The sequence below is a fragment of the Diospyros lotus genome, chromosome 11 (genome assembly GCF_014633365.1).
Source record: "Diospyros lotus cultivar Yz01 chromosome 11, ASM1463336v1, whole genome shotgun sequence".
NCBI classification, from domain to species: Eukaryota; Viridiplantae; Streptophyta; class Magnoliopsida; order Ericales; family Ebenaceae; genus Diospyros; species Diospyros lotus.
Window position 1 is genome coordinate 5,392,439 of NC_068348.1, and position 113,113 is coordinate 5,505,551.

The 113,113-nt window shown below is 36.7% G+C and overlaps 6 protein-coding genes and 1 long non-coding RNA gene across 9 annotated transcripts; 5 read left to right on the plus strand and 2 right to left on the minus strand.

Annotated features, from left to right (window-relative positions):
- The first annotated feature begins 10,530 nt into the window (after positions 1-10,530).
- Positions 10,531-20,248, plus strand: LOC127813097 (uncharacterized). Its single transcript, XR_008026065.1, has 4 exons — positions 10,531-10,736; positions 10,856-10,887; positions 17,774-17,884; positions 19,771-20,248. It is a non-coding gene; the product is annotated as an uncharacterized LOC127813097 (long non-coding RNA).
- Positions 20,249-20,491: 243 nt separating this feature from the next.
- Positions 20,492-28,290, plus strand: LOC127813095 (uncharacterized). Its single transcript, XM_052353853.1, has 5 exons — positions 20,492-20,541; positions 21,647-21,849; positions 22,001-22,107; positions 27,723-27,757; positions 28,030-28,290. The coding sequence occupies exons 2-5, from the start codon at positions 21,847-21,849 to the stop codon at positions 28,095-28,097; spliced, it is 213 nt and encodes a 70-aa protein (XP_052209813.1). The 5' UTR covers positions 20,492-20,541; positions 21,647-21,846; the 3' UTR covers positions 28,098-28,290.
- A 10,779-nt stretch (positions 28,291-39,069) lies between these two features.
- LOC127813090 (protein NLP6-like) lies at positions 39,070-63,228 on the plus strand. Of its 3 annotated transcripts, XM_052353842.1 has the most exons (6): positions 39,204-39,622; positions 40,200-40,768; positions 60,624-60,671; positions 60,760-61,696; positions 61,870-62,408; positions 62,503-62,696. In XM_052353842.1, exons 1-6 carry the CDS (start codon positions 39,331-39,333, stop codon positions 62,548-62,550), a joined length of 2,433 nt encoding a protein of 810 aa, XP_052209802.1. In that variant the 5' UTR covers positions 39,204-39,330; the 3' UTR covers positions 62,551-62,696. The 3 variants fall into 3 exon arrangements, with proteins under 3 accessions (XP_052209801.1, XP_052209802.1, XP_052209800.1); XM_052353841.1 differs by lacking the exon at positions 39,204-39,622 and adding an exon at positions 39,070-39,159 and having other exon boundaries at positions 61,870-63,228; XM_052353840.1 differs by having other exon boundaries at positions 39,205-39,622; positions 61,870-63,228.
- A 582-nt stretch (positions 63,229-63,810) lies between these two features.
- LOC127813491 (bidirectional sugar transporter SWEET4-like) lies at positions 63,811-65,787 on the minus strand. Its single transcript, XM_052354492.1, has 3 exons — positions 65,416-65,787; positions 64,632-64,754; positions 63,811-63,948 (listed from the first exon to the last, which is right to left on the minus strand). Exons 1-3 carry the CDS (start codon positions 65,785-65,787, stop codon positions 63,811-63,813), a joined length of 633 nt encoding a protein of 210 aa, XP_052210452.1.
- Positions 65,788-79,488: 13,701 nt separating this feature from the next.
- On the minus strand, positions 79,489-82,414 carry LOC127813312 (bidirectional sugar transporter SWEET4-like). The gene is made up of 5 exons (XM_052354233.1): positions 82,246-82,414; positions 81,833-81,869; positions 81,368-81,746; positions 80,526-80,648; positions 79,489-79,878 (listed from the first exon to the last, which is right to left on the minus strand). The coding sequence occupies exons 1-5, from the start codon at positions 82,286-82,288 to the stop codon at positions 79,690-79,692; spliced, it is 771 nt and encodes a 256-aa protein (XP_052210193.1). The 5' UTR covers positions 82,289-82,414; the 3' UTR covers positions 79,489-79,689.
- Positions 82,415-90,833: 8,419 nt separating this feature from the next.
- Positions 90,834-91,772, plus strand: LOC127813493 (uncharacterized). Its single transcript, XM_052354494.1, has 2 exons — positions 90,834-91,187; positions 91,290-91,772. The coding sequence occupies exons 1-2, from the start codon at positions 90,834-90,836 to the stop codon at positions 91,770-91,772; spliced, it is 837 nt and encodes a 278-aa protein (XP_052210454.1).
- Positions 91,773-91,802: 30 nt separating this feature from the next.
- LOC127813495 (uncharacterized) lies at positions 91,803-92,360 on the plus strand. The gene has a single exon (XM_052354495.1). The coding sequence runs from the start codon at positions 91,803-91,805 to the stop codon at positions 92,358-92,360; it is 558 nt and encodes a 185-aa protein (XP_052210455.1).
- The last annotated feature ends 20,753 nt before the right edge of the window (positions 92,361-113,113 follow it).

Sequence of the window (113,113 nt, forward strand, 5' to 3'; positions counted from 1 at the left end):
CTGAGTGGTGGATTCCACACTTTGGAGAAAAACATGCAAACTCAAGAATATTTTAAAAATAAAAATATAATAAGGTATAAATCCCTACTTCCATAGATAACAATTGAAAATGAGTATATACAAATTAGAGATTGACCTATTCCATGTTACAGTCTTCCTTGGGACATCGATGTGGCATAGAGGTTGGCATAAATGGTTGACCATAAGCTTAATAGTTAGTGCTCTACAAAGAGAATAACAAATTTCAGTTTAACTACAAAAAATGACGAAGTATAATATATAAGTATACGATCTAACAATCACGCACTATCAACTGTTGTGAGAATCCGAGTGGGGTTAGCCATGGGATTTACTGCATCTTTTGCTGCTTGTATTAGAGCTTGACTAGGTTGTGCATTATTTTCCATTGGGCGTTTTTCCTTTGCTTGACTTTGAAGTTACATGTGCAAAAAAACAGTTTAGGCCATTATATGCAAACACTTGATACTACCAGCCTGATATATGCAAACACTTGCTACATTGTGCAAAAAAAAATAGAGTTGTAAATATACCTTGCGTTTATTAGTACTAGTTTCCAGGGGTCTCTTTTGACGAAGTTTTCTAGGAGCTCCCTTTGTTTTTGTGCATTGCGGATCCAAAATGGGACCGGATGATATCCTTGTAGCTTTGCCACAATTAGAGGAGATTTGAACACTACCTTGACAAATGAGATTACTACCACAAATAATTCTTGGTATCGATATGGTCAAATTGTTCAGTTGATTTTCAAGCAACTCTGTGAACTCGTGGGTGCGTTCTTCATCATCAACTACCAAATTTGCAACCTTGGCAGATAAACTTTGTAATTGATCATATCTTACCTGCTTAGGAGTGCTAACCCAACCATTGTAATTGATCTTAACCCTTGTGTATGCTCTACGTACATCTCTCATCCATCTCTTCAAGATATAACTGTTGAGAATAAATTCCACATCATTTCGAATCAATACTGAAAGAGCATGTCTACAAAGTATCCCTCGAAACTCGAACAAGTGACAGCTACAAACAATGTGACACTTCTCTCCCTCAAACATAACTAAAAAACTCTTTCTCTTCTTTGTTTTGTTGAAGATGATATCTTGAACGACTTCATACCTAGATCCAAGATAGCCAACCTCGGTAGAGATAATATCGCAATATACTTTTCCAGTTAGCTCTGCTTGAAATTCTTTGAATTTTGAAATTGTGTAAACCTCTTGAAACTGTTTCTCCATACAATACCTAGTTGCACATGGTATATCTATGAATATGACTTAAAATCTACTTGGAACTCCTTCTCGACTTTACACCTCAAGGCCCGCTCATACTGTTCAACAAATAGCTTCAAAGAGGTTTTCGAGTCTATGTACCCGTCGAAAAATGAATTCATACTTTCACTCCGTTGCGTTGTTGACATCCCAGCCCAAAAACTTGTTCTCAAATAACAAGGTACCCAACGACTTCGATCTGTGAAAAGCCCGAACAACCAAGCATTGTCACATAATGTGTACATATCAATCAATAAACCCCAACCCCATTTAAATTCTTCTGGATGTTGTGATTCGTAAACCACTTCGTGCACAACCGAGAGTATTGAACCCTTATGAGGGTGGCCCCTAAATTTTTCAAGCAACTTTCTAAGTATGTGCCACAAACACCATCTATGCTTCGTGTTCGAAAAAATAATTTGAATGGCATTTTGCATTGCCCTATCCTGATCAGTTATTATACCAATGGGCGCTTGACCTTCCATGCACTCCAGCCAAGTCCTAAACAACCAAACGAAAGTCTTAGTATCCTCACTAGATACTAAACCACAACCAAACAACGTCGACTGTCCTTAATGATTCACACCAACAAAAGGTTGTCCGTGATGATTCATACCAACAAAAGAGGCAAACGGCATGTGATACTTATTCGTTAAATACATTGTATCAAATGTCACAATATCGCCAAATTCCTTGTATGCTTGTTTACACCTATTATCAGCCCAGAATACGTTCTTCAGTCGACACTCATCGTCCAAATCCACACTAAAGAAAAAACCAAGACATTGTGCTTACATTTTTGAAAAATAAACTTGTATTGTAGTTGCATCTCCCTCCCCAAGTCTTAATCGTCTAATCTTATCAATATAATTTCTACAGTCAATTTCAAGAAATGATACATTCTCATATCCACCTGCTTCAACGACAATTGAATTGTAACTTTTGTGCATTGAAATACCAGCTATGTCATTTACTTCAATCTTTCATTTCACTTGTTCACTCAATTGTCGATTACATCGATACAACCTAGATTTTGAAGGGCTTGTTTTGTGATTATGCTCCAAAATGACTTTGGTAACACGCCATGTTCCTGTCACATCTATCGCAGCTGTCAGTCTAGCTAAACACCCTATTTTATTGATTGGTTGAGGCTTGAACGAGCTACTTGTATCATTGCTTATCAAGCCTTCTTAACTACAAGCAAATGTCACATATTTCAACGACCCATCACTATCATTTTTTTGAAGAACTTTTTCTAACAGGGAAACCCACACTATAAGCATATGCTTTGTAAAATTAAAAAATCTCATTATGGTCCCTAAACTTCATCCCAACAGTAGGCACAATCTCCCTGGCCTCTGATGTGCATTCATTGTCTACCCCTACTTAAATCTCATTGTCGGAAACTATTACATTTTCTTTGTCACCATACGACAATTGATCTAATTCAAAAACTCATATCATCATTAACTAAAATGAAAATCTGATCAAGGTAACGAATGTGAGTTGAATTACAAACGAAGCTGCAATAATTGAATGCAATAATTTTGGTTGATGTTAATATACATCTTAGAAAACACCAGCTTAGCCAATAGGCACTGTTGTAGGTTAGATAGTTGTTTGAATCTTTTTTATTGTTTTTATTTATTTGTTTACCAAATCACTATCCCAATATTTAAAAATGTTAAATAACTGACTTATCTATTAGTTTTGTTTTCTAGGATACGTGGTTTTGATCAATAATGTTGAATTCTAATTAGGTTGTATCACTAGATAATGATAGTTATAAAATAAAGTGATTAATCATGGGGGCTCTGTGTTCTCACTATAGTTAAAACAATTTGGAAGGAGTAATTAATTTAACTTGATTTCTCCCCCATCCACCCAATTCACATGGCCTCCATTTGTTTTCATGAATTTGCCTCTATTCACCTAAACCCTAATTGTCTTCCTTCCCCTAGATCTTTGTCTTTAACATTTAGAGCAATTCTACACTGCTTGAACACAAAAGATCATCTAATATCCTAATTAATAAGATAACAACCAACAAAACAAAATAAAATCCATTTAACCAAGCATCCTGCCTAGAGAAAATGTAAGATAACAATCAACAAAACAAAATAAAATCCATTAACAAAACAATCTTACCTAAGTCCATAATGTAAGATAAAACAATCTATTAAGATAACAACCATTAACGTAAGGTAAAAATGTGCATTCATTAAGATAACAACAACTGAAATCAATAGAAAATGTAAAAGACTAGGGGCCAATCTTACCTAGGTCCGACATTGTCGTCGGTGGCAGGCAAGGGCGAAGGCGGTACGACTCGAGACGGTAACGGGTGGGGGTAAAGGCTGTCCGACTATAGGTGGGTAGAGATTTCAAACTGTTGGTGGCGAGAGGCTGTCGACTAGGAAGGAGGAAGAAAGAGGCTGTGCGAAGGAGGAGGAGGAGAAAGAAGAAGGGCCGTCTTTGGCGAGAGGTTGTCGGCGAGGAGGAACAAGTGAACAAGAGGCAGTCGATGAAGAATGAGGAAGATAAAGAGACTGTGCTTGAAGGAGAAAGAAGGAGGCGCATCGTCAAGAAGGAAGGAGAAACAAAGAGGCGTCGGTGAGGGAGGAGGAAGAGAAAAGGCTCTACAAAAAGAGGCGCGACTTTTGATAAACCCTCCGAATTGCTCTCAAGATGGCGATATTTTGACAGCCAAAATATCATGTAATTATGGCTTCGGTAATCTCTCGGTATGATATATTTGGGCGGTGTAGAACGACTCTAAAAGGAAAACCAAAATGGCCAGCAAATGGCTTTTTTCTTCCTTGGGTAGCGGCTGGAGCTCTCTATCATAGTCTCTCCGAGAGAGATTTTTCTCTCTCAAAGATGATGCTTCTTCTCTCTCTCTCTCTCTCTCTCGGCAAGAATAAAGCTATCTCGGATAGCCTTCCCTCTCGGTGGTCTCATCTCGGCAAGGAGATTGTCCCTCCCGATAGCTTCGAGAAAAAGAAGGCAAGCTCTCGGCAATGGCGGCAGCGCTCTCAACAGGCGGTCACGTTTTCTCCTCTCCGCAAGCCTCATCCTCTCTCGGTTATCTCTCGGAAAAGGGTAGTAGCTCTCTACAGTGGACATACCCCGTTACATCTTCTCTTAGAGAGCCAAGCCCTCTCGGAAGCTCCATTGCCGCTTCAATCTCTCGGCATCCTTCTCTTCGGTAAGCAACCTCTCGGGAATGCTTCTTCCCGAGAGCTTTTCGAGCGATCTCTCTCTCGGCAAGGTGGTCTGCGGCGAAAGCTTGTCTCGGCCAGGCAAGGCTACCCTCTAGCGACGATGGCTTCTCTCAGGAAGAAGTCTTCCCAAGAGGTCTCTCTCTCTTTCCCTCTCTCTCTGTTTATCTCTCTGTGTGTAAAAGTATATATATATATGTATGTATATAGGCAATATGTATGAGTGTGGTGGTTGTGCAAGGCATATACATATATATATATATAAATCTATCTATATGTATAGTATGAAGGCTTATGTATGGGCGTAGCTTCCAACCAAGTAGTGGATCCATGGGCTGTGATAGGACGTAAGGCATTTGAATACTATTATGAGGTGCCCTCACATCCTACATCCTAATATGTAACACAACATAATATATGTAACATAGTGTTTATGTTATGCCACAAGTGATATGTGTATAGAATGTAATGTAATATGCCGGCATATGCGCATTGCAATATATCCCTTAAGGGAACAATGGTCAAGTAAGAGCCACCTCGAGACATCTATCACCAAACCTGGAGCTACGCTCGGGCAGGTCCCTTAGGGGCAGAGACCCTACTTCGGCAGCCCGCAGTGAGGCTCACATTCTCTTGGAAGGCCCCCCTAGGCAGTCCGGCCCCCCATGAGGGATTCTTCTTAAGCCCTCTCGAGTGTTTCTAACGTGCAGGCACATCCCCTATTCCTTGTAATAGTACCGTGGTTAACCCTTTCTAACCGGGTAAGGTACGACTATCTTATGTTCAATAATAGTGTTATCTATACTTTTCTTTTCTATTGGTACTGATTTAAGTATCGGAGGGTATACGTGGGCGAGGAATTCCCACGTGCCTTCTAACTGGTTCTTGTGAGCACAGATATGCCTCAAGCACTTAGGAGGTCAATCCTGAGCGGTATCGACCCCGGTCAGTACATCGAGGACCGAAGCTACCCAATACCTATCTCCACCAGCAGGCTCTTGCCAGCTGTAAACCTCGCTTTGTCTCGGCTCTAGCTTTCCCTCACTACAAATTCTATTGTCATAGTTTTCTGGCTACAGCACCTTCCTTTATTCTTTTGGAATGGTGGATGGCTCCATGTGGAGGTGACCTTGCAAGTTGGTAAATATGTTTTATAATTTTTTTATGTAGCACTTGCATGTAGTGGTTAACATTTGCATGATATGAATTCTAGTGTACCTATGGTCATATGGAATACTAGTCTTATGGGAAAGGGTAGGTTGATGCCTCAAATCTTGGTGGGTTGTGAGGAAGGAAGGACCTAGCCTCATTTGCATGCACTTGATATACATAATCATATTTATATTCATATTTACCTGCATTGCACGCTTACTGAGTTTTATGACTCATGAGGTTTTCACCCTCACCTTGTAGGTCTTTATGTGTCAAGAGAGAAAATGGAGTTGCAAGCTTGAAGTTTGGAAGCTTTTGTTGGATTTTTGTTAGTTTATGGCTTGTGGAAGCCTAAAGCATGTATTGTAATTTATTTTTGTTAGTAATGGTTTGTTGAAGTTTAAGGGCATAGAGTGTATTTTATTTGATGATTGTTGTGTAAGCATCAAGAGGGTTGTGTAAGCCTTATTTGTGGAATGAAAAGGAAATTTTGATGTATGTTTGATGTTTATTTTTTGTGGTGGAAATAGAGGAAAAGTTGAAGATTTTTATGTTCAATGTGGCATTTTAAATTTGAAAAAATTTGGATTAAAAAGCACAAAAAAAGAAAAAGAAAAGGAAAATGTGGGTGAAAGTTGGTGGCAGCAGTCGGGGCCACAGTGGGCAGCAGACGCGAGGGTGTGTGGGTCGCAACATGTGCTTCCAGCACGCGAGAGCGCGGCCCCCGGCCAGCCTACACGCACCAAGGGCCCTGAGCATGCGAGCAAGCCCCATCAGTCAAACTTTTAAAAAATTTGAAAATTTTGGAATTTTGGGGGCATTTATGGATTAATTGTCGGCCCCGGAGGAATTTTCAAAATAAAAGATATTTTGGGTTCCCACCTAGGGCGTTTTGTGTTGAAACATAATCCACCTTTCAAGAATGACGGGGCATGTGAGCAATTCGGTTGATTGTTCATGAGTGACACCCGTAAGTGGGAGCAAGGCGTCACATACTTGAGACTTATCTTTGAGATTTTTGGGCTCAGTTATCTAAAGCTGGAGAAAAATTTGACGAATTGAATTAAGATAACAACAAATGTTAGTCCTTCTCCAAATCCATAATTGACTTTTGTTGACTTATCTCTTGAATAAGGAGACCTATGGTAATGTTTATGATATAATAACGTGACATGTGATTTGTTTCTTTTGATGGGTACTTTGGTAGTTCCATTATTTTATGTGCTCAATCATCATTTACCCCCTGCTCCTCGAGCTGATTAAGGGTGAGCATTCGGTTATAACTGAACAGAACTCCTTAAAAATTTTTAACCGAATCGAACCATTTGAAAGAGAGTAATCGAACCGAACTGACCGAAAAAACCCACCTAACCGAACTAATCAAAACCGATTTAACCGACCACTATTACCGTCGTCCGGCGATTCCGATGATCGGGAACCGATCATTAGATTCCCACAATAGCAATGTCTTGTATATTAAAAAATAAGGTTGATCTAAAGGCTAATTTTTTTTATAGATCTACAAATTAATTTTATAGTGAAAAATATACAAAAAAAAAAAAAAGTTTCTGGAGAATTTACCTGGCGAAGGGCTGAGGTGGATTGACTGGAGTCCACGGCGTCAATGTCTTTATCGAATAGAGTAATGGCAGCCGCCTCCGCCGTCGCGCCAGAGAGTTTATGATGAAGAACAGAAGGGGAAAGGGACGACTGAATAGAAAGAGAGGGCAGGGAAAGAGAGAGGTGGTGGAAGGTGTGGCGGTGGGCCAGTTGCCATCGCGGAGGGGGGAGAACCAGAGAAGGAGAAGGGGAAGGGAAGGCCGAAGGGGGAAGAAAGGAAGGAGAGAGAGATAGAGAGAATATGGTGGGTTTCTAGGGGTTTGTGGTGGGTTTCTTGGGGGGGTGGGTTTCTGGTAGTGGCAAGGAGGGGTTGGCAGAGAGTGAGAGAGAGGGTTGTTTGGGAGTTTGTGTTTGGGGGGAGAGAAGGAGGGTAGTGTTGCGTGCGGTTCAGTTGGGGAGGGGGGGTTAGTGCCGCGTGCGGTTAACTTGGTTAACCGATTTTTTTACAAATTAATAACCAAATTGATTCGGTTATTAAAAGTAATTGAACCGAACTAATCAAATTGGTCGGTTCGGTTCGATTAATTCGGTTAATCTGAACATTTGCTCACCCCTAGAGCTGATCTATTTATTTGGTTTGAGGACTAGTATAATTTGTCAATCTTTTGCTTTTTATTTAATGTGACAATTTATCTTTTTTCTATGAGTGTGTAGTTTGTACTTGGAGAGTTGCATTTAGATGACTTTATAATAAAAACACCATTTTTGCTAAGTATAACTTTATTTGATTTAAAAACTAATTTAAAGCCATCTTGAACTAACATAGATATACCAATAAGATTATTCGTACTGATTGCTACATGTAATGCCCAATCTAAATAGAAAGATTTTCTAGAGTTAAGTTTTAAGATTATTTTTCCTTTTCTTATAGATGTGTCCAACTTGATAGTTTTGAAAAAGTTTATGGACTGATTTAACAAAAAAAAATTATAGGCGTTGTTGTCAAAATATAATAATTTATTTTTAATCATCGAAGAATACAATGTGTGTGGTTGATTAAGAGAATTTTGAGAGTGTAGAGTCTTATGATTCTCGGGGGGTCCTGAGAGTCTCGCCAAGTGTCTTGGGAGTCTCGTCACCAAGTATCTTGAGAGTCTCACCAAGTGTTTTGAGAGTCTTATCACCAAGTATTTTGAGAGTCCTAAGAGTCTTGTGTATGCTGAGTGACGAGATACTCTCGAGATCTTTTGAATATGAGACTTGATGAACGAGATACTCATTTGGATTTGACGGGAGGTTTTCTAATAATCGAGTGACCTTTGATGGCCAAGAGAGTCTTGATGATCAAGAGACCTGTAAGACGAACGCACAGTTAGGGGCACGAGTGGGTGTCCCCGCGTAAACTATCTGATGCTTAAGTCAATTTTTGAGAGTGAAAGTGCAAGAGTATATTTAAAGTGCCAAAGAGCACGTACCTGAGGTTGGATGAGTGGCCTTCTATTTATAGAGGAAGGAGATGAGGACACATGGTGGCTATCTCGAGAGTCTCGGGATGGCGTATCCAAGGGATATTCTTGGTGGTGATAGAGTAACTAGCTTTAGGCATTAAGGTGATCGGGTGAGTGACAAGAGATAGCTAAATGAGTGAAGGGAAAACACTTTCTCGGTCATGTGGCCGAGATAGTCTCCTTTTCTCAGTTATGTAACCGAGAGTGTATGGGCTGTTTGGGTTACTTATTTTCTATTTTGCTTCCGTCGGGGGTGTTGCCCTTGAACCCCCATTTTAGGCAATTTATCATTTGTTCTTGGGCATAATATTGCAATATAATGTGTTTGATCATTTGTAGCTCTACTACTTAGATACTTATTTATGATCCTATCACTCAATTTTTTATGAACCTTTCCTCGTTTGTAGCACATATCAACATGGTATTTAGACCAAATGTTTAATATTCAATAAGTGTATGATTGATTTATTTAATACTATTAATATAATGGGGTGTTATGGTTAGTTTGAAAAAATTTAAAGATCAATTTGACAAAATGTAAAGTTCGTGAGGTATTTAAACTACATATCAAAATTCAATGGTGTATGGTTAATTTGCTCTTAAATCAACTACACATAATTATTTTGGCATGAATTACCATGTTGAACAGTATAAGTCAGGATCAAAGATCCTAGCATAACCACACTCGTACCAATGGGATTCCTATCTTAGCCCACATCTTGCTACCCAAAGGCTCACTTAGAGTAAATAGGCTCTCTTTTATTTTTTAAGAAGAGGTTGTGGTGAACAAAATTTTAATTTAATTAAAATAATTGAATTGAATTAATTGAAATTGTTAATTTAACTTAGTTCAAGTTAAGAGTTAGTTAGATTTAAATTTTAAGTTTATAGATTTCAGTTATTTTGATTCAATTCAGTTTAGTTAAATTTAATTTTGAAGTTTAACAATTTTAATTAATTTAATTTAATTTAATTTAATTTAATTATTTTAATTCAGTTCAATTTTAGTATTAAAATAACTAAATCGATCGAAACTTTTAAACGTAATGTTCAATTATTCTTATTAGGTTTTGTTGGTTTTTTCTTTTTAATTTTTTTTATTCGTTCAATTTTTATTGTATTTATTTGATTTTTAAAATTTTTAATTTATTCAATTTTATATTTGTTTAGTTAATTCAATTTAAAATTTGACACATTTAATTATTTTAATTAGTTGGATTACGTTAGTAGTGTTGCATGGAGCATTCCACACATATAGAAGGTCTTTTTCCCATCGCATCTTTCTCTTTTACCTTTGCGGTGTCCATTCAATTATAATGTAAACTAGTCTCAAGGCGTAGATCAATTGGCAAAGAAAGAATTTGCTGAGGTGTTATTATTTGGGTTCTTAAGTTCCGTGTTCGAACCCTACTCAGGAGATAGTTTAGTAGATAAGGAGTGACTTTGAAAATAAAAAATACTTGTCGTCCTCACATTTGCGGTTGTGGTAGGAGTCGAAATCTACTTGCTGGATCTCTTGATTTACCTTTTTTACTAGAATCGTGAGATTGAGTAGCGGGGGCACGAATGATAACGCGTAAACTAAAAATAAAAATAAAAATAATGTAAACTATTTTGGCAAGTTTAATTAATGTCACATATGTGCGCTCTTGTTTACTTCATTTGTGAGAAATTTAGTTGGATTTTTTTATTTAACAAAAAATAGTTGTATTTAGTAAAATAGCTATAATTATAAATTATTACAGAAACCGACAGTTAAAAAATTTAAAGCCAAACTAAATTAATGCAATTTGTAGTTCAATTTAAAATTCGATTTTTAATATGTGATCTCAGGGGTTCCATTTTCCCAATCCCGTTCTCTAACAGCTTCGATTGCCTAATCGCTCGACCTCCACTTTGCTTCTCCAGATCTGTTGAAGGCTTGAAACCGACGGATCGGCACCTGCTCTCCTCACAACCTTCCTCAGTCTCCGTTCGTGTCGCCTGATTTGCAGTACTTCCCTCTGAAGGTGAGTATTTACGCTGCTATTTTGCTGCAAATCTGTCCAATCAGTATTAGACCTGCAAATCTATCCAAAATTTATACATTTTCTCTCTCTCTCTCTCTCTCTCTCTCTCTGTGCCGAAGGTTGCAGCAGAGGCGCAGGCGTTCTTCACGAGGTAACAGAACTTTGATCTTGCATATGATGCTGTCACTTGTCCCCCCAGTTTGAACTAGGTTTTTTGTGCTATATTTGGTGGGTTTGATCGGTTGGCGCTGTTGAGTGAATGCCGGCTTTGTTTTATTTTCTCTCTCTTGATTTCTGTTACTGTTAGTAATGAGTTGGGTTGGATTGAACCCAACTCATTTTGGTTGTTTTATTTGTTGCAATTCTAGTAGAAGGGGATGAAGTAGTGGCCGTTGTTTAGGGTGCTTTATTTAATTGCATTTCTGGTTTTAAGAAGCAACAATTGCTCTGATTTCTTTTTCCCGAACCAAGGAAAAGTGATTTTTCTCATGTTTGTGCTCCACTGCTGTCACTGTTGGAATGTTTGTTCACTTTCTTGTAACAGAAACGAAAAAAACCAATTGTGTTACGGATTTATTCAGGAATGCTTTGATATGGTCATGTACTGATAATTGTTTGCTTTTTTGTTTTTTTGCGTTCGGTTTGAATTTTGAAAAGATGCATATATATGGTTGAAATGATGTCAAGTTTAAAAAAAGAGGAAAATTTTAAAAACGAATCTAGACTAGGTAACCCACGAGATCCAGTCCAAATACAAATGGATCTAGACTGGACCATTATTTTTTGGAGCTTGTCTATTTCTAGGGGATTGACAGGCCTACAGACATGAATACGCTATTTATAACATTTGGTGACATTCTTCTTTGTTTTCTTTGTACCTGATTTCTCATGAAGTTGAAAAGATTATGCTTATGATATATGTACTTGATCTCTCTGTAATATTGTGCTATGTTTTATCTAGCACAAAACGGTTACCTTATCCCGTGCCATTTTTTTTTAAATTCTATCCTTTCTTCTAATGTCACTTGTCCCTCACAAAATTATCATTTCAGTCATGCTTATTGTACGGACATATTACTTATAGATGCTTGATGCTTTATAATTTGTGACTGCTTATCAATCTTAGAAAATTTCTCTATTATTTTGGTAATCTTAGCCAAATAAATAACCTATTGATGTCAACCTTATAGTCTTCCAATCAACATTTGTGAATTGCATTGTGAGTGCCCTACCTGTGAGGGGCACCCCCTGGAGCCAACTCATGTGATGTGAGTGGCCTAACCCTCAACTGCTCCTGGAAAGGACACCCAATTGATTTGAACCCAAGATAACTGGCTTTCTTTTTCACAAGCATTGTCCTTTTCGCCCGTCAGTCATCTAGCTTTCTTAATTTCCACGTTGAAGCATTAGCTAGGGATCGAATGAGTCTGACTTGTATAATCCAGCAGATATATCATAACTTCACTGTGCAACAAAATCAAAACCTGTCATGCATACACCATCATTTAATAACAGATTACACTTGACATTATACATGATTGACATTTTAACCCTAGCTATGCACATTACAATCTCAAATTACATTGCATCATTGATTCCATTGCAATTACATCCAATGTTAACTTGAGAGACACTTGAAATACAAAAGATATCTTGGTACCACAGTGTCGTTCTGTAGTACTGGTTGGCGCCTCCATGAGCTAACCCTGCAAAGACTAGGGCAGAAAATAATCATGAGCCAATGTGTAGTAAGCATACTTATAGATGCTCACAAACACTACAAATATGCACTATGCAGATATCCAGGCTTATCGAACGTGCTTGACCCATCCTGGCTTAAGCAATCATCGTCTGAAATGCTCTTGACACTTTCAAATACCCGCTTATTGAACCTGCTTGGCCTCAACTTGGTTCAAGTGTCAACGTCCAGAGTACTCTTGGTTTCCAGTCTGGGGAATATCTCACAGTGCCCCATTGTACTTAACTTCACATACCTAGTATGTGTACCACTACCAAGCTTAACCATCCATTGAAGACATTACACTACCTTGGCTACCTCTCGTTTTGAAGGGGTCTTAACTATTATTGAGTTGTCAAAGGCGCAAAGTTAACTATTATTTCTTTTGCAATTTAGAATAAACTAATTGTTTGCTGTAATTTTTTTTCACTGTGTGTTCGACTCTATTTTTTTTTCTTTCTTCTAATTTCTGTTCCAATTTAGACAAAACTAATTGCTAAGAAATAAATGTTTTCATTGTGTTCTATTGATTTTTTTCTCTCTATTGATTTCTTTGCAATTTAAAAGAAAATAATTGTTTTTCTGTAACTGTTTTTGCTTTGTGTCCAGCTGTAATTTTTTTCTTTCTTCTAATTGGAGAAGTAATTAGAAGAAAATAATTGTTTTCCTGTAATTGTCTTTGTAGTGTGTTTTGCTATAATTTGTTCTTTCCTTTAATCTCTTTTACAGTTAGAAGAAACTAATGCAAAAGAAACTAATTGTTTTTTTGCAATAATATTAGTTGTTATTATAGGGTTGGCTATTTTTCATTTATGATTTTATGAGTTTGCTTCTACCTCTTTATAGGTACACATTGAAAAGAAGTATAAATATTTTATAAGTATTTTGAATAAATGTGCACCTTATGTGCCTAAGAGACAAAATTACCACTTGTTTGAACATTTAAACTCCAATTGTTCCATCAAGGAAGGTATTTTCTTTAAACTTAATTTTTGGCTCATATTCTGCAACATTTGACAAATGGAAAGCTATAATCGGGATTTAGGAACTACAAGGAGTCAAATTATGCGGTTGGACCCTCATAATAAGCAAAGAATCAATGCAAGGATAGATTTTAATCTGTTCAATGTGGTTGGAGCCAGATGCATTGACATAGAACTCAAGAATAGGAGCCATTTCCATGATGATTGAGAGTAATCGAATGGGAATGTGAAACTCTATGAGAGGTGAAGATAGAAGAAAACACGACATATGGAGTTGATATGTGTAAGTGCTAGCTGTGATATACAAGTTTAGCCTATTCCATATGAGGTAATAGGTGGTGGGGATTTGGCAAGCTTACTTGTGCCGCAATGATCCTTGTGTGCCAAGTCTAGGAAGTTGTGGACATAGTTGAGGAATAATAAGGATTTGATGGTCACATCAAAAGTAAGCTAAGAGATGATAGAAGCACCCACAATTGATGGATGGGGGATGGTAGGCTAATAGTGAGCATGATGTTGGTGATGAAATTTTTTAAAGGAGGGGAGGATGTCACTCCTTGTACTTGAGCAAACATCTTGGAGGAGAGAGAGAGAGAGAGAGAGAGAGACAACCTGGACTAAATGAGACTTCGGTTGGGTCTTAACGGCTAAATGGTATACTTGGGGTGAATTAGTGGTTGATGAGCTAGATTTTTGAGAGGGATCTCAAGAAAATCAATTGAGTCATGAGGAAGGTCCTACTTGGAGTAAGAGACAATTGTGGGGTGGTTGTTGAGATTAAATTAGAGGCCTCAATGGGTCAATAAGACGTGACTTGAAGAACTTGATATCATGTACCTGGACTGAGGCTATTACATCGAGGGTAGTTATAGTTGTAAGGAGTTGTATTTCATGTATGCTTTACAAGTTGTACTCGGGAATTGGTAATCGTTTTTGGCGCCAATTTTCAACTGAGGATCACCTTATGAGATTTGACCCAGCCTATTTGAAATCATCAAATACAATTTGAGTGATCTCATTTTCCCTCCTTCGATTCTCTCTCTCTCTCTCCCCCTCGATTCTTCCTTCTCCAATTCTCTTCCCTTTCCCTCTCATTTTTCTGCCTAATTCTCTTCTAAATAGTTGAGAATTCCCTTGTTAGATCTCGGATATGACATTTTAGTATCAGAGCAAGTTCTTGGCCAAAAAATCCTCAAGTGATCCAATTCCAATGGTGGACGGTACTCGCATGAAGCAAATGAAATTGTAACTACAACAAATGATAGCGACGGTGATGGAGATGCATGCCCGAGTGGGATCTACGGGGGAGATGATCATAATAGTGGTGGATAAGAAGATGGAGGATGTCTCGGACCGATTGTGAGGAGACATGTGTAATCATATTCGAGAGGAAGTGTAGGAGTAGAGCAATATGCTATGAGATCAGATGCAACGGTTTATGCCCATGTTCTCCAGCCAGAATAAGGTAAGGATCTCTCCTGATTTTCCTCCTAAAGATAGGCTGGAACCAATCCTCTCAAGAATTGGAACCAATCACAGAATGGCCAGATCCTCAGTATTGGAGAGTGAACCGGCCACTGTGGGAGACAATGTAGTGGAAAGGGGGCAGGAGACATAGGTGACTTCCAATCGCGCCAATTTTCCTGTGCTGACGTTGGAATGACCTTTGTTCGACAAGCAAAAGCCCCAATGGTGGATAAGGAGATGTGAGGAGCTGTTTAGTATTCATCAGGTTGTTGATAGCTAGAGAGTTACTCTAGCAGCCCCCTATCTAAATGATGTGGGGGATGTGTGGTTCTAGGTATGGTCTAGGGTGAGGGATGATCACAGTTGGGAGGAATTTGTTAAGGGATTGTGCGAAAGGTTTGGAGAACGAAGAACGGTGGATATAGTAGAAGAGTTCAACAAGTCCGAGGCTATTACATTGAGGGTAGTTATAGCTGTAAGGAGTAAGATCCTCCAAACCTTGTATGGATCCCCCCTCAGAGGACATTTGAGCATTCAAAACACTTTTAGGAAAGTGAAGCAGATATTCTACTGGCCACACCCAAAGAGATCAGTGATGGAGTTTGTCCTGACTTGTGACACATGTAAGTGATGGAGTTTCTTCCTTCTCCAATTTTCAAATTCTCTTCCCTTTCCCTCTCATTTTCCCACCTAATTCTCTTCTAAATAGTTGAGAGTTCCCTTGTTAGATCTCGAATCTGACACCTGACTCATTATTAACTAAAGGGGTTAATAATTCCTTAAAAGGATTTGGGGTGAATCTTGGGGTTAGAATTAGTGGCTTGAGACACATGTAAGTGAAGTGGGACCTAAAAGGAAGGTTTATAAAACCTTAAGGGTCGAAATGGACTTATTAAAGATAGATATCATTATTTGGGAAAATTAAATATGCAAGGGTAATTAAGAGAAGTTGGCGGACCATTGTGTAATTAAATATATATATATATATAGGGGGTGGGTGACCCACAAGTTTATATAATATATAGTATATATGTGTAGAGTTAGTGGAGAAGGTGGAATTCTCCACCACATACTCAGTATCATGTCGAGGAAATAAGAAATTTGAGAGAGAGAAATTAAGATAAGAAGGAAATTGAGTGAAGGAGAAAAGGATGTGAAGAGTGTTGGTTGTTGGTAATAGCATGCATTGGAGGAGAAGAGGGAAGAGAAAAGAAGAAAGAGAAAGAAAAAAAGAAAGGAATAGTGGCAGTGGTTGCGTGTTAGGCTGGCCAAAGATATGGTGAGCTTCCTTCTTCAATTTCTTTGACTCTCTCTTGATCTCAAATTATATAATGGTTTCTTCAAGCATGTGGTGGAGAAATTCCACCTTCTTTACTACTCTGCATGTATATATAATATTATCATATTATGTAATGGTTTGTGCCAAACAACCCACTTTTCTATGAATAGTGCTACTTGTACTCCTTGGACTGCACCTTGGGCTACAAAAAAGCACAACTCAAATGATAAAAATATCCTCGCTCAATTTGCAAAAGCCCCTTCGCTATTCTTCCTCTCTCTCCTCTCACTCAGCGACGCCGTGGCCGCCTCCTCTCTGCTCTCTCACCCTTTCCCATGACTGCCTCTAGCAACTGCCCATTGCTGCCATCTTGTCGTTGCCTTTGCCTTGCGCGCACGACCACCATTGGCCATGGGTCGTTGGGTGAGGGAAAATAAATTTGCAAAGAGGAGAGGGGTATTTCCGTCATTTTGGCATGTGTGTGTAGCTCTTTTTGTAGCCCAAGGAGTACAAGTAGCATGGTTCCTTTTCTATATATACATGTAATAGTTTATATAATAAACGTGTGGGTCCTCCACCCTGCTTTTTGTGTGTGTGTGTATATATATTATCACAATTACACAAGGGCTGGCCCACCAACTTCTCTTAATTACCTTGGATATATAATATTTCAAATTAACAAAATCTATCTTTTATAATTTTGGTTTGTCCCTTTGGATTTTATAAACCTTCCTTCACAGGTCCGACTTCGCTTGCTTAAGGCTCAAGTTATTAATTTTGACCTCAAGATTCACCCCTATCGGTGTGCTCAAATTCTCTTAAGGAATTATTAACCCCTTCGGTTAATAATGAGCCAAGTTCTTTAGGTTAGTGACCCATTGAGACCACTAATCTGATCTCAACCACCCAAGGGTTATCTCTTACTCCAAGTGGGACCTTCCTTGAGACCTTTTTTATTTTCTAAGATCCTTTTCAAAAAAGTAGTTCATCAACCACTAATTCACCCCAATTGGACCATTTTGCCCCTGAGACCCCACTGAAGTCTCATTTAGTATAGGTTATCTTAGTCTCATCTCGAAGATATGGGACTCTCTCTCTCTCTCGCCCTCCCTCCCCATGCTCCCTTGAGATGTATGCTCTCAAGTACTGGGTATGACATGCATAAACTTCAATCTTCCCTCCCTGAAAATTTTCAATTTGCATGTATTGGTTATAAATATTCAACCTTTTTTTTGCTCTCTCCTCCCCCCCCCCCCCCCCCCCCCCCCCCCAAAAAAAAAAAGAAAGAATGCTTGGAGAGTGAACCTAAGTGACAATGGTAGGGTTGCTCCTTTGTAATTGGAAGGCCATGGGTTCTACTAATTGTGGAAATCCCCTCTTTGCCAAAAAGGAAACACTGGGGGTATCCCTTTCTACATTTACATATGAAATGGTAAATATTTGTGGAGAGGGCAATTATGAAAAAGTAAAAATTAATATAATCTTTTTGTTCAAAAAATATTAAGTATTTCTTTACATGCTTTTTATTCTTTTCATATCGATGATGAACTAAGTTGTGGGGATCTTACAGGTTGGACTGACCTGTCAATTGATCTGAAGAAGCACCAAGTGCCAGTGACATTGGAAAAAGTTGTTTATTTGACTTTAAGACTCTCAGGAACCCTGCTGATCTATTTTTTAGGTACATGTGTAATTAATTTCTGTTGTTTCATAGGTTCCTACTGACTTTACATTATAGATTATTTCTTCTTCTTTTAATTTAAGTATCTGACCTGAGTGGGTTCCTCCATTTGAAGGAACTTGAAAATAAGGGAGCTTTTTGTTTCTTCCTTAAAAATCACTTGCCTTATCTCAATGGCATTTGGTTGCTGATATATATTGGTGCAGTGAATCTTTACGCATTTCACTGGAGCGGAACTGACTCATTTATCTAGTATTAGAAGGATTACCTCAGATAATATATTTACAAAGGAAAGCTGAACCAGCTTTCTAGTATTACAAAAGAAAATCAAACAAGTTTGTTTACAGAGTCAGTGTACACATTATTCAGCATACAAATGGGAATATTACAGAGTCAGTTATTGTACAAGTTTCTTTACTGAGTTGGTCCCCATTGCGGCCAGCATAAAGATGGCACAGACCTCCTCATTTTTGGTTCTTCTCTGCCAAGTTCTGCAGCTAGCTAGAGGAGCGCATACTTAGCAATAATTGCCAATAAAGAGATAAAAGCCTGTCCTCTATTCCTTGCCAAAGCCCATGTCAAACCTTTGGCCATTTTATTGCTGAACCAATCAACGAATAAAGTTAACATGGTTGCTGTGTTCTTCATTTTTTATCAACTAAAATGTACTTCAAGATGAATAACAATTGACGCCACAAATGGTACACAAACTATTTAATAAGCAATAAGCCTACTCTGTAAATAACAATTGGAATGAGATAATTTAAAGCAAACTTACTATGAATCAACTGAATGTATTGAATACCTTATGGTAATAGTTCCTTTTGGCAACTGATAGGGTAGACAATTCTATATGACTTTGCTTCCTAATTGTAAGGTCAATAACCATGTTAAAGCCCCAAAAACAAAAATGGGACAAACCACAAGTAGAACCTACTCAACAAAGGCCCACATTTTCAATAAAAAAATCAATGCCACATTGATTTGCTCCCAGCAATCTGTTGAAACCTTGGCTATCAAATTATCCTCTGTGTCGAATCTCTTGCCAGTAAGTCCCTTTTTCCTGTAGTATCTTCCTTTATTCTTTTCTCTCTCTCTTTAAGTCCTGCTGATCAAACCTTTGAATTGTTGGTTGGCAATTTTTGGATCAAAGTAGTTGTCTTCCATTATCTGGTTTGTCAAACCCCAGTCAGCTGATCTCAATATTCTTCTATGTTCTTTTCAACTAGTTAGTTTGTTGGACAGGAATCCAAGGCCTAAATCTGTGATATGTGTTTGAATAGTTGATCATTAGCAATACCGATTTTGTACAATAAAGATGAGGTCTGTGCCATCTTTTGTACAATTGATCTAATAAATTTTTATGTTTTCAATCCAAATTCTGGCAGTTTTTAATACTGATTTTGTGCAATAAACTGCAGTGAGATCTCATATGGTCCTTGGCATTGTTTACCAACCATCATATTCGATGCCATTTAGCGTTAGAGATTCTATGATGCTAGTCATGTTGGGCACTGTGTTTCTTATTCAAAGTCTGGACTTTTGTTGAGTGGATTCTACTTTTGGTTTGTTCCCTTTTTTTTCTTGGGGCTTTAACCTTGTTATTGACCTTACAATTAGGAAGAAAAGCTAGAGTTATTCATTCTCTGCTATTTGGCAATAGGAACTTATACTATAAGTTACTCAATTTAGTGTGTGATTAAAGAATAAAATCTGCCTTCAATTTTCTCATTTAAACTGTTGTTTATGGAGTAAGGCTGATTGCTTATTAAATGACTTGTTACTGTTTTGTAACATCAACTCTTATTTATCCCGGAAGTCATTTTGGTTGACTGAAAATGAAATACAAAATAATCACCTTAACTTCTTATGGTTGATTGGTTCAGCACTAAAATGGGCAAAGGTTTGATATGGGCAACAGCAGAGGATTTGGCAAGGAATAGAGGACAAGTCCTATCTCTTTATCGCCAACTATTGCAGAGTATGAACACCCCTGATTTGCCACTGAACTTGGCAGCAAGACTGGCCAAAAAGGCCCAGATTCGTGCCATCTTTATGTTGGCTGCAGAAGAGAGATCCCTCCACAACATCGAAGATCTTATTGATTCTGCTGAGTACTCTCTTTCTCTCTTAAGAAAAGGCGAAATCCCCAAATACATTCAATGATAAATTATTGATAATCCTGATGTCAATCTTTCTCTCCCTCTTGATGTGACTGTGTATGGCGGCGACAATTTTTTTAAGCTTTTTAGCAGTTGCATATTGGATGAAGTTAGATAGATGAACAATGTCCCTGTAACCTTTTTGGTAATCTGAATTGACTTTTGTAAGCTTATTATTATTCAAAAGTAAGATTACCCTAAACTAGAAAAATGAGTCTGTCGAGCTCCTGTGATGTCAATATTTACTATTAGTTACTTATGACTTGCCATATTGGATTTTTTTAGTTGTTTTTACATTTTAATATGTATTTATCTTCCCACATCTTCCTACCTCTCTGCTAGAATAACTTGATATCTATTAGACGGGATGTAGCTTCTAGAGAGTTTTGGTGGCTTGAAAGAATGTCCAGGGGAGGTAGAAATGCTTAAAGAATACTTATTGCAGATCAATTTCCAACCACTTTGAGGAAGGAGAGGAAAAAACATCGTATTTTGGTAAGAACTAGACATTTCATATTTGCTATTATAACAAATTCAAGGGACATTGGCAACATTTATAGTTCCATTCTTGATAAGAATATGGAGATTTGGCTGTTTGTTGCTTCATCTGTGCAGTGAGTTGTGTAAATTTGAGTCAATGACATTATGTGACTGAGCTTAGTTTATGACCAAGTTGAACTTTGTTAGCATTGTACAATCCTCTCAAAATTGCACAAGTCAAAATTGTTCAGTTATTAATTCATATTTTTGGCAAGAAAACACTCATTATAGTAGTTTATAAATATAAAAATGCTATTTGCAGTAATGTTTTGATTATATTTTTTGTATAAATGACTTGTAAATGATTATCTATCATCATTATCACACTCCTTAATCCCTGTGTGGGATCAGCTGCATAAATTCTTGCTCTCCAATCTTTTTCTAGAATTTGTTGAAAGATCTAACAATTTTGTATTGGTTGTCTACATAACACAACCACCTCCTTTTGTCCGGGGCTTAGGACAGTTCAAAGCCTCTCTCCTGAACAAAACACTACACTTGCTCTTCATCATTTCTCTGTTGGTTGCATTTTATGCTTAATTGTTCATTCAAGCAGGCCATTAGCCTATGTTACACATCTTCTTCCTCTTTTGCATCTTTGACAATCGTGTGTGCCTGTCTTGTTGATCCCAAGAATTCTCTGTTCTCTGCTGCCTAGAATCCTGCAAATCCACGCAAGATCTTAAATAACTAAATTCCTACTGTCCTAAATCATCAAAAGACGCAAAACTTTCCAAACCCAACAAGTAGATTGGATGGATGACCTATTTATATACATATTTGAAATTATGTAGTTATTTTTTGAATTTTGGGTAATTATTACTTTCTGAAAAAGTTGGATGGCATAATGGGAAATTTGATTGTTTTAGTAGGCAAAAAATTTGAACAAGATGGGTAATGACCAGGTGACAGGATTGGGTAGAGTTGGGGCACTTTGGAGGTTAATCAAAGGATTTAAGGGGTTAGGTTGTGTTGTGGTGATTGAAGACCGGGAACCTGGGGGGTGGGGGGCGCTTGTTCATTTTTTCCAAACTGCAACTGAATGTGTTTCTGTTTGCAGCATCTCTACTTGTAGCAGCGCTGTATCAGGGAGACTATAAGTAAAAAAAGAAAGAAAAGCGGAGACACGTTTCAGATTTCGTCTTCAAGATTTAACACTCTTGGGATAGATCTTGTTTGTTTCAATAATCCTCTCTGCCAATCTGAACCAAGCTTGGTGAGACAGGCAGAAGAACACTCGGTTGTAGGAGAATCAGAAACATGGTAACTATAGAGTACTGGATGATGATGAATGCTTATTGCTCTTCTTTTTATTTATCTTACCTGATGTTTCCCAAAAAGGAATGATGTTAAATTCTAAGGTTTTGAGGGTGGGTTTATTGATGAGTTTTGGTTGTTATTGTGGAAATTGCAGTCAGCACTTTTCAACTTCCATTCCTTTCTGACAGTGGTGCTTTTGGTGATTTGCACTTGCACATACGTGAAGATGCAATTCCCCACTCTCCTCGAACAGAAAACAGGGTATTGTTCTTTTCCCTCCTCTTTTATATGTAGAGGTAATCTATTTGGGAAAATATTTTTAGTTGTGCTCAGTATACAAGTGCATGAAGATGGTATATATTTATAAATGCATATCTATTTATGGTTCAAGACCCAGAAACCATAAAATAGTCACTTATCCTTGGCACGGATAAACTGGCAACGTAAATTTCTTAAGGCATGGCGTGAAGTGCCATATGAAGGTTATCATCAAAACAGATCCAGGAATCCATGCAGTATTACATCAAGAGCCCCTGGGTCAACAGTTCTACATTTAAATACTAGTGAACTATTTGTGGTTGATTTGTTCATAATGTTATTTCATGGGCTATTGAAGATCAAAAGGTGCATGTGCATCGAAACAGTATAGATGTCTTGATGAAGTTGATAGGGTAAAAGATTAGCTGGGGTTATGGATGATACTGGAATTGTTGTAGACATATAGTTAGGGTTTGAAACTGGGCTTTGATACTGAAAAATAAAAGAATGTTGGAAGCTTAATGAAATGAATGTACTTCCGTACTTTCATTGATCTGAGAGATGCACTATATATGCATGCAACCCCTTGAAAATTCTCCTAAAATAAAGGAATAAATTACAACAATTTAGATAACAACATATTCTAGATTAGAATTCATTTGAAGTAGGACTTCCTTATCTGGGTTTGGAACAACTTTATCCTTCCTTTTCTTTATCTTCTTAGTTCAAACTTTTCCAATCTTTTCTCTTATTAATCTCATCTCCTTATCTATCCGTTTGTAGCTTGAAATTATTTCTCATTTTTCCTTTATCTTCTCCAACACCCCCCCTTAAAGTGGTGAATAGATATCCATAATTCACAGCTTATCTTGAATGGATTCAAATCCTTGCTTCTACATTGCCTTTGTAAGAATATCTGCCTCTTAAAATTCAGTAGGAATGTAAGTAAGACTTATATCTCCTCTATCAATCTCTTGCTAGACAAAATGTTGGCAATTCTTATGTGTTTCATCCGGTCATGTTATACTGAATTATTCACAATACTTATTGTCAACTTACTGTCACTATTGAGCTTCTTTGGAGAGGATATAGGTATCTTTAGGTCCTTAAATCAAAATTTGCACCCAAATCACCTCACATATGCCTTGAGCAATAGCTCTATATTCTGTTTTTGCATTGCTACAAGCCACTACTGGTTGCTTCTTGTTTCTCCATGTAACCAAATTACCCCATAGTTTAGTGCAATATCTTGATGTAGATCTGCTACTCTCAATGGAACCAGCTCAATCTGCATTTACATATCCACTAATTCCCTTATCTTGGCTCTTCTTAAATAAAAGTGCTTTCCTAGGTGTTTCTTTGAGATACTTAAGGATGTGATGTGTTGCTTGAGGATGTCTTCTTGTAGGTGAATGCATGAACTGATGAATTATGCTTACAACATATGCAATGTCAGGATGTGTGAGTGATAAATAGATTAGCTTACCTACTAGGCGTTGATATCTTCCCTTATCCACTTGGTATTCTCCCCTGCTGTTTTCTTTATTCTTCCAATTGGATTTTAGTGGAGTACTAGTAGGTTTACACCCAAGTTTGCCAATTTCCTTCAACAAATTTATCGTGTACTTCCTTTGGGATGTGGAAATTCTGTCTTTGCTTTTAGCCACTTTCATTCCAAGGAAATATCACAATTCTCCTAGGTCTTTTACTTCAAATGCAGTCCTTAGTTGCTTCTTGAGATTTTCAATTTTCAGGATATTATCCTCTGTGATGATAATGTCATCCACATACACAATAAGGATTGTTCTCCTCCCATCTACTTCAAGTTTTATGAATAGGGTATGGTTTGTCTGCCCTTGTTTGTATCTTAGTTTGGTTAGAGTGTCACTAAATCATTTGAACCATGTCCTAAGGGACTGTTTAAGACCATATAGTGAATTCTTTAATTTACATACCTTCCCTTTTGTGTTCTATGTCTCAAAACTCGGGGGTATCCTTCATATAAATCTCTTCTTCTAGTTCCCCATTCAAGAAAACATTCTTGATATCTAGCGGGTGCAATTTGCAATCTAGATTGACAACTAATGAGAGAGTAACACCCGGATAGAATTAAGCTTAGCTACTAGAGCAAAAGTCTTCTCATAATCAAGTCCTTGGGTTTTTGCAAACGCTTGGGCTACTAATCTAGCCTTGTACCTGTCAATGCTTCCATTTGACTTGTATTTCACTGTAAAAACCCTTTTGCTGCCAACAATTTTTTTCCCATCAAGTAGCCTCACAATTTCCCAAGTTCCATTGGGTTCTAAAGCCTACATCTCATCCATAAGTGTTACCTTCCATTTCTCATTCTGTAATGCATAATATATATCTCTAGGGATCACAATATCATCAATGCTAACAGTAAAAGCCTTAAACTGAGAAGATAGATTTGAATACCCCAAATAATTTGAAATTGGGTGTTTGGTACATGATCTCACTCATTCCTTAGTGTTATTGGGATATCTAGATCATCAAATCTGTTAGATGTCATCCTTTCCACATCATCATCATCTTCCATAGTTCCAGCATCTAGACGTATCTCTAGATTAGATAATAGGTCTGGTTGAGGATTATGAGGCCTTCTAGAATACACCAAGGATGGTTTGTCAAAAGCTAGATCATCTTGGATCTCGTTTTCTTGATCTCCCCCTGGATTAGGCACTAAGTTTTGGGTAGGAGGAACTGGTTTAGTAGGAGGAATTGATTTGACAATGAGAGGTGGTTCAGGAGCAAAAATCATAGAAGGTAAGGAAGTAGAAGGAGAGATAGAAGGTGAACTCATAGATAGAGATTTGGTGGAGTCCCAATATTCCTCTACACTAGGTGTGCCCTCTTGTAGAGGAATAGGGGAGAAAAATGGTTAATGCTCAAGGAAGGATACATCACAAGACACAATAAAGCATCGTGTAGAAGGACTGTAGCATTTATGCCCTTGTTGAGTAGGAGAATAGCTAACAAATATGCATTTGAGAGCTTTAGGTTCAAGTTTGGATTGAGAAGGTTGGTACTTGTGTACAAAAATAGTACATCCAAAAACCTTCGAGAAAAGAGAATTTAGGACTCGGGTATGATGAGGATAGAAGTCAATAAAGACACTTTGGGGAGTTCTAAATGTAAGGACTTGGAGGGAAGCTGATTAATAAGATACGAGGTTGTAAGAATTGCTTCTCCCCAATAAGCATTAGGCACTGAATTAGTGAACATGATAACCCTTGCAGTCACAAGAAGATGGCGGTTTTTCCTTTCTATCACCCCATTTTGTTGAGGATTGTAAGGGCATGAATTTTGGTGAATAATGCCATGCTTAGTTAGATAATGATTAAAGTCATTGGAAAAATATTCCAGGCTATTATCTGAATGTAAAACATGAATGAAGGATTGGAAGACATTTTTTATCATTTGATGAAACCTTTTGAAAACAAGATAGAGTTTAGATTTGTCTTGCATTAAGAACACCGAGCCAACTCTTGTATTGTCATCTATAAATGTGATGAACCAACGAGTATTAATTAAGTTAGTTGTCCTTGTTGGCCCCCAAATATCACTATAAACCAAATAAAATGGCTTTGAAGGCTTATATATTTGAGTTGGATGTGAACTTTTGGTTTGTTTAGTGAGGATATATTGTTCGCAATGAAAAGAATGGCTTCTTTTATTAATGCAAAAAGAAGGATACAGAACTTTTGAGATAATTGAAACTAGAATGCCCTAAATGTTGGTGCCATAACATAATCTCAAAATTTGAAATAGTAGACAAGGAGGATTGAATATGTGACCTAGATCCAAGAGAATGACCAGGCCCTGAGGTATAATGGAGACTTTCTTTCTTCTCAGCATAACTAATCATCTTCCCCGCTTCCCCGAATATAGGTCCTAAAATTCACAATAAGAGGGGGAAAATATCACTAAACAACTCGTCTTTAGTTAGTTTGCTTACTGACAGTAAGTTACATTTCAAATTAGGTACATATAATACTTAATCCTGAATTAGGCCTGCCACATTGGTTGTCCCTTTCCCTTGAGCCATAGATGTAGTACCATCAACCATTGAGATAGTTATACCCTGATCACAAGGTTATCTCCTAGCACAATTTTGTTAAGAGTGCTGTAATATTCAATAGCAGAATTAGTACCTTGCCTCCTTGTCCGAATGGTAGATCGAATATGAAAACATTGGGCAGTGTTTTCCATGTCTGGATATATTTCTTCCACAGCTTCCCAAATTTCCTGGGTTGTCTTGTAGACTAGGTAAGTTCTTCTAATCTTTGGCTCCATGGAATTAACCAACCAGTCCATGATAATAGAGTTTTCTGCCTCCCAAATGCTATAGGTTGCTGGGTCCGTGTTACGCTTAGGAACTATAACTGTCAAATAACCAGCCTTTTCTTTTCCCCAAACTATCAGCAAAACTGATTGGAACCGTTCTCTAAAATTAGTTCCATTCAGTTTATGCTGAGTAATCTGGAGGGAATGGCCGTCAAGAGCCATTGAGTGGCTGAAACTTGTGCATTCCTAGTTGGAGGAGGTATGGTGGTGGATTCTTCACTAGCTGATTGAGTTTCAGCCATGACGTGCACCTAAAGGAGTCTATCGGTCATAGGGAAGAAAGGAATGTCTGCCACAAGAACCTACTCTGATACCATGAAAAATAAAAGGAATGTTGGAAGCTTAATGAAACAAATGTACCTCCATACTTTCATTGACCCGAGGGATGCATTATATATGCACACAACCCCCTGAAAATTCTCTTAAAATACAGGAATAGATTACAACAATTTAGATAACATCATATCCCATATTAGAATTCATTTGAAGTAAGACTTTCTTATCTGGTTTTGGAACAGCTTTATCCTTCCTTTCCTTTATCTTCTCTGACAGGTACCATGTAAAATAATGAAATATTATGTATTTCGATAACACATAATACAAGAGAATATATATCTATATATATATATATATAAAGGTGGTATATTATACACTAATTACACTGATACCCTCACTTAACAGGATGAAGAAAAGACAATCACAGACATACCACCAACCAACCTCAATAGTGATCCTGGTAATAACCGTGGACAGGTTGTCAGAGAGCAAAAAGTGTAACTAATCAGTCTGCTTCTCTAGTAAAGCATGCAATTGCAGCCACCATGTCTTTCTTCTTATTGCCTTCCCAGTACTGTACTAGTGATTTCATATCCTTGCAATTCCAGTACTGTACTAGTGATTGTTTAAGCCATGTGATGTTGGCATGGAGCTCAAGAAATGGCCCTACATTGTGCTCTAGTTTTAACACCATTATTTTTACAGCAGGCCTCTTCCCAAGCATGCTCTAGTATATTACGTGTAGCTATTCCAAATGTTTGCTTAATAGAGCTAAGGCAATGACATCGTTTTTTCAACTAGGATAATAATATTTTTGGCAAAAGGGGCTGCCGCAGTGATTGTGAGAACTAGATCAGGGCCATTGTTGTCATATTCCAGGGTATCCATGGATTAAATTTTCCAGTTTTTATATTTAGTAGAAAATTATCTACAATATTTGCATCAAGTTGATACTGATTAATGTCTCTCATGTACAGGTTTCGCGGTTTCTTTTGGAAGGCAGCTAGAATAGGTGGGCTTTCAAATTCTACTTGTTCCCCCGCTCATGTTTAACATGCTGCAGCTCACTTTCGTTTTTCATATTCATTGGGATAGCATTAGAACAAAGTTAACCAAGCTCTAGTTCCATAACTGAGGCTTCTCAAGGCATCATTGGTTATTAAAGATATTTTTTTAGGATTGAAAATTGCTCAAGGGCCTCCAATAAATCCTGGCATTTTTTACTGTCCGACACCCATGTCTGTCTGATTGTTGCTGGTATCTAACCATCGATGCTTGGAACAGGTGAACGATTGAGCCCTTGGGTTGCTGCTGGATGCTTTACAATGGGAGTCTCAATAATATTCTTCTAAGGACTGGAGAAACTTGTGTGTATTTGGTAGAAGCTGCATCTTTTGTTCTTGCAGATAGTTCGCTACTGAACCACAACGTTATTTGTTTGCAAACATTGTGGGGATTTGAGGCATGATCTCCACAATTATCTTTCTTCTGGTTGTTTGTTAACTAACTAATGGGGCTTCTATATAAGTACTATTCCTTCTCACATATGATAAGGTCTTAAGAATTTCAGTCATGAATTACTGCCATGGATCTCTTCCGTGATGTTTGATTAGATAAATCCCAATTTACTTCCATTGAATTTGTTGCTGAATTATACGTACATGGTCTTGCAGTGGTGAATCTATCTTACATTTCTAGCAAGGGGCGATATTGCTATGTAGGAGAGATTACAGCATCTTGAGAGCTAAATTCCTCTCGTTCTTCTGAAGGGTTTACCAAGTTCTAAGAGATGACACTACTAATTTTGTGCTGAAGTAAGATTTTTTTGGGTTCTTGTTTTAAGTTGAATCGAGTTAAATGAGTCGAGTCAATGAATCAAGCTCAAGCTTGTAGAGTCAAGCTGAACATTTCTTCAGCTTTATTCGAGTTGAGTTTAAGCCAAGAAATTTAGTTCATGATGACCTCGGATGGATCCAAGTTAGAGGATCAACATGGTTTAACTCAACTCATTTTCAACCTGGTTTAACTCAACTCATTTTCAACCTTATTTGAAGGGAAATATGCTTCTCTCAAGGCTTATATGAGAGGCATTTTTAGGGTACGCAACAAAGGATTCAAAGACCTCTTAAGATTTTCATCTTATTTTCTAGTGAAAATATTCTTTTTTTTTAAAGTACACCATATACAAAACAAACAACAAAGACAAGACTTGATAATGTTGTTTCTTTTTTTTTTTTTATAGTAAAAATAGAAAAATTTCAAAATTATGATTAACTTAATAAGACTTTTCGATTGTTATTTAATAGGTTGTCTACAGGACCTTGATAAGCTCATAGGTGAAATTGATCTTGGTGATAATATGTATGTTAATTGTTCGTGGGATAAGTTTACATGTTTGTTTATATGGAATTTTAGTTTGATTACTTGATCATTCATGAGTTTTTTTTTTTTTATTAAAATCTCTTGTTAGGTTTTCTTGGTAGCATTATAATTCTGATTTCATTAAACTTGAGAATCGTGTAAGTCAAGAACTCTACGAAACACCAAGTCAAAGAGATAGCGAAAGTCTATGTTGCACGGAATTTTTTAATTTTTGAAATATTTCTTACTCTCGTTTTCAATCTTATTTATACTTATTTTTTTAAGAAGAATATTCATTTCCATTCCGTATCAAAAATATTTTTCATTTTTTTAGTTTTTGAAATATTTCTTACTCTTGTTTCGAACCTTATTTATGTTTATTTTTTTAGAAGAATATTCATTTTCATTTCGTTTTAAAAATATTTTTCATTTACATTTCCGTGTAATCTAGGTGAAAGTATCATTTTAAAATTTAAGGTTTAGGGTGCTCAACTTGAACAACTTAGGAAATCGTTTGATAAATATATTTTTTTTCATTTCTGGTGACATTACCATGATACTAATTTGTTACGAAATTAGATAAAAAATAAATTACAATCAAACCATCAATTGCACACGAACATGAAAAATTCAAGTTGAAAAAAATTATAGGTAAAAATAATAAAATGTCACTATAATGAAATTAATATAATAATAATAGTGATATAATTTCAATTAATTTTAAAACATTGGATACTTATTTATAAATCTAAAATCATCTATAGATGTATACAAGAAATAAATTATAAATTTCACTTAAAATCAAATTTAACAGTATCTTAATAACAGTCAAATTCAAAATTATAATCATGATCAAATTAAAAAACTCAATCACAATCAAATTTAAATTTTAGATCATAATTATAAGATTAACAATTTATATATACAAGTGCACAAAATCAGGCCAGCTAAATGCCTAATTCTATATTTATTTATCCAGGCTCATGCTACTTGGCAATACGTTATCTGGATATTTAAATTTAACGCTTATAATAATACATGTACATTGCTACGATGCATATTTTAAAGATATTAATATAAAGTGTCCAAAAAATATTTTCTTATCTTTTATTACACAAATAAACTAAGTTGTGTTGGGTGACATGCAAACATAAAATATACTACAAATGCAATCCACATCATGGACTTATATAATAGTAGTAAAATCATTGGGCTTGCTTTAAACATAGGATTAATTAATAATAATTTTGATTATTTTGTTAATCTTGGTTGACTTCACGGCCTTTGCCAAAGGTTTTGTCATATATGTGGCTTGTTTTGTTGTTGTCAAGCACCCACCAAAGTTCATGCTCCTTTAATGCCGACTTCTCTTTTGTTTATAATTATCATTTAATTAGTTAGATGAAATGGATTACACTAACTTCTAATTTTTTTAAAATTTCACCCATTGATGGCACCAAGTAATTAGGGGTTGAATGGTCAATTCCTTTTTTGTTCGACGGATAATTTTGTCGAACAAAAATAAAAATGTCGTATTATTAAATATAAACGATTATTTAGTTTTTGTAAAAACCCCTTTTGATATAATCAGGGGAGTGGGGAACTGATCCCAGATGTGCTGTCCCAAAAACATGTTCCCTTCTCTGTCCACCCAATCAAATGCTGCTACATCACCCATTTTCAAATAGTAATTTTTTTAAAAAAAATTATAAAATCAAACTAAAAATTTATAAAATTAAATAATAACATATATATAATTAATATATATGTCATTTATAATTTTTTGATTTGATTTTATAATTTTTTTAAAAAAATTATTATTTAAAAATGGATGATATGGCAACATTTGATTGGATAGACAAAAAAGGGAACATGTTTTTAGGACAGCAAATCTGAGCTCGTAGAGAACTAAATTTTGTTACATGACTTATTCCCTGGTAAGATGTAGTCACTACATAAACTACCTTACATATTAAAACGCCAAATAAGTCTTTACATACAAAATAGATAAATTTTCTCACATCAAATTAGCTCTAGAGAGTTCACTACTTGTAAAATTATATAGATCTTGATTATAAAAGTCACGCTACATATGAAGTAATTATTTAATGTTATGATACTTGAAAAGTAACCAACTAACCATCCTATATACTATCATCTCAAGCCAAGTGAGTTCACAACTAAAATCATGCCAATAAGGTAATCATCTTGCCACACTTTGTCTCAGTTTATCAAGGTAATTTTTATTAAATAAGATATAAATTAAAAAAATTAAAATATAAAAAGCATTCCACACTTTTGTCATTTTCAATATATTTGTTAAAAAATTTATTTGGCAACTCTTAAAAAAAAAGTTACGTGGTTTCTTATATGACATTTTTCAAATATGGTTATCTCTTTCTCATTTTAAATAAGTATATCTTGGATCTAGGGGTGTGCAAAAAAAAGTCAAATTGCGAAAATTGCTCGCACCAAACCGCGCAGTTTTTTGGGAGTGTGGTCTGGCACGATTTGAGAAATTCTCAAACCATACGGTTTGTGATTTGCGATTTTTTTGGTTTGGTTAAAACCGAATCGGCCAAGTAGTGTATTAATAAAAAAATTAAAAATATCTAGTAATTTAAAAATTAAAAATATATGCTTGCTTGACCATGAATTATATTATGGATTTTTGTATTATTTTTATATTATGGACATGTGGTTATGTTGTAGATTTTAAACTTTTAAGTTTGTATTTTTTATTAGATTGTAACTTATTTTACTTTTAAACTCCAAGATACTATAAAACTTTACAAACTATGATTTTATGCATTGATTTTTATGTTTTAATTAAAAATTTATAAGCTAGTAAAGGAAGTACCAAATGAAACAATAAAGAAGCACCAAATCGCAAAAATTGCACTGCAAAATGCGGTGCCGTCTGGTGCAATTTGTGCACACCAAACTAGACCATACGGTCTAGTTTAATGCCAAACTACACACGCAGTTTGACATATTAAATTCCTCCTAAACCACCCGAACCGCATCGTGCACACCCCTACTTAGATCTTACAAATAATAAAAAATAATGCATGTGTCTTTTAGTGCATTTTAAAAAATTTAACAAATAATTTGATAAAAATTTTAAAATACTTTTCAGACTTATATTGATCATTTTATATCTTAATTTAAAAATATTTAAATTTTATATTAATATAATTTTATTTTACCTATTTTAACGACGCTACCCAAAAATATAACATATGGCCCACAAAAACAATTATTCTCACAGTCCTAGAGGTTGGGACATGATACCGTTGACATATAAAAACACCTACAAAGTAATAAAAAAAAAAAAAAAAAGGCAATTTTATTCCAACAGTAAACCAGCCAATACCCTTAACTTAGATATTGGGAACCTTTTCTAAAGGCATTAATGTTAGGTTAGAATGTTATAACTTTAGAATGTTAGGTTATTTAGAATGTTGGGTAGAAATTTATATTCCCGTATTTGATATAATTTTCTTAAATAATATTCTCAAAATTTAGTTTTAATCAACTTTCTTACAAAAAAATTTTCATCGGGGTCGGGAATCTTGAATTTCCATAAACTTGGGAAATTTTTAATAAAAAAAAATTAAAATATCTCTTACCCTCTTATAACTATTTTACAATTATATTTATAATTAACTTATTTCTTACAAATGTATATTATGTATATATATATACACACATATATATATAATATGTAAAAAAATAACATTTTTTAACTTCTTAAAAGGTTGTGAATCCCAATATTTTATATGCTAGAAAGAATTTATTATTTTTAAATAAAAAATCAAATAAGGGTAATTTTTTTTAAAAAAATATGAATTCTCATGAATGTTACATTTAAACTAAATATAAAAATGTAAAGTTGTGTTCTCTTTGTTATTTTTAAGTCATTTTTAGTTTTCGATTTTCTAAAATAATGAAAATGCGTTCTCTTTACTGTTTTTAAAAATGTATTTTTGAAAATAAAAAAAAAATTGTAAAGAAAACTCAAAACAACAAAAATTTATTTTGAGTGTTTTCATTCAAAACAAACTCTAAACTCAAAATATATTTATTTATTCATATTTTATTATTATAATGGAAAAAATATTACAAAATTCATTAACTTTAAAATGTATATATATTTTTAATAATATATTAACATTAAATATTTCTAATTTATTGAATAATAATATTTATTGAATAAAATATTATTAAAAAATTATTTTCAAAATTTCAAAGAGAATGCGTTTTCTAATTTTCTGTTTTGAGAAATAATTTTTCAAAATGGCAAAGAGAACGCGTTTTTAATTTTCTAAAAATAGACTATCAAAACAGAAAACTAAAAATGAATTTAAAACTCAAAACTGAAAATTGAAAAGTAAAGAGAACACAACCTAAGATTTTTAAAAAAGAATACTCAATATTTCTGAAAATGTTTAAATCTAATTAAACATAAAATTACATAAAAATTGAAAATCAAAGATTTTCAATAATATTCTCAAAAATTATAAATTTCAAGAATCTAAAAATTTTTCTTCAACCAAACCCCCCATTAATCTTCCACTTTTTGTCATCCCTTGTGTCTAATCACACTCACTCTTACATCTTTATTCTTAAATAATTAACACCATTAATAAACCGGGATGCGACAAAATCTAGCTCGTTTGTATTTATTTTTTGATTATACTTCTAGCCCCACCCTTTGTCTCTTTTGTGGCTTTTTTTTCTCTTTATAATTGAGGTGTCTGGATTTCGATTGCCTAGTCCTGAAGGAGATCGGGCTTTCCCTCGATTCAATCTTCGAATAAGTTAAATGCGATTGCAAGTTTATACACTTTCAAGTGAACACACGATCAGTCCTTGCTAAAAGGGGCATTTCTGTTTTCATAAAAAATTGATCTCCCACCACTTCAATTTTTTTTTTAAATTTTATCACTTGCGCCATGCCTAGAGGCCTTTTTGTAACCTTTGTTTGGCACTAGGGTAGCTTATAGCTGGGTGGTCCGTCTCTATTATATTTTTATCTAATATATATAATACATAAATAAAGAAACTTCACCTAAATAATACATTGTATCTTGTTTGTTAATTAAAATATAGATCGAAAAAGATAAAATATAAAAATTATTTTAAATTTTTATCATTTTCAACGTGTTTGTTAAAATTATACGACGACCTTTAAAAAAAAGTCATGTGACTTTTCACCTAATATTTTTTAGATTATTTATCTCTTACTCTCTTAAGATAACTATTTCTTATACTTTACAGATAAGAAAAAATAACACGTGTCCTTTTGTGCATTTTAAAAAATTTAATAAATAATTTGATAAAAATTTTAAAATTCTTTATAGATTTATTCTAATCATTTCATATCTTGATTCGAAAAGTATTTTAATCTTATTTTAATATAATATTATTTTGCTAATTTTAACAAAATGCTACCCTATTAGATAGATAATGTCTATTTTAATATGAAAAATGAATATTTGAGTATTATTATATGATTTGATCTTATATATAAGAAGGTTATTATTGTGAGAGAAGAAATAATTTTCTATTTTTAAGACATAAGTCTCTTATTTGATTTGAGATTCTTTTTGTTTAATAATTATTATAACCTGTTTTTTAAGAGAGTTCTCTCGAAGAAGGCATTTCTGTATCCCGAGCAACAATATAGTAATTTATTAACAAGACAATGATATTTAATATAAAATAATAGTCTTAGACAACAAAATGGCTAATATATTTTTATATCAATTTTAACAATAATTGTAATTATTAAAGTTGGTATAATAATTATATATATGTATTTGGTGTGTAGAGCTACTAATTTGAATTAAATATTATTATTTTTTTATAATTTAAAATATACTAATATATATATTTTTTTAATCCATGAACATACAAGAAAATTTTATTTTCTTTTAAATTTGTAAATGAAAAGCAGTGGTCCAATGAAAGTGAGGGAGCACCGAAAATCCAGAGGCCGAAAAGCAGTGGACCACCACTCTCTCGTCGCCATTCGCAATATGATGTCGATTTCGACATGCTGGCCGGATTCAATTGGCTCGAATGTAGCCACGTGGCAGACACAGTACGCCTCAGCAGTACCATATCCTCTTGCAGGAGCAGCAGCAGCGTTAGCATTGGGCATAAACATCAAGTGGATTGCTACCGACTCTGGCTGGATGCGAAGCCGTAAATATACTTTTTAATATAAAAAATTACAAAAAAATAGTTATTTAATTAAAAAATAAACATAATTTTTAAAATATATTTAAATAAATATAAATACAAATTCTATTATCTACGACAACGACTAACTAATTAAAAATTAATAATAAATTTTAAAAAATAATCAAATTTAATATAATTTATTAAAATTCCTCCACTTAAGGGTGTGCAAACGATTGGTTTGGTCATCGAATTGATCGAAATCAACTAACTAATTAAATTAAATTGAGGAGTAAAATTGAACTAAATAGATCGATTTATTCGAAAAATTGAACTAATTGATAATAAAAAATATCGAATCCAATCTATATAAACTAAATTGAATTAATTAAATCGAAGAAACGCAAACAAATTGAAGTAATCGATAGAAAACACATAAAATAAAAAAAATAAAGTTATTTTATAAATATCAAAATAACATCATTTTAAAATTTGGTGGGTTGATTAGTTTGATTTTTCCAATCAAAAAATCGAATCGAAAATTGAAAATTGAACTTTTAAGAAAAGTTAATCGAATCAAATTGACAAGTTAGGTCAATTCGATTCAGTTAATTCGAGTAAACTGAATGTTTACTCTCCCTTACCTCGTTTACTCTCTTTTATCTCCACTTCATCATGCTATTTCTTTATAGTCTCATTTGCATTTTTATCAATCTCAAGTTGGTGCTATTTTTCTTATTTAAAGCGTGACTTTATCTTGAATTCATATAATTTATTTATTTTTAATTTTAAAATTAATATTATAAATTAATTAAAAATTAATATTAAAAGAGAAGAAGTCGAAAGATAAAAATAAGAAGAGATAAAAGTAAAAGAAGAATTATAAAAAGAAGAGAGGTGGTGTGGCACGGCTATGCTGTACGAAAATACTTCATAGAGTCGTTTTTCCGTTTTTAAAATGTTTTTTATTTCTGTTTCGGATCTTATTTATGTCTATTTTTTTAAAAAAATATTTATTTTTATATTTTCATTTCTTATTAAAAACGTTTTATATTTTCGTTGTCAAGACAGTGGCATGGAAGGAGCACCGCAGACGGCTAGTTGAGAGGCAGTACGGAAGACTACAGGGACATGTGGGCCAGCCAGTTGAAACAAGGCAGTGCGAAAGCCGTTGCAAGCGAGCGCAGCGGTGGCTAAGGCGTCTAGTGGGGTGAAGAATAGGAAGAGGGATTGTGTCAAGGAGAGGAGAGAGATGGACCCAACCCCTTGATAATAATAATATATTAAATTAAATCACATTGATTGAAGAAGAAGGAGAAGGGAGAGTATTATTATGAGAATAAACAACTCTTAAGCCAAGCCAAGCAAAGCAAAGCAAAGCAGCAGTCCACCCTAATCTCCTTCTCTATCCACATCTTTTCATTCAATAATAATCCCATAAACAATGATTAGTGCCCCCTCATACTCATCCCCCTTGTCACTCATAGAAATAGATTCACAGAAATAAATTCATTGAACGAAGAGTTTTATGAAAATAAATCATAGGTGTATGATGTCGTCAGAGGATTGAAATACCCGAAAAACATTAGTCGAGTGATTAAGATTGAATGACTAAGAATAAGAGACAACCAAGTGACTTCACCCAAGAGTCTCTATTGAGAGTTTCGAGAAACTATCTTAAAAATTTATGCATCATTTCGCCACTATTATTTGGGAGACTTTCGAGAATCTCTAATATTCTCGTTTATAAATCTAGAAAAAAGCTCGAAATATCTGTCGAGAATTCTGGCTCTTTCTCCACTTGTTAGTTTTTCCCCTTCTATAAATGTGAGACTTCTTCTCTAACTAATATATACTTACAACACTGTTCAGACCATAACTTTAATTATTTTTTTGTAATTTATATATTCATTCGGAGGTTGAATTGAGTATTGAAGAGCCCGCATCGGAGGTCACCTATGCCTTTAACTGATTTCTTCCACACAAATCACTTGCTCCTTACAAATCACTCATAGATTTTGATCAAGACACTATCTCAAAACAAAAAAAAAAATATTATTGTATTTAGAGAACAATAACAATAATTTCAAGTTTTGATTAATACCAAATATTATATATATATATATATAGAGAGAGAGAGAGAGGGGTGTGTGTGATAATTTTTATTGAAGCATCACATTATACGATAATTGAGAGAATGAAGGGAAAATCTTATTTATTTTAATAATTAATTAATTTTTGACGAATTTCATAGAGAATTCTGTCATCGTTACCAATAACACCGATTATTTACTTTATTTTGTTGTTATAACATTCATGTACTTAGTATTTACTCAAATTTTGTCCTAATCACAAAAATATCTATCTTATTTCAATTTTTTATTAATTTTTTTTATAATAAAAATGTCACTTTAGATGTTGCATCGTGACAATGAAAGCAAGCTTGGGAGGTGTCTGGAAATCCCAAGAGTTGGTCATTGCAATTAACAAAATTTATCCTTTTGAGAGCTAGATACTCGGACATAGTAAAATGATAAAATATTTAAAATTTTATATGAAATATCGAGATTCGAATTAATAGAATAATTTAGAAGATAAATTTATTGTTGAAAGATAATAATTAGATAAAAGGAAACAATAATATTGGAAGATAAATTCTGTATAAATTACACTGAATGCCCAACTTTGAGTGTTTATAGACTATATTTGCTCTGAATTTACTCGAGAAATACATCAAGGGAGAAGGTCACGTGTCCCTAAAGATTAAATGAGCAAAACTCAAACACTTTAGGTGAATTAAAGAAAGAAAAATTTAGCCTTTTGGGAAGGTTAATTGTATTTTATTTTATTTAATAGAAACAAGTTGCTTAATAAAAAAAAGGATCCCGTTGGCCACAGGAATCAACAAAATAATAATTAAATTAATAATTTGAATTTGTCCCACATAAACATGCTGACGTTTGGCGTTGTGCATTGCACGCGCTTGATTGCATTTGCAACCTTCAATTTCCATTACCCAAACTAATTTGGTTTATAGTCTCCAACTTAATTTTTTTTTAAATTTATTTAAATATATTATAAAATTTAAATTTATTTTTAAATTAAATAATTGTTTTTTATATTAAAAATTATATTTATAAAAAATCCCTTATATTTTTTTTTGTATTTTTCATTTTATTGAAAAATATTATTTTTTAATTTTCATTTTATATTTGTATCTCTTCTGTATTTCGATATTTTCAAAAGAGTCATGTTATTCATTTCCAACAAGGATAAACAGTGGTGATAGTCCATGTGGAGGAAAATATTTATTTAAAGAATATGACAAAATATTCTTTTATATTTTCTAAATAAATACTTATTTTCTTATTAATTGTCACATTACTGTTATTTTTTTGTTTGATTCACTTGGAGTGTTCGAATTTCACCTGACTAATATTTAGAGAAGAGTAATCTTCCCCTTAATATATTTTTTGGATAAATTTAGATACGAACACAGTTTATACATATTCAGAATTGAACATAATAATTTATACAGAATTTAAACAAATCTCTACATTGTAGGAATGCTATATTGCCCGCACCCCCTTCACTGATGGACAAATATTATTGGTCTCATGTGCATAGGGCCCACGCCTCCTTCATTGGCAGGCAAATGTTACGTTGTTCACAAGTGAATAACATAACATCATTACTCTACACGGATTCAAATTTTAATATTATATATAAAATTTTAAATATTTTACTACTGTATCTTACCCGTGGAGACATCACGTCACCATTGTTCATGAGATGAATAGAAGGCGTTGGGGAGAAGGATGGAGGAGAGAGCAGAGAATGAAACGAGAGAAGAGAAAAGGAGTGGTATTTCTTTATTCTTTCTTATATGCAGCAACTAACTACTAGTTGTGTATTTGGATTCCATTTCTATTTCATTGATCGGAATCACTTCACTGCCTCTCTCTCTCTCTCTCTCTCTCTCTCCCCTATCCCAAACTGCAATTGAATTTCCGGCTAAATCTTCCCAGCTAGAAAATGTCCGAACCCGAGGAGGAAACCCGCTGCTCTTTCCCTCCTAAGGCAAGGGAGCTGCTCGCTCCCGCCACCTCCGCCGCTCCTCCTGCCGCTGCGGAGGAGCGGGACTGCCTCATGGATCTCGACCTCGACCTCGACGGTCCCTGGTCCTTCGACCAGATCTTCTCCGCCAACCCTACCTCGCCGTTCTTCCTCTCCTCCTCCTCCGACCAGCCTTGCTCTCCTCTCTGGGCCTTTTCTGACGACCACTACGACAAACCCGCCGCAAATGCCCCGTCAACGCCCTCCGGAGGTCCAATCTCAACTACTCCTGCCTCAGTCTTTTTGCCTTGCTTTGTATTTCACCCGTCGATACTATTTTTCAATCTAATCTGGTTAATTTTTTGGTTTCTGTGGCGATTTCTTCGGACGAGATGTTCAAATTTTTTTTTTCTTTTATTCGGCTGTATTGGCAAACGCTAAGAATGGGTTGTGAATATCTGTTTTAGCTTAGGAAGCATCGATTTTCTCTGTCTCTCTTTCTTAAGCTGTGTTTGGATGCTTAGGAACCAACGGTGGAAGGATAAAATTTGCTTACTGGATCCTATTTCTGTCCATACCTTGCTCTCTGACCTCCTTATGTAACTTCAATTTAAGTTGTGAACTATTCTTTCTACCCGAGTGTTGATAGTGATGTGTACTTCGTGTTATCTTTCCCCTTCTTAATTCACGTGTCTTATTGAAGTACCTAATAACAACTTTCTTTGCGACTGAGAATTGTATTCTTTGATCTTTGTTTACCCCCCTTTCCTCAGTCGGTTGTATTGTTTTCCTCAATCTGTCACTGATTCATTATATGCTTCTAATTGATGATTTTTTGGGCAATACAGGATATCCTGATCCAATTGAAAGTCGAGCTGGAACCGGCGACAAAAGAAAGTTACAGCCACCAATTTTGGGATTCACTCAACTAGATTACGCAGATGTGTCTTTTTTGGTTAAGGAGCGGATGACACAGGCACTTCGGTATTTCAAAGAATCGACCGAACAGCATGTTCTGGCTCAGGTCTGGGCACCTGTGAAGGATAGGGGTCGGTATGTTCTCACAACTTCTGGGCAACCCTTTGTTCTTGACCCACATAGTAATGGACTTCATCATTATAGAATGGTCTCTCTGAAATATATGTTTTCTGTGGATGGGGGGAGTGATGAAGTCCTCGGGCTTCCAGGCCGTGTATTCCGGCAAAAATTGCCAGAATGGACTCCAAACGTGCAGTACTACTCTAGTAAAGAGTACCCACGGCTCAATCATGCTCTGCACTACAATGTTCAAGGAACCTTGGCATTGCCAGTGTTTGAACCTTCTGGGCAGTCCTGCATTGGCGTACTTGAGCTCATAATGACCTCACAGAAGATTCACTATGCTCCTGAAGTTGATAAAGTCTGCAAAGCCCTTGAGGTTGGTTCCATAATCCTTTCCAAAGTGCATACTCTGCTTCCTTTTATATTCTGCCATTATTGCGTGGGTTATGAATTAACAGGTCCACCCCAACCGCCCCCCCCCCCCCCCAACCACAAAAAAAAATAAAAATAAAAATTGTATCATCATTTTAATTTATATCTATAATTTAACGCTGTCCTAATGAGTATTCATTAGAACTGGAATGAGCAAACATCTTTATATTTTCTCTGGTGAGAAAGGAGATGCATAGAGAAGAAATAGAAAGTAGCTACACAGTATGAGAGAGGGAAAAAACTGTAACTCTATTAGCACGAACTGCCCCTACAAGATTCCAAATTTCTTTTGTAACTCATTTGACAACCTAAATGTTGGACAAAAACAGTAAACAAGCCACACCCACTCACAACCTTGATACCACCGAAACACTTTTGACCCAACCACAAAGACTCAATTGGAGGCAGAAATCATAGCAAAGGAAATTAACATGCACACAACAGAACGACAAGAGAAAAAGAAAAATAATACAACGAGATTTTACCGTGGTTCACCTCAAATTGGGGCTACATCCACGTTGAGCTCCGGTGAGAAGAACTCACTGCATTATATGAGAAAGGAGATTACACCCTTGAAAACATAGCTCACACGAACTCTCTGTACATCACTAATTTGCTAATAAAAAATGCCCGATAATCACTAATACAAATTAGGGGCTCAACCTACCAAACTAGAAAACAAAGAAGAAATCATATACAGAGCTTACAGAGCAAAGACGAAGGAACCCACAGGGCACCCCCATGACTGATCAAGAAACCCTTCCCTTTCTCCCTCCTTTCTCTAGCTTTTTCTCTCTCTTTTTTCAACGCTCCAAATCTCGATGAGAGAGAAATAACAATCTTGGATGGCTGGGATGGAGCTTCATAAAGGTAAGCTGGATGGCCAGGATTAGATCGTGTTTAGTTCTTTCATGATAAACGAGATTTTTACATAAATGAATAGCACTCTAGCTATCAGAGAATACCTTGACTTTACCTTGTAGGAGATGGATTTCCATTAAAAGACCTTGACGTCAGATGACTTCTTTGAAAGCATCAGTGACAGCCACATACATTGCCTCAGTGGAAGATAGAGCACCTAAAGGCTGCAACTGAGACTTCCAACTGATGCAGTTGCCTCCTAAGGTGAAGAAGAAGGCTATAGTGAACTTTCGGGAATCCTTGTCCCCTGCAAAATTTGAGTCTACATATCCTACTAAGTCAAGAGTATCACTTCTTTTCTCAAAATTTAAACTAACACTCAAGGAACCGTTAATATATTTCAACACATATTTTAAAGCTTTCCAATGAATTTTTCTAGGGTTAGACGTAAACCTATCGAGTAGAGATATAGAATATGTAAGGTCTGGCCTTGTACTTATCATTGATTACATTATGGTTCCAATCACATTAGCATATGACATGTTTTCCATTTTAAGAATTTCAGATTCAGATGATGGACACTGAGTTTTAGACAAAATAAAATGTCAAGCTAAGGAAACATTAACAGGTTTACACTTTGCCATGCCAAATTTTTGTACAATTTTAAAGAGCTAGTCATGCTGGTGTATTTTAAAACTGTGTTTACTCTTATTTCTCTCAACTATCATTCCCAAAATTTTCTTAGTAGATCCTAAGTCTTTCATGTCAAAATTAGTATTTAACAAAGATTTTAATTCACATATCTTAGACTTAAACTTGTTAATTAACAAGATATCATCTATATACAAAATGAGATAAACAGGGATATCAGAGAGCATATAGTAAGAACAACTATCATATTTACTTCGAGTAAAATCAATCTCAACAGCAAAATTATCAAATTTTTTGTACTATTGCCTATGAGATTATTTTAATCCATACAATGATTTTTAAGTAGACATACATGTTCAGGATGATGAATGTCAATACATCCAGCAGGTTGTTCTATATAAATGAGTTCATCAAGATCACTATGTAGAAATGCAGTTTTGACATATAATTGTTCAAGTTCTAAGTCAAAATGCAGAACAACAGCTAGCATTATGCGAATAGTTTTGAATTTAACCACAAGTGAAAAATTTCAGTTTGTACTTGTTGGTTTCACCATGTCAACTAAGTGATGGAACACAACTATATCAATTATCTTCATTCACCACCATCTCATGAAACTTCTCCATATGAAGATGGTGTTGAAACTTCATTTCATCATTACTCCGCAAGGGGATATTATCCACTGCCGGTCCCAAGCCCGGATAAAGGAGGAGGGTTGCGTTAGGTAGCCGACAGCCAGCGTAAAACCTAGTCGGATCCAAATATGAATTCTAGATAAACTATCTGTTGGGATGTAACCCACATAGAAGTCTAGAATTCATGTAGCCAACCCCACATAGTGGGATAACGGCTGGATATGTTGTTGTTGAAAAATTTCAGTATAGTCTATATTCGTTCCCTTTGTGAAAAACCTTTAGTTACCAATCTTGCTTTGTATCTTAAAGGGTTAGAAAAAGATATACCTTCTTTGAGCTTGTACAACCACTTACACTTAATCAGCTTCTGCTTGTCAGGCCTTGGAACCAGTTTTCAAGTTTCTGTTGTTTTACAGAAATCAGAAATGATAAAAGAAGGAATATGAGCAACTCGGAAAAGTAAATTTCATTGAAGATAACCCAGGTTTAAATACACTGTGAAAGATGCTAGAATAGAGGATCATGGCCCAGAATTCTAGTCAGCACAACTAACAACATAGTCCACTACTTAATAACAACAAAGCAAAATAATAGGAACTGACAACCCACTAACAGCAAAAACAGCTAGTTGAAACAAACTTTGACAGATTCCTTAGGCACATTTTCAACACTCCTCCTTGCCTTGGAAGCTGCAAACTCCAAGTTTATTCCTCAGAAACTCAAACCTGCTAAGTGAAAAAGATTTAGTAAACATATCAGCAGCTTGGTCCTCTGTTTTGCAATAAACCAGACTTATATCTCCATTTTCCTGCACTTCTCTCAAATAAAACAATTTAACATTGAAATGCTTTGTCTTTCCATGGAACACAAGATTATGTGAGATTGAAATTGCTGCTTGATTGTCCACCAAGATTTTTGTGGCTTGGTCTTGTTCCAAATGTAGATCTGCTAGGATATTCCTCAACCAAACAGCTTGATTGACAGCTGCTATTGCTGCAATGAACTCAGCTTCAGCTGTTGATTGAGCTACTATTTCCTGCTTCTTGGAACACCAAGAGAAAACACCTGAACCCATACTGAAACAGTACCCTGAAGTACTCTTCATATCATCCAAAGAACCTGCCCAATCACTGTCAGAATAACCAAATAATCTGAAATTTTGTTCCTTGTAATACTTCACTCCATAATTGACAGTTCCTTTGATGTATCTTACAACTCTTTTTGCTGCCTTCAAGTGCAGTTCACTTGCACAATGCATGAATCTTGACAGAATACTTACTGCAAATAGGATGTCAGGCCTTGTTGCTGAAAGGTACATTAAACACCCTATTAATCCTCTGAAATAAGCTTCATCAACTTTATCAGCTCCTCGCTGAACTTCTCTTTTTGATTCATAGGAGTGTTCATTGCTTTGCAGTCATCAAGGTGGAATTTCTCGAGGATCTCCTTTGCGTACTTCTTTTGACAAATAAAAATTTCATGCTTCCTTCGAGTGATCTCCATTCCCAAGAAATAGGTCATGAGAACAAGATCTGTCATTTCAAAAACATTCATTATTTCTTGCTTAAATTCATCAATAAGTGCTGCATTACTTCCTGTCACCAGAAGATCATCAACATACAGAGAAATAATTAGGATTTCTGCACCAGAATGCTTAACATAGAGTGTAGCTTCTGATAGGCTTTTCTGAAAACCCAAACTCAATAGATGATCATTAATTCTGCTGTACCAGACTCTTGGAGCTTGCTTTAAGCTGTAGAGAGCCTTTTTTAGCAAGTAAACTTTGTCTTCCTGGCCTTTGATTACAAAGCCTTCTGGCTGATCAACATAAATCTCCTCCTGCAAAAAGCCATTGAGAAAAGCTGCTTGACATCCATGTGAAACACCTGCCATCCCTTTTGTGCTGCAATGGCAAGTAGCAATCTTATTGTATCAAATCTGGCAACAGGAGCAAAAGTATCAGAATAATCAATCCCAAATATTTGTGCATAACCTTTCACAACAAGCCTTGCTTTGTGCTTGTTTACAGAACCATCAGGATTAAATTTTGTTCTAAACACCCATTTGACACCTATGACATTTCTATCATGAGGTTTTCGAACCAGTTCCCAGGTCTGATTTTTTTCAATCATGAACAGCTAATCTTCAAAGAAAAATTAAGGGGTAGAAGGGAATGGAATGGAGAAAGATAGACAAACCAAATGTGGAAAGAAATGGCTAATGCTCTGAGAAGCACGACAAAGGTAGTCCTTGGAGAGACAAATGGTAGAGCCCCTAACCTTAAGGAGTCTTGGTGGTGGAATGAAGAGGTACAATTGAAAATTAAAAATAAGAAAACTTGCTATAAGGCGGTATATCAATGCAACAATGAAGAAAATCAAAAAAATTATAAAGAAGCAAAAAAGGCAGCAAAAAGAGCTGTTAGTGAAGCAAAGTCAAAAGCATATGAGAATCTATATAAACGACTTGATACAAAAGATGGAGAAAGGGATATATATAAATTAGCTAAAGCAAGAGAAAGAAAAACACGGGATTTAAATCAAGTGAAATGCATAAAAGATGACAATCAAAATGTTTTAGTAAATGAGGGAGTGATTAAGGAGAGATGGAAGGAGTATTTCACAAAATTATTCAATGATGGTGGTGACACAAGAGTTAGGTTGGGACATCTTAGTAACTCCGAAGGGAATGTGAGCTACACATTCTATCGACGCATAAGTTCAAATGAAATAAGGCAAGCATTAAAAAAGATGAAAAATCATAAGGCAGTGGGACCAGATAATATACCAATAGAAGCATGGAAATGCATGGGAGAAGAGGGCATCTCCTGGCTAACACAATTATTTAACGCCATCGTTAAATCAAAAAAGATGCCAAATGAGTGGAGGAAGAGTACTTTGGTTCCTATATATAAGAACAAATGAGATGTTCAAAACTGTGAAAATTATAGAGGAATTAAGTTAATGAGTCATACCATGAAACTCTGGGAGAGAGTAATAGAGCAGAGGCTCAGAAAGGAAACAAAGGTGTCAGAAAATCAGTTTGGTTTCATGCCTGGTAGGTCAACAATGGAAGCTATATATTTACTGAGGCGTCTAATGGAAAGGTATCGAGATCATCAGAAGGACCTACATATGGTGTTTATAGATCTAGAAAAGGCCTATGATAGGGTCCCTAGAGAAGTATTATGGAGGGTTTTAGAGAAGAAAGGAGTCAAAATAGCCTATATACAAGCTCTTAAGGACATGTATCATGGTGTAGAGACAAGGGTCAAAACATGCGGAGGGGATACTGAACCATTTACAACTACAATAGGACTGCATCAAGGTTCTGCATTAAGCCCATACTTATTTGCCCTAGTAATGGATGAACTCACTAAAGATATTCAGACAGATGTGCCATGATGTATGCTATTTGCAGACGACATAGTGTTGGTGGATGAAACAAAAGAAGGAGTGAACACTAAGCTTGAGTTGTGGAGAAACAATTTAGAATCTAAGGGATTTAAATTAAGTAGAAAGAAAACAGAATATATGGAATGCAAATTTAGTAAAAATGCAAGAGTGGATGATGTTATAATAAAATTAGAAGACCAAATCTTACAAAGAAAAGATCATTTTCGATATTTGGGATCAGTGATTCAAAAAGATGGAGAAATCCACGAAGATGTCGCACATAGAATTAAGGCAGGTTGGCTAAAATGGAGAAATGCATCGGGGGTGTTATGTGATGGTAAAATCCCATTAAAATTGAAAGTAAAATTTTATAGGATAGCTATAAGACCAGTCTTGCTGTATGGCTCAGAATGTTGGGCAGTCAAATACCAGCATGAGCAAAAGACGAGTGTAGCGGAGATGAGGATGTTAAGATGGATGTGCGGACATACAAGAAAAGATAAAATTAGAAATGAAGTTATTCGTAATAAGGTCGGAGTAGTGCCAATCGAGGAGAAGATGAGAGAGACTAGACTAAGATGGTTTGGTCATGTGAGAAGGAGACTAAGAGACGCTCCTGTGAGGAGAGTTGATGAAATGGAACAATTAGTCACAAAAAGAGGTAGAGGTAGACTCAAGAAGACTTTGGGAGAGACATTAAAATTTGATATGAAATATATGGATCTAAATGAGGATATGACAAAAAACAGAAATACATGGAAGTCTAGATTCACGTAGCCGACCCCACATAGTGGGATAAAGGCTGGATATGTTGTTGTTGTTGTTGATGAACAACTCTTCTTGCATTGCAGCCATCCATTTTTGGTCCATCATAGCTTCCTTAAAGCTTGCAGGTTCACACACTGCTACATTGCTTCTTTGATAGATGTCAGAGAGCAATCTGGTGCCTCTAACAGGTGGATCATCTATTGTGTCGTCAAGTACCAACAGAAGATTTTGATTTTTCTTTGAGTCATTCCAACTCCATTTTTCGTCCTCCATGAAGTACACATTTCTACTTATTAGGATTTTCTCTGTCTGAGGCTGAAAAATCCTATAAGCTTTAGAGATGGTGTTGTAGCCAATAAATATTCCAAGTTCTGCTCTCTTGTCAAGTTTATCATGCTTAACCTGAGGTACATGTGAGTAGCATAAACAACCAAATATCTTAAAAAAATCCAAAGGAGGTTTGAAACCAAACCAAGCTTCAAACGGTGTTTGATTTTGCACAGCTCTTGTAGGCAGCCTATTTTGAATGAACACAGCTGTATTTGCAGCTTCAGCCCAAAATTTCTTTGGTAAGCCTTTTTGATGCAGCATACATCGAGTCATCTCCATGCTTGATCTATTTTTCCTTTCACTCACTCCATTTTGCTGAGGAGTGTAAGGAGCAGTGAGCTGATGTTCTATTCCGGCCTCTGCACAAAATTGTTGAAACTGATCTGAGACATATTCCTTCCCATTATCAGACCTTAGACCTTGAATATTGCAGCTGCTTTGGTTTTCAACATGAGCTTTGAATTTCCAGAACACCTTTGCGACCTCTGATTTGTATCTAAGAAAATAAATCCAGCACATTCTGGTTAAATCATCTATAAAAATGATATAATAGAGACTTCCTTTTAGTGATGGAGTCCTTTGTGGTCCAGCAAGATCAGTGTGAACTAGCTGGAGCTTTTGTGTGGCTCTCCAGATACCTTCAGGGAATGGTTGCCTTGTTTGCTTCCCAAACTGACATGCTTCACAGTCAGTTAATTTTGTTGTTAAGGTAGGTACACCACGAACAAGTTGATTTCTTAGCATGTAGTTCATTCCCAAATGATGGAAATGACCTAACCTCCTGTGCCAAAGATCAGTTGAACTTGCTGTAATTGGGAAGGCAGCTTGCTCCTCCTTCATTGGATCAAATGAAAAACTCTTGCTCCTCATTTTGACCTTGAACATTTCTTGGCATGTTGGATCCTTGATTTTGCAGCATTTGTCTTCAAAAATAACCTTGAATCCTTTCTCAAGTAACTGTCCAACACTGAGTAAGTTTTGATTAATATCAGGTACATATTAGAACATCAATAAGAGTTTTTGTACCTGAGTAGCTTGTTATAGCTACAGTGCCTTTTCCTTTTACTGGAATGTGTTCACCATTTCCAATTCTGACCCATTTAACTTCAGTGTTCTCCAATTCCTTGAACAACTCTCTGTCATAGGTCATATGGTTGGTGCAGCCACTATCAATTAACCAGGATTCACATGAATTGTTGCTAGAGAAACAGGTTGCAACAAAGAGCTGATCTTCCTCCTCTTGATTAGCATTTTTTGCTTCAACAGCTTCTTGTTGAATTTTTGCTTTGCATATTACTGCCTCATGCCCCATTTGGTTGCACCTATTGCATTTAGCATTAGGCCTCCTCCAGCATTTGAAATAAGGATGAGATTTGCCACCACAATGTTTACAAGGTGGATATCTTTCCTTTTTGCTACTACTGTTATTGTTATTAGAAGTAGCATCTCCACTTGCAACTATGTCCTTCTTGCTTTTCTTTTTCTTTCCCTTGCCACCAGATTGGTGCTCTGACTGCAAAGCTCCTTCAACTGTACCTTCTTGTCTTATGAGCCTTCTCTCTTCAGTGGCTTGCAAAGCATGAATTACTTCTGCCAAAGTAATACTCGACAAATCCTTAGTATTTTCTAAAGCAGAAATTGAGGCTTCAAATCTCTCAGGTACAGTTACAAGAAGCTTTTGAACAATTCTAGAATCAGAAAGTTCGGTGCCAAGTAATCTTACTTGATTTGCAATTTTAAGAAGCTGATCAGAATATTCTTTGATAGTTTCTGACTCCTTCATCTTAAGTACTTCAAATTCTCTGATAAGATTCAGCACTTTCATAGCTTTAATCCTCTGATTACCTTCATATTCATCTCGAAGGAAATTCCAAATGGCATTTGCTGATTCCAGAGTCATAATTCTGGTGAAAATTGAGGGTGAGACTGCAGCAAAAAGAATGGCCTTTGCCTTTGTCTTCTTTGCTTTTTTATCTTTGTGGTTTCTGAGTTGAGCCATTGTGGGGTCATCTGGTAGAGCTGGAACATGAAAATCTGCATCTTCCACAGCATCCCAAACATCCAAGGCTTCAAGATAGGCTTCCATATGCACTGCCCATGTAAGCACCCCTGCCCGGATATCTCAACCACCCGGATTACCCGAACGGGAGTGTCTACGGAAGGGAGAAAGGAATGAAACACAAGACAAAAATACCCTGGCATGCATACATAAGAAATACAACAGCGGAAGTAAAACGATATGCATGTACGCACATAGGTATCTCACTAGAACAGCGATCACGGAGTATATAAAAATATATACAGACACTTGTGCCAACAAATAAAAGATACAAGGAACAACCTGGCACAGTAAAAAATGAGAGACAAAAATCCTGACAAAATATCAGAGACAACGGGGGCAAGCTAACTGTACATCCTACCGACACGGCTGGCTGCTAGGTGGTGCGATCCTCACCCTCAACTTTTGCTTTACCCTTATCTGGAATGATGGAAAGCAAGGTGAGTCGCAAGACTTAGCAAGTTTATAAGAAAATAAATGTTATACAGTAAATAGAGGAGAAGGTCACCCCAAACACCGTCCCACCCATACACACAAGCCATGTGACACTAACAACACAACGACATAGCATAAGTAAAACACATTCCGGTCCTTGGGGCTCACACAAGACACACGGCACCCAAGTCCCATACCAACCTGCCGCTGCCCTGAGAGGCAACATAAATCTCTAACAAAGCTGCGCGCGCTGTCCCGGGTCGGTGCTCCCGTCACCCGTGTATCCGTGTCGGTACTCCTGACACCCGAGCCATAGGCTCCCTCGGAACGGTCCTCCCGTCCGAGAACTGATAACTACCAGTAACCATGCAATGCACATAAAAATGCAATGGCGTAGTGAGCATCAACATGATACACTGGCGCCCATACATCCAGGCATCAGGCCATGCTCCGCCCACATAGTAAACCACACGCGGTGCATATGCCCGTGCTGGATGCAACATAACCAAGCTAGAATGTTCGTGTCCAAGCATAACCAGATTATGAAAACCCCAATATGCAGCCCATACCCATGTGCACACCAAACCATGCAACAAGAATAAAATGTAACCAGTCATGCTATAATCACGTAACGGCAGAGCTAGTCAGCAGTGCTTGGCACCGGTCAACGGTCAGTGAATAGGAGTGACCAGCCGACGGCCTAAGATAGATCGTACAACAATCACTCTGTCACCGAACAGCCGATCCTTGCCCCCTACTGCCCAACCGCTTTAGCCTATGAACAACTAAAATTCATAATAATACCCGAACAACTAAGAACCTATCCCCAAGTGAGTACGACATCATTCCCACAGGCATAGGGGGGTGGCACAAACCCCTGTAGGCAACCAACAAATAAAATCCACGAGGCCAGTTTAATAAGTTAAATTTAAAGCGAACCATTCAAAATTCCATAATTGATTAATGATCGAAATAAACGAAGGGAGGTTAAATAAATTGACAACGAAAGAAACGTTGTGGAGGGTATAAAGAACTTGCCTTTACGAAGATATTCTTAGGCTTGTTTTGACCCAACGCGGTAAAAATTATACAAACTGCAACACTCCAATAATTTGCCAAAATTAATAAAATTGGCCTCTAAACGAAATTCCAACCTTATAGAATGTAGTACTCGGCTCTCTGAATTACCTGGTATCCTCGGACTGCGATTAAAAGTGATATTTTCTAAAAAAAATCCCAATTTTTCCAGAATTCCCGCTGCTCGCGCGCACGGCGCTACTTCTGTTCCCTTCTAATTTCTGCTGCCGATTAACACTTCAATTGGCTAAAATTGAGGCTTTAATTTAAGAGGAGGAAGACTTGGTGGAGAGGAAGCCACATGGGCTGGGCATTAGAGGCGGCTCCTTCATGCGGCGCCGTTTTGGCGCTTCAATAATGCTAGAATTAATTTCCAGCAAACAACAAGCTTCAGCGCACATACCATCTCAGCTAAACATTCATTTAATTTAATATACACCACTCTTGCATCATAAATGTTAACTTGTGATTACTATTCAATGCAGCACTCCATGTTACTTCACTACTCCAATTCTTTAGACTTATTATATTATATTCACGCAACTTATAACTATATTAAATATATAGGATTCACAGCAACCCATATTCTTTTGATAGTTTATTACTCTTATGATTGTTAATAATTATTATTATGATTATGAATTAACAACACCTATTAATATCCCTTTTAAATTAAATTAATACAATAAACTAATAATTAAATTAAATTTTGCTTTACGGGACGTACGTTACGGGCATTATGAGTTTGTGGTCATGCCATTTGGGCTGACCAATGCCCCTGCAGTGTTTATGGATTTGATGAATAAGGTGTTCAAGGAATGTCTGGATTCCTTTGTCATAGTTTTTATTGACTACATCTTAGTCTACTCACCGAGCCTTAAGATACACGAGGTGCATTTGAGTATGGTCCTGCAGAAGCTCAGGGAGGAGTAGTTGTATGCGAAATTCTCTAAATATGAGTTTTGGCAGACTCGAGTTGTATTCTTGGGACACGTGGTCTCAGGTGAGGGTATCTCAGTGGATCCAGAGAAGACCAGAGCCGTGGTGGATTGGCCGAGACCGATGACAGTGACTGAGATTCGGAGTTTTCTTGGTCTTGTCGGGTATTACTGACGGTTCATAGAAGGCTTTGCACGGCTAGCATCACCTATGACAAAGTTGACAAGGAAAGGAGACAGATTTATTTGGGATGAATCTCGTGAGAGATCCTTGCAGGAGTTGAAGTGGCGTTTGACTTCGGCGCTAGTATTGACGATACCTAGGAGTGGTGAGTTATTTACTATATACAGTAATGCCTCATATGCAGGGCTAGGGTGCGTTTTGATGTAGGACGGTCGAGTGAATGCTTATGCATCTATATCGAATCGAATCCCCGGCTGGATTGCGGCAATCCCGAGACAAAATCCATAGCTATGCGTTTCCATTTCCACATGGGTCTCTGATGCTCAGCTTTGACTTGCTGGCACACCAAACATCGTGATACAAACTCTACTACGATCCTCTTCATGCCACTCCAACTGTCTAGATGCATAAGCATTCACTCGACCGTCCTACATCAAAACGCACCCTAGCCCTACGTATGAGGCATCACTGTATATAGTAAATAACTCACTACTCCTGGGTATCATCAGTACTGACGCCGAAGTCAAACGCCGCTTCAACTCCTGGAAGGATCTCTCATAAGATTCATCCCAAATAAATCTGGCTCATTTCCTTGTCAACTTCGTCATAGGTGATGCTAGCCGTGCAAAGCCTTCTATGAACCGTCGGTAATACCTGGCAAGACCAAGAAAACTCCGAATCTCAGTCACTGTCATCAGTTTCGGCCAATCCATCACGGCTCTGGTCTTCTTTGGATCTACTGAGATACCCTCACCTGAGACTACGTGTCCCAAGAATACAACTCGGGTCTGCCAAAACTCACATTTAGAGAATTTCGCATACAACTGCTCCTCCCTGAGCTTTTGCAGGACCATATTCAGATGTACCTCGTGTATCTTAGGGCTCGGTGAGTAGATTAAGATGTAGTCAATAAAAATTATGACAAAGGAATCCAGATATTCCTTGAACACCCTGTTCATCAAATCCATAAACACTGCAGGGACATTGGTCAGCCCAAATGGCATGACCACAAACTCATAATGCCCGTAACGTACATCCCGTAAAACGAAATTTAATTTAATTATTAATTTATTGTATTAATTTAATTTAAAAAAATGATATTAATAGGTGTTGTTAATTCATAGTCATAATAATAATTATTAACAATCATAAGAGTAATAAACTATCAAAAGAATATGGGTTGCTGTGAATCCTATATATTTAATATAGTTATAAGTTGCGTGAATATAATATAATAAGCCTAAAGAATTGGAGTAGTGAAGTAACATGGAGTGCTGCATTGAATAGTAATCACAAGTTAACCTTTATGATGCAAGAGTGATGTATATTAAATTAAAGGAATGTTTAGCTGAGATGGTGTGTGCGCTGAAGCTTGTTGTTTGCTAGAAATTAATTCCAGTATTATTGAAGCGCCAAAATGGCGTCACATGAAGGAGCCGCCTCTGATGCCCAACCCACGTGGCTTCCTCTCCACCAAGTCTTCCTCCTCTTAAATTAAAGCCTCAATTTCAGCCAATTGAAGTGTTAATCGGCAACAGAAATTAGAAGGGAACAGAAGCAGCGGCGCGCGCGTGAGCAGCGGGCACTTTTAATCGCAGTCCGAGGATACCAAGTAATTCAGAGAGCCGAGTACTACATTCTATACGGTTGGAATTTCGTTTAAAGGCCAATTTTATTAATTTTGGCAAATTATTGGGGTGTTGCAGTTTGTATAATTTTTATCGCGTTGGGTCAAAACAAGCCTAAGGATATCTTCGTAAAGGCAAGTTCTTTATACCCTCCACAACGTTTCTTTCGTTGTCAATTTATTTAACCTCCCTTCGTTTATTTCGGCCGTTAATCAATTATGGAATTTTGAATGGTTCGCTTTAAATTTAACTTATTAAACTGGCCTCGTGAATTTTATTTGTTGGTTGCCTACGGGGGTTTGTGCCACCCCCTATGCCTGTGGGAATGATGCCGTACTCACTTGGGGATAGGTTCTTAGTTGTTCGGGTATTATTATGAATTTTAGTTGTTCATAGGCTAGAGCGGTTGGGCAGTAGGGGGCAAGGATCGGCTGTTCGGTGACGGAGTGACTGTTGTACGGTCTATCTTAGGCCGTCGGCTGGTCACTTCTATTCACTGACTGTTGACCGGTGCCAAGCACTGTTGACTAGCTCTGCCGTTGCGTGATTATAGCATGACTGGTTACATTTTATTCTTGTTGCATGGTTTGGTGTGCACATGGGTACGGGCTGCATGTTGGGGTTTTCATGATCTGGTTATGCTTGGACACGGACATTCTAGCTTGGTTATGTTGTATCTAGCACGGGCATATGCATCGCATGTGGTTTACTATGTGGGCGGAGCATGGCCTGATGCCGGATGTATAGGCGCCAGTGTATCGTGTTGATGCTCACTACGCCATTGCATTTTTATGTGCATTGCATGGTTACTTGTAGTTATCAGTTCTCGGACGGGAGGATCGTTCCGAGGGAGCCTATGGCTCTGGTATCGGGAGTACTGACACAGACACACGGATGACGGGAGCACCGACCCGGGACAGCGCGTGCAGGTTTGTTGGAGATTTATGTTGCTTCTCAGGGCAGCGGCAGGTTGGTATGGGACTTGGGTGCCGTGTGTCTTGTGTGGGCCCCAAAGACCAGTATGTGTTTTCCTTATGTTATGTCGTTGTGTTGTTAGTGTCACATGGCTTGTGTGTATGTGTGGGACGGTGTTTGGGGTGACCTTCTCCTTTATTTATTGTATAGCCTTCCTTTTCTTATAAACTTGCTGAGTCTTGCGACTCACCTTGCTTTCCATCATTCCAGATAAGGGTAAAGCGAAAGTTGATGGCGAGGATCGCGCCACCTAGCAGCCAGCCGTGTCGGTAGGGTGTACAGTTAGCTTGCCCCCGTTGTCTCTGATATTTTGTCAGGATTTCTGTCTCTCATTTTTTACTGTGTCGGGTTGTTCCTTGTATCTTTTATTTGTTGGCACAGGTGTCTGTATATATTTTTATATACTTCGTGACCGCTGTTCTAGCGGGATACCTATGTGTGTGCATGCATATCGTTTTGCTTCCGCTGTTGTATTTCTTATGTATGCATGCTAGGGTATTTTTGTCTTGTGTTTCATTCCTTTCTCCCTTCCGTAGGCGCTCCCGTTCGGGTAGTCCGGGTGATTAGGATATCCAGGCGAGGGTGCTTACAACCCAGATCTGATAATTCTCCCCATCGAAGGTTGGTGGAGCAATTTGAGCGAAACCTGCCTCAGCATTCATAGCTTGAAAGGTTTGATTTCTATAAAGATAGGGTCAGTGTTTAGGTGCTCTCAAAAAACTCACCAAGACACTCACGGCTCCCTCAAGAAGAAATCTCTGATACCAATTGTTGTTTTACAGAAATCAGAAATGATAAAAGAAGGAATATGAGCAACTCGGAAAAGTAAATTTCATTGAAGATAACCCAGGTTTAAATACACTGTGAAAGATGCTAGAATAGAGGATCATGGCCCAGAATTCTAGTCAACACAACTAACAACATAGTCCACTACGTAATAACAACAAAGTAAAATAATAGGAACTGACAACCCCCTAATAGCAAAAACAGCTAGTTGAAACAAACTTTGACAGATTCCTTAGGCACGTTTTCAACAGTTTCATTCGCCTTTAAAGATGCCATCTCATCATCCATGGCTTGTTGCCACTTAGAGTAGTCATGAGAGCTGACTGCCTCCTCATAGCAGGATGTCTCACTGCTCCTCATCTCCATACCTGCTACTAAAGCACAAAAACTAAGTCTGAATATGCATATCTAGTAGGCGGTCTAATAGTCCTCTTGGTTCGGTCTCGAGCTAATTGATAATTGTTGAGGTCTTGTTGAGGAGTGTCATGCCCCTCAGCCTCAGGGTCGTCTTCTTGGACCTCATGATCACTTCCCTGATTTGAGGTTTGCTCTTAGGTTGGAGAATCAATTTGGGTGTTAGGGACTTGAGAGGTGGGAGCAGTAGGAAGATCCTGTTGCTCCACCTCAATTTGGGTACTACTCCTTATTATAGAATCATCAAGGGTGCTAGGTTTGGGGTCATCTTCAGTGTTACTAAGTTTGCATGGGAAGACCGATTCATTGAATATTACATCTCGGCTTATAATTATTTTAACTCCACCTGAATGTCTGTCCCATAACCAATAACCCTTGGTCCCATCTTGATACCCAACAAAGACACAATGGCTCTAGGATCTAATTTTCCTTCTGATTGGTGAGCATAGGCTTCACACCCAAAGACTCTCAGATAAGTTAAGTTCAGTTTCCTCTTAGTCCATTTTTCTGCAGGACACCTAAGGTTGGTCATTATCGAAGGGCTCCTATTCACTAAGTGAGCTGCAGTAGATAGAGCTTCTCTCCAAAAAATTTTAGGCATTCCAGTAGTAAATAAAAGGCGCTTGACCTTTTCTAATAGGGTTCTATTCATCCTCTTAGCAACTCTATTTTGCTGAGGGGTGTTCCTTACTGTCATATGCCTAAGTATGCCATGAGTGTTGCAAAATTTGTCAAACTCCCTATTGCAAATCTCCAATCCATTGTCGGTTCTTAGGATTTTGATCTTCCTATCAGTTTTGGTTTTCAACTAGGGTTTTCCATGTTTTAAATTTTTCTAAGGTCTGATCCTTAGTTTTCTGCAAAAATACCCAAACCTTTCTAGTAAAGTCATCAACAATGGACAAGAAATACCTGTTACCACCGTGAGAGGGGATTTGGGATGGACCCCAATGGTCTGCATGTAAGTATTCCAGGTATGCCTTCTCCAGGTGAGTTCCCTTTTGGAAGCTCAGTCTGTGTTGCTTGCCTAGAGTACAAGGTTCACATAAGCCTAAGGAGTCTGCAGACACTGGACCAAGATAACCTTGGTCTGATAGTGCCTGCAGCCTTTTATGGCTCATGTAACCAAGTCTCAAGTGTCAGAGATCTGTTCTATCAGATTTAGTTATACATGCAGATGATATATGACAATAAACATTCAAGACATGTAATCCATGCTTGTTAGTACCAGTAAGAATCAAGTCATCATTTTTTAACACATGTAGGAATCCATTTTCAACTTTATAAGAAAACCCTAATTCATCTAAGGTACCATGAGAGATCATTTTTTTTTTTAAACCAGGCACATATCTCACATAAGTTAATAGTATGATTTTGTTGTTATGTAATTTTAGAGAGATATCACTTATGCCTTGAATACTACATGAATGATTATTTCCTATATAAACAGTTCTTGTTTTTCTAGTGCTAAAGTTTTGAAACCATTCAATGTTTGAACACATATGAAAAGAGCACCCTGAATCCATTATCCATTCATTAGCTGTAGAAGAACATGATACATTTAAAACTTCAGCTAAAGCATTAGAGCTACTAGCAGCTACAGTTGCATTCCCCCCTTGTTTTTATTTTTTAATAAAATCATAACAGTATTTCTTAATGTGTCCCTCCTTTCCACAATGATAACATTTCCATTTAGCTTGCTTTTGTTTTCCCTTCTTTCCATTTTGTTTACCCTTAGGTCCTGAACTCCCATTCTAATTAGTGTTAAACCATTGTGCCGTTTTTCGAACTTTCCCTTAACAAATAGATTATTACCAGGCCTTTTAGAAGTATGTAATTCTAATTCCCTTGTCTTAATTCCAGAGATTACAAGTTCTAAAATAGGCACAATACCAGTGTACTGTAAAGTATGTTTAACTATATTATAATCATCAGGTAATGAATTTAACAGTATCATTGCCTCACTTGTGTCACCTAGGGCTTGATCAGTACCCCTTAACAATAATGTAAGTTTAGTAAATTCATCTATATTTTCATCCATAAATTTTGAAGCATTCATTTTAAAATTGAACAACATGCCTTTCAGATAAACTAAGTTAGGAGCAGAAATAACAGCATAGAGAGATTCAAGTCTATTTCAAATATCAAGAGGGTTAATCATACCGTCTACCTTTTTGATCACAGTATCCCCCAAATGGAGGAATATCAAATTGAATGCTTCCTCATTTATCTCATTGGTCCTAGCAATTTGCTCATTGGACCATTTTCGATCATCCGACTCCAATGCAATAAACACTTTGTGATGAGAGAGTAAAACTCTTATCTTCTTTTTCTAACTGCCAAAATCTCCTTTCCCATCAAATGTTCCGATTTCAAATCGGGTTGCTGTCATCTTCGCCTTGCACGAAGGTACCCTAAGAGAACCCTAGACACTGACAAACACATAGTAAGCACCTATTGACCGTGACTCTTCAGAAACCCTAGAGATTCAGACAGGATGATCGGCTCGAAGAAACCCTAGATTTGAACACGCCGATTTCGTGAGGATCAAAAAACTTAACCAGTGCGTATCAAAGAAATGGCTTTGATACCACTTGTTGGACAAAAACAATAAACAAGCCACACCCACACCCACACCCACTCACAATCTTGATACCACCAAAACAATTTTGACCCAACCACAGAGACTCAATCGGAGGCGGAAATCATAACAAAGGAAATTAACATGCACACAATAGAACGACACTTGAAAAAGAAAAATAACACAACGAGATTTTACTGTGGTTCACCCTAAATTAGGGCTACGTCCACATTGAGCTTCAGTGAGAAGAGCTCATTGCACTATATGAGAAAGGAGATTACACCCTCGAAAACACAGCTCACACAAACTCTCTGTACATAACTGATTCTCTAATAAAAAATGCCCAATAATCACTAATACAGATTAGGGGCTCAACCTATCGAACCAGAAAACGAAGAAGAAATAATATACAGAGCTTACAGAGTAAAGACGAAGGAACCTACAAGGCACCCCTGCAACTGATCGAGAAACCCTCCTCTTTCTCCCTCATTTCTCTAGCTTTTTCTCTCTTGTTTTCGATGCCCCAAATCTCGATGAGAGATAAATAGCAATCCTGGACGGTTGGGATTGAGCTTCATAAAGGTAAGCTGTATGACCAGGATTAGATCGTGCAACATAATCGTTATTCCCACGGAAGAGAACAATCAAGTGCCATCTGGAGACAAGGATGGTTGCCATGTGGCCCTCCAGCAGGCGCATAAGGCAGCCCGAGGTTGCCGATCGTGACCCTCCACCTCCTTGGCTCAAAACGACATCGTTTGATGCTTCATCATGAAGACTAAAGATAAGTAATATAGCAGTGTAACTGAGGAAATGATTCGTAGCAGAGTAATAATGGTTCGATTGACTATTTCTCTTAGACTCTTGCTCATCTGAGTTTGGTCAGCAATGATAAGAACAATTGATATTTTAATGAGGATTTGTTGTTTTGTTTTTTGTTTTTTTGCTAAATGAGGATTTTATTGTTTAAGAAATTTGGATGTGCTTAAAGTCTTAGGGTGCATTTGATTGCAAGTATAGAATTTGCATGGAAAAAAAATATTTCCTAGACAATTGAGTTGTCTATAATTAAATTCTAGGAAAAATATCAATTGAAGGTGTTTGATTGGCTTAATTTTTTACCTAGAAATTGTTATATTTTTTCAACTTTTTAGTGTTTGATAGCAGTTATTTTCTATGGAAATATTCAATCTCTCACCCCCAAGCCCAATCTCTCACCCTCCCTCACTCTCTCTCTCCCCGTCCTGCCACCGCCATCTCTCTCTCTCTCTCTCTCACCCTCCCGCTGTTGACCCCCACCGCCAACGCTGCTGCATTGCCATCGCCCCCCAATGCCGTCGTCTCCATCTCTCACTTTCTCTCTCTCTCCCTCCCACTGTCTTTGCAGTTGCACCGCCATCGACCCCCACCGACAACGCCGCTGCACTGTCGTTGACCCCAATGCCGCCGCTCCAGCCCTCCCTCCCTTCCTCTGCCACCGCTCCCGCCATCCCTCCCTCCCCCCGCTGTTGATCCCGCCACCGCCGGTTGATCCGCCAAGCTTTAGTGAGTCTCTCTCTCGCTCTTTCACTCTCTCGCTCCGTTGCCCCCCTTGCTGGCCGCCTAAACAGGGCCTTAGTGTTTTCCTCTTAAATGAGCAGAGGACACTCCTGTTTTCTTTCATGTCACAAAACTTTGCTGTGCCAACTTTCTGTAGGAATGCTTATACAACCAGATTCTATTGGGCTGTACCGTTAGAAGTGCCCATGTAACTGGTTTCTATTTACTCGATTTTGCTTTCGCAACCAGTTTCTATGGTGCCATATCAACTTTGCATGGAAATGCTTACACCAGCAGTTTTGATCTTTTTCATTACTAGATTTGTTGAGGACATATTGGCTTATTGTGGTGCGGGATCGGACATGCATTATTTGATTCGCTATTAAGCTAATTATAGATTGGGGAAAACATAACCTGTTATATGGCATGGCTTGATAAGATGGGGCATGTTTCCATGTGGCATTATCTTCACACTGTTGGTAAATAAATCTAATAACAACCTTTCAATATTCCTCAGTTTACATATTTTCAGTTTCCCTGCAGGCAGTAAATCTAAAAAGTTCTGACATCTTGGATCATCCAAACACGCAGGTGAGCAACAATTGTTACTGGAAATATGTTCTAGTCTCTTTTATATTTTCTATTCTCATAATGTGTACTTAATGTGCTTGTGAACCAGATATGCAATGAAGGTCGCCAAAATGCACTGACTGAAATATTGGAGATATTGACAGTGGTATGTGAAATGCACAAGCTGCCTCTGGCACAGACCTGGGTACCGTGCAGGCATCGTAATGTTCTAACATATGGGGGTGGCTTGAAGAAGAGCTGTAGTAGCTTTGATGGAAGCTGCATGGGACAAGTCTGCATGTCCACAACAGATGTAGCTTTTTATGTTGTAGATGCTCACATGTGGGGATTCAGGGAGGCCTGTGCTGAGCACCACCTACAAAAGGGTCAAGGAGTTTCTGGGCAGGCGTTTGCATCCCTCAACTCATGCTTCTGCGAAGATATTACCAAGTTCTGCAAAACCGAGTACCCCTTGGTTCATTATGCTCGCATGTTTGGATTAACTAGCTCTTTCGCGATCTGCTTACAGAGCAGTCACACTGGAAATGATAATTACATTCTGGAGTTCTTTTTGCCTCCTAACATCAGGGACAACAAAGACCAAAAGATATTGTTGGGCTCATTATTGGTAACTATGAAGCAGCATTTTCAAAGTCTTAGGGTTGCATCTGGTAAGGAGCTTGAAGAGGAGGAGAGATGCATTGAATTTATAAAAGCTTGCACAGATGAGAAATTTGGTTCAGGACCTGAACATCTTCAAACACCCCAAAATGTAATATCCCAACCTAGCCCTGATGCTTTACCGAACAGAGAGGCCGTGCACCTTGATTCTCTGGAGCCACTATTAACTGCTGAAGTTGATGCTATAAACTGTAAAGGGAATGGTGGTGCAGGTGACATCCTAAATGCTGTTTCATGTTCAGAGCATAAAGACACACGGAAAAAATCAGAGAGAAAACGTGGAAAAGCTGAGAAGACAATCAGTTTGGAGGTTCTGCAACAATATTTTGCTGGGAGTCTTAAAGATGCTGCAAAGAGTCTTGGCGGTATGCATGCTTATTAATTTGGAGTTGTTCTTCATCTTGCTTGCTCTTTCTATTCTCACTTGTGTTTATATGTGTGTGTGTGTATATCTATATATATATAAAATTAAAGATGATCTGGTTTTTGCAGTTGGAACTAGAATGGAATGTTCTTATCAAGGTTGTTACTTTTACAGTTTGCCCTACTACAATGAAGCGCATATGTAGGCAGCACGGGATCTCTAGGTGGCCATCCCGCAAGATCAACAAGGTAAACCGTTCCCTTTCAAAGCTAAAGCGTGTAATTGAATCCGTACAAGGTGCTGAAGGGGCATTCACTTTAACATCACTTGCCACGAGTTCACTTCCTGTCGATGTTGGTTTGATCTCGTGGCCTGCCAGTTTAAATGAATCCAATCAACGCAAGTCAGCTGGCTCTAGACCATCAGAACTTTTAGTAGAAAGGAATGATTTACCAATCCCAAATATACCAGCAAGTCACCAACAGGCGGAGACGGCAAATCAAATAGCTGGATATGGGATAACAGGGGATGAGGAAGTCCTTCACGAGCAAAATGGGTTCCTAGCTGAGTTGCGGGAAGGCTCCAGTCAGTCAAAAACAGGCAGTGGCTCAAGGGAGGAGAGCACCGGGACGATTCTTTCTCATGGTTCATGCCAGGGTAGCCCCTGCACTGGAAACGAATACTCCCCACAAAATGGTCCAGTCGTCTCTCCGGTGCGTGAAAATTGCAGTAACTTTGGCTGCCCACCTGAATTGGCATACCAACCGGCAGGAGTACTAAATCTCTCAGCCGCATTCTTAATTGCAGATGCTCCCTTCACAGCACAACCCCAAGAGCTATTTGGAGGAATGCTGATTGAGGATGCTGGAAGCTCGCACGATTTGAGAAATCTGTGTCCTGCAGCGGAGGCTGTCTTGGATGAACGGGCCCCAGAAGGGCCGGAATGTGGTTGGACGAACACAATGCAGTCTGAATCGGTACCTAAAGAAGCTACTGCCACTCCTCCCGACAGTAAGCTACACTTTTTGGCTCGGCCAGAGGTGAAGACCGTGACCGTAAAAGCATCATACAGAGAAGATATCATAAGATTTCGTCTCTCTCTGGATGCTGGGATTCTGAGATTGAAGGAGGAAGTGGCAAAGAGGCTGAAGCTAGACACGCGCACCTTTGATATAAAGTATCTTGATGATGATCATGAATGGGTTTTGATAGCCTGTGACGCCGATCTACAGGAGTGCCTGGATGTATTGGGATCATCAGGCAGCAATATAATCAGGCTGTTGGTTCAAGATGTGATGGCCAATCTGGGGAGCTCCTGCGAGAGCTCAGGGGAGTAGAGGGATGAACTAGGTTTGTAAGTATATCATCTTATGATAGCAGCAGCAGCAGCATCCTAATTTATAGCACAATCTACTACTGTTGCTATAGCGTTTAGATTAAAGGAGAGGTGAAGCTGTAGTCTGTAGATTTTGCTTGTGAAAAGCCTATTCAACTTGTGCAGAAGAAATTTTCCCCTCGTTTTCTTTTCTTTTCTTTGTAATGGCCGCTACCACCGCAGGTTTTCAAGTGAGTATACTTTACCTTTCTCTTGGGTGAATTTATAAGAATTGAAAGAGAACACACACACACACACACACATATATATATATATATATATATCAACATATTTTGGATCATTTACCCTACAAATTTTTCTAGAACATGAAGTAAAACAAGAGATTGAAGCAGACGAAAAATTCTCTCTATATGTATATTACCTTTGACTTTCAATGACACAACTGAGCTCCCAAAGGATCCCTTATTTGTAGTCAGTCGTTCATTTCCCTTCAATGGACGGCTAGGATTATTATTCATCTTGAAAGATACAATACAGTCAAGATATCATTGTTTTGAGTGGGTTATTCATTATTATATTAATTATTTACTACATAAATAAATATTTTGCTCTCCATAAAAGGGAGTCCTTTTGATTATTGATCGCCAACTTTAACAAAAAATACAAGAGGTGGGCCTGGGCCCAAACCCATGGGAGAAGCCCATTTTCATTATGTAGCTGCCTCAGTTTCCATAAGAGCATTATTATATGCTGATCTTTCCGGAATCCTCCTGAAACAGTCATTTGAGCCAAGCCCATCTCGCTTTTAGCCTGTTGGACTTATAGTATGCGCCGTAGAGTATCATCTGGGCCAGGCCAAACACTGCACCCAGTCCACTGGGGGCCTGCAATGGAAAGCCCACTACGCTTTTGTAATGCTGTTTTAAACATATAGGCCATGTTTACGATCCAAATGCATCATTTGTACAAACATTGTGTATTAATTAGAAAATATTATTATCTTAGTACAAAAAGATAGAATAAAAAATAAAATTATTATACCTAATAAAAGTTAAAAGTGACCTATTGACAATAAGATGCACAGAACATTGTTAAAGTAGTTTAGACATATAAGAAAAAAACTGTAGATTGATGTTGCATCTATGAAGTGAGTGTATAAAAAAGAAGTTAGTACTAAAATAAATAAAGAAATTAAAACTTGACCAAAAACCCTTAAGCATGAAATAAGATATGACCTAAAAAGAGATGGTTAATTTGAGAGTTAAAAATAATCTAAACGACCCCACTTACTCCAAGACGATCAAAAGTCAATGTATGTACATGTGTGGTGAGCGGACAAAATTAAAATATAAAATAGGCAATGAAAATTTAAAAAAAAAATTAATGCAAAATTGTTAACGATGATATAAAATGTAATGGGTTGTATAACAAATTTGACATGAATAAAAGTAATTAAAAAAAAAGTATTCATATATATAACCAATTCCATCTAATCAAATTATGCTATCATTACATCAGTAAAGTGGACTCTAATAATTGAATTGTATGCTTTCACACCTAAATTATAGAAAAGTATTCGATTAAGGGGTAGAAAGATCACAAGAACACAGGGGTCAAAGGTGCCAATGAGGGAATAAGCAATCCAACAAATGCCATTGAGAAGGGAAGCCAAGGCAATGGAGAATTGCATGTACTCCACACTTTGGGTGGACACCACTAACCTCTGCATCACACAAATTATAGTTAATTAATCTCAACCATATTACTTAATTTAACCAATCAGACACATTTGTTCTGATTCTCATGATGATTGAATGTGGCCTTATTTTACACATCATAAAGTTATGCCAATAGATCGATATTACCAAAATAAGAAAAGGAAACATTCACAATCATGCATGATCATAGTTGTGGAAGAATTTGAGATGATCCCATGAAGAATTTTTAAATAGAAAAATGTGACAAAAATAAGTAATTAAGGTAGTGGTAAATTTGTATATATTTATGAACAACTAAGCACCAAGAAATCTAGGTGAGAGATGCCTTTTGGTGAGAGAGGCCCTCTTATGGACAACTAAGCACGCACACATTACTAGGGAAAGAGAGGTTAATTAATTAAATAACACTTAGTTTGGAGCCATTTCATTGTTCTGATTACATGTCTTTACCTGAAAAAACCTGAAAAAGGAAAAAAAATTATGAGAATAGTATGACTTCCCTATTTGGAGTAGGAATGTCAATGGCATTGGATAATGGGCAGTCATTACCAAATGAGATGGATTCGGCGGGTATTCATCAAAGAGGACACCTATTTGCGAGGGTAGCCCTAATCCATTGCCATCCCTTGGGGAGAGTTACGCATATAATTGGAGGTGGAGACTAACCATGACAGACAAAGGGGCAGCATACATGACCGCGCTAGCCGCCACAGCCACGCTTCCAATAATGGCGGACCTCAGCCGGATGGTATGAGCTGTGGTGAGAACCGCTACCCCAAAGCCGGCGGTGAATATGATCTCCGCAAGCAGCACGAGAATCAGTTTCAATCTCTTAATGCGATCAGAATAATAGAGATAGAGAAACAGATAGGAGAGCTCCATGGCCATGCCCAACACATTGATGGTGACCACCAGCAGGCTGTGGGGATGCACCATTGGCAGACCGAACAGCGTCCAGAGGCCACAGTTGGCTATGGTTGCCAAGTATGGAGCTGCTGAGTACTGCTCTACTGACCCTCTCTTCCATATCCTCACCATAGTTGGCCTGCACCAACCACCATATATATATATATATCATATGTATGTATTAATCTTAATTATATCTTAGCTAGAAACTAACAAAGTGAAAGTGGAGGTTGCTGTTATATTTTTCTGTGAAACATCAAATGTGGCCCATAGGATTGGGGGGCCATTTGGCAACCGTGGGCTGCCCTTTTGGGCGCCCACTGGAAGGCCAATTTGCAGCCACCTTTGGGCTAGCCCAAGCCCTATGGCTTTTGGCTTTTGTCGCATAGCCTGTAGCCATCCTTTTTGTACGATCTTATCCAGGTCGTTGCTGCTTCTTTATTGTGTGCAATCCCAGCCATTCAGTTGCATTATTTATCGTGCCTCGAGATTGATGATTCGGGGAAGTGGAAGACGAAAGAAAAGAGGGGTGCCGAGAGAGTTGTCATTTTAGGGTTTTTTCTTTCTTTCTCTCTCTCTCTCTCTGTAAATGTTGTACAGTTCGTCTTCCCTTTTGTGTTCTCTGGTTTTTTGTTTTTGATCGAATGTAAGCTCTTAATCTGTTAGTGATTCTGAGCCTTATTGTATAGAAAACTAGGGTTGTTTTGGTTTCGATTTCATTGTAATCAGATTGAATATATTTAGTGGAGTGAGCTCTTACAATACCCCATATTTTCGTGAAATTACCACATATTTTAAGTGAGTTTAAAATATCGAAAAATATGTTTGAAATGGCAACGAGTGACCGAATTGATCGCAGGGAGTGCCCTAGAGCTTATATACCTAAGGACAAAAGTATATCTTTGACGAGCGTTTTGAGGCGAGATTTATGACGCTAAAAGAAATCAAATCAGAGACGATTTTTCGGTTAAGCTAAGTTATAGCCTAAAATAGTCGAATGATGGTAAAGGGCTTCGGGAGATCGTACATATCGAGTAATTTTGAGTTATTAATTTTGAGATTTTAAGTATCTCGATAAATTTGATGTTTGAGGGTGTAATTGCAATTAGAGAATTATCTAAACAAAATAAGGATAAAATTAAGAGCTTATGTGATAAAATATTAAAGTTGAGGACTTGAAATAAGGGTCAAAGTGTCATTTGAAAGAAGTTGGGGAATTAGTTTGGATTTCAAAAATTGAATTCATTATAGTTTTGGATTTGAAAATCCATTCAAATATATCTTTGAGTCTTTGGAGTCCATGGCTAAGATTGTGATAAGTGGCATAATATCATTGGTTCAAGTAATCTATAAATAAGCACCATGAGTTGTTCTCAAACCATTCAAGAGAGCTTTGAGGAGTGAAACACTCTAAGAGGAGGAGCTTTCTCTAGAGAAAGAGAAGGAAGTTCGGCAAGAAGGCGGGAAGAAAGCGGCGAAGAAGCGGCGGAGAATGAGTCTCGTCGGAGTTGCGGGTCTTCGCCGAAATCAGTCAGAAAAAAGGTAAGGTTAGTCCGATTTGTTTTGATAATCCAGTAGAGGGGGAAGAAAGGGTTGCTTAGGTTCAAACGGGAGTCGAATAAGTGTTAAAATTAGGAAGTTATGGCCGAAATACGAAAGAGAGGCGAAGCTGTCCGAAACTGCTGGGCAGCGCGTGAGTTACACGCGCCGGAAATGGCTGCGCGTGAAGGCCCGTGAGCCACCTTCTAGGGGCGCGTGAGGGCGCGTGAGAGGCTCATTTTCCTTCAAATTTTTCAGTTATGCTCCTACTTTAATACCTTTCAACATTATGTAAAAATATTTGAGGTTAGGTTTATCAAAACGTGTATTTTCTCTAGAAACTTAAGCCGTTTGCTGTGAAATTATACCGTCAAAGAGATAAATCAATAAGGTGAGACTCATACACTCCAAATATTATTTTTATTCTCTTATGAGAGACTTCTATTGCATGAAACGTGTTTCGTGAAGTTCTTATACACAAACTCTTGTTATTCTCTTACGTGAAATTATGTTGCATATATGAAATGTATTTTTTCTGAAAATTATATGCTATTGGCTTTTTAACTGTTGCATTTATAAAATTCGTGTGGCCATACTGTTGTACCTATTTGTTGTTGGTCGAGGGCAAAAGTCGGATATCCCCCGAGAGGCGCTATGCGTGCGCCATTGAGAAAGCTCTCATGGGGAAGACCGTGAGCCCAAGGAACAACGGATGTGGTGCTTGCATGAGTGCTATGAAGTCGGGCCAAAGTGGCATGGTTAGGGACCTCCCGAGAGGCGCTATGCGTGCGCCATTGAGAAAGCTCTCGTTGAAGGAGGCTGACGTGTTCACGAGGCACTTCGGAGTAGTTCTCGTTGTCTTCTCATACATTTTATACCTGATCATGCATAGGTATAAACTGTTTTTGGAGTTTCTCACATTCATCTTCTAATTGGACTATGTCCCTGGAATATTCAACGTTCCAGGTTTGACGAGCAGCTCTAAGGGAAATGAGGTAGCTGAATAATTAGCTTAAATTACTGTCTATAGCATGATTAGCATATTTTTGTGCGAACCTATGAAATTTTGGATATGTTTAAGATGTTCAGTTATCACTTGATGATGTCCATGTAATATATTTTGTAGACGTCTTGAACAATTTTATGATAAATAAAGTATTATGGTTGAGAACCATATCAGGTTCGATCTAGCTTCCGCATTCCAGATTTTAACGCCTGTCTTAGCTATTCGATTATTGGGTTTGTTAAGTTGAGAAGGTGAAAATTAGGGTTTTTGGGATATTGTATGATGTATGACAGCTATTGTGATATGAAAAATTTTTATATTCCCAAAATCTTAAGTTATAACACGCTCAAGAAATTTGGGGTGTTACAGCTCTTCTCACCAGAGCTCAAGTGGACGTAGCCCCTGTTTGGGGTGAACCACTATAAATCTTTTGCCTCCTGTTTCGTTTATAATTTCATCAGTGCTGATTTTGACTGTTTGTGTGTGTGTGTGGAGATTTGCTATCTTTGTGTGATTGTAACAGTGGTATCAGAGCCTCTGGTTTACGTATCAAAAGTTTTGGGTCAAAATCGTGTTCAATTCTTTTTCTTCGAAATCTAGGGTTTCCTTTATTCTCTCTATGTCAGTGTTGTTTTTAAAAATTCTAGGGTTTTCTGAAGAGACCCTGTCAGCGGGAGTTTGCTGTATAGGTCTCAGTCAGTAATCTAGGGTTTATTTTTTGGACATTTTTCGTGCATCACGAAAATGACAACAACCCGATTTGAAATCGGTACATTCGATGGAAAAGGGGATTTCAGAAGTTGGAAAAAGAAGATGAAGGTTTTTCTCTCTCATCACAAAGTGCTTATAGCACTCGAACTAGATGATCGAAAATGGTCACCTGAGCAGTTGGCTCGAACTGATGAAATCAGAGAAGAGGCGTTTAATCTAATATTTCTTCATCTCGGTGATTCTGTAATTCGTAAGGTTGACGGTATATCTCTATTCTTTGATATTTGGAATAGATTAGAATCTCTATATTCTGTTATGTCTGCTCCAAACTTGGTTTATTTAAAAGGCATGTTGTTTAACTTTAAGATGAATACCTCTAAATCTATGGATGAAAACATAGATGAATTTACTAAACTTACTTTGTTATTAAGAGGTACTGATCAGGCTTTAGGTGATCCTAGTAAAGCTATGATTTTGTTAAACTCTCTACCTGATGATTATGATGTAGTGAAGCATGCTTTACGTTATACTGGTATAGTCCCCAGTATGGAACTTGTTATTTCTGGTATAAGAGCTAGAGAACTAGAACTTAGCACATCTAAGAAAACGGGCAACAATTTGTTTATAAAAGGAAATGCTGATAAAAGAAATTATACTGTGAATACTGAACAACTTAATGGGTCAGGGCAGAAGGGTAAAAAGAAAGATAAGAAGGGAAAACAAAAACAAAAATAGAAGTGTTACCACTCTGGGAAAGAGGGACATATAAAGAAATATTGTTATGATTTTTTGAAAAAACAAAAGCAAGGGGGCAATGTAACAGTAGCAGCTAGTAGTTCTAATTGTTTAGCTGAGGTACTTAATGTATCTGTTAATTCTGTTAAAAATGAATGGATTATGGATTATGGACTCTGGCTATTTTTTTCATATGTGCCCTAATATTGATTGGTTTCATAATTTTAATAATAGAGAAAGTGGAATAGTATATATGAGAAACAACCATTCATGTAGTGTTCAGGGTAAATGTGATATAACTCTTAAGTTGCATGACAACAAAATAAGAACACTCACTGATGTACAATATGTACCAGGCCTTAAAAGAAATTTAATTTCTCTTGGAACTCTTGATGAGTTAGGATTTTCATACATAGCTGAAAATGGTTCTGTGAATGTTTTTAAAGGAGAAGAGTTAATCCTAACCGGTTTAAAGAGAAATGGCTTATATGTTTTAAATGGTTGCTTTCACTCCTCTGTTATATCAAACTCTGCATGCTATATTAACACTGATAAGACAGAACTATGGCACTTGAGGCTTGGTCACATGAGCCTGAAAGGTTTGTAGGCACTGTCAAACCAAGGATACCTTGGTCTAGTGTCTGCTGAGACCCTCGATTTTTGTGAACCATGTGTGCTAAGCAAGCAACACAGGATGAGTTTTCATAAGGGAACTCACTTGGCGAAGGCATGCCTTGAGTACTTACATGCAGATCTCTGGGGACCTTCCCAGGTTCTCACTCATAGCGGCAACAAGTATTTTCTCTCTATCATTAATGATTTTACTAGGAAGGTGTGGATTTTTCTGTTAAAAACTAAAGATCAAACATTAGAAAAGTTCAAAACATGGAAGATCTTAATAGAAAACCAAGCTGATAGGAAAATCAAAACTCTTAGAATAGACAATGGGTTAGAATTCTGTAATAAAGAGTTTGATGAATATTGTAACTCCTAAGGAATAAATAGGCATAAGACTGTTAGGAACACACCCCAACAAAATGGGGTGGCTGAAAGGATGAACCGAACCCTCTTTGAAAAAGTGAGGTGCCTTTTGTTCACATCTGGTTTGCCTAAATCCTTTTGGGGAGAGGCCTTAGCAACAGCTTCACATCTAGTAAATAGAAGTCCTTCAACAGCCCGTAATTTTAAATGCCCTGAAGAAAAATGGATTGGAAGGAAATTAAACTTTAACTACTTAAGAATTTTTGGCTGTGAAGCCTATGCTCATCAGTCAGAAGGCAAACTGGAACCTAGATCCACTAAGTGTGTTTTTGTTGGGTATTAGGAAGGAACTAAGGGATATAGGCTATAGGAAAGACAATATAAGGGTGTAAAAATTATCATCAGCCGAGATGTTATATTTAATGAATCAGTCTTCCCTTGCAAATTACCTAAAACTGATAAATCCAATCAACATAGTGACAGATAATTTTATCAGCTTAGGAGGTACCCAAATAGAGGTGGAGCACCAAGTTATAGATGATAACCCTCATAATGCTCCAGTTATACCAGAACCTCAACTTGAAGGTGATTCTTCACCTATATCAAACTTAGATCAGACCTCTGATCATGAATCTGATCATGAGGAACAAAATGGTGAAATTGAGATTGAAGTGGAGCATTATGACTCACCTCAACAAGATTTGGTAATTATCCACTTGCCCGAGATAGAAGCAGAAAGTCTATAAAACCACCTGCTAGGTATGCTTTCTCAGATTTAGTGTTTTGTGCCCTAGTGGCAGGTATTGAAATGAGGAGCAGTGAGCCTTCCTTATATGAAGAGGCTGTCAGCTCAAAGGAAAGTAAAAAATGGTAGCAACACATGGACGAAGAAATGGCCTCTCTGATGGCCAACAGAACTTGGGTTCTTGTCCCTCGTCCAGAAAATCAGAAACTGATCCAATGTAAGTGGTTGTTCAAATTAAAGGAAGGTATGTCCTCTAATGACCCTATTAGATATAAAACAAGACTAGTAGCTAAGGGGTTTACACAAAGGGAAGGGATAGATTATACTGAAATTTTCTCTCTTGTGGTTAAATTTAAGACAATCCGCATGATGCTTGCAGTTGTAGTTCAATTTGATTTAGAACTTGAACAGTTAGATGTTAAAACTGCATTTTTACATGGAGACCTTGATGAACACATTTACATGGTTCAGCCTAATGGTTATGTTGTGTCTGAAAAATTTGATCATGTCTGTTTGTTGAAAAAATCTTTGTATGGCTTAAAACAGGCCCCAAGACAATGGTACAAAATTTTTGATAATTTTGTTCTAGGGGTTGATTTTGTTAGAAGTCAATATGACAATTGCTTCTATTTCATGCTCACTGATATCCCTGTTTATCTATTGCTGTATGTAGATGATATCTTTCTCATTAGCAAGTCTAAGTCAAAGATTAAGGAGTTAAAATCTTTGTTAAATACAACATTTGATATGAAAGACTTAAGCCATGCTAAGAAAATATTAGGAATGAAAATTGAGAGAAATAGAAGTAACAATAGCCTTAAAATACATCAGCATGATTATTTGGTAAAAGCTGTTCATAAATTTAGAATGCAAAACTATAACAGATGCCTTCAAGGAAGCCATATGGCTCCAAGGTATTCTCAAGGAAATCCATTTGCTTCAAAGCAAAGTGATGGTTTTCTCGGATAGCCAAAGTGCTATTCACCTGTCCAAAAATCCAGTGTATCATGATCAGACCAAACATGTGGATGTGAAGTATCATTATGTAAGGGAAATGATAGCCAACGGAACTGTGGGCATCCAGAAAGTCTCTTCATCCAGCAATCCCGCTGACATGGGCACTGAGGTATTGATTGCAACTAAATTCAAGCATTGCTTGAAATTGTTGCATATTGATGATGGCTAAATTATTTTAGACATTTAGAGCAGTGAAGGTGAGGATTGTAGCATGCTGCACTTATATATTTTTTTGTCTGATTACTTAGTCATTTGATGTTTTAAGGTGGAGTATGTTATATTTTTCTGTGAAACATCAAATATGGCCCATAGGATTGGGGGGCCATTTGGCAACCGTGGGCTGCCCTTCTGGGCGCCCACTGGAGGGCCAATTTGCAACCACCTTTGGGCCAGCCCAAGCCCAATGGCTTTTGGCTTTTGTTGCATAGCCTGCAACCGCCCCTTTTGCATGATCTTATCCAGGCCGTTGCTGCTTCTTTATTGTGTGCAATCCCAGCCATTCAGTAGCATTATTTATCGCGCCTCGAGATTGATGATTCGGGGAAGTGGAAGACAAAAGAACAGAGGGGTGCCGAGAGAGTTGTCATTTTAGGCTTTTCTCTCTCTCTCTCTCTCTCTGTGTAAATGCTGTACAGTTCGTCTTCCCTTTTGTGTTATCTAGTTTTTTGTTTTTGATCGAAGGTAAGCTCTTAATCTGTTAGTGATTCTGAGCCTTATTGTATAGAAAACTAGGGTTGTTTTGGTTTTGATTTCATTGTAATTAGATTGAATATATTTAGTGGAGTGAGCTCTTCTCACCAGAGTTCAAGTCGACGTAGCCCTTGTTTGGAGTGAACCATTATAAATCTTTTACCTCCTGTTTCGTTTATAATTTCATCAATGCTGATTTTGACTGTTTGTGTGTGTGTGTGTGGAGATTTGCTATCTCTGTGTGATTGTAACAGTTGCTTACAGTGGGGATGCGAACAAGAGGAAGGTAGTGATGTTTCCTGGAGGCAAATTAAAAAGAAAGCAAATTGTAATTTATATGAAGAAGATTAATTGATGGATGGATTATGGATATTGGATGCTACTATAGTACGTAGTACGTAGTTGAAATTAAAGGTGGCGAAACCAGCAGCAATTAATCAATTAATAGGCCATTGTCTCTGTAGAGTGTCGAGCTTTTGTTTTACTCTCACAGGACAAGAGCCCCATGTCATGCATGTGCATATCGATCATTTCTTGATGCTAAAACATGCATATATATATATATATGCGCTCGTAAAGATCGAAGGCATGTCTCACCAAGAATTCCGGCTGCCGTTCTTGCAGCTTCTGTGGAAGCCATGGCACAGAGAGAGAGAGAGAGAGAGAGAGAGATTTTAGCCACTGCCTGTGGGTAAGAACTATGAAGAGAAGGGTAGCTGCTCACATCTAGCTTATAGACATGCATGGCTACGTAATGCATGATACTTATGGCAAAGATTAACGTTTTAGGCCGGCAGTTTAGGGCAATCCCAATGAACACAATTTTTTCAAAATTTTCTATTCCAAAGATTAATGTTATTATAATGCATTTTTCATGTATTATTATTATCCTGAATACTGTATGGTATTTATGGAATCAATCCAGCTCAACTGACAATTATTTTATACATAAAATATCAAATTTGAAAGAGGAAATTGCTAAGGGTCAACAGTAGAAACAGGTTTTAAAAAAAGTAAAGAAATACAAAAATAAACAAATAATAATAATTATTATTTAGGTTGAACCCATTCACCATCTTGCTAGCTAGTCAATTTTTCCAATACCTGCAAGATAGATGACAATACATCAATATTTAAAGTTAAAAAAAAATGGATCTTTACCATCACTGTACAGTACGACAGCAACACTTTTATGGTTAACTAGATTGATGGGTATTTTTTCTTAATGCATAATTATTAATAAATATATATTAATCGGAACTTTCAAAATTCCGTGTTTTCTCCACCATCAGAAGAATTTTAAATTCAAATATACCTACAAGAAAAAGAAGAGTATGTTTCTGCTTGTGTTAGATGCCAACTTTCTATTATGCTTATCTTTGTTCCAAAAAGTGAAATCGCTCACTCCGGGCACCCCCACCCTCAGCTCGACAGGAATGTGAAGAAAGATTAATCATGGTGATTCAGCCAATCAACGCACAAGGAGCCCCCCTCATTTGAGAGATTGCTTCCACACTACCGCTGGTGAGACTCGATCCTGGATTATTTGTTCCAACTTCACTGCTGCTGACCAACTGAGCTGCCCATGCCGACGTCTATTATGCTTATCTAGCCTGTAACTATTGTGGATCTTCCACACTTAAAAAACATATTGACATCAAGCGTGAAGTCCCCAATATCCTTTTATCAATAATAATAGTTTTTGCTATAAAAATTAAAATTGGGGTTTTGATTTAAAATTTCATCATCCTCACAGTTAAATCCGGCCATTACATGATTGAGTTTTTTTTGTTTAGAATTTATGATGACTTTTATGCCATTTGTTGATTGCTTAACACGTACGTATAAATTTTCTCTTTATCTAAATCTAAGATGATCTAAGATTATGAAAAGATAGATCTAATTGAATTTTATATTAGAAACAGATCGAGGTTCAACATTCTCCAGTTGATAAAGAAGAGGAAGAAAGAAAGATGTGTGTGTGTGTGTGAGAGAGAGAGAGAGAGAGAGTCAAGAGTTTTCCAAATTCTTTCTAATTGAATGAATTGAAAATAAGTATTTTCTCAGCTTTTATGCGATAGCTAGCTATCTAACTGTAAGTTGACAAGACAGGTCGTTATAACCATCTACTAAACATCTCTACCAATTGGAAAGCCACAACCAAAGACTGTCTTACACTCTTCACATCCCCCTAAAAACTGAATTGGAGAGGCCAGCAGGTTTAGTTGTAGTAAAGATATTGAAACTTGGACCACGCGTGGCCTTAGTTAGATAAGATTAGTCAATTGATGCTCAAAAGGAACAAAATGAACATCTATCTCCACATGTTTTGTAGTAAAGATATTGAACAAAATGAAAACTAGGGCTTTCAACAAGGTTCTTATATTGTCGTAGACATGTTATCACACCATAGAATTTGATACCCTGAAATTAAGAAACCCAATTCTTGAAAAGGTGACTTGAATTATAAAATTTTAGTCATGCCACTAGCAGGAACACAATATTCTACTTTAGCATTGCACCTGGACACAACAAATTGCTTCTTAGAACTCCAGGTGATGAGGTTCCCTCGAAGAAATAGGCAAAAACCTGTTGTGGATTGTCTATTATCTAGTTACTGCATAATTTGCATCTGTGTGCATCTCCAAAGTCTAGTGAGAGGTTGGTCTAAAGATAAAACCTATATGCATAGTGCCTTTAAGATATCTTAGAATTCTCTTGTAGGCTACCCAATCAGCCTGAGTATGTGTAGCCAAACACTGACTAATTAAGTTTGTTCGCATCAAAGGCTATGTTTGGTCTAGTGTAACACAAATATTAAAAAGATCCAATTGTTTGCCTGTATAGAGTAAGATATGAAAATGATATTCTAGTAGATGACATCACTTGAAATCCTTTGCTAATAATTAGAGAAACACATGCTTTACAATCTAGCAAACCAATAGTAGAGCAAAAGATCTTTGATGTATTTGGATTGAGTTAAATAAAGACCACAAGAATTTCAAAGTGCCTCAAAACCAAGAAAGTAATCTATTGACCCAAGACATTTTAAGAAAAAATTGAAAGTTAAGTTGATAGATAAGAGCCTGAATAGTTGTAGAATCTAAACCAATGATTAGTATCTCATCCACATAGACCAAAAGATGGAGAACATGCATATTAGATTACTTAATGAATAAAAAGACATATGAAACACAATACTTGAATCCCCAAGTAGTAAGTGTAGTTTTTAGCTTATATATATGAAATCAACTTGAGGCTTCTATTTTAAACCATACAAAGCCTGAGTTTACATATATAAATTAAGGGGATGTTGTGAATAGTGTTAACAATGAGTCGAGGCGAGCAAACCTTGAACCCTGGTACCTTGTCTCATACTTTGCCCCAAAAAGGTGCGAGGCGGGGGGCTAGGGTCGGGGCGCCTGAACTTGATTCCTTCTACTATATAAATATATATATATATAGAATAAATAATATTTTTATATTTAATAGAATAAATAATATATTTATGTTAGTGTTAGTGTTAGTGCTCTAATGCTAGATTTACACTGCATGTGATGTGGGTGTTTAGCACCAATGATGTAATCTTGTAACATATATATATATATATATGAGATCATATCTTTGTTCATACTTTTTGTTTCATTTATGAACGAGTCCTTAGATTTTCTAGTAGAGATATGGTTCTTAAGTGTTAATAATGATATGACACATTTTTAGTTCAGGATTTCTTCAAGTTCTGGTCCTGAGATTTATCAGAAATAAAATATGATTTATCCATTATGCAAGTGTGCTACTACCATTATTTAACATGGAATGCTAATGAGTTTGGGTGGTGTGTCATATGCCATCTTACATTAGATGCAAATAATAGACACGTGGGTGAATGTTAGTACGTAAAACATCTATTGAATGTGACATCTGTGACAGATCACATGATTTTAAAGATTAATGATCTGTTGTTGGTTTTGGATTGTGTATTTGGTTCTTTGATCGGAAGCAATAGAGTTGTCTTGTGCATTGGTGTTGGATATTTATCGTTAAACGGAACCATCCAGAGTAAGAGGTGAGAATGCTCTCTGTGTGGTTTTCGAGTAGTGGTGTATGGAGGCATATATTCACTGATGAAATCCATTGTCCTCTATCAGATGGGGGTGGACATTTTAGTTGATTGTGGTTGGTAAACCCCTAGGCAGGGTGTGAGCATGCATCATCTGTAAAGTGTTACTGATGTCAAAAATTGTTTCGAGATGTTACCTCGATCACATCGTACTAGATTTGGCATAGTCATTGAATTCTGTGAGTTTAATCAGCCCATGACTCTTACTCAGTTGGTTTGTTAGTGAGTGGAAGGATTATAGAGCATGGTAATCAAAGAAGCTTAATAGGTTCATTTAAAGTTCAGACTTCATTGCCGTTAGGATTGTCGTGAGTTCAGGTTAGGGGATACTTAGGATTTTTTAAGATATTAAGGGAATTATGAGAGATCTTTTTAGTAGGTTGAAGCGTTCGACCGGTGCCAATGAGTTGGTGTGTCTTGTCTATTACATGGCTATGAACCTATAAAGTCATATGCACATTAAATGTTGCATCATGTAGTGATCCATTGTTGTATGCATGTTCCTCTTCATTAAAGAGTTAATGATGCTAGCTGCAATTGAGCGTTATCTAGTGAGATCCAGTTGTATGGAAGATCGCTAAATGTTAGCGGAGCACATCGTTAAGAGTTATGGGACCTTGGTTTCACTAAGTGTTAGTGAAAAGGCTATTATGGGATAATAACAGGGCTAAGTGTAATATATACATATTTTAAGGTGGTTGTAAGTATTGACTGTCAACCATTAGGATCTATCGACTGTTTCTGACATACTGTCGATCGTTTCTGCTGGGCATAGCTTCCCATGAAATGCGTGTATATATTGGAGTGGAGATAGTGGATGGGGCATTTGAACATCCAAAAGTTTTGAGAAGCTTGGAGAGATTTCAAAGCTATCTCTCGGCAACTTTTTCCTTTTTGCTTCATTGTTCTTCGTCTATTGATGCAAGTACTAGGTATTGTTCTTGCTTCATACCTCTTGCTTGTTCTTCCATCTTAGTTTTTGGCTATTAGACAACAATCTGTGAATTTGGAATCGCACCAACCTCGTGTTACTCAATTTACTGGCTTGTGGGAGCTTCTTGGAGCAACTTTGTGGACAACTGACATCAACAAAATGTCCTAGAAGTATTTCTGTAAAACCCCTTATGGATGGTTTTGTTTTTATAGCATGTGGATGAATTATATCGAGTCTTGTAAGGGCTGTTTTGCTTTTGTTATTCGTTTGTTTTGAAAAGTTTTAAAACCTCGTATCCCTTGCATTGATCCACCAAAAGTTGATTTTTCGAGTCTCGCACTTTCAAATTTGAATCCAAATCCACCTTATACTCAAACCCAATAAATTAAAATATATAAAATAACAAATCCATGAGTATTATTGTTGTGGGATGCCTTAAGAAATTCTTAAAATCTGAAAATTTCATAAAATTCCTATCTCAAAATTTCATAAAATTCGTAAGTATTTTATATATCTCCGGATAAGTTCCGAAGAGTCTCTCGGATAAGTGTCCCTTGGAGTTTCTGGGACAGTCGAGCCTTAGCATTGCATGGCCCGAAGACTCACGTAGAGTCTTCCAAGCCCAGTTCACCTAGTGGCTTCGAAGAGTCTTTAGACTCACCCGGAGGAAACTCATCAGAGCACTTTCATCTCGAAGACCTTCCAGGCCTTTCGACCTCACTCGATACATCTCCCCAAAGAGTTTGAAGACTCTTATCCATGGATCCCACCAAATGTCTATAAATAATCGTCTGCTTCAAGGCAAACAAATCCTTTTGGAACCCTTTTAGACTCTTTCTAGTCTTTCTCTAGACTCGAAAACTTAAGACTCTAGACCTTATAAGAGTCATCGGGAACCAACTCCCCTGAAGGCCTACATTGGACATACTACATACATGCATCTAGACTTCATTTTTTGAACATTACTGTCTAACTTAGGTATCGGAAGGTTTTGATGGAGAAAATCCCCACGTGCCTTCTAACTGTCTTTGTGTTGCAGATACCCAATGACCATACCCTAAAGACCTTGAGAACAGTTCTCGAGAAGACCCTAAAGACAGTCACCTGAAGACTCTTCGAACCCATCCAGAGTCCGTTCCCTAAAGACTCCCATAGTCCATCTGCCTCGAAGACTCCTAAGACCTTTTGAGGACCTCGAAGCCTCAATCCTCCTCACGTCGTATCCCAATTTTCGTTGACCCCTAGTAGTCCTTTGGATTTTCTCAAGGACTCTATCCTATCTGTTACCAAAATAAATAAATTTAATTGTCGTAGTGAGACAACAACAATTATTTAAAATAAAAAAAATTAAAAAATATAAGCAATTTAAAATTAAAAATTAAAAGGGTTGACATTTTTTAATCATTTATTCTGGATAAAAGGGGAATGCTTTTAGTTTTTCATCACCACCTTCAATTAAAAATACAAGCCAGATGGTTAACAAAGATAGGTTAGTATAATGAGCTCGGGCCCAAGACCAAGCCCAAGCCCATGGGAGAAACCAAAATGGACATAGATCAATTTCTGTCGAGGTGAGAAACATGGGCTTTGGTCATCTTTTCGGATCCTCCTGAAAGAGTCATTTGGGCCAAGCCCATCTCGCTTTTACTCTGCTGGTCCATTAGCTGCTTCTTAGTGGACTTGTAGTATACGGCGTAGAGTATAATTTGGGCCAGCGCAAACACTGCACCCAATCCATTGGGGGCCTGAAATAGAAAGCCCGTGACACTTCAGTAAATCAAAAACCAAAACTATCTAAAAGAAATGTTTTGTTAAAACTAAAAAGTCCAAAGTTATGATCAAAAGCATCATTTTTGTATAGTATTTGGTATTGTCTAGATACCATTACCATATTAGTTCGTGTTACTCTTTTTATTAATACAAATAAAAACATGATTAAAAATGAAATTATACGTAATAAAATTTGGGTCGCCTCTATTGATACATAAGAGATGAACAAAATAATTTGACCATTACAAAACAAAGTTTATATATAGTCGCATCCATGAGACGAGTGGATGAACTTGAGAAGTTTGTGATAAAAATAGTTCGAAAGAAACAAACAATTCAAAAGAACTTGAAGATAAATGATTTAGCATTAAATAATATATAATAGTTTTACGAAAGATATAATGTAAATAGTGTTAAAATTCATGTAAACAATGTAATTGCACATTTAAGATAAGTAATGGGAGCGAAAGAAGTTCATAATAAAATAAATAGAGGAAAACAATTCTGAAAAATCCCTTAAAATTGACATAAGATATGATCAAAAGAATATGAGATATAATTGTCTAATATTAGAACCCAAAATATGTAGAGAGAGAGAGAGAGAGAGAGAGAGAGAGATTACCATGACAAAGGGGTCAAAGGTGCCGATGAGAGCATAAGAAGTCCAACAAATGCCATTGACAAAGGAAGCCAATGAAATGGAGAGTGGCAAGTACTCCACACTTCTTGTGGAGATCACTAGCTTCTGCATCACACGTATATAATTATCAATAATATTAATTCATTGAACCAATAAGATATATTTGTTGTGATTCGATCTCATGATATGATGGCCTAATAATAATAATAATAAAGCATTCAAATAAGGATTATTGATTATGATCTTTGGGGTGTGGAAAAAATTGATACCCTCTTAAGAAAATAGGAGAAGAAGAAGAAGAAGAAAAGGCAGCGATAAATTTGTAGAAAGAGAGATGTTCAATTCTTATTCGAGGCGCTTGTTAGTCTACTTGTGTTGTGTTATCAATTGAGATTTAATGGATGAAAGAGACTAATGATACTATTATTAAACCTTATTAAGAAGAATATATAGTCGATTTTTTAGATGAGTTTTCTATGCAATAAGAACATGTTAACAATTGCTAAACCATCCCGCTTAGTCTAATCTCATTGGTGGGATATCAAACTCAACTTCTAGGCATATCTCAGTATCTCAAATCATTTTTTTAATAAAATCTTTATGTGAAAAGTTTTGTTAGAGATCTAATGTACACCATACTATGATGGCAATCATTTAATTATATATAGTCCCTCTTATGCTATTTGTAAATAATATTTTGATTAAAAAAGTAGTAGTGGGAATGTATTTATATAAATTTATCCCATTTAGCAAGATATATATATGGCAGCAATTGATTAATTAGGTTGTAGCACTAAAAATAATTTATAATATTGAAGACTAACCATAATAGACAAGGGAGCAGCATACATGAGGACACTCCCCACCACGGCCATGCTCCCAACAATGGTGGACCTCTGCTTGGTCGTGTGAAGGGAGCTCAGAACCACCGCCAAGAAGCAGCCCATGGCGACGGCCTCCGCCACCAGCACCAGAACCACCCTCAATCTCTTCTTCCCATCAGAGTAGCAGACAAAAAGAAGCAGATAACACAGCTCCATAACCATGCCGGTGCCGTTGATGGTGGCCACCAGCATGCTGTGGGGGTGCACCATCGGCAGCCCGTACATGACCCAGAAGCCGCAGTTCACTATCGCCGCCAAGTATGGGGCCGCCGAGTACTGCTCCACCGACCCTTTCTTCCATATCCTCACAAAAGTTGGCCTGCACCACCCCCATATACATATTCATATATGAATCTAGCTAGCTAGAAGCTAGCCTGGAAACAAGTGAAAGTGGAGGTTGCTTACAGTGGGGATGCGAACAAGATGAAGGCAGAGATGTTTCCTGGAGGCAAAGAGAAGAGAGAATAATTAAACTCGAACTCGAATCAGCAGAATTATTGCGCACCGATAGACTTGTAGAAGGGTAGATTGATGTGGCTACCGTGCTGGCTGGCTGGCTGTTAGTACTATATATTAATATTTCTTAACAATATATATTCAAATCTCTGTCATTCTTTCTGAAGAAAATACCCACACGCTGTCACACACACACACACACACACACACACACACTCTTGTCTGAAGAATTAGTTCATGGGCCATGGCCATGCATTCCCAACATCAATAATAATTGAAAGCTGAAAGTACAATATATGCTTAATTATATCTCTCTGTGTTTGGTATCTCTCTACTTAATGATATATCAAAATCAGACTCACCTAAAATTCCAACTGTTGTTCTGGCAGCTTCTGTAGAAACCATGGCGCAGAGAGAGAGAGAGAGAAGGGGGGGGGGGGGGGGGGGGGGGGGGGGAGAGAGATTGAACTGCAGGAATGAAATTTTTGAGAAGCAAGCAGGGGGAGCTCTCACAACTTATAGAGATCACATGGCCACGTACCATTTTTGCATGGCATATATATAGGATTAATCTACACTGCAGAGAGCCTTACCGAGAGGCTGATGGAAGGGTGGAAAATGATAAAAATGGCTCACTCAAATTGTAAATTTATTTCTCGTGCCCTCGCCTTCTCTCTCTCCCTTTCCATGGCCTCCTCCAACAAGCGTTGACTACATGTCGTTGGAGTTGGTCGACCGCCACTGCATTGCTTGGCCGTGGCGGTCGACCCTTGCTGGAGGCTACCATGCAATGGGGGAGAGTGGAGAGATGAGGCGAGGGGCAAGAGAAGCAAATTTTTAGGGTGAGGGTATTTCTGTAATTTTGGTGCTCTTCGGTAAGACTCTCAGTGAGGCTGTCAAACTGTGTAGAACGTCTATAAGAAAAACACTTTTTAGCCCTGAAATTTAGCGACATAATATTTCTATCGCTAATTAGTAACAGGTCAGTGATGGAATAGTCGTCGTTAAATTTTTGTGATGGATTGGCGACAGTTTATCTTTCGCTAATTTTTTTTAATATTTTTTTAATTTAGCGACGGAAAGACCCATCGGTAAATAATTTTTAATATTTTTAAAATTTAAAATTATTTAGCGACGAAATTATTCCTTTGCTAAAAGAAATTAAAATTAAAATTAAAACTTCATTCAAAATTATTTTTCCTAGCTGAATTCGAAAAAATTAAATTAAAATTAAAATCTTTAAAGACAGAATAATTTCCTCACTAAAAGAAATTAAAATTAAAATTAAAATTATTTAGCGACAGAATAATTCTTCTCTCTTTCTTTCTCTCCTTTTCTTTTCTTTTTCTTTTTTTTTTTGGGTTCTCCTACCAAACAAAAATCCTTAAAAGCTTTCATGGATGTCAAATATACTTTTTTGGAATTGATAGGTCAATGAATTAACGATGTTAATTTATTGGGCTAAAATTAATGTCGAGACACTAAAAGAAAAATGAGTCTTAAATGTGTGAATTTAAAAGTCTTTGAGATTAGTCCTCTTAACAAAGCCCAAATATAGAAAAAAGTATAAAATGTGAAAAGAATCTCACATGGAATAAAAACAAGTTGGTAGACTTGTTCATAAGCCATTGCATTTGAGTGTGAAGTGATCTTGCACCACCTTGCACCTTGCAAAGGTCGTAGTGGGTGCTTTAGGGTGAAGCACCACGCTTTGCACAAGTATGCATCGTTGCATGGACACAACTGTTTGTACGGGGTGAGAGTGAGTGAAAGATGTGAACTTTCGTGAGAGGGTGCGATCTAGTTTGAAATGATGCCATATGATGATCTAGATTAATTCGTATTAGATATTATGAGCTTTTATGATTGGACACTTAAAATCTATAAATAAGACCCCCCTAATTCCATTTTGTCCATTTAAAATCAATTCAAGTTAATTGATTTCTTTCTTCCCTTTTCCAAAAGACTTTCTTACTAAAATAATCCTCGATTATTTTTCAAGTGCGCGAGATTTTAATTTCTTCCATTCGCTCAAGAAGCGTACAATCCATTTTTGATTTGCATGACAAGATCAATATTATGTTGTACTAATTATTGAAAAGTATAGTATCTTGAGAGATAAACGTTCATTGATCTTGTTAGCACCAATGCAGGGGGTGAAATATGTCTTAAAGAGATTTGTTTTAGCATACCTCACCTCATTCCGGTTCTATTTTTTTTATCTTCAAATCTCTTTTTTTCTATAATTCTATATTTTATTTTTATTATTATTTTGCACATATTTCTAGTCAAAGTGTAATTTTCCACATCAGAATTGGCATTAGAGCTGGATTTTAGGTTTATATAAACTAATTAATTATAAACACAAATTTTTGTGAAGAAGTTTGCCATTTTATTTGGTTGTTAAGTGTCTTTGTGCCTATTTTGTGAAGAAGTTTCCACAACAGAATTGCCTTTTTTATTTATTTTATTTTTAAAAGAGGTTTTGTGCTTTTAATGGGTCCATGGAGCGTTCTGGTCTTTGGTCTTAGTTCTATTTAGACTTGGGTTCAAGTGTTGGGTTCATGGTTCTTGTCTTTTTTATTTTTTGCTTTCATTTATTTTGGCAAAACTCATATTTTTATTTATATATTTTTTTGTGTAGTCATTTAAATTTTTTATTATTTTAATTACACAATTAGACTTGTATTTTTAAGTTAATTTAATCCTAATGTATTTTAACTTTATTTTTTTTTGTGTAACTATCTAAATTTTTCATTATTTCGATTACGTTTCTGTATCTTTAATTTTGAGTTAATTTAACTCTTATATTTTGATATGTAAAAAAAAAAAAAAAAAGTAAAATAAGTCAATTTAACCCCTCATTTTGTTTTACTCATCAAAGTATATGGGTTAAATTAATTTAAAAATATAAATATGTAAGTGTAATTAAGGTAATAAAAAGTGTGAATTGCTATATAAAAAAAGGATTAAAGTGCAGTAATTAAATTAATTTAAAAATATAGATATAAGAATGTAATCAAAATAATAAAAAAATTAAATAATTTAAAAAAAAAGTAAAAATATGTATAAAATTTCATTATCTTTGGTGGGGTCGTCATTATTTACTAATAAGTTGTTCACCTTCTATAAAAATAAATAAAAAAATAGAGATTTTAACTAAAGTGGGGTAACATATTATATATTTATTTGCGACAAGATCATATTATTCAATATGGGGAATTCTTTAAGTTAATAGACAGACTTATAGAATGAAAATTAAAAAATTAAAATATTATTACTTATATTGTATTGCACTTTTTTTAATGTAATGTAAGTGAGGACATTTTAATCTTTTAGCCTCTATTCTATAAGTCTATCTGTCAACCATTCTGATTCTGTTGAAAAACTCCATTAAGATTAGGATAAAAATTAAATAGAGTATTAATTTGAGGTGCCTTAATAATAATTAGATTATTATTATGGCACGTACGGTGCGTTAATTAATTAAATAATTAAGCTAATAGGGGTACAAATCACCACGCATTTAGGATTATGCTTGGATGACAAAACTTCAATTATTGTGCTTTGTCCCCTCTACAATTAATTATTATGGATCTTCCACGCTAAAATGCTTTGACATCAGGATTGGAGTCACCATGTCCCCCCATCAATCGCAGTTGTCAGTAGCAATATTCTTATTTAAAAATTAAAAATTTCAATTATCGTCATCCTCATCATAGTTAATTTCCTTACTTGAGTGGAGCTTTAACTTCCACTCACTACCTTAAAGACAAATTTGAGTGCAAATTTGCTCACGTTCTTTTTGATAAAGTGAACGTATTCCTCATCAATTTTGTGAAGGTCATTCGTCAGTTTTTTTTTTCTCTTCTTTGGTCTTTTTCTCTCGTCTTTTTTTTTTAGCAAGCCTTTCATCATTGCCCCTATTACCTCGTCTCTCGTTGCATCCTCGTTGCCTCATTGATAGCCACAGAAAGAGAAGAAATAGTTGTGAGGCAACGACGATGAAAGAAAGGCAGGGATAGGCGATTGTTGAAGAAGAAAAGAAAAAGGAAAAGAGAGGAGGGAGGAAAGAAGAGAGATAAACATGATGAGTTTCTTGGGAAAAAAGATCCCCCAAAATGACTTTTTTAACTCTACATTAATTGGGGGTTTCGTTCGTTCACCCTCGTTAAAGTTAAAGAGGGTGAATAAAGTCACACTTGACAAATTTTAAAAATTCATATAAAAAAGTCAATGATTTACAAGTGATTTGTCAGTTACCTAATTCATGCATGTGACACTTTCTCTTTATTTAAATTTAAGATTTTATGTGATGGCCATCAATGCTAGCTATAAATATTGAGGGAATACTCAATTCTACAGGCAGAATAATAAAAGTTGTTAATACCTATAGATTAGGAGAACAGTTTCTATGAAAAAGTGAGGTATGAATATGGATTTTCTAGAGGATATATATAGATAGATAGAAGTGTGTATCACCTGTGGCGGACTATGGTTTGGTCACATCAAGTTGGGGGGGAACAATGGCACCCAATAGGGCAGCTTTGAGCAATGGCACAAGCATATGGTTCCTTTGAAAGAACCCATATTCACCTGGATCTAATTCTAAATTACAGTAGCCCTTTCCAACCTTTTAAATTACTTAAATAAAATACAGTATAATGGCCACATGCCCATTCGCATAAAGCACCATGTTTTCTTGTCTTAGTTTCTCGGACTTTTTTTAATTACACTTGGGGTTTGTGATGGGAGAGGACTGCAGCTCATGCATCAAACCTAAACCACAAATCCACACTGCTAGTTGGATCTCGGAGTCATGTTAGGGCTATGGAGCAAACTAGAGGATGATGTATGTTTGAGAGAGAAGGAAAAAGGGAATATATTCGTATTTTGTGGAAGAACAGGTGGAAATGAAGAGGGTGATTCTCAGAACAAGGTATTCATATGTTCCCAAGGACAAAATCTTCCTTTTCGCTTTGGCAATTGCTCTCTTCCTTTCGTGATTCCTGAGCTTCACTGTTTTGGAACAGATGATGAAATATGTCCCCGTCCAGCCCATGATACTAGGAGTTAATTGGTGATGTTGAAATATGTCTCTGTCGTGTCCATGTCCATCCCCACCTCTTCCAAGATTTAGTGATGATAGGATAGGAGTTTTGGTTCATGAGCTATTCTTACAGGCCCAAGTCCAGATGGCCGAAAATTGTTGGTAGGCTCAGCTTGTTTGTGGAAAAATGAAGCTCGTGAAGCCTACAATATAGTCTTATACCAGGTGCACTGCACCCATTTAGGTGATGTCCTTGTAAATTCTTAGTGAAAGACTCATTGCAAAGCAAAGAGTAATTAAAGTGACATACAGAAATGACACTCACCCGAACCTTCTCATCAGCAGCATATACCTCTCTCACAGATCGTATCCTCATCATAAGCAAATACTTAATTTTCTCCACCATGCTAACAATGGGCTTGTTCCTAACCTCAACCATTAAGTCAACTACAAAGGAACATGTCAATCACATTTAGGGAAGGTACTAAAATGTAGTTCAGACAAATACCTTAGTGCCTTGGGCTACCGACCAATTGGAAGCCGCTGCATCCATTTCCTTAAAGTTGGCTTTTAGAATTGTTTAACAGTTACATGCTCTAGCAGCACTCCACGAATTGCCTTTTAAGGCCTTTCCTTTGTGGGGAGTCTCTGAAGTTGGCATAAAAGTCTTCTAGTAGGAATATATCCCTAGAAGGCCAATGGAAATTGTAAATTAGATTGGAAGAAAGAAAATTTAATTAAAAGAAGCAGAGCAAAAAAGAATTAACAAAAATATGTTCAGCTTGTCACAGTTGTGTTCATCTCTATGGACACTCACTTGACAAATGTTGTCCACCTGCAACCTTCTTGACAAATGCCATAATTCCCTTGTTGCATCCCTACAGTCTCACCTGTAGAAGTAAACAGCATCCCCCCTTGAAAGGGAACTCCTTAAATGGTGCACTGTCAGACTCAATTTGTGCCCCATTTTTAGTCAAAGCCTCGAACCACACCATTATTGTCACTTCACCCCCATTAACTCCACCCTGCTTCACTCCCTTATCTGTACATATGTTCCAGGCGTATTAATTTTCATCGGTCATCCATAATTTCTAAGCATCATCGGCTGAGATTTCAGGATTGCCTATCTCAATGTCATTTTCAACCTGCTGAACTGGTGGGACCTCTATATTTTCATCTCTTTGCACCTCTTAAATTCTTCTATAACTACAGTACGGTGGCCACTATTAGGAAATCGCAGGATATCCCATGATTTACTTTATAGATTCAATTCAATTACCCTAAATGGAGGAATGTGGCATATCATGGCCAATAAATTAGGTATGGTTCAGAGCAGCGTCAAACCCTCATCCAACTCCACGCCAGGGACCCCATACAAGTAGCACGCGAATACATCACCAATACCAAGGCATGCTGATTAACATTAAGCAGCTAAATCTTCTCTGGGTAACAGTTGCTTGCATAAGAACACTGCTACTAGTGCACAAGCGTTCCCCTTTTGTGAGAGTTAGAGCAGACTCATCTTTTTGTATATAGTCTTACCCCTATTTTACAAGAAGATCATTTCTATAACTCAAACTTGTTGACTTCACAGTCACAAAAGAACAACTTTACTAACTCTACCAAGACTAACCGTCTCTCTGACAAGTTATACCTAGTGAGCATAAAGAATAAATCACCCATAAAATTCCCTGCAAATCCCATACAGTATGTGCATCTCACGGCGTTCACCTAAATGTCTCATTGTCTTTTTCTATTGGGAAATTTGCAAAAATAGGACTGCCGGCGAACAACTTGCAGAAATAGGACTCTTAATTTTTTTTTGCAAAACTAGGACTTTTGAGAGTTGAATGGACTAAAATGCCCCCGATTTAAATCAGCCTACGATCCCCTTCGCCTTCTTCCTCTCGCACGCACATCCACAATCGCTCGTTGACCAGAACATCTCTCTCGCTCGTCCTCTTCGTCATCTCTCTCGCTCGTCCTCTGTTCTAAGCATCTAGGGTTGCTGCTTCTTCGTCGGTCTTCGCCTTCAAAGCCATTGCAGGTAATTTCAGAGTGTTTTACCCTTTTCGATGCGTTTTTTGTAATGACTGCGTAATGGGTATGCAAATGAACCTCGCTCTGGTTCTGCATTCTAAAGCTCGATTGAGCGAAGGTTCAAACCAGAAGCACCCCCAAAAATGTTTTATATCCGGTCGGTTTATATATCGGTACCCAAAAATGTTATGTATCGGCATCATGTATCGGTATAATTGTATTGGTTTTAATTTAATTTAAACCGATACATAGTAACCGATATACTTCCTATTTCAACTACTATATCGGTATAACTGTATCGGATGTAATTTTATATCTATCGATATATAATGTATACCGATATATAATATATACAAATGATATGTCGGTATATCCGATTCAAATTTAATGTATACCGATACATATTAACCGATTTACAACCAACAACAAATAATATATCGATATCGGTTAACTGTATCAGATGTAATTTTACATCTACCGATATATAATGTATACCGATATATAATATATACGAATGATATGTCGGTATATCCGATTCAAATTTAATGTATACCGATACATATTAACCGATTTACAACCAACAACAAATAATATATCGATATCGGTTAACTGTATCGGATGTAATTTTACATCTACCGATATATAATATATACGAATGATATGTCGGTATATCCGATTCAAATTTAATGTACACCGATACATATTAACCGATTTACAACCAACAACAAATAATATATCGATATCGGTTAACTGTATCGGTTTAATTTTACGTCTACCGATATATAATAACCGACATATCCTTGTGCGACCGATATTTTGAAACCGATATAACCGATGATAACTAACTTTTTCTACTTACATCCAACCGATGTTATTTTTTTTTTCTAATTTACAGGAATGGCGGCTCATAGACCAATATTTGTACCTGTGATGTATGGAGGTCGGTGGGATGTTGATAGAGGGGAATATAAGTATGTGACCGATAAATGTTGTGTAATACGTGTGCATCTAGGCTTCACATTTGACCAATTGGTAAGTTCCGTATATAGAAGGTTCAATTTTAGTCCTGCTGAGAAGTCGGTTGTGATGAAGTACAAGTTTAGGACTCTAGATATATCGGCACCACCAATGCAGATTCAAAGTGATATGGATGTTGAGTGCTTTATAGTTGAATGCTCTCGGATAGAATCCAGAAGCTCATTGTGTGTTGATTTTGTGGATAAATTAAAACTGAGTACACAGCCGAATGAAGAGGTTGCAGAGAATCAAGGATGCAGTAATTTGTCGGTGATACGGTTGGGCAGCGATAGTCCAATATGGTCGAACAACGAGGCCACAAGGAACATGAATATGGATGGTTTTCACCACGATGTTAATTGTGATGATCCTGTGGATGGGAATGGGCTTGAAGAAGTCAATTGTTATGATGGTGGACATGGTGCTGAAGATGTTTTTAATTATGATGATGCAAGAGCAGGGTCTGGAGAAGTAGAAGTTTTCAATGGGATTGATGTTGAAAAATTGGTCCATATCGATGTACAAGTTGGTGATGGTGCTGAGCAGCCTACTTTTCTCCCATCTTCGAGATTATCAAGGGTTAGTTCGGGAACATCGTCCCAAGTGTTAGAAGTTGAGTTAAACCAAATTTTTGCTTCAAAATCTGAATTGCATCAAAGGATGAGTTTGTTGGCATTGAGAAATAATTATGAATACAAGGTGGTAAAGTCAACTATGAAGGTATTGTACATGAAGTGTAAGCACAATTAGTGTCAATGGCGGTTGAGGGCAACAACGCTTGGCACTTCTTTTGGTTGGGTAGTCAAGAAATATGTAAATACTCATTCATGTTCATTTTCAATAATGCGGCGTGGTCATTGCCAAGCGAAGAGCAGAGTAATTGGTTCTCATGTAAAACCCTATTACATGGATGTGAAGCGTGTTCATAAGCCTAAGAACATTATCAACGATGTTCGCAAGGAATTTGGGGTGAACATAAGTTATTCAAAGGCATGGCGATCGCGGGAAAAGGCTTTGGACATGATCCGGGGGGGTGCGGAGGAATCATTCCAGTTGCTGCCATCTTATCTGTACATGTTGAAGTTGAAAAACCCTGGGACAATTGCTGAAATCGAGAGTGACAGTGAGAGTAGATTCAAGTACCTATTTATGGCAATTGGTGCATGTCTTGCCAGATTTCGTAGCCAAATGCGGCCCGTAATTGCAGTTGATGCTTGCTTTCTGAAGGGTAAATAACTTGGTAGTTTGTTTGTTGCCACATGCAAAGATGGTAACAACAATGTATATCCTATAGCATAGGGAGTAGGAGATTCCGAGAATGATGCCTCATGGGAATGGTTCTTCACTAAATTGCGATTAGCAATTGGGCATGAGATACTTGATTTGGTATTTGTGTCTGACAGGCATAAAAGCATCAGTAAGGCAGTACTGATGGTTTTCCCTAATGCACTACACGTACATTGTATATATCACATTGGCCAGAACGTTAAAGCTAAATTCAAGCATGGAAATGTGCATGCTTTGTTCTACAAGGCAGCGAAGGCTTATCGAGAATCAGAATTCCATGAATTGTTTAACGAGCTCGAGCAATATGATCTAGCCGTCGGCACCTATCTAAGAGAGGCCGACTTTAGTCGTTGGGCATGTGCCTATTCGGATGGGAAGCGGTCTGATATAATGACGACAAACATTGCAGAATGCCTCAATGCAGCTTTAGTGGATGCACGTAAATTGCCTATTCAATGTTTGATGGAGTATATTAGGAATATGCTGCAACAATGATTTTATAAGAGACGGGGTCATGCTAGTAAGATGGGTGGACATCTCACCTCTTGGGCTGAAGGACAAATAGCCAAAAGATTTGCATTATCCCAATATTGGCTGTCAGAACTGATTGATATGTATAGATTTAATGTCAAAGATGGTAACTCTAGTGGCATAGTAGACTTGAAAGCGAAAACTTGCACATGTAGGGTGTTTGATTTTGACAAATTGCCATACGGACATGCCCTGGCTGCTGCACATTCACGTAATATTGACCCATACACTTTGTTGTCCGCATACTACCAAACAGAGGCTCTGTTGTGTGCCTATGCCGATCCAATTATGCCTGTGGGCAGTCAGGCCGATTGGATCGTACCGGATGAAAGTGCATCTGTTAATTTACTACCTCTGGCAACTAGACGCCCATGTGGAAGACGCAAGACATGCCGAATTCCTTCAGCCGGCGAAGAGAAGATGAGGGTAAAATGTGGTCGTTGTGGTCAAATTGGCCACAATCGCCAAACTTGCTCAAATCCAATAAGTCTGGATGAAAAAAAGGAAGGCAGCAGTAAAGGTGCAAGAGTGGATCACGTTCGACTCATCTGACACATATGCTTGTATTGAACCCATATATTTGCTTCTTTCACCAATGTTGTAATAAATATTTAAATATACATTCAAATATTTAACAACCATGGAGCAGGTATCATTGCAGTATTTAAAAAGAAATTCTATGGTGATCGATATCAGTTCTAACATATCGGTTATCATCACCATTTATGTAAACCGACGAACAAAATTCTGTATGGAATCCAACCATCGGTAACAGACACAATACATATGGAATTCGATATATTAGCATTAATATCCGATCTATATTAACCAACACATCCATGTCCTAACACTTATCAATTTTAACAGACCGATCTAACAAGGAACACGTTTTTAATTTATAATTAAAAACCGATATCGGTTATATGTATCGGTCACGTTACCGACGTACGATAACCGATATCGATCATCGGCCGATATTTTGTAAACGAATAACCTTTGAATTAGGATATCGGTTCATATAACCGACGTATGTAAACCGATGAAATAGAATAAAAAAGATATCGGTAATTTAGATCGGTATTTGGTCGATATGTTGAACTGATATCAGTATAGATGTTTATTACCTACTTTGGTTTCATAACTGATATCAGTGCATGTATATTTAAATTCTCCAATCATATTACAATAATCTAGATGCATTTATAATTTATATTAAATTTAAATTTTTATTACAATAAGGTAAATTTACAGTTATAATACAACTATGTTCAACGAATGACAACAATCATTGCAACTATTCCAATAACCTGTACACAATATGTACTATGCAAAGAATGTAAATTTACAAGTACAAATATAATTGTTTAGTTTTTATTTCTCTTTTTGTCTATTTTATTTGCAATCTTGGCTGCAAAATCCCTTGCATCCAATATTGCAAACGTATAAAGCTCCCAAGCCATTCGAGTTCTGAAATTTGAAACTTTTGACTGGGTCATTTCTACAATTGGTTTGTTGTGGGCGATTAATTTCATCCACTTCAGAACAAAAATCCCACAATCACCACCCTTGCCAATTGTAATCAAGTTGCAAAAATCAATAGGCATCACAATCAAAACAATTTTAAATAATAAAATTAAATTAATGTTGCTTATCCAGTTTGCTGTGGAGCGTCCTCAATCTTTAATTCCCATTTATCCTTCAGAATAAATCCAGGTTTCAAATCTCCGTATCCACATTTTGTTAGAAGTTTTGGTATCATCTCTACCATAAATTGAAACTTATTTTCATAACCAATGGGTTTGGTAGAGGAGTAAACATGAACACGTTGAGCGCCCAAATCAACCCTAACCAGAATCCAGTGATTATTATCGATGTTTGTAGGGCAGAGCACGTTATCAGCGTTCAAAAAAGGGTTGGAGTAACTTGTCTCAGCCCAAAAAAATACAACAGGGATGTCGTGATCATCCCACGTCTTCCATTTGCCAGCCTTATAAAGATCCCAATCACTTTTCAAGGCTTGTTGTGAGAGGTCAAAACGATAAATGGTTAATTTCCAAAATAAACAGTTAATTCCATATAAATATTGGGATATATATTGATTTTTGTATAACTTACGGTAAATGTTGTATCAACCAATGTTAACTCTTTATTGTAAGAATGCGATTCCTTCATTCTTTTGTTCAGCATGTACACGTAGGCGTCCATGTGCTGCAAGGATTTAAACATAATATCATAAACACATATCGGTTATAAATAAATGATCGTAATAGATATCGAATACCGATATATAAGTACAATACATTATCGGTAACATAAATCGGTCATTGGTAACATATATCGGTCATTAACCGATGTATGAATACTGATATATGAATGTCGATAAAGGTATCATAACCGATATATACATAGAAATATAAACATCGGTAACATGTATCGGTCATTAACCGATGTATGAATACCGATATATGAATGTCGATAAAGGTATCATAACCGATATATACATAGAAATATAAACATCGGTAACATATATCGGTAATTAACCGATGTATGAATATCGATATAAGAATGTCGATAAAGGTATTATAACCGATATATACATAGAAATACAAACATCGGTAACATGTATCGGTCATTAACCGATGTATGAAGACCGATATATGAGTGTCGATAAAGGTATCATAACCGATATATACATAGAAATACAAACATCGGTAGCATATATCGGTCATTAACTGATGTATGAATACCGATATATGAATGTCGATAAAGGTATCATAACCGATATATACATTGAAATACAACCATCAGTAACATATCGGTCACACATCGATATATGAATATCGATATATGAATACCAATAGCAGAATTACTATACAATTAGAGAATTACTTACCTCAGATTGGAGCCACTTGTCCGGTGTGGTGAATGTCTCAAAAAAGCCCTTATTCATTGAACAGCAGGTTGCAATTATAGTTGATGTCCGACTATTTGGCTTTTTCATATATTTTTCAAAGGACTCCCAAATAATACCAGTTGGAGCACTTATGTCTAGGGGGCTCAGCTTATCAAGCTTGGAGGTGTATGTGGGTGGTTCTTTGTCCTCCATTTCAGCATCGGGCTTCAATATTGATTCAATTAGCCTTTTTCTTTTCTGCCCCTTCTGCGTACGTCTCTTTTTATAAGTCGCCTTAATAGGACTTGTTGGACTGACTACTTTTAAGGACACATCCGTCATACCTTCATTTTTCTCCTCAAAATTCTCCGTCTCCTTCTTCTCATTCTTCACCTTCTCCATCTCCACATCCTTACCCATCTCCACTTTATCCCCCTCCTCCACCTTCTCCACGTTCGGCCTCTCTATTTCCAGTCCCGCCTCCACATCCTTCCCCACATCCACCTTCTCCACATCCTCCACCTTCTCCACCTTCGGCCCCTCCATTTCCAGCCCCGCCTCCACATCCTTCCCCACCTCCACCTCCTCTACTTTCTCCACATCCTCCACCTTTGGCCCCTCCATTTCCAGCCCCGATTCCACATCCTTCCCCACCTCCACCTTCTCCAACTCCTCCACCTCCTCCACCTTCGGCCCCTCCATTTCCAGCCCTGCCTCCACATCCTTCCCCTCATCAACCTTCCCCCCATCCTCCACCTTCTCCACCTCCATTTCATTCCCCTCCCCATTCCCATTATTCCTCTCCCCCACAATCTCCACCTTCCCCGATAATATTTTTAACAAATGCATAATGTTACCTATATCTCTCTTCACCTCCATCTTCATCATTCCGATCTCTCTATTCACCTCCATTTTCATCATTCCGATCTCAATTTTCAAATCATGAACTTCCCTACTAACTTCCCCAACTTCATTCTTTAAACATTGTAAATAGTTCTTTAAAGTTTTTATTTTCTTCGGCTTCACATGCATTTTCTTTGATTCACTTTGTTCTTCTTTTTCTTGTTTAACCACATTTTCACCCCTTTCTTCTCCTTCAACAATATTTTCTCCTTCTTCTTCTTCTTCAGCTTCATCTTCTTCTTCTTCTTCAACCTCCACATCATGTGCGTTGCAAAAATAATCTGCAAGCATGTCCTTTTCTGTTGGCACCATATGGATAACATTTTTTTTTAAAAATTCCAAGCTCCGTAATATCTTCTTGGGAGATCTTCGAAGGATAAAGTTTCCATTTCTTTATTCTTGGAACTTGAGGGCCTTCTCTTATTCTTTTCACAATTTTTAAGTCAACCAAATGTGGCATGACCTCAAACAAAAATATCTGCAATTGAAAAAAAAGAACGATTTAAATTAGACATATCGGTTATAAATATCGGTTAATAACATACATATCGGTTAAATAAATCGATCAATTACCGATATTTCATAACCGATATCCACATTTGTATCGGTTAGTCCACATCAGTTCTCGACAGTATATACATATATATTATAAATATCGGTTAACCAAGGACATATCGGTTAAAAGAATCAGACAATAACAGATATAGTGTAACCGGTACCTACCTCCGTATCGGTTAGCACACATCGGTGTTCCACCGATATATCGGTTAGTCCACATCGGTTAATAATAGACTTATCGGTTCACATAATCGGAACAACGACACTAAATCTTTATATCTATATAACACATAATAAATCAATACTTGTATGGTAAGTGGGAAACCTCCAATGGAATACGTCTTCTTCTTAGCATTCTGTTTGAACCCATTCAATATGCCTTTTCTGGCACTCTCTGTAGTCGTGATAAAGGAGTCGGTTACCCAAGGAAATCGGTTCAACTCATCCCAATGAGTGGCCAGGTGAAAATACCTGATATCCACCTTCGTGGCATGAGCATTGGAATTTATTTCCCACATCATCATCAGATATGACATGGATAGGAGCTCGTCATCAGAACACTCCACATTTCCGCTAACAATATTCTGATGAAACACCTTCATTAACCTCGACCCTGAAACCCCAATCTTTTGGTTGTAATCGGGGAAAAACCTGGCAAATATTTGTGGGGGCTCCTTCAACATGATTTTTCGCTTCGCTGCTTCGCTGTTGCCAAACTTCAACCCCGTGATCAGCGCAAACTCCTCCCTCCCAAATTTTATTTCCTGACCTCTGACCCTGAAGAACATTGATCCTTCCTCGTCTGTCTTTTGCAACAGGCTTAACAATAGCCTGTGGACTAACTGAATGCTCCAAGTTATTCCATGTACCCCATATACAATTTGGCCAAAAGCAGATGCCTTAAACAGTTCCTCCAGGCGAGGATTCTGCTTCAGTATAGACCGAATGCCATCAACGGTGCCTTCAAAATGATCATTTCGTGTGACTCTGGCGGTGAAATACTTGTTGACCTCTAAGTCCTTATCCTTTGCAGTCTTCTTCTCCGTGTTATTCGTCGAAGTTTCCATCTTATCATTGTTGTTCTTCTCCTCGAACGACACACGACGTGAGCGCGCCATCTGAAGCAAATAATAGCAATGATCCTTGTCGACGTAACCTCTTCAGAACTTCAATATCAGGCGCAAATGAGAAGCAAGAGCGACGTCGATGTTGGAGTAGTCGAAATGCAACCAAGATGATAAAGAGTCCTGTTTTAGCGGGAAGGGCATTTGTGTCCAGTAAAAAAGTAGTCCAATCGATGGGTGCATTGGTCAGTGCATATGTCAGAAAAAAATCAAATTTTTTATTGATATCGGTAAATAGTATCGATATCCAAACCGAACCGTCTTTACCGATATAATATAAACCGAAGTGGCTATTAGGATATCGATTACGATATATTGGTAAAAATCGATGTATGTCGCCGATATCGTTGCACTGATATCACAAAGTCCAGCGATGTCGGCAACGTTTATCGATTACAAACTGATGTGGTTTAACCGATATTGAAATATTTAAGTGAATTTAATATTAAAATGGTTCACTTCCCAATGTCTGCACCGATAGGACACGTTGGCGACTGGAATTAAATGCATTCCTATCTATACTCAACAGATATAAATAATGATGTCAGTTGCAAACTTCCCAATACATAATATATAACCAATATAATATCGGTTATTTGTATTGGATTTAAACCGATACACAGTAACCGATATATTAGTCGATATATGATGTATATCGGTCACTATGTTCGGTTACTTAATCGATATTTATACACCGATATGTAAATGGTTATTACGAAAAAATTAAATATTTGTTCCAATGTCAGCACCGATTGTACATGTCTGGTCTATAAATATCGATCACCGATACGACAATATAGAATGATGTCGGCAACATGTATCGATTATAAACCGATATTGTTTAACCGACCTCCTTCGTACATGTTACTATCGGTGCAAGTATATCGGTAACTTAACTGATATTTAGACACCGATATTTAAATGTTTAACGTCGATTTTTTAAATATTTGTCCATTGAACTTTCCAATGTCAGCACCAATAGGACGGACTGCTCTATAAATATGGCTCCCATCACGTTTGAGAAGAACAAAATCGAGAATTCGGGAAGACGGTAAACCTTTGAAGACGTTGAAGACTTTGGAGATCACCTTGAAGACGTTGTTCCCCAATGATCTGAAACAGAAGTCATGGAAATAAATCGCTTTCTTCGGGCTTCTTGGAAGCTAGAGCCAGGTTCATTAACAAACAGTTAGTGATTGCTCTGACCATTCTGGATTCTTCAACCTCCAAATACATTCCCAAGGTAATACTTTGGCAATGTATTGGGAGGTTGAATAATCCAGAATGGTCAGAGCGATCACTGTTTGTGAATGAACCTACGCTAGCATCCGAAAAGCCCGACAAAAGTGATATATTTTCTAGCTTCTGTTTCAGTCTCCCAACCATTAGCCTTCTGCCTTCTGTTTCACCCTGAAGACGTTGGAGATCAACTTGGATAAGGTTAGTGATTGCTCTGACCTTTCTAGGTCCTTCAACCTCCAATTGCCAAGGCAATACTTTGGAAATGTATTTGGGAGGTTGAATGATTCAGAATGGTCAGAGCAATCACTGTTTGTGAATGAACCTGCGCTAGCATCCGAGAAGGCCGACTCTGTACAAGAGGGACCTGCAATAGAGAGAGACAAATATTATTTATTTATTTTTATTGAATTAATGATTTGTTAGTCCTTCTGTAATGTTATTTGTGTATAAATATGAAGTTTGTGTATAATATGACATTACTCTTTATCGGTTACGTACTTATATGCGCCTCTATCAGCATTATATTCCCACCGACCTCCATACACACATGAGCTCTGTAAATTAGAAAAAAAAATAACATCGGTTGGATGTAAGTAGAAAAAGTTAGTTATCATCGGTTTCAAAATATCGGTCGTGCAAGGATATGTCGGTTATTATATATCGGATTATGTAAAATTAAACCGATACAGTTAACCGATATCGATATATTATTTGTTATTGGTTGTAAATTGGTTAATATGTATCGGTATACATTAAATTTGAATCGGATATACCGACATATCATTCGTATATATTATATATCGGTATACATTATATATCGGTAGATGTAAAATTACATCCAATACAGTTATACCGATATAGTAGTTGAAATAGGAAGTATATCGGTTACTATGTATCGGTTTAAATTAAATTAAAACCGATACAATTATACCGATACATGATGCCGGTACATAACATTTTTGGGTACCGATATATAAACCGACCGGATATAAAACATTTTTGGGGGTGCTTTTGGTTTGAACCTTCGCTCAATCAAGCTTTAGAATGCAGAACCAGAGCGAGGTTCATTTGCATACCCATTACGCAGTCATTACAAAAACGCATCGAAGAGGGTAAAATACTCTGAAATTACCTGTAATGGCTTTGAAGGCGAAGATCGATGAAGAAGCAGCAACGCTAGATGCTTAGAACAGAGGACGAGCGAGAGAGATGTTCTGGTTGGCGGGCGATTGTGGATGTGCATGTGAGAGGAAGAAGGTGAAGGGGATCGTAGCCTGATTTAAATCGGGGGCATTTTAGTCCATTCAACTCTCAAAAGTCCTAGTTTTGTAAAAAAAAATTAAGAGTCCTATTTCTGCAAAGTTCTTCGCCGGCAGTCCTATTTTTGCAAATTTCCCTTTTCTATTTTGAGTCAGTTTCTTATTTCCTAATATTATTGGGTCTTTTCTTATTTTGATTAGGAGATTTGTTTTCTTATTTAGAATCAATTTTTTATTTTCGAATATTGTTAGGTCTTTTCCTATTTTGATTAGGAGATTTGCAATTTGTTTCCCATTAAGTGTCTAATATGATGTTATAAATACTCTATTGTAGTTAATTAAAAGGGAAAAAGAATAATACTTTTTTACCCTCTGTGCAAGAGATTGAAAGGTGTTCTCTAAAGAGTCTTACCTTACAACATAAGTAGATAGGGAAAGAGGTCTTTGAAGTGGTTAGTTTTTGATCTAGCTACTCACCTATGAACTCGTTCCATTAACAAATTGGCTATATAACTAGACCTCCAATCACCCAAATTTACAAGCATAGAACTAAGTCAAGCGAAACTAAGAGAGGGGAGGGGTGAATTAAGATTCACAAAATTTTACTAATTGAAATATAGTAGAAATTAACAAGAATAAATAGAAAAGAGAAATCAGAGATATCATCAAAATTTATTGTTGTTCGACAATTTGCCTACATTTTCTACCTTAATTCCTTCCCAAAAATTTTTCAAATCCACTATATGAATGCTTTTTGAAGAGACAAGTATTATCCTATTTATAATAACTTTTCTAGTTATCTTATGTTTTTTTTTTATAGACTCAGGCACTAACCTTATGCTTTTTTTTACAGGTTCAAACACTTAGACTACATTCTCTTTACTTTTCAATTTTCAATTTTGAGTTTTGAATTCATTTTCAATTTTCTATTTTGGTAGTCTATTTTTAGAAAATTGAAAACGCGTTCTTTTTTTTTTTATTTTAAAAAACTATTTCTCAAAACAGAAAATTAGAAAACGCCTTCTCTTTGAAATTTTGAAAATAATTTTTTAATAATATTTTATTCAATAAATTTGATTATTCAATAAATTTGAAATATTTAATGTTAATATATTATTTAAAAATATATATTTTTTAAAGTTAATGAATTTTGTAATATTTTTCCCATTACAATAATAAAATATGAATATATAAATAAATAAATGTGTTTTGAGTTTAGAGTTTGTTTTGAATGAAAACACTCAAAACAACTTTTGAGTGTTTTGAGTTTTCTTTACAACTTTCTTTTTTTGTTTACAAAAATATATTTTTAAAAACAGTAAAGAAAATCCGTTTTCATTATTTTAAAAAATTAAAAACTAAAAATAATTTGAAAACAACAAAGAGAACGTAATCTTAACTTTACAAGTGCTTTTCTAGACTTGAAGCAATAACTCCTCACAGATCTCTATCTCAATGATCTTTATATTGTAACAAAAAAAAAAAAAAAAAGAAAAGATTTGTGAGATACATTCATAGTACGAAAAATCCTTAAAAAAGATAACACTCAAGTCTCAAGGTGTATTACACTAGGTACACAAAGAAGGACTCTCAGATCTGTAACATACTCTATTTTTGTGTAGTAAAGGTTGTAGAAAAATTGTTAGATAATTTTGCTCATATTCTTCTATCTTTTTCATGCCCTTATATAGCCAAGATTATCAACAGTCAGTTACACTAGTGGCTGGTACAATGAAACAACAACTGACTTGTCCATACTTGCTGCTGACAAACTTATCATGATCTTTGTGCTAAGATAAACAAGTTCGTGAGTAGAAAATTAGTTTGCAATAATCAAAGAGAGATTAGATAATCATATGGTACTATATAATAATGAAATGATTCCATTCCAATGGCTAGAATTTCAAATCTTTAGACCTTTGATTTCCAGTAGTTGAGTATTTTACTTTTGATAGTCGAGTATTGTGAAAATCTCATTTTAATTTTTTTTTGATGAAATCTCTAGATACTCGAGCATTATTTTATTTAGTGCTCGAACTCATTTTAGTTTTTTTTGATGAAATCCCTAGATACTCGAGCATTATTTTATTTAGTGCTCGAATATTTTTGGTATACAACTAAGGCTTTCTCTGAAATTATATATGGTGGTGCGAGTAAAATTAAAAATTTTATGTGCATCAGACATACACAGCGGATGTAATAAATACACACACCAAATTAAACTTGAATATTTAAGCAATGCGTTACTTCATCATATGAAATGTAATAAATAATATACCTGATGTCTGATATTAGGTTGAGTACAAAAACTGTTTTTGTATTGTGACTAAATCTACCTTAAGTCATGGTGGGCCTAGTCCATCCATACCTAGTACGCAATTCAGTACCTCTATGTGCACCTTTTCCCGTGTTAGCTTAAGGATTCCATACCACCAGTACCCATGTGTCAATTTCTCCGCATGACACTCACACCTAATTAATTTTATGGAATAGAATAGAAGAAGACATAAGCGAAAACATAGAGCAGAGCCAAGCAAAGTTCACCTCCTGTCAATTTTCTTCACGTCATAATTTTTGTTCAGTCACCTCCACCGGCCTTTCCAATTTTGCACCATGTGGAGCACACTAAGGAAGGCTGAGGCAGCATTGGGAGTGGACTCTTGTCCACTAGCTAGTTGATTGTTGAGGCAATCAACTGCTAGTGCTGAGGCAATCGACTCTCAATGCTCCAGCTGTCAACAATTGATACATTGTTGTCATTAACACTTAATGATATATTTGAGATGCAATGGGTGCATAATGCTGATACTAGATGCAATACTATATGGTGTGTGACTTTCTAGGTACATTATCTGCTGGCAAACAGATAACACTAAAACCTGTTTGGCATCGGCCCCACAACCCTTCACCCATCACATGTATCTCTCCATATCCCAGTGATGATATGAGAGATCTTGGAAAGCGCCTAGAAACAATCTAGAACAATGTAGTAGACAATGAAGTCTAACTTCAACTGAGTCTATTATAGTTGGTGATTACTGTAATACCCAAAAAATTCGGATTAGTTGAAAATAACTATTTTATTAAAAAAATAAAATTTTAGAGAAGATTGGTATCTAAGTAGCACAAAAAAGTGACAGAATCGGCTATAGAGGGTGCCTTGGAGCCGAAATGCTTAAGAAAAATGATATGGTATTAACGATCATTTCAAGACATGATTTATGACATCGAAGAAAATTGGATCAGAGATGATTTTCGGTACAGCTAAAATGTAGCTATAATTTAGGTTAAAAAATTGAATTGTTGTAAGAGGTTTCCAAAAAGACAACAGAACCTTTGAAGAAGTCAAATATTACACAAAGAACAACCCTTAAGTGGCCTTAGGATGAAACAAGGGGGTTTAACAATCAAAGCATAATTCCGGGCCAAAGTATAATTTTTAAATATTTTCGAGGAAGGTCAGAAGTGTAAGAACCCATATTTTTGTGAGGTTGCCACGCAATTTAAGCAAGTTTAGAATACCAAAAAAATTAGCTTGATAACAGTTATAAGTACCGAATCGATTGGAGGGAATGCCCCGAAGTGTAAATGTCTAAGGAAAATGATATGGTTTCGATGAGCGTTCTGAGATAGGATTTATGGTATTAAAAGAAATCAGAATTGAGATGGTTTTGGTACAACTAAAATACAATTTTGATTCAGGTTGAAAAATTGAATTGTCATAAGAGACTTTCGGGAAGTCAACAGAACCTTGAGAGGGCTCCGATTTTTCATAACGATCAACTCTTTGGTGGTTTCGGGATGAAACAAGGGTCCTGTGAGGGTGCAGGGACGAAATCAATTTTTATTGAGTAAATATTGGTTATTAATTTTGATAAATTGAGATATTGTGTGGCTTGAGGGTAATTATTGTAAGGCCTTGGAGGGTCCAAGAGCTATTATCCAAATTTCTAGTGTAATTATCAAAACCTCTAAGTGCAATTAAGTAGAATTGATGGAGTAAATTTATAATATATATATATATATATATGTATGCATATGAAGCACGGGGAAGTTACAGGACTTGAGAGACAAATTAGAGCAAAAGTGGTGCCGAAAGACTTAATGGGCTCTTCGTTTGAGAGCAATTGGCGCCGAAAGACTTCACAGAGATAGAGAGATTGGTCGGCTAAGGCAACTTGAAGCTGTTGTGGGTTTTGCTATAAATAAAATGGAGAGGGAAGGAGAGAGAAAATGGCTAAGAGTTGCAGCATAAGGGCCGAGAGCAATGGAGGGAGACCGAGTGGGAGAGAGAGAGTAGTTGGGAGCCGCGAGGGTGGCCGAAGTTGGCTACCAAAGCAAGTGGCCATAGTCGCAAGCTCACAAGAGGCCAGGAAGAACGGACGAAGTAGGAGCAATGGGCAGCGGAGGTCGATGGAGCTGTTGGCTAGGTCGAAGGCACGAACAACGGCAAAGGTGAGCAGCGCTTTTGTGCTGGTGCGGCTGCATGCAGCCATGGCCGAGCTGCTGCGTGTGTAACGGAGTAGGAGAATGTGGGTTGTAGTGGTTTAGTGGTGGGGTGGTGGTCGACGAGGTCGGCAAGGATGATCACGATGGTCGGCGGAGGGCCAGTGGGCAGGTGCACGCGGGCATGACAGCTCGCGTAGGAGGCAGGTGAGGAAGAAGATGAATAAGAGAAGGAAAAAGAAAAAACAAAGAAAGAAAGAAAAAATAAAAATAAATAGGAAAAAATATTAAAAAATTCTAGAAAAATTCAATAAATAGAAATAAGATTTTTATGAGTTATGGTGAAGAAAAATTAGAAAACAAAATGTTGAGGAGTTATTATTTTAAGAAAAATAAGGCTTAGGGAAAATAAGAAAAATAGGAGGAATTTGAGAAAAATTTCATAAAGGTAGGAACGTGATTTTATGAATTTTCGTAGAGGAAAATTGAAGAAAAACGTTGTGAAAGTATTTAATTTTAAATTATTTTAGAGAGAAATAAAGAAAATTAGAAAAATAGGGATGAATATAGGAAAAATCCGAAATGTTGATTTGAGGGAGTACTTATTGATAAGAGAATATTTGGCTTTAGGACTTGGAGAGTCGCAAGTTTTTTGAGATTGACACGCATTTCGAGGCAATGCACATATCGAGGAAGCTTGAAAGGTAAAGTTAAGGTGAGTAAATTTTTTTAGAAAATTTTATAAATTCAGGAAAATTATTTTATGAATTGTTATATAGAAATATTTGAGGAACATTTAGTTTGGAATTATTGAGAAATTATTAAGGAAAATAGGGAGATATAGAGGAAAACTATGAGAAATTAAGAAATTAGAATATTGATATTATTTGAATAAATATGATGGTCAGGGTATGTTGAGGATTCAAGTTGAGTACGTTAAAGGTCTGGCACGAGAATTAAGATGTGATGAGATACGTTCGAGATAAGTGGTTCGACCCAGAAAACCTGATTTTAAGTAAATGATTTTATCATGCTGTCATGTCTTGATATGAATATGTTCATGTAAATTGCATTTATATGTATTGATGATGAAATATGCATATGTACACGATGATATTATTGATCATGAATTCTCATAAGGGGTTTGAGAGTACGGACAGGGACCATTGCTCTTCCAAGGGTGCACCCATACACCTCAGCAAAGAAAGGAGGCTGTAAAAATAGGGAGTAACAATAAGATACGACCGGCTCAAATCAAAATGAAATGAAAAATGACATTTTGCATTCATGCACGAAATATGTTTTGTTTCCTTAGATGATTCATCATCTAACTTGGGCTTTGCCCCTGGAATATTCAAACGTTCTAGATGGAGATTGTAGCAGAAATGAGGATGAACGAGGCATGAAATGGCACTTAGCAAAGTGCATGATGAATTGAATGTATATTATGTAGCTCATGTATTTAAGTTCTGCTATTTCGAATTCTAGACATTTTGAGGAATGATGATGTATAACCTTATTTATGGTTAATGAGGATGTAAGAATTGGATTATGATTAATTTTAAGATGTTATGTTCGATTCTAGCTTCCACATTTGATGTTTATGATGACTCTCTTTCTAGATAGATGTATGGAAATTTTGAAATGGATATGAGGAATGATGTGATTTAGCATTAGAATTGAAGAAAAAAATTTATTATCTCAGAATTGTACAAGTTATAACACACCCGAGAAAGTAGGGTGTTATAAGAAGGACGTTATTTCTGAAACTTCGAGGGTCAAACAAGAAGTTTAGAATGTGAGGGTCTCAACAGAAGTTTTGAAAAACTTAGGGGTCTTGTGGAAAGGGTCAAAATTGCATTTCAAAAGTTGGAGGGGTTAAAGTGTAATTTTTAGAAAAAAATCCTCCAACAACGATGGGAGACCCAAAGAAGTGGATGGGGGGCCTCGAGGCAAGGCCTAGACAAGCTTCTTGGCCGACAATCGACCTTATCACCGTAAAAAATGACCAACTTTCGGTCGAAAGTTTGGCCATTGAGATCGAGATTTTGGGGCCATTTCAGTGGGTTTTGGACTGATCTATGGCACGAGAAGGCATTAGTGGCCTTGGATGAAGCAAAATTGGTCATTTTGTGGGTCGATTTCGAGTATAAATAGAGGATGAAGGAGTCGAGGGTTTTACAAATTTCAAGCTCAAAATCCTCTCAATTTGGGTTGAATCGAAGGTTGAAAATAAGGGATTTTTGTTGCCCATGAGTTGAAGATCAATTCTGGAGATTTTGAGGCATTTTGGTAACGGTTTGATAAGGTTTCGAAGCTCGTCAAAAAAGGGAGGCGGATGGTCTGTGACGCCCCGTTCCCACTTACAAGTGCCACTTGTGAACAATCAACCGAACTGCTCACATGCCCGGCCATTCGTAAATGGCGGATTATGTTTCAACACAAAACACCCTAGGTGGGAACTAGGATTCCTCTTTCCTTTCCCTTAACCCCAGGATCCACTAGTAGATTTGGGCTTTAACCATACCACACTTGGCTAATTAATTTTCATTAAATTTGCCCAATTGCCATTTTTATTTATTTTAATTCTTTTTCTTTCAAAGAATTCCACTGGGCTCCATAAAATTTACAATCAACCCATTGTTTTTTTTACCAATTTTGGAGGAAAAACTCATATAATTTAAATTTTCAAAATTTTGTTATTTTCTCCAAAAATACCCAAAATTCTTTATTTTTGAAAATTCCTCTAGGCCCATAATCAACCAAGAATTGCCACAAAAATCCCCAATTTTTTCAAATTTTTTTAAAAAATTGGCCAGCGGGGCCTCTTGGTGCTCTCGGGGCCCCCGCGAGTCTGTGCGCCCACCCGCGCCCTAGCATACCCCACCACGCCCTTGCGCGCGCATGCTATGGCCCCTTACGAGCCACCTACGGGCCCCAACTATTGTCACCTACCAACACTACACTTTTTTTTTTCTCTTGGGCTTTTTGACCGAAAATTTCCAAAAATTACACCCTTCATACATACATAAAAAAATACCCACTTTTCCACAAAAACTTACAAAGAAAATACTCATTTTCTTCTTCCATAAAGTTTACATAACAATGAAAAAATACTACTTTTTTACACCCATTCATGGTGCTTATTACAACATAAAATCAATACAACCAAAAATAGGCTTCTATGAGCCATACAATGGTCTTAAATCTTCAATCCCATGCATCCACATGCCATTTCATCTTTGCCTTGAATGTTCCCATGCCTTTACAACCTATATTTGAGGGTAAAAACCTCATGAGCTATTAAGCTCAATAAGGGTGCAATGACAATAAGTATGAACAAAAACATATCATGTGATGCTAAATGCATGCATGCAACATGGTTAGGGCTTCCTCATCTTCACAACCACCTAGTTTTGAAGCTTTAAACTACCCTATCCCACACACCTCAAGGCCATAGGTCTTTGAACACAAGAAAAACAAGCCAATGCACACATTTAAAAGTTTAAGCACATACTTTACCACTTGCAAGCCACCATCCCATGGGGTTATCCCTTACCTCTTTCTTTACATCTTCCAATCATCATCCTTTCCCATCTAAGGTGGCATTTCAAACAAGCAATTTACTTTGCATACAAATTATACCAAAATAAAGAGAAGAAAAATGGGACTTACCTTGATCCCTTCATCTTCTTCTTCTTTATCATTTCCTCCACGAGAGGCTTCTTTCTATATCTCTTTCTTTCTTTTTCTCAACAATGGAAGACTTCTTCTTCTTCATTCATTTTTCCTTTTTTTTTTTGATTTATTCTTCTAGTCTTAATATTACAAATACAAGACTTCATCTCAACCTTCCATTCTTTTCTCTTTTGGAGAGGAAATCCTAGCCATACAAATAAAGCACAATCCATGTGCTTTTGAGAAATCTCAATCTCAACCATTGATTTTGAGGAGATCTAATCTCCACCATTGGCTAGAAACACATCTTGGCTGCTACAACCATATATATATATATATATATACATGTGGCAATCCATGCCAACCACAAGCTTCCATCCACCACCATTGGATCATTCTTCCAATTTTAAGACCCAATCTCATAGCTTGAATTCTTTTCAATTTCCAATTTTTTAAATTGGACTAATTTCACCCATCACTTTTGAGAGACATAAATCCCTCCTATTTCATTTATATAAATCACCATATTTTCAAGCATTAATGGTGACCATTTTACTTTCTTTTCCATTTATCTTTTTCCCCAATATCACGATGGCCTTCATAAATGCTTTGAGAGACATTTATAATTTCCTTTTTAAATTATTTTAATCTCTCATTTCTCCCAAAATATCTACACATATGCACATACACATATATTGATATGTGCCTTCCCACAAATACATATATATACACATGGGCAATCCATGCCATGACCCAAGAATAAATAATCACCATTGGATCACAAATCTCACTAAAAGATTAATCCCATCAATTGGATTTATTAATTTCTCAACATTTTAATAAATGGAGACAATTTTCACACATCAAGAATGAATGACATAATTCATTTCTTTTCCCTTTAAATAAATCTCATATTTTCAAAGCATTAATGGGAGACCATTTTCCATCTCAACCATCCATGAGGTATCATTACTTTAATTCACCAATTTAGGGAAAAATCAATTATTTCTCACATAATTGAATATTCACTATTTTTCATAATTTAATTCCTTTATTGGACTTCACTATCCAAATTACCAAAATGCCCCTCTCATAGGGCACCCTTATTCTTAAGGATCCATCACCTTCTTAAGGGCATTTTTGCAAGTTTCTCACTTTCTTTCTCATTTTTCTTAACACCAGTAACACTAGATGTTACATAGTCTAGCCGAGGCTTTAAGCCTCCGATTGAGGCATCTTCAAACCTCTTTTCAAGCATCCAAAACATTCATTGGGATCGACTTGCAAGGAGCTTCAAGGCTGTGTGGCTGGTTTCATCGCCGGTGCCGGAGAAGACGACCGGCGCGTGGGTTACACGCACCAGTCATCACGCGCAGTCAGTCTCCTTGGTGCGTGTGGGTGTGTGGCCTATCAGGTATTTTTGAATTTTTTTAATATTTTTTAATTTTATGTTAGGAATTATTGTGAAAAAAATTTGGAAAAATATTCAAGTAGGTATTTATTTAGGAATATTAGTGAGGAAAAATTGGAAAAAAATAGAGAAAAACTGAGGGAAAATAGGGTTTAATATTTATTTGGATAAATATGATCAATCGGGTGTTTTTTTGCTCAAATTGAGTGATTGTGCAACTTTTGAGGCTTAGCATGCAAATCGAAATGGTACATGCTTTTTGAGGTAGTTTGAATCTTATGTTAAAGGTGAGTGGTTCTCCCCAAAAGCTTGTATATGATATGATTGCTTATGTTATGCATGTTACTCATGAAAGTTATGATCATTTTGTCATATTTGCTTATATATTATTGCATGAAAAGTCATCATTTTTACGTGGCACGATATTATTTGCATATTGATACTCGTGCATGGGATTAAGATGTCGCCCTGATAGTGTAGTCGTAATTCCCTAAGGGTAATTGATGGAACAACATTATGATTATGCTAAAAGTAGGTCGGGATTCTGCCTAGGGTTCCGTGTCAAGCTGGTGGGCCAGGGAAGTTACACTAGAGCATATGATTGTTCATATTATTACATCATGCATTCATGTGTCATGTTTCTAAACCCTTACTAGAATATTCATCTTCTAATTGGGTTATGCCCCTAGAACATTCAAACGTTTCAGATAGGACTTGCAGCTTAGGTAAGGAAGTGATGAAGATGTGACGGCACGTGATGACGTGTCCGATGGATTCAATATGTGGTTTCGCTATATTGCTTCATCATGAAGAGACAGATATTCTTTAGTCTTGTGTTCTGTTGAGGATTAGACTTGTAAGATGTAAGTACGTTATGTATTATTATTTGAGGTATTTAGTTGTTATCTCTAATAAACGAGTCTCCATGTATTTAAGTATTGACGACATGACGTTAAACTACGGTATGATTTCCCATGTTATGAATAAAGTGAATTCGGTATGTATCATATCAGGTTTCGATTATTGCTTCTGCATTTATAATGATTATATGTCTTAACTTATTGATTCTTATCTTGTTATGTTGAGAAGGTAGAGTGGGATTGTCGGGAAATGATATATACTGAGTTTATGTTGAAAAAAAAAATCCCAAAATTCCTAAGTTATTTAACGCTCGAAAAAAATGGGGCGTTACAATTATTGTGTGCTATAATCCTTCCATCACCTAACGTTCCGATTGAGCAAGAGTCATGGAGTGATAAACTTACAAACTTAGTAACTATGTGTTAGATCTTATTAGTATGACTAAATGACACCTTGGGAAACACCTTTCCTGATAATCAATTTGCCTTGGCCATGGACTGCCCTGCCACACTAATAGTAGACCATATAGGACATTTACCTCATCAATAATAATGAGGGTGATAGATCCTATCCTTGAACACTTATCTCCATATACTAGTAATATGGAACCATATAGATGAACGTCCCCACTTTGCAATTAGATGGTTCATGGCATTAGCAAATTTCACACATCAATACACAAGACAATTGTGTCAATTCAAGTCTAAGGATTAACTACATTATCGCAACTTAGACGATATGACCGTTATCCACAATGCCATGTAGTCAGTGTCACATTTAGTGCATTATTCTCCAACAACCACCCAACAGTTTACTAGAGATATCCCCATGTTATATGGCATGTAACACACCACTCTTACCATCAGTAACTCATACTGATCAAGGTAATAAACTCTGTGTCAGTCCATACTTTACTAATTAGAGTTCCTATTTGATTAATCTAACGAATAAAAATCATTTAAGAAATCCTGTCATCAGAGAATCTTGTCACACATTCTTAACACTTTAAGAATAAGGCTCTCAAATAGGAGATTTAGTGACTCATTCATATAATACACTAAAGAGTTTATGAATGAAAATAAATTTTGCCTTTTATTCATATATATATATATATATAAAGATGCAATAAATGTATTTATTATAAGTCCACTAGATGTCACCTAAATATAGCATGAAGGCACACAACATTAACAAATATTTGAGTATTATCTTCTACAGTATTTGAGTATTTTATACTAGAGATGGGAAATGGGCCCGGCGACCCATGGGCCCGCCCGCCTCATAGCCCCCGGCCCGCTACTGTAGCAGATGGGCTAGGCTGGTTCGCCCAGCAGAATGCGGGCCGTGCCGGGCCAGGGATATCTGGCCCATAACTCGGCCCACCAAAATAGCACGGCCTGACCTGCCAAAAAATAAAAATATATTTAAAAAATTATGTTTATTAAATATTTAAACATATGTTTAAAAAATATGCTTAAACATATTTTAAATATAATAATTAAAATTATACAAACATAAAAATTATACATATTTTAAAAAATTATAAAAATTTTACAAACATAAAAATTATATTTAAAAATTATAAATAAATGGCCCATGGGCTGGCCTAGACAGCCAAGCCCATGGGCCAGCCCTACCCAGCAGGCCCATGGCCCGGCCCGACCCATTTATTAAGGGCCATAGGGCCGTGCCGGGCCTTAATATTCATTGCCTTGGCCCGACCCGACCCATCTTCCTCGCGGGCTAAATTCGGCCCGGCCCACCAAATGGGTGGGCCAAGCGGGAGACGGGCCGGCCTAGCCCGGCCGGCCCATTGCCTATCTCTATTTTAGACTACAACTAAATTCTATGTGTTTCTCAAAGAAATATTCGAGTATCATTTCCTATAATACTCAAGTATTTTAGATTGCTACTAAAACACTCTCTGTTTCTCAAGGAAATACTCGAGTATTTCTTTCCAATACTCGATTATCTTTCTCCAGAAATCTTACTCCATTAAATTTGAATCGGTATTTTTTCCATCACAATTATTGTAAAAAGACACCTATAAAAATGAGTCTTGGACAGTTTAGTTGTGAAAATGTATGTATGGCTAAAAAAGGGCACCAACTGCATAATTATTAAATGCTTCTCAAAGAAATGGGGTGTTATGGGCAATACAACCAGGCCTTTAATCTTCCAAATTTACAAGCGTAGAACTAAGTCCAAAACTAACTAGGATTATTTCTTTTCCTATTTTGAGTCAGTTTCTTATTTTGTTATATTGTTAAGTCTTTTTCTATTTTGATTAGAAGATTTTTTTTTCCTATTTTGAGTTAGTTTTGTATTTCAGCCTTTTTCTATTTTGATTAGGTGATTTGCATTTTGTTTCCTATTAAGAGTCTCTAAGGTCATGTTATAAATACTTTATTATAGTTGATTAGAAGGAAAGAAGAATAATATTCTTTCCAGCATACTCTTTAGGCAAGAGATCAAAGGGTTCTTTCTAACGAGCACTAACTTTCAACATAGGTAGATAGGGAAGGAAATATTTGAAAGGGTTAGTTTTTTGTTTAGCTAATCGCGCGTCGACTTGATCCATTAACAACATAAAAGGCTAAATAGTTCAACAAACAAATCACTTCCACTTTTTGGTGAGACCCACACACAACACATATGATACAACCAAAAGCGCAAAAACCACAAGAGCACTCTTCTTGGAAACATTACACAATAGACGGATCCACATGCTTTACAACAGATACACATTGGTTCATTCTTTACCATAAAATAAAAAAACAATGTTATGATACAAAGCATTGTAAAATACATACCTGACTGTTGCAAGATGCCACTTTGAGCAAAAAATATTCAAAAAGTGTTGCAATTACACATGATTAGACCTAACACCATTGTAAAATACACCTCAACTCGTTCGTAGTGCTCCGTTT

Bases quoted from the DNA above. Each gene is read 5' to 3' on its own strand.
- LOC127813493 (XM_052354494.1), top strand. From the start codon at position 90,834: ATGCGGCGTGGTCATTGCCAAGCGAAGAGCAGAGTAATTGGTTCTCAT. The intron at 91,188-91,289 runs GTAATTGCAGTT...CCTATAGCATAG, and splicing joins TTCGTAGCCAAATGCGGCCC to GGAGTAGGAGATTCCGAGAA.
- LOC127813495 (XM_052354495.1), top strand. From the start codon at position 91,803: ATGGGTGGACATCTCACCTCTTGGGCTGAAGGACAAATAGCCAAAAGA.
- LOC127813312 (XM_052354233.1), bottom strand. From the start codon at position 82,288: ATGGTTTCTACAGAAGCTGCCAGAACAACAGTTGGAATTTTAG. The intron at 81,747-81,832 runs GTAAGCAACCTC...GGGGTGGTGCAG, and splicing joins ATCTTGTTCGCATCCCCACT to GCCAACTTTTGTGAGGATAT. The intron at 79,879-80,525 runs GTAATCTCTCTC...TTTCTATTTCAG, and splicing joins CCTTTGACCCCTTTGTCATG to GCCCCCAATGGATTGGGTGC.
- LOC127813090 (XM_052353840.1), top strand. From the start codon at position 39,331: ATGTCCGAACCCGAGGAGGAAACCCGCTGCTCTTTCCCTCCTAAGGCA. The intron at 39,623-40,199 runs GTCCAATCTCAA...TGGGCAATACAG, and splicing joins CCCGTCAACGCCCTCCGGAG to GATATCCTGATCCAATTGAA. The intron at 60,672-60,759 runs GTGAGCAACAAT...CTTGTGAACCAG, and splicing joins TGGATCATCCAAACACGCAG to ATATGCAATGAAGGTCGCCA.
- LOC127813491 (XM_052354492.1), bottom strand. From the start codon at position 65,787: ATGGTGAGGATATGGAAGAGAGGGTCAGTAGAGCAGTACTCAGCAGCT. The intron at 64,755-65,415 runs GTTAGTCTCCAC...TGTGTGATGCAG, and splicing joins CTGCCCCTTTGTCTGTCATG to AGGTTAGTGGTGTCCACCCA. The intron at 63,949-64,631 runs GTGATCTTTCTA...TGTTTAAAACAG, and splicing joins CCTTTGACCCCTGTGTTCTT to CATTACAAAAGCGTAGTGGG.
- LOC127813095 (XM_052353853.1), top strand. The intron at 22,108-27,722 runs GTATTGTTCTTT...TCTCATGTACAG, and splicing joins CTCCTCGAACAGAAAACAGG to GTTTCGCGGTTTCTTTTGGA. The intron at 27,758-28,029 runs GTGGGCTTTCAA...TGCTTGGAACAG, and splicing joins TTGGAAGGCAGCTAGAATAG to GTGAACGATTGAGCCCTTGG.